Below are 144,179 nucleotides of genomic sequence, written 5' to 3' on the forward strand. Positions count from 1 at the left end.
CTGCTGAGATCACAACTAATAATAAAAATAAGTAAAGCAGTAAAGGGTTCCATTGCTGGCTAGAGGATCATGAACAAGATTTAATATGATGCTTCCAAGGAGGAAGGGTAGAGAAGCTCACAGGGTGGCCATTTGGATGCTAATAGAGCTGATATTACAGATGAACATGTCTTTTAATAGGCTTGTGAAATATGGGAGCACACCCTAGAAAGTATAAACTGGTGACCCTTGGCCAAATTCAGGCCTGAAGACATATTGACTAGATGTAACTTTTAAGTTTGTTATAATTGTTTATTTTTTGATGGTCATGGGTTTGAATTCAGAGCCTGGGCACTGTCCCTGAGCTGTTGTGCTGAAGGCTAGTGCTCTACCACTTGAGTTCCTTTCAGCTTTTTTGGTAGTTAATTGGAGAAAAGTCTCAGGGGTTTACCTGCCCTGGCTGGCTTCAAATCTTGATCCTCAGCCTCTTGAGTGGCTAGGATTACAGGTGTGAGCCATGGGTGCCTGCTGTTTTTGAAAGCTTTTAGGTTGGAGCTCTTACCTTCATTCCATTACTCTGTGTTCTGTACCTGCCTAGCCCTGAATGTATGGCATTTGTGAACAATAATCTAGTTCTAATCATCCACTTCCCTTAAGCTACAGAGAGGATGAAAACAAAGATGAATAGTGATTGGTTTAAAGTCACTCAAGTCCAACAACCTTCCTACTATAGCACATCGCTGCTCACTTTAACTCAAGTCCATGGTTTGGACAAACCACACCCCAAAGTGATCACGTGCTGACATACAGTGATTCTGATCATACTCTAAATGTTGTCTAACTGCATGAGCAGTTCCTCCATCGAGGTGGGGGGAACGGCTGTGCTAAATCTAAGACATTCATTCCCTCCTCTGGGAATAGGGAAGGTCCACATCACGACCACAGTAACATGTCTAGTTTATTTTTTCTGTCATAAACCAGCATAGGCCCGACTAGAGGTTAAGTTCTGAAGCAGAACAATAACAGAAAGCAGTAGCTCCATAAAAATAAAAAAAGCGATATGGACACAGAGAACAGGCAGAAAACTGTTATGGTAAGTTGGGCTGCACTTCTAGTTTTAGTCTAAAATTATGTGTTATTATTCTGGGCATTTTCATCATCTTCCTAACCATATACTAGCTCTTTATCCTAACATGCTGCATCAACAAAGGCGACAGGAAAGATTACCTTTGTATATGAGAATTCTCTTTACTCATCTGTTCTGTCTCATAAGCTAATTAACAATGTTTAATTTATTTCAGGCCAGGAACTGGTTTTTCCTATTTTGCACACTATTTTAATCAACAGAATGTAACTAACAAGCTTAAAGAGACATTCAATACTGAATCAGCAGCTCATACCATATGCCGAGGGTAAAAACATACTTCCCCCAAAAAGCTAAATGCAGAAAGACCAAGGATAGAAGATGTATTTAATACTCAAGAAGTCTAACAGGATGTGCTTAGTTTGTGGAACACTGAGATTTTAAGGAGAACAAGTTATTCTTTAAATACATCTAGCCTAGTCACCTGAGCTAGCTGAGCTGGTACCGCCTGAGACTCTTGAATGCATTGAGCCTAAAACAGCTTTCCTTTTACCTGTTTTGTTACTTTTAAAACCTTGAATTAAAAGAAAATGGCTGGGCTGGGGATATAGCCTAGTGGCAAGAGTGCCTGCCACGGATACACGAGGTCCTGGGTTTGATTCCCCAGCACCACATATACAGAAAACGGCCAGAAGCGGCGCTGTGGCTCAAGTGGCAGAGTGCTAGCCTTGAGCGGGAAGAAGCCAGGGACAGTGCTCAGGCCCTGAGTCCAAGGCCCACGACTGGCCAAAAAACAAAAAAATGGGATTAAAAGAAATGGGAAAAGATTGGGAATGTGGCTTAGTGGTAGAGTGCTTGCCTAGCATACATGAGGTCCTGGGTTTGATTCCTTGGTATCAAATAAATGAAAAATTTAAAAAGCTAATTACAAAATGATTGCAACCATTTTGGATTGTTTTAAAATACAAAAGCCAATTCTTTTCTTTAAAATGTGGCCAACAGATTTTAACAGTTCAATCAAATTCCTAATCTTGGTGATTTGTGTGTTCAGCTTTATTCTACTACCCAAGTTTAAGTTGAGAAGGAACAAAACTACATTATAATTTAAAATTTTTAAGTATAATTGTCTTTGAAAAGTCAGAAATTAGTTTATATTTTGTTCCAAATGCACCACTGCAAAAGGAAGGAGCCATTAATTGAAGGCCTGGTTGTCTCATTAGCATATTGATGTAATAAGCACAACCCAAGTCTGAGGCATCTTAAGCAGATCTGTTTCATCCCTTTCAAAACTGTCTCAAAATGAAGCCTCTTTTAGAGAAATGAAAGTACCATGATTCTCAGAGCTTGACAGACTACATGTTTTCTTGAAATCGATACTGGCTTGTACCATTTCCTGTAGTCCTAACAACTAAAACCACTAGCTGATGTCAATGCTAAACATGCTTTTGTGTAGCAATCCAAAAATCTCTTACAGCCAACCAAGGGATAGTCCACTGGAATTTTTGAGTTATGTGAAAATTCCTCTCAATCAATCCCTCAGGTGCTTATGTAAATTCTGTGGTGCAACACTCAGGAGGCTGAAGCAGGAGGATCTCAAGATCAAGACCAGCCTGGGCTACACATTGAGGTCCTGTCTCAAAAACAGCTTAAACAGCCTTACTAATGCATATATACACCACGATTGTCCACTCGATGTGCACAATTCAATGGTTTTTGGCATATTCACAAATGTAAAGCCATCAACAATCTTAAGAGATTTGATATCACAAAGAAACACTGATCCCCTGAGCTACCACTTATTCAGTCCTAAACCACTATTTATCTGTCCTACCTTCTCTTTATGAATATACGAAGTCAACCGTATGTGTAGACTTGTGACTGGCATCTTTCACGTAGCACATTTCCCAGGTTCATCAAGTTTTGCCATATGCCATTACTTCATTTCTCCTTGACAGAATATTCCATTGTATAGACATACATATTGTTGATGCACTCACCACTGAAGGCTTTTCAGCTATTGAGAATAGGTGGGCTATACATATTTGTGTACAAGTCTGTGTACTAACATTTGCTGAAGTGGCTGTACCTCTTTACATTCCCACCAGAATATGAGGGTTCCAGTTTTTCCGTATTCTTGCCAATACTTGGCATTTGATTTTTTTTACCTACTGTCTTAACTGATGGTTAAGTGGTAGTTAGGGCTTGCATTTCTCAATCTCGTCTTGTCATGTGTTTACTATTTGCATAGTTTCCTTGAAAAATAATCTATTCAGATTTGTCCATGTTTTTGTTGTTAGTGAGCTATAATGAGGACTCTGAAGTGCCACTATGCAATAATTCCACATAAGTTGTTTATTCAGGATATGAATTCTACATAAATGATGCTCTCACACTGACCTTTTCACTTTCCAGTGCACCTTGTAATGGAAGAAGCTTAATTTCAACATAGTTAATGTGACATACCTCATAGATGATTTTTCTGTGTACAATGCCAGGAATTTTTCCCCAAGCCAAAGCTATAAGTGCTTTTTCTACTATGTGCTATACTTTTATAAAACTAAATGCTAAGAGCATGGTGATTGGGGTTTCTTGTTGTTGTTTTGCCAGTCCTGGGGCTTCAACTCAGGGCCTGAGCACTGTCTCTGGCTTCTTTTTGCTCAAGGCTAGCACTCTACCTCTTGAGCCACAGCGCCACTTCTGGCCTTTTCTATTTATGTGGTGCTGAGGAATCAAACCCAGGGCTTCACGCATGGTAGGCAAGCACTCTACCGCTAAAACACATTCCCAGCCCTGAGGATGGCGGTTCTTGACTATTTGATCTAAATTCTGCTGAGTTTTTTGGTTTTTATTTTGTGCTAGTGCTGGGGCTCAAACACTGTCTGTGAGCTTCTTTTTGCTCAAGGCTAGCACTCTACCACTTGAACCACAGCACCACCTCTAGCCTTTTCTGCTTATGTGGTACTGAGGAATTGAGCCCAGAGCTTCACACATAGTAGGCAAGCACTCTACCACTAAGCCACATTCCCAGCCGTCCCTAAGCTTTTATGCTCAAAATGAGTATTCTCCAGCTGTCCCTAAGCTTTTATGCTCAAAATTAGTATTCTATCACTTGAGCCATTGCTCCACTTCCTACTTTTGGGGTAGTTAACTGGAAATAAAGTCTCATAGACTTTCCTACCTAAGCTGGCTTAGAACCACAATCCTCAGATCTCAGCCTCCTGAGTAGCTAAGATTACAAGCATGATACCAGCATCCAGTTTAGTTTTTACATGACATGGAGTAGGGGATCACTTTAATTTCTATATGGATGGCCTGGGAATATGGCCTAGTGGCAAGAGCACTTGCCTTGTATACATGAAGCCCAGGGTTCGATTCTCCAGCACCACATATATAGAAAATGGACAAAAGTGGTGCTGTAGCTCAAGTGGCAGAGTGCTAGCCTTGAGCAAAAAGAAGCCAGGGACAGTGCTCAGGCCCTGAGTCCAAGGCCCAGGACTGGCAAAACAAAAAACAAAAAACCAACAAAAATAAAATTTCTATATGGATACCCCACCAACCCAACCGTTATTTATTCAAGACTGTCCCCTTTACCTTACATCTAGACCAGCCAGCTATCACATTTAATGTTTCTCTTTCCTATAAGGGTCATTGAAATCAGGATTCCCAATGAGAAAGGTTTTGTTAAAAATCCAAATTTGTCTCCACAGATAAGAGGAACAAAAATGCCAGATGGGGTTGAAGATCACACTTTTTACTAGTTTCTTGGTCAATGTGCAACATACAGCTAACTGGCTCCTACCAGCCTATAGGCATTCTGGGATTTCTGGGAAGGATTTCCAATGATGCGTCTTGCTTTAAGATTCCTTTGTGTGTGTGCCTGTCTGAACCCTGCCTTGAATCAGGGCCACAAACTCTTGGTTTTGCCTTTTCTTCTCTACCACTTGAGCCAGACCTCCACTTCTGGCATTTTGCTGGTTGGCTGAGTCTCTTGCATTTGCTTGGCCAGACAGGCCTCAAACTGGGATCCTCAGATCTCAGCTGCCTGAGTAGCAAGGATGCTTATAGGCCTAAGTCACCAACACCTAGCAATATTCTTTAGGGTTTTTTGGTTTTTGTGCTGAACCTAGGCACTCAGTGCCTGGGCAGTCATTGTGCTTTTGGGTTCAAGGCCAGTATTCTACCACTTGAGCTCAGGTCCACTTCCAGCTTTTTGGTGAACAACTGGAGATAAGCGTCTCACAGGCTTTCTTACCCAGGCTGGCTTCAAATCGTTACTCTCAGATCTCAGCCTCCTAAGTAGCTAGGATTACATGCATGAGCCACTGGCATATTCCTTACTTTTAAGAGGTCCTTGGGGACTTAGTATTTATTAGAACAAGTTAGGACAAAGTCAGATGGCAAAGAAATACAATACATCTCAAATTTCCATTAGCACATGGTTTTATTTATAAAATTCAGCATATTGTTTACTATTGCCCATATCCACTTAAATACTTTTCAGTTCTCAAAATAAAGATCTTTGAAATTGGACTCAGACAAAATATTACTAAATAGTCTATTAAGATATCATCCCAGGGCATTGATAGTGAACATTATGGAAAAGGTGTTAGTATAAAATACAAAAGCATTGCAGACAGTAGCTTATTCGTATCACCCTCACTCCTCCGTTTTCTCATGTAGTAAGCTTTATTCGCGAAATGAGTTCATTTACAAAGCTGTTATTCTTTGCTATCAACTCAGCTTTCATCTGTTTTAGCTTTATTTTGATGTTTTCTTCTGACATTTCAGTAAAAGGCACTTGTTTCACCTTGGATAGAAACTCCTGGATAATTTTTTCACCTTGCTGAAAAACATGTAAATATTCCAATAGTCATAAAAAAATAGTCATAAAAAAAGAATTTTTTCTTTATATTTCAATTTAAATATGCTGCCTAACAATTAAACTTTTTGTTGGGGGAAAGGGAAGTACTAGGTTTTGAACTCAGAACCTTGAGCTTCTTTCTCAGATTGCTTGCCTGACCAGCTGCTTCACCCACACCTCCCTCCAGCCTGGCTTTTTGGAGTCTAGTGGGCTTTTCTGCCTGGGCTAGCTTTGAGCCCAAATCCTCTAGATCTCAGTCTCTTGAGCAGCTAGGATTACAGGTGTGAGCCCCCAGAATCCAGTTTGCCTAACTTTTTTGTTATTATAAGTACACATGTCTAGAATACATGGGAAAGGCAACAGCTGCTATGGATTTTTTCAGAGCACATCATTAAAATGACATTTATAAATTTATTTACAGGTTTTGCTAATGACAAAGGAGTTGAAATATTAGTAGTTCTCAAATTCTTTTTCTATAATTGGTATATAAATTTAATCCTCTGGAGACAAACGAAAGGTTTACAAAGAATATTGTAAGGCATAAACAGTCCCTGAAAATCACACACACACACACACACACACATACACACTGCTCAGTAATGTCCTTGTTCTAAAGGACATGGTTATTACTTGCTATGTGACCAGTGGGCAAATTCCACACATTATTTATCTACACAATGGTGATAATATTATCAACTTGACATATTTGTCAGAGACTTAAGAGTTGATAAGTGTACATGGTTTAGAACAGTTTTTGACAAAGAATAAGTACTATCTAAATGTTTATTAATGCATATGAAGCAAAAATAGTCTGCTTTGCATTCAAGTGAATCAACAGATAGTAAATATCTTATACATAAAGGGTAGATACCCAATGGATACAATAAAGAGATACTTGTCTATTAAAAAGCAAGTATACCTTTTGTTTAGATATAAAGATAAATCTAGACTAATATCAATAGTTATGTATTTGTTTCCTTTAGCTTTAAAACTTACCAAGATGGACTATGACTTTTGTTGTAACTGGAAATCAGAGATTACATAAAAATCTAACCCCAAAGAGCTATGGGTCTGCTATACTGAATTGCTGATTTTTAAAAAAACATTTCATGACAACTTTCCATATTTAAAGGTATTAGCAAGTCAGGATGTACTTCTCTTGTTTGTACAGCAACCATCTATCCTTTTAGGGCTGGAAATGTGGCTTAGTGGTAGAGTGTTTGCCTAGCATGCAGGAAGCCCTGGGTTCAATTCCTTAGTGTCAAATAAACAGAAAAGGCCAGAAATGACATTTTTGGCTCATGTGGTAGAGTGCTAGCCTTGAGCAAAAGCAGCTCAGGGACAGTGTCCAGGCCCTGAGTTCAAGCCCCACGACAGAGAAAGGAGAGGGAAGGAAGGAGAGAGGATAGAGGAGGGAGGAGGAGGGGAAGGGGAGAGAGGGAGACGAAGAGAGGAGAGGAGAGAGGAGGGGGGGAGAGGGGGGAGAGGGAGGAGAGATGGGGGAGGAGAGAAAAGGAGGAGGGGGAGAGAGGAGTGAGGAGGAGGGGGGAAGGGGGGAGAGGGAGAGAGGGGGAGAGAGGAAGAGGGGGGAGAGAGGAGAGAAGGGGGAGGGGGAGAGGGGAGAGAGAGGAGAGAGAAGGATGGGGAGAGAGGGAAAGAAGAGAAGAGAGAGAGAGAGAGAGAGAGAGAGAGAGAGAGAGAGAGAGAGAGAGAGAGAGAGAGAGAGAGAGAGAGAAACGGTCACTGGGTAAGAGCCAAGGAAATTATAACGCATAAAAACCCTCACAAGGTATGCTAACAGTTCATGTTGCCAGGATCAGTACATTAAGATTCTTTTCTCTTTATTATTAATAAGAAAGCCTTTAAAAATTTAAGCATGTGTTGTACCTTCTATGCTGTGTGAACATCTAAATTTGACCAATAACAAGCACCCTGTCCACAAATAGCGTTCTTTAATAAACATGTCATATACCACTTTATACCCTAAATACATACATTATTCCTTTTGTGTGTGTGGTAGATTGTAGGGCTTGCACTCTGGGCCTGGGTACTGTCCCTTAGCTCTTCAGCTCAAGGCTAATGCTCTATCACTTGAGCCATGGCACCACTTATGGTTTTCTAGTGGTTAATTGGAGGTACGGGTCTCATGGACTTTCCTGCCCAGGCTGGCTTTGAACTTCGATCCTCAGATCTCAGCCTCCTAAAAGATAGCTACGATTACAGGCATGAGCCACCAGCGCCAGGCAAATGTATTATGCTTATCTGTCCAAATATATTCTAGACCCCTGTAAGGTAGGAAATTATTTCTTCTTCATTTCTGTGTTAGTACTTTATACCTAAGTAAAAAGGCAATTTAGCTGGGTCCTAGTAGCTCACCCCTATAATCCTAGCTACTTGGAGGACTGTGATCTGAGGATGGTGGTTTGAAACCAGCCTAGGCATTGAAGTCTGTGAAAGTCTTTTATCTCCACTAAACTACATAAAAAGCTAAAAGTGGAACTGTAGCTCAAGTAGTAGAACACTAGCCTGGAGCACAAAAGCTCAGGGACAATGCCCAGGCCCAGAGTTCAAGCCTCAGGACTGCCCCGCCCCCCTCCCCAAAAAAATTAACTGGAAAACCATAGCCCATGTGAGTATTTTCCCTTTGGGGAACTGGAAATTGAAATCTGTGCCTCACACAGGCTATGCAAGTACTCTGCCCTCAAATTAGGTCCCAAGCCCTCCTCTGAATAAGTTTAAAGCTTCATTAATATTCCTTTATCCCAATATGGTACCTGAAATTTGTATTTTTTAGGACAGAACTGAACCCAGAGTCTTGTGCACGATAAGCTGTGCCCCACCAATACAGAAATCAAAATAAACAAGATGAATCATTGGCCATGCAAAGAGATATAAATGAAAGCCAATAAGCATGAGTAAAAAAATAAACACTAGAATCATAGGCAAAATAAGTAACAACTCATCTCTTGGTTACTTGGTTTACATAACAACACAGAGGTTATGAAATAATTATAAAGCAAACTGACACACCTCTCTTTCCAGATAGCACTTCTTTGCTGCGGGTTCCATTCCACCACGTCCTTGTGGTGAAGTTCCTATATTCTGGAACTCCTCAAGTTCCAGGGCTTTTTGTTTGGCACACTCTATTACATGCTTGGGGAAATTAGCAAGTTCTGCAACATGAATCCCAAAACTTTGGTCACAGACACCTACAGAAAATGATATGAGGAAGAGAATGGAGAAAGAGACAGCTTTATGTAAATGCAGTTTTCTGATTTTATGAAGCAGAAATTAAAATACCAAGACAAAAAAAGTATTATTTGTATGTGTCACTAATTACGAGTAGCATTTAATTAACTAAGTGAATGGTCTACCCACTAGATCTACTAATATAATTTACTAATACAATTCTCTAGAGATGGCTGCTCAAAATCAGCACAAAAAGAATTTACAACAGTTTAAGGAATTTAACATATTTTCCCAGGATAAATTGTTTATTGTTCTTATATATAATCTCATTCTGTGTCTGAACTACTGCTAATAAATGACAACCAAATTTTGGAATCAAATTAATGAGTAAGTTTATAAATGAAATGGCTTGTCTTTATTTCTGTTTTTACAGTTGATGTATAAACACTGTAAAACACATTCATTATTCTTACCTGCCCAACTATATTCTAAAGAACTAGAAAGTAGGAATTAATTCATTTTTATTTCTTTATTGCCTTATTTAAGTGTAAGGTCCAACCCCAGGAAGGCTCCATGCAAATGCCCCTCACCTGTTTAAGTCTGTACCTAGTACCTGCATTACCTAGGTAATTGGCACACCCGGAGGCAGTTACTTCCCCCTTCTCTGAGGTCACATCCAATCCACCTGGCCATACCTCCGGCTTTTCCCTATACAATCCAGCTCAACACAAGTCCCTGATCTCTTGCCTTTTCTCTCTTACTCTCTCTCTCTTCCCTTGGTCTCCCCATGCCTCCATCTTGTGTGGGCTGGCAGTTTGCTCTCCCCCAATAAACTCTTCCCTGCCTGAACCATGTGGTGGGTTTCCTTTCCAGTGAACTTTACACTAAATAAATATACAAGTTAATTGGAAAACTATAGCCCTATCAGTAATTTTTTTCCCTTGGGGAAATGGGGATTGAAACTCAGAGCTTGGCACATGCTGGGCAAATATTCTGCCCCTGGAGTTAGAGCCTAAGCCTAAATAACTGTAAAATTAGACAGATAGACAGACAGACAGACAAAAATTGGAGTTTGGTTCCAGTGACTCATGCGTAGTCCTTGCTACCCAAAGACTAAGATCTGGACAATCAAGGCTTAAAACCAGCCCTGGCAGAAAAGTATGCTAGACTCCATTCCCAAAACAACTAGCAAAAAGCCAGGCTGGAAGCGTAGCTTCCAAGTGAGCAAGTGTGGAGCTTTATGTTAAGACCCTGGTCTTGGCCAACACAAAAACTCTTGGCCTAGTTATTATATCATTTATTCTGGACACTTTGCATAAGTAAGAGAGGCAAACAAAAATAAAGTAGAAGCAAATACCTAATACACATCCAGAATGAAGGTTGAATTTATTTCTATCTTCTCCTTACTTCATTTGGACATTATATGAAGCTAGCTGGTGCTGGTGGCTCACGCCTGTAATCCTACTCAGAAGGCTGTGGATCCCAGTTTGAAGCCAGCCCAGGCAGGAATATCATGAGACTCTTATCTCCAATGAGCCACCAAAATGCTATGATTCAAGTGTACAGCACTAGCTTCAAGCAAAGTATCTCAGGGACAACACCCAGGTCCTGAGTTCAAGCCCCAGGACTGGAACCAAAGTGTGTGTGTGTGTGTGTGTGTGTGTGTGTGTCTGTGTGTGTGTGTGTGTGTGTGTGTGTCCAGTTAGACACCAGTGGCTCATGCCTGTAATCTAGCATCTCAGGAGGCTGAGCACTGAGAACTGAGGTTCCAAGATAGCCAAGACAGAAAAGCAAGCCTATGAGACACCCTTATCTAAAACTAACCAGCAAACGGATGTGCTGTAGGTATAGCTAGAGGTAGAATATCAAATGTGAGCAAAATAAAAGAGAACATGATGTTAACTGCCAGGTCCACTATAAATATCTATTGTATAACAATAATGCAAGTACAGTAACTCCACTGAAGCATAAATGAAAAGAATCAAGACTGTTTGCCAAATGACACAGAAAAATAAATGTATTCATAGGATATCAGAAATCTAGAAAGTTATTTTGAGGACTGGTAAAATCAATCCATATAGTATTAAAAAAAAGAAAATTTATAAAATCTCACAGTGTGTTAAATCTCACAACTCCATAAATGCTCAACCCACAAACAACAAGCTTTTCCAAAAGAATGATATACTAACAGGTCATTACTAATACAGGTAATTACTAATGATATATAGAGCTAAGAGATTTGAATGAACATGTTTCTTTAACACAACAGTTAAAACACAATTAGATAATTACAATGATTTTTGAGACAGGGTTTCATTACGTAGCCTCATGCTCTTGTGTACCACCATGCCCAACTACAAAATACATTTTATTAAAATATCTTATTTATGGGCTGGGGATATGGCCTAGTGGCAAGAGTGCTTGCCTCGTATACATGAGGCCCTGGGTTCAATTCCCCAGCACCACATATACAGAAAATGGCCAGAAGGGATGCTGTGGCTCAAGTGGCAGAGTGCTAACCTTGAGCAAAAAGAAGCCAGGGACAGTGCTCAGGCCCTGAGTCCAAGGCCCAGGACTGGCCAAAAAAATAAATAAATAAAATAAAAAATAAATATAAATATATATCTCTTATTTATAACTGGAATTTCAAAGCACACTATTTCCTAAAAACTAATATCACATGAAACAAGATAAGTATATCCTTCAGTGGGGATATTTAAACATCCTTTCTAAGAGTAGTTCTAATATGAGACCAAATATAATATCCAATACTCTTGTCCCTACTCAGGTTAATCGGAATACATGTGGCCTATTAAAAACTGGGTGGGGACTGGGAATATGGCCTAGTGGTAAGAGTGCTTGCCTCGTATACATGAAGCCCTGGATTCGATTCCTCAGCACCACATATATAGAAAATGGACAGAAGTGGCACTGTGGCTCTAGTGGCAGAGTGCTAGTCTTGAGCAAAAAAAAGTCAGGGACGGTGCTCAGTCCCTGAGTTCAAGGCCCAGGACTGGCAAAAAATAATTAATAAATAAATAAATAACAACAGTGACTGATACTAACTCAGAAAAAATAAGGCAATTAATTATACTTCAAACGTAGTTAGTTTCCCATGATTACTTTCTGAATTTATATACCAGTGATATACACTTACCTTTCTTCACCTGATAAAGCATTGTTAAGTTCTCTTCAGTGGTTAATGCTGTAACATGCAGATTATTCACAGTTGGTATCTGATTGGCCAATGCAGTAAGTTCATGGAAATGGGTTGCAAACATACAAAAAGCACCAATCTTTGTTGCAATGTACTCTGATATAGCCCAGGCCAAGCCAAAGCCATCATAAGTAGAGGTTCCTCTTCCCAATTCATCTATGATTATTAAAGAATCTTTGGTTGCAGACCTAAAGCATACAATGACATTTTTTTTCTTATTAAAGTAGTAACAATCAAAGAATTTCCAGCTGGGTACTGATGGGTCATGTCTGTAGTGCTACTCAAGAGGCTGAGATCTGAGGAATGCTGTAGTCAGTCCTCAGTCTGGGCAGGAAAGTCATGAGACTCTTATCTCCAATTAACCAGAAGTGGGGCTTTGGCTCAAAGTGGTAGAACACTAGGCCTTGAGCAAAAGAATTCAGGGACAAGGGCTGGGAATATGGCCTAGTGGCAAGAGCGCTTGCCTCATATACATGAAGCCCTGGGTTCGAGTCCCCAGCACCACATATATAGAAAATGACCAGAGGTGGCGCTGTGGCTCAAGTGGCAGAGTGCTAGCCTTGAGCAAAAAGAAGCCAGGGACAGTGCTCAGGCCCTGAGTTCAAGCCCCAGGACTGACCAAAAAATAAATAAATAAAATAAAAATAAAAAAATTCAGAGACAACACCCAGGCCAACACAACCTAGAAAAAGATTTCCAATTACGGTAGCTATCACTCATTTTATACTAGTCAGTCAAGATTTAAAAAAAAAAAAAAAAAAAAGCTGAGTGCCAGTGGCTCATACTTGTAATCCTAATAACTCAGGAGGCTGAGCTGTGAGGAGATTTCTAAGTGGAGCTGTGGCACAAAGAGTAGAGTGTTAGCTTGGAGCAAACAAGCTCAGGGACAGCTCCCAGGCCCTAAATTCAAGCCTCAGTACCAGAACAAAAGAAAGAAAATTCAAAACAAGAAGAGCAAAAAAAAAAAAAAAACCAAAAAACCCACAAAGATTACAAGGTCAGGGTATGATAGCATAGACACGCACGCACATACATGGCTGGTGATAGTCAACTGAGTGCCTCCCACAGCTCCATCAATAAGGAGATATTACCACTTTTTTTTTTTTTTTTTTTTTTTTTGGCCAGTCCTGGGGCTTGAACTCAGGGCTTGGGCACTATCCTTGAACTTCTTTTGCTGAAGGATAGCACTCTTACCACTTGAGCCACAGCACTACTTCCAGCCTTTTCTGTTTATGTGGTACTGAGGAATCAAACCTAGGGTCATGCATGCTAGGCAAGCACTCTATCACAAAGCCACACTCCCAGACAGATACTCTATATTGAATATAAGAAAAGGAGTTGGTTTTGTTGCTGTTGTTGTTGGTTGTGGGGCTTGAACTCAGGGTCTGGGTGCTGTTCCTGAGCTCTTTTGCTCAAGGTTAGCACTCTACCACCCTAAGCCACAGCTCCACTTCTGGTTTTCTGGTAGTTAATTGGAAATGAGTCTCATGGACTTTTCTGCTCAGGCTGACTTTGAACCACAATCCTCGGCCTCCTGAGTAGCTAGGATTACAGGTGTGAGCCAACAGTGCCAGGCTTTTTTTTTTTTTAAGTCAGTTGTGGGGCTTGAACTCAGGGCCTAAGCTCTGAGCCTGAGCCTGAGCCTCCCTGTGCTCAAGGCTAGCACTCTACCACTTAAGCCACAGTATCACTTTGGGTTTTTGAGTGGTTAAAATGGAGATTAAGTCTCACAGGGACTTTTCTTGCCTGGGCTGGCCTTGAACCTTGATCCTCACATATCAGCCTCCTGAGTAGCTAGGATTACAAGTGTGAGCCACTGATGACAGCAGGGACTGACTTTCTATACAGCCTTGACTATAGCTGGATGACCACAAACTGTCCTACTGGGCGTGGGGCTTGAAATAAGGACCTCACACTCCAGCTTGGCTTTTTTGCTAGCCTGGGACTAACCACTTGAGCCACATATCCACTTCTGGCATTCTGGTGGTTACGTGGAGACAAGAACCTCACAAACTTTTCAGGCTGGCTTCATGTCCATGATCCTCAGATATCTATCAAGAGTATGCCTGTAATGAATGTCCCTAAGTGTTTGATGGAGGACCCTGCTAACATACTGCTCATGAGATGGGGACATGTCTTTTCAATTTTCAGGGAACTGACAAAAACTTACCTGAGGATAGAAGCAGTTTCTAGCATTTCAGCCATAAATGTGGAGACTCCTTTCAACTGACTGTCGCCAGCCCCAACTCGAGCCAAAATACAGTCTACAATGGATATTTTTGCTGACTCACAGGGCACAAAACACCCAATTTGAGCCATGAGTACTATTACCCCAGTCTGGCGGATATATGTTGATTTACCTCCCATATTGGGGCCTATAAAACAAATTTTATCAACAAACAAGATTATTAATTTCTTTCTGCTACTAGTACGTAGTCCTAAATTGTGTACCAGTAATTATCACCTAAATCACAATGACAACACAATGAGAAGCAGAACTAGAAGACACACAAAGAGATAGACAAGCAAAATACTGTCCATGCTACCCCCGATCAATTCTTATTTTTTCAGAAAAATAACTCCATTTGTAATTTGTCTTAGAAAGATCATACATTTATCCCCATGGATCAGAGATACCTTCAAGTTAATAACCCACACTAATAAGACATGTCCCTTCCTTTAGCAAATAGACAATTTATTCCTCAGGAACAGGTTAAATAAGAAACCAATTTGAGGAAATAGAATATAATCTTAACTACTTCCCAAATGTATTTGTCCTAAGATGAATCCCACTGTTTTTGAAAATCCTTACGATCTCTCAAACTCCCAAGATATGCTACAAGGCTACTTTTTTTTTTCTCACATGAAGAATTGTCTTAAAAGAATTACTACCTTAAGCTGAGATTCCTCTGACAGGTTCTGCTTGGCTTTCAATGACCTCACTACTTAAAGGACTACCTTTAGTAAGCTTTGAGCATAAGCATGTTTATTTCTAAATGCTCTGAACCCCTGAAATAAAAGGTTCAGGTAGAACTCTAATAGATCTCTTTAAGCAGCAATGTCCTTTCTAAGCCAAACACGCATATACTACCAAACAGAATAAATAACATACTCTTTTTCTAATGCCAAGGCCTGGGACGTTTTCATCAGTTTAAAACATATTCCTATTTCAATTTTTTTAAGGGAAGGAAAAAAAGGCTCTCTATGTATGTTTTCTGGATTTTATTTGTATTACCAGTAATGATGTGGAACGTCTGTTTTTCCTTATCAAAGCGTACATCGTTAGGAATAAATGCAACTTCATCTTGAACTTCAACACAAGCATGTCTGGATCCTTTCAATACAATTCTTCCTTGTCCTTTCTCCAAAATATCTGGTCGGACATACGGAATAGGTGCTGCATTTGACACATGAGCAAAGCTGACAACAGCATCTAACTGAGCTAGTACATCATTAAGTGTTTGCATTGGTTCTATATAACCTGTATAAGGATAAAAACAGAAAATGTACACAAAAAGTGAAGAACAAGTAGATAGAAGCTGTAAGGAAAAATTCAACCATCCACCCATCTGAAAAATGAAAACCAATTTCTTAATTTATGCATATTTATTTATTTGTTCGTTCATTCATTCATTTTGTGCAGGTACTGGGGCTTGAACTTGGGGCCTGGGCACTGTCACTTAGCTTTCTTTGCTCATGGCTGGCATTCTACCAGTTGAGTCACACCTCAGATTCCAGCTGGGGTTTTTGTTTGTTTGTTTGTCAGTTGTGGGGCTTGAACTCAGGGCCTAAGCACTGTCTTGAGGGGGGGGAAACAAAGCATAGAGACAGCATCCAAGGCCCCAAGACCAGCACTAAACTTCCACCCCTCTCACCAAAAAAACAAAACAAAAAACAGGTCCCTGATAAAAACTAAACAAAGTATGTGAAGACAGTAACAGTGTCAGAATTCCTGAAGAGATTCTACATGTTTTTGCTTTTGCCAGTCCTGGGCCTTGAACTCTGGGCTTGGGCACCATCCTTAAGCTCTCTTTGCTCAAGGCTAGCACTCTTACCACTTGAGCTACAGCACCACTTCCCGTTTTTTCTGTGATTAATTGGAGAGAAGAATCACAAGGACTTTCTGCTCAGGCTGGCTCTTAACCACAATCCTCCAATCTCGGACTCCTGAGTATCTGCTGAGTACCTCCTGAGCTACTGGTGCCGGACTCTACATGTTAACAAGTTTAAAGTGGTTTGCAGAATAGACTCACATGTCCTACAGACTATCAGATGATTGTTAAATGCTTCATAGACATTCAGAGGAAAGTGTTTTAATTTTAGAAAAATACAAAATTATGTTTCTAATCAAATGACTGGAAATTGGATGCAGCTTTTGATTTCTCTTGTTCCCAATAAAACTGACGCTTGCACAATAAACATTAACATATATACATAGCTAAGCCCACTGTTTGACCACAATTTAAAAATGTATTCCTTTTTTTATCTAACATTTAAGAAAAAAGAAAGGAAGGGTTCACATCACTCTGTAATGAAGCAATAGGAATGTCTAAGAATTAATTAAACATTAGTGGAATAGTTACTATATTTATTCCAAAGTGCATTAACTGCACTAGGCAATTAAACCTAGGGTCTTTCACATGCTAAATAAATCCCATAGCACTGATATTACTTTAACCCTTGTAACTACTTTAAAACTCAATTCCTAATGTATCACGAACAGGCTTATTTGTTTGTTTTGCCAGTCCTGGGCTTGGACTCAAGGCCTGGGCACTGTCCCTGAGCTTCTTTTTGCCCAAGGCTAGCACTCTACCACTTGAGCCACAGCTCCACTTCCAGCTTTTTCTGCTTATGTGGTACTGAAGAATAGCACCCAGGTCTTCATGCATGCTAAGCAAGCACTCTACCACTAGGCCACATTCTCAGCCCTATAAAAAAAAGTTAAGTGCACCTTAATTGAGAGACTACACGATCCTTAGCATCTCACATTACGTGACATACTATCAGTACCATCTTTTTTGGGTTAAACTAAAATTGTAATGTTGAGGTGTGGTGGCATACAACCACGTGTGCAAGAGGGACTGTGAGTTCAAGTCCAGCCTGAGCAACATAGAAATTTCTAGAGGGAGTCCTCCAGCATAAAGGAAACTATGTAGTTTAAGCTGATCTTCAAGTTATTTACAGTTCTGGCTATCCTTAATTCACCGTTCTCCTGTCGCTGCCTCTAAACTGCTAGGATTACAGGTGTGTGCCACCATACCTGCCTATTTCAAGTTTTTTTTTTTTTTGAGGAAAACTCAGGGGTAAATAGTATTTACAGGGAAATACAATCAAGGTTCAAGATCATAATTCAGCTAAAGTATTATGCTAGTTATCTGATAGTGCCCACTTTAGTTAGAAAAGTAATCTTGCTAGGCACCTGTGGCTCATGCCTATAATCCTAGCTACTCAGGAGATTGAGGTCTAAGGATCACCGTTTGAAGCCAACCCAGGCATAAAATTCCTGTGAGGCTCTTTATCTCCAATTAACCACTCAAAAACCAGAAGTGGAGCTGTGGCTCAAAGTGGTGGAGTGCTTGCCTTGAACAAAAGAGCACAGGGATAGCACCCAAGCCCTACAACTAAAAAAAAAAAAAAAGATAGTCTTCACAAATCCTATTCATCACAATTCCAGTATATAAAATATATTAAATTATGTTTTAATTTTCTAAGGACATGCACAACAGCAAAACAATTTACAGAACTGCAAGTGCACACAGCTTCTTAAGAAGTAACTGCTCACTTCAAAATAATTCCATATACAGATGCTGAGATAAAGGACAGCCTCTTACTTAAATAGATGCCATTAATACATCCAGGACCTGGATGAATTATGTATTACCAATACTACATCTCACAGTAAAACTTCCTACTTTGTCCCAACAGTGTCTTCTATAAAAATTTCCCAACTCTTCTCCCTATCTTGGAATGATCAACTGCTGAATTTTGTTTTCCTGACTTTAAGTCTCCTTAAATCTAGAATACATTGTTTTATGGGGTGTTTTTTGTGGGTTTTTTTGTGCTTCGTGACAGGAACTTTTTGTGTCTTTTTTTTTGGGGGGGGGGGTGTTTGCTCAGTGTGCTCCTCCACTTGTGAGCCACAGCTCCAATCCAGATTTTTGCACGTTATTTGGATGGATGCATGCCTACATGCCAATATGCAGCATGTGCACCTATACTGGGGCTTGAATTCAGGGCCTCAATCTCTCATATGGCTGTTTTTTGGCCAGTCCTAGGCCGTGAACTCAGGGCCTGAGCACTGTCCCTGGCTTCTTTTTTGCTCAAGGCTAGCACTCTGCCACTTGAGCCACAGCGCCCCTTCTGGCCATTTTCTGTATATGTGGTGCTGAGGAATTGAACCCAGGGCCTCAAGTATATGAGGCAAGCACTCTTGCCACAAGGCCATATTCCCAGCCCCATCATATGGCTTTTTCATTCAATGCTAGCACCCTGCCATTTGAGCCACAGCTCCACCTCTGGCTTTTTGGTAGAAAATTGGAGACAGGAGTCTCACAAGACTTTTCTATAGGGGCTGGCTTCAAACTGTAATCCTTAGATCTCAGCCTTCTGAGTAACTAGGAACATAGCTACTCACTATATGAACATATTGAAAGAATGCACAATTTGCCTAGTGGATAACACCTGTAATCCTAGCTACACAGGAGGTTGTGATCTTGAGGACTGTAGTTCAAAGCCAGCCTAGGCAAGAAGTCACAAGACCCTTATTCAATTAACCACCAAAAAGCCAGAAGTGGAGCTATAGCTCAAGCAGTAAAGTACAAGCCTTGAGCAAAAAGCTTAGGGACAGTGCTCAGGCCCTGAGTTCAAGCCCCAGGACCAGCACCCAAAAAATTCTTTAAGAATGCAAAGCTTACAAGGAATGTCCCACCAATCTAATTTTCTTCAAGTTTACAGTCAGATGAAATATGCTTTTGGCAGGAAGAGCACAATGGCATAACTCTCTAATCCTAGCACTTGAGTGAAACAGAAGAACCCAAATTCCAGGCCAGCCTGGGCTACATAGCAAGACTATGTCTTAAAGAAAAACAAAAACTACATAGGCCATATTGCACAGAATGTCATCTGTCCCATGATAGATGATGCTAACTTTGATTACTTGGATGTTCTGAAAGACAAATAAAGTGTGCAGTCAATATATGCATGGTGGTAGTCTAAACTGTTCAGCCTAACACACTCATCATCACTTACTTGAGACATACATTCATCTCAAACTAAAGGCAATAACATAGTGCCAATTTCTACCGTCCTTTTAATTATAAGAAAAACTATCACCATCTGTGGATCTAGATCAAACTGCTATAAAATGGTACACAGAATTTGAAATAGTTTGCCTCTGATATTTGCTGCTTCTCAGTGATATTATTTCCATAAATGTTATGAACCCACATTGAACGGCTTTAAAAAAAAAAAAAAAACACAAAAAACACCACCACAATGGCATGTAGTGGTGTGTGCACATGTAATTGTGGCAATCAGGAGACTGGGCAAGACAATTACTTGCATTCAGGAGTTCAAGACTAGCCTGTATAACATAGTGAGACCTTATCTCAAAACAGAAACAAGAATAAACACTATTTACTTTTTTTTTTAGCGAAAACAATATCATATTCAGAACATTTAATATATTGGTTCTATTAAATTTACCTGAAGAGATATTGACAATTTCTTTTACAATGGCATTCTGGGCCTCTTCATATTCAGTTTTATTTTTAGTATACTCTTCATTTAAAGAAGACAGTTCACTGCAAATAAAAATGTTATCACTAAAAATATCAACACATTGCCTATGTCAATAAAAATGCATTATACAAAACACATTTTTGTTCTATCCAACACTAACAACAATAATTAATATGTAAATATAAGCAGAAAATAAGCAACTTGTGAGGTACACATGTAGCTGTAATTTTCTGCTGTCTGGAAGAGCAATTCTGTCACAATTCTTGCTGAAATGACTATTCAACTTCAACTTGGTTAAATTCTGATCTTGTAGCTCAAGCAGAAGAGGAACTGGCCTAGTAAATACAAAGCCCTAAGGTTAAACCCTAGTACATCCAAAAAGAAAAATTACAAAGGAAATGCATCTTCCAGTATGAAAAAGTCACTTACAGTCAAAATTCTGATCTGTGGCCTTTTATAGTATAATACAATAGAATCCTCATTTAGAAAGGAGAACCTTCCCTCCACTCTAACACTTGTTTTTTTCCTATTATTGCATTATTTTTTATACATGAAACAAAATACAACTATCTTTTATACAGTTTTAAAAGTAGAGAAAATACTTTCAAAACTAAACCTTATTGAATAATTTCAAGAGAAAATAAAATTTACATTTAAGACAGTGCTCACACCTGTAATCCTAGCTACTTAGGAGGATGAGATCTGAACATCATGGTTCAAAGCTAGCCAAGAGGGAAAATTTGTAAGACTTTCCTTAATTAACCAGCAAAAAGCTAAAAGTGAAGCTGTAGCTAAAGTGGTGAAAACCAGCCTTAAGCAAAAAGGCTAAGTACCTAGGCTCTGAGTTCAAGATTTGGGAGGGGAAGCAGCAGCATTCTCCCCCACCCCCACACCCCACCCCACCCCCAAAATTCCCTAGCCAGGTACCAGCAACTCACACTTGTAATCATAGTTACTTAGAAGGTGAGATCAGTCAGGTAAGAAAGAAAAGTTCACTAGATTCCATCTCTAATAAACCAGCAAAAAGCAGGGCTACAGGCATAGCTCAAGTGGTAGAATGCTATCCAAGGAAATGCAAAGTCCTGGAGTTCAAACTCCTATACTGACCCCTATAAAACAAGATCAAAAAAATAACTAAGGAAGGCCAGAATAGAACAACAACAAAAATCACTGGTAGCAAAGGAAGGGAATTAAAATAGAGGAACACACAGAATGGACATAGGGAAGAAAAGAGAATTAAGCATTTAAAGAGATACTTAAGAAAGGGAAATTAAGGGCTGGAGATATGGCCTAGTGGCAAGAGTGCTTGCCTCCTATACATGAGGCCCTGGGTTCAATTCCCCAGCACCACATACACAGAAAACGGCCAGAAGTGGCGCTGTGGCTCAAGTGGCAGAGTGCTAGCCTTGAGCAAAAAGAAACCAGGGACAGTCCCCAGGCCCTGAGTCCAAGGCCCAGGACTGGCAAAAAAAAAAAAGAAAGAAAGAAAGGGAAATTAAGTATCTAAAGTGTATGATCCAGTTAGACAATAATTAGGAACTCAGGCCACCACCTACCTATAAAAATAGAGTGGGCTGGGTGCCACTGGCTCATACCTGATATCCTAGCTACTTAGGAAGCTGAGATCTGAGGGTTGCAATTCGAAGCCAGCCCAGGCAGACAAGTCAGTGAAACTCTTATCTCCAATTAACCACTCAAAAACCAGAAGTGGCGCTGTGGATCAAGTAATAGAGAGCTAGCCTTGAGAACAAAGTGACTCAGGGACAGCACCTAGGCCCTGAATTCAAGCTCTACAACCAACAAAAACAAAAAAGACTGAGTGGAAGCTGGACACTAGTGGCTCATACCTGTAATCCTAGCTACTCGGGAGATCTAAGGACTTTGGTTCAAAGCCTGCTGGAATAGAAAAGTCCTTGTGAGACTCCTATCTCCAATAAACTGGAAGTGGTGCTGTGACTCAAAGGGGCAGAGCACTAGCCTTGAGCTGAAGAGCTCAGGGACAGTGGCAAGGCCCAGAGTTCAAGCCCCACGGATTTTTTTTGGGGGGGCGGGGACACAGACGGACACAACACTCTATACCCAATAAACTATTCAAAAAAGCTGGAGGCACTGTGGCTCAAGTGGTAAAGCACTAGCCTTGACCACAAAAAAGGCTCAGGGACGGTGCTCAAGCAGAGTTCAAGCCCCAGGACTGGCCAAAAAAAAAAAAAAAAACAGAGTAGAAAGCGCTAAAAAAAAGAAAAGAAACAAGTTTTAGGTAGTCTTGAATTGTGTTGGAACATCTGACTAACCTCTCTTGGATGAAAATAAAGCTTGGGCTGACAACAACCAGAAAATGACCACACTCCAAGAAAAGGTGAAGCTTCAGGGAAGATTAATCCAGGAACTAATGGACAAAGACAAGAGATATAATCTGCGCATAATTGGAATAGAAGAAGGAGCCGAATATCAGAGCAGAGGGCTTAACCATGTCCTCAATAAAGTTATTGCAGAAAACTTCCCCAATCTCACAGGGGACCCCATCCAGGTAACCGAAGCCTATAGGACACCTGGCAGGCCAGACCCCAGGAAAACCACCCCAAGGCACATAATATTCAAGACTACAGACCTCAAGATTAAAGAGCAAATTCTGAATTCAGCCAAAGCGAAGAAGGAAACTTTTTTCAATGGGAAGAGGATTCGAATAACATCCGACTTATCCACACAAACTTATAACAATTTACAACCTCGGATCAAATATCCAGCGAAACTGGAGTTCACATTCGAAGGGAGAACCAGATCTTTCCACACCAAAGAGGAGCTAAAGGAGTATGTGAATAAAAAACCAGCCCTACAGCGAATATTAAGAGGGGAAGCCCACCCAACAGAGATCGTAAAAGACACACAGACAGAATCAGAAAGAAACTTCAATAGCCAAAGTCCAGCAGAAAGACCAGCTCACTAAAGACAAGAAGAAAAAAAAAAAAAAAAAAAAACAGCCCAACAAGAAAATGGAAGGAGAAAAAACACCCTTATCCTTGATCTCTTTAAATATAAATGGCTTAAACTCCCCGATTAAGAGGAGCAGACTGGCAGAATGGATCCGCAAACAAAAAGTTGACATCTGCTGTCTACAAGAGACCCACCTTACAGCAAGGGACAAAAACAGGCTTCGAATGAAAGGATGGACCAAGATCTACCAAGCAAATGCACCCACCAAAACGGCAGGTGTAGCCATTCTGATCTCAGACAAGCGGGACTTCTCTTTAAAGTCCACTCAAAAAGACAAAGAAGGACACTACATATTAATACAAGGAAAAATCCAGAATCAAGACATCACGGTGATAAATGTATACTCACCGAACAAAAGAGGCCCGACATATGTCAAACAAATTCTCACAGAATTACAGAGCAAGATAGATGCAAACACAATCATAGTGGGTGACTTTAATACTCCTCTCTCTCCAAGAGACAGATCCAACACCCAGAGGATTAGTAAGGGAGCTGAGGACCTAAATAACACCATTTCCCAAATGGATCTAACAGACCTATATAGAACCTTCCACCCTACAGAGACCCAATACACCTTCTTTTCAGCAGCCCATGGATCATATTCCAAAATAGACCACGTCATAGCCCACACAAAGAACCTCAGCAAATACAAAAGTATTGACATCATCCCATGTATTATATCTGATCACAGTGGATTAAAGGTAACCCTCAACAACAAAGGATACCACAGAGCCTATACACACTCTTGGAGGCTAAACCCCACGCTGCTATCCAACACTTGGGCCACAGATCAAATTAAAGATGAAATCAAGGAATTCATAAGCCACAATGACAAAGAAAACACATCACAAAGAAACCTATGGGACACAGCTAAGGCAGTACTGAGGGGCAAGATCATTGCACTCAGTACCCACATTAAAAGAATGGAAGCAGAGCAGGTGAATACCCTCACGATGAAACTAAAACAACTGGAGAAACAAGAAATGACAGAATCTAAAACGACTAGGAGGGGAGAGATTACAAAGATTAAAGAAGAGATAAATCTGATTGAAAATAGAAAGACCATTCAACAAATAAATAAGACTAAAAGCTGGTTCTTTGAGAAAATAAACAAAATTGGCAGGCCCCTTGCAAGACTCACAAAAAAAAGAAGAGAATAGACTCATATTCGTAAAATCAGGGACTCCACAGGAAAAATTACGACAAGCACACACGATATTCAAACAATCATAAGGAGCTATTTCCAAAACCTCTACTCAGCAAAAAACAATAATTTTACAGAAATGGATCAATTCTTAGAGAAGTACAAACTGCCCAAACTGAACCAAGAAGAAATAAATCAACTAAATAAACCAGTAACTTACAGTGAGATACAAGAGGTAATCAAGAACCTCCCTACTAAGAAAAGCCCAGGCCCAGATGGATTCACCAATGAATTCTACAAAACCTTTAGTGAGGAGCTAATTCCAATACTCCTCAAACTCTTCCGCGAAATAGAAACGGAGGGAGAAATACCAAACTCATTCTATGAAGCTAATATCATACTCATCCCCAAACCAGGCAAAGATCCAACAAAAAAAGAGAACTACAGACCAATATCACTAATGAACACAGATGCAAAGCTTCTCAATAAAATATTAGCTAACAGGATCCAGAAACTGATTAAGAATATCATACATCATGACCAAGTAGGCTTCATCCCTCAGTCACAAGGATGGTTCAACATCCGTAAATCAATCAATGTAATTCACCACATAAACAGAACTAAAATCAAGAATCACATTGTTATCTCAGTTGATGCCCAAAAAGCCTTCGACAAAATACAACATCCATACCTATTAAAAGCTTTGGAGAGAACAGGAATAGATGGAACATTCCTCAAAACAATAAAAGCCATATACAACAGACCAACTGCTAATATCATATTAAATGGAGAGAAACTTAAATCATTCCCCCTAAACACAGGAACAAGACAAGGATGCCCACTCTCCCCACTTCTGTTCAACATAGTGCTGGAATCCCTAGCCATAGCAATAAGGCAAGAGGAGGACATCAAAGGGATCCACGTCGGCAAGGAAGAAATCAAGTTATCCCTATTCGCAGACGACATGATCTTATATCTCAAGGACCCAAAAAACTCAGTACCCAAACTCCTACATCTAATAAACCAATTTGGCAAAGTAGCAGGATACAAAATCAATCCACAAAAGTCAGCAGCTTTTCTGTACACCAGCAATAGACAAACAGAAAAGGAAATTGTGGAAACAATTCCATTTACAGTAGCCAAAAAAAGAATAAAGTACCTAGGGATCAACTTAACCAAGGACGTGACGGACCTATTCAATGAAAACTACAAAAATCTAATAAGGGCAATCAAAGAAGACACAAGGAGATGGAAAGACCTCCCATGCTCATGGGTAGGCAGAATCAATATAGTGAAAATGGCCATATTGCCCAAATTGTTATACAAATTCAATGCAATACCAATCAAAATCCCAGCCACATTCTTCACTGAAATAGAGAAACCAGTCCATAAATTCATATGGAACAGCAAAAAATCTAGAATAGCCAAAGCAATTCTAGGCAAAAAACATAGTGCAGGAGGTATCACCATACCAGACTTCAAGCTCTACTACAAGGCCATCATAACAAAAACAGCATGGTATTGGTATAAAAACAGATCGGAAGACCAGTGGATTAGAATTGAAGACCCAGAAATAAAACCGCACTCTTACAGCCAACTGATATTCGACAAAGGAGCTAAAGACATACAATGGAATAAACATAGCCTCTTCAACTACTGGTGCTGGGAGAACTGGGCAGCCATATGCAGAAAACTCAAAGTAGACCCAAGCCTATCACCATGCACCAAGATCAACTCAAAATGGATCAAGGACCTCAACATCAGACCTGAATCCTTGAAACTACTGAAGGACAGAGTAGGAAAGACACTAGAACTTATAGGCACAGGAAGGAACTTCCTGAATAGAGTCCCAGGGGCACAACAAATAGGGGAAAGACTCAACAAATGGGACTACTACAAATTAAAAAGTTTCTGCACAGCTAAGGTCATAGCCACCAAAATAGAAAGACAGCCAACGATATGGGAAAGGATATTTACCAGCACAGCAACAGACAAAGGCCTGATATCTGTCATCTACAGAGAACTCAAAAAACTAAGCCCCTCCAAGCCCAATAAACCTATTAGGAAATGGGCAAAAGAGCTAAAGAGAGACTTCACAAGAGAAGATATAAAAATGGCAAAGAAACACATGAGGAAATGCTCAACATCCCTGGTAGTAAAGGAAATGCAAATAAAAACAACCCTGAGATACCACCTCACCCCAGTTAGAATGGCCTATACTCTGAACTCAGGAAACAACAAATGCTGGAGGGGCTGTGGGGAAAGAGGAACCCTTCTCCATTGTTGGTGGGAGTGCAAATTAGTACAACCACTTTGGAGAACAGTATGGAGGTTTCTCAAAAAGCTCAATATAGACCTACCCTATGACCCAGCCATACCACTCCTAGGCATCTATCCTAAACAGCAAAACCCAAGATATCAAAAGGACATTTGTACTTCCATGTTTATTGCGGCACAATTCACAATAGCTAAAATTTGGAAACAACCCAGATGCCCCTCCACAGATGAATGGATCCAAAAAATATGGTACTTATACACAATGGAATACTACATAGCGATTAGGAATGGTGAAATATTGTTATTCGCAGGGAAATGGTCAGAACTCGAACAAATAATGTTGAGCGAGACAAGCCTAGAACACAGAAAACAAAGGGGCATGATCTCCCTGATATATGACTGTTAACAAAGGGAGAAGGAGAGACAGTAGAGACCAAGTCTGTGAACACTGTATATGTGCTTGATACATTGTAAATAGCATATGGGTCTACCTGACCTAGACAAGGGATGAAAAAACAGGTTGTAAGATATCACAAGAAATGTACACACTGCCCTACTATGTAACTGTACCCTCGTTGCACAACACCTTGTAAAAAAATTTTTTTTGCTTAATTAATAATAAAAAATTTAAAAAAAAAAAAGAAGAAAATAAAGCTTGGCCCTTACTTAATGCCTCATATCAATGAACAATAAGGTAAAGCCTTTTCATTATAGAACATTCACATCGTATTAAAGAATCTATGAAACTATCGAAAGGCTTAAAAATATCATGAAGATTTGCAAACCTGTTGGTAAATTTAACACCATTCTTCTGGATATCTACTGTAGTAAAGGTCTTATTATTACGAAGGACTTTTTCTTCCTTGCAGGTTACACGAAAATAATATCCAAGCTGTCCACTGGAATCCAATTTAATCTGTTTGCCAGGGTCCAATCCTTCAGGGTCAGAAGAATAAGTGTGCCGTAAATATCTAGCCATTTTCAATGTAAATATTTAAAACCATTAAATCTAATAGTCCTATACTTTTATTATATAACAGCATACTGGAAATTATTAATACTACCTAAACTAGAAAATATTCAAATCCCACTTCACTGGAAAACTACACAAAATAAGGTTATCTATAAAATCTACAGCATAAAACTTGTTTTCTGGGTAATCCCATTCAAAGCTGCAAAGTGTCACTGCTGGGCAGCATGTACTGTGCCAGATGTTATACACAAGTGAAAATGGGTAAGATGTACTCTTGAGCTCTGCATGGTTCTTTTCTTAACTAAAGACATTTCTTGGAGCTAAATAGAGTATAGAATTAAATGACCAAATGCAATTTCTACACAAAAGCTTGAGGCTGACAATGAAATTCCAGGAAAACTAGGATACATTTTCTGCTAACTGCAGAAAACTTCATAAAGCAAAAATGGATGATCAGCTATATTTTATGTCCCTAAGATTTTTTGAGACTCTATAATTATTGCCTATCATAATTCACTCATCAACATGATCTTTAGACTACAACCTAGAAAGAGAAAAAATACTACCTACAAATTTATTTGCTGAAGCACAGCAACTGAAAGGGAAGTTTCAGACAATTAAAGTCAGATCTCACTTGACCATGGTGGAAAAGGACCATAAAAGATTCATGCAGGGCTGGGGATATGGCCTAGTGGAAAGAGTGCTTGCCTCTTATACATGAGGCCCTGGGTTCAATTCTCTAGCACCACATATACAGAAAATGGCCAGAAGTGGCGCTGTGGCTCAAGTGGCAGAGTGCTAGCCTTGAGCAAAAAGAAGCCAGGGACAGTGCTCAGGCCCTGAGTCCAGGCCCCAGGACTGGCCAAAAAAAAAACAACAAAAAAAAAGCAACAACAAAAAAAAGATTCATGCAAGGGATGGGAATGTGGTTTAGAGGCAGAGTACTTGCCTGGCATGCACAAAGCCCTGGGTACAATTCCTCAGCACCACATAAACAGAAAAGGCTAGAAGTAGTGCTGTGGCTCAAGAGGTAGAGTGCTAGCCTTATGCAAAAAGAAGCCACGGACAGTGCTCAGACCCTGAGTCCAAGCCCCAGGACTGGCAAAACAAACAAATGATACATGCAGCAATTAAGAATTAAAAAAAAAAAAAATACAGACTAGCCAGGCACTGGTGGTTTACCCCTGTAATCCTAGCTACTCAGGAGGCTGAGATCTGAGGACTGTAGTTCAAAGCCAGCCTCAGAAGGAAAGAAAGTCCATGAAACTTGTTTCCAATTAACTACCAGAAAACCACAAGTGGAGCTGTGGCTCAAAGTTGTAGAGCAATAGCTTTGAGTAAGAGAGAGCACCTAAGCCTCAGTTCAAGCCCCACAATCAACAAAAACAAACAAAATCAGACTAATCTGAATAAAAGAATGCCTCAAAAAAATGTTCAGAGGCTGAGAATATGGCCTAGTGGTAGAGTGCTCGCCTCGTATACACGAAGCCCTGGGTTCGATTCCTCAGCACCACGTATACAGAAAAAAAAAGGCCAGAAGTGGCACTGTGGCTCAAGTGGCAGAGTGCTAGCCTTCAGCAAAAAGAAGCCAGGGACAGTGCTCAGGCCCTGAGTTCAAGCCCCAGGACTGGCAAAAAAAAAAAAAAAAAAAATGTTCAAAGCAACAGAGTAACTCCAGTCAAAAACTAAAACATATCAACCATTTGTTACTTTGAGGATCACTCAATTTCTATTTGTTAAGTATATGCAATCATCTTTAGGATCGTATGTAAGGGAATTCTTGTACAATTATGGCTACTATATAGACAAAAGAATTGTTCAAACATCCAGTGACCCACTCTTACCCAGATCTCGGGCTGCCTTTGTTAGTGTGGACTGCATCTTCTTTTCTAGGTCATTCATTGCTCCTCTTAATTCAGTCAGATTAGGATCAAATGAAGGTTTTACAAGAAATTCGTGGTTCTCCACCTATAAGTAGAGCAAAGAGTAACTTAATTTTATAAACAATGACTGAAGATCAGAAGCAAGGGCCGGGAATGTGGCTTAATGGTATAGTGCTTGCCTAGCATGCATGAAGACCTGGGTTGATTCCTCAGCGCCACCTAAACAGAAAAGGGTGGAAGTGGCTAAAGTCGTAGAATGCTAGCCTTGAACAAAAGAAGCTCAGGGACAGTACCCAGGCCCTGAGTTCAAGCCCCAGGACTGGCAAAAAAAAATCATTTACAATAGGAAAACATACACAAAATACATACAAGTCCTGATTATATACAACTGTTATAAAGACAACCTACTAGGGGCTAGCAATACGAACTAGTGGCAAGAGTACTTGCCTTGTATACATCAAGCCCTAGGTTCGATTCCCCAGTACCACATACATAGAAAATGGCCAGAAGTGGCGCTGTGGTTCAAGTGACAGAGTGCTAGCCTTGAGCAAAAAGAAGCCAGGGACAGTGCTCATGAGGGCCCAGAGTCCAAGGCCCAGGACTGGCTAAATAAATAAATAAATAAATAAATACAAACAACCTACTAAAAGAATCAAAGAACCTTCATAAGTGAACAGGAAAACTATAAAAACAGAAAACTAAATCAAATGTTAACAGCTTTCCATGTCTAATGACTATTGAGAAGGAATGCTTTTTTGAAACAAAAATGATTAAAAGTTAACAAATAAAAGTATAAAAGAACATTTAAAAAGAATAAAGTCTATCTGTACAAGGCATTAAAATTATTAAATAGGTAATTATACATAAAAGCCTGTTACGAATGAGTCAGTTTTCTAAAACAAGATGACAAAAACATTCAGTAGAAGAGGTTGAGATAAATTGCTCTTAATTATTATCCACTTAAAGCACATCTTTACACACCAAGAGTGAGCCATATTAGGAATAAGGAATTAAAATCAAATTGTAGAAAGCTAGTAAAAAAAAAGGAATAAAAATATTTAAACCAGAATATACATTACTATATAAAATGTTAACATTTAAAATTCTGAATAGGTCTATTTTTTAAAGAGGAAAATGTACAGTTAATATTTTATTTTCTGAAATAACTTATTTCATACAAAAAGAATACCAGTTATTAAGTGAGGAAGCTGGGTATTTATTTTTTTAATCAGTGCCACAGAGAGTGATTCATACTTTTTTTTTTTTTAAGAGAAAAAGAAGTCAGGTGCCTACAGCTCATGCCTATAATCCTATATACTCAGGAGGCTATGATCTGAGAATTTAGCCAGCCTGGCGACACAAATCCTCAGAGAAACCTTTATCTCTAACTAACCAGAAAAAAGAGCTAGAACTAGAGGAGTGGGTCAGTGGTAGAAGGCCTTCAATAGAAAAGACAGAGAATAGAAAGCCATGAGTTCAAGCCTGAACTGGTTTAGTGGGTGGGAGAAGCTACAGATTGGGAGATGGGAGAAACTATATATTGCAGGGGGAAGCTGGCTCACAAGTGGTTGAGGGCTTGCTTAAATAATTAAGTCCCTGAATTCAAACCCCAGTACACACGAAGCAAAAAAAGAAAAACTACCACAACTACTAGACTAGTGAGGCTACCAAGAAATTAATATACCCATTTATTTATTTATTTTTGGTTGTGGGGCTTGAACTCTGGGCCTGGGCACTGTCCTTGAGCTCTTCAGCTCAAAACTGGCTCTACCACTTGAGCTACAGTGCTACTTCCAGTTTTCTGGTGGTTAACTGGAGATAAGAGTCTCAATGACTTTCATGCCTGGTTAAGACTTTGAACCTTGATCCTCAGACCTCAGCCTCCTCTTAGGATTACAGATGTGAGCCACCAGAGCCCAGTGTATACTCATTTATGTCTGATGAAAAACTAAGTTGGTGTAATATCTTAAAATGGAAAAAGCTGTCAGATACAATGGTGTATGCACCTATAACCCCCCACATAGCAGGTTAAGGTAAAAAGATCGCAAGTTTGAGTCCAGGATTAGGGGAAGGGAAGCAATATGCAATGAGACTTAAAAGTTGCTTGTTAACAGAATTTCAAAATAATAACACACTATTTTTTTTTAATTTTTTATTTTTTGCCAGTCCTGGGGCTTGGACTCAGGGCCTGAGCACTGTCCCTGGCTTCTTTTTGCTCAAGGTTAGCACTCTGCCACTTGAGCCACAGCGCCACTTCTGGCCATTTTCTGTATATGTGGTGCTGGGGAATCGAACCCAGGGCCTCATGTATATGAGGCAGGCACTCTTGCCACTAGGCCATATCCCCAGCCCATAACACACTATTCTTTCACAATGACTCACCAATAAAAATAATATAGTCATTTAAACACATAGGTTATCTAAAAACAAGGACAGACGAATAAGACAGTTACAGAGAAAAAAAATGCCACAATGGGGGGAGAGGGGGGAGAGGGGGGAGAAGGGGGAGAGGGGGGAGAGGGGGAGAGAGGGGGGAGAGGGGGCCTTGGAGTTCAAGCCTAGTACTGCCAAAAACCAACCAAATAAAAAAGGATAGATTCCCACAAGAAACCATATTAACATGTACTTGCCATGCCTAAGGCCCTAAACTTAATCCTCAGCACCAGAAACCAACAAATAAAAGAAATTTTAGATATGGAATATCAAATAAGTATAAAGATTTCAAGAAACAAATATTTACTATATTTTTTAAACTAGGCAGTTAAAAGTGTAGCTTGTATAATGTAATTGCTGGGGTAAAAAACGATGCAGTAGTGAGATGCATATTAGAACTGCAAATACCCAGTGAGTTAGAACATCTGAGATAATCACAAAGAGAGCATCACCAAGACACATGGCAGGAAAACTCTGACATATGTCCAACCCATGGTTTTAGAAATGATGAAGGAACACAACATTCAAACAGATATGACTGGGAATGCCCCAGAATTGATCCAAGAACATAAATTCAGTTACTAAGAAAACAATAAAACCAAATACAAACATAAAAAAGAAACCAATCTTTTGACACTAAAAAGCAAAAATAATCACTACTCAGTAAAAACTTTTTTTTTTTTTTTTGGCCAGTTCTAGGGCTTTTAAACTCAGGGCCTGAGCACAGTCCCTGAGCTTCTTTTTGCTCAAGGCTAACACTCTACCACTTGAGCCACAGCAGCTTTTTCTGTTTATGTGGTACTGAGTAATCGAACCCAGGGCTTCATGCATGCTAGGGCTTACCACCACTAAGCCACATTCCCAGCCCCTCAATATAATTTTATGAGGACTAAGAAATAATTTTCAAGCTAGGATTGTACAGGCAGATAAAAAGCATTCAGCAACAAGGGAGAAATAGCCTGACACATTTTCAAACAAACACAAACCAACTGATCTCCTACCAAGGAGGAGGTATCTGACATAGACAGATTCCGTCAAAGGGGGAATTACGAGGATAGAACTAAAAATTCTAGTAAAGGCCAGGAAATGGTATCTCACACCTGTAATCCTAGTTACTTAAGAGGCTGAAACCTGAAGACTGTGGTTCCTAGCCAGCCTGGGCAGTAAAGTCTGTGAGACTCTTATCTCCAATTACTAAAAGAAGGCAAAGTGGAGCTATAGCTCAAGTGACGGAGCACTAGCCTTCATCAAAAAAGCTCAAAGTCAGCACCCACACCTTAAGTTCAAGCCCCAGGACAAGCATCAAAAACTTTTTTTTTTTTTTTTGCACCAGCCCTGAGCACTGTCCCTGGTTTCTTTTTGCTCAAAGCTAGCACTCTACCACTGTAGTCACAGCACCACTTCTGGCTTTTTTTTATGTGATGCTGAGGAATTGAACCCAGGGCTTCATGCATGCAAGGCAAGCACTCTACCGCTAAGCCATATTCCCAGACCCTCAAAAACTTTTTTAAAAAGAAAATAACAATATATGTGAAAACTAATACTCAAATATAAGATGGCCTAAATGCAGTATAGACTTTTTTTCCCCCGTCGGTCATGGGGCTTGAACTTGGAGCCTGGGCATTGTCCCTGAGCTTCTTTTGCTCAAGGCTAACACTCGACCACTTTTTCTATATATGTAGTGCTGAGGAGTGGAACGCAGGGCTTCATATATACAAGACAAGCATTCTACCACTGGGCCATATTCCCGGCCTTAAAGTGGTTTTGATCATTAAAAAAAAATTATGCCATACATTGGTGGCTTTTGCCTGTAATCCTAGCTACTCAGGAGGCTGAGATCTGAGGACTGTGAGGGTCTGTGAGATTCTTACTTTTAGTTACCAAAAAAAGCTGGAAGTAGCGATAAGGCACAAGAGTATTAGCCTTGAGCACAAAAGCTCAGGGACAGTGTTTAAACCCTGAGTTACAGTCCTAAGACCAACACCCAAGAAAATAAAATAAAAATTTTGTAAGATGTATGGAAAGCAACCAGAAAAACACCTTAAGCATTATAAACAAAGCTAAGTCTAAGGGGGTAGGGAAACTAGCCAAACCATAAGTAAATGACTGAACTCTCATCCCATGAACTCCTAAATTCAGAGCTGGAAAACAATGAGACTTTCAGAAATAACTTACGTTTGAAACAATTGATACTCCGTGGAGATTTCTCCAAAGTGGTTCTGAGGCAAATAAAAATGTTCAATGTCTAAATTCATTACAATTACTTTGACAATGATGGGTTGAATTCACCTTATAACCTGATTTAAGTTTAAAGGCTTTCGACTGAGAATGAAGAACATATTGATTCTCTAGAGAATCCAGAAGTTGGTGTGTTTTTGGTTGTTTCTTTGTTTGAGGGGGAGCAGCAGCACATGGGTTTTAACTCAGGACATACTTGGCAGAGGCTCTACCACTTTAGCCTCACCTCCATCCCTTTTTTGCTTTAGTTAATTTTTTCAGGTCTCGAGTTTTTGCCTAGGACAAGCACAAAAACTCCACCAATGCTGGCACAAAACAAACAAACAAACAAAAACCTATCATAACTTTCCTTTTTCAATGATTAATTTTCCTTCTTAGTACTGAATAAAATATAATTGCATATCATTTATTGATAAAATTTAAAGCTGGGTAAGGTGGTACAAACTTATAGTCCCAGCACTTCTGAGGCTGAAGCAGTAGGTAGGATCAAGAGTTTAAGGCCAAAGCCGGCAGTTGACTCAGCCTGTAATCCTGGCAATTCAGGATCTGAGTATCCAGTTCAAAGGGTTCAAAGCCAGCCTGAGCAGAAAAAAGCGTGAGACTCTTATCTCCAATTAACCACAAGAAAATCGGAAGTGATGCTGTGGCTCAAGTGGCAGAGTGCTAGCCTAGAGCTGAAGAGCTCAGGGACAGTACCCAAGCCCAGAGGTTCAAGACCCATGGGGAAAAAAAAGGACCAGGGGTCTCCAAAACCAAACAGAAGTTTCCTTTAACAAAGTCATTTATATTCAATCATTTCTTCTGTTCATCCTTTATTTTCACTCACTGAAACATTTTTTTTTAAAACGCTCGGGCTGAGGGTATATTTATAAGCCCCACATTAGAAGACTTAGTAGTAGATTTGCCTACTGTGTTCAAAGGCTGTAGGTTTGATCCTCAACACCATTCACCCAATCCATTTCTTCATTTTCTGTCACTTAATTTTACATCCATTGTCTATAAAGATACTACACAAAAGTACCAAAATCAGATACCAAAAAAGAGAAATCTGAATTTTTTTCTTTTTTTTGCCAGTCCCACGGCTGGAACTCTGGGCCTGAGCACTTGGCTTCTTTTTACTCAAGGCTAGCACTCTACCACGTGAGCCACAGCACCACTTCTGGCCTTTTCTATATATGTGGTGATGAGGAATAGAACCCAGAGCTTCATGTATATGAGATGAGGCAAGTACTCTTGCCACTAGGCCCTATTCCCAGCCCCTGAATTTTTTCTAATGTTATTTTATATTTTGTTTCATTTTTATTGTCCTTTAGTTTTTAACAATATTCTGCTGTTTAAACTTAATGCATTATCATACCTGATCCATATCTAAAGTTGTTTCTATCATTTCCTGAAATTTGGAGAAATCAGAACGAAGTTCAATAAACGGAGTCACAAAAACTGCCAACAATAATACCTGGTGTCTTCCTAAAACAAAGTAATAAAGAGAAATAAATAAGTCTCATTCTCGAAAGTACAAAATGACATATCATAAAAATCTGAGATAATGAACAACATTTAATCCAGAAGGCAAACACTGTGTAGCAAGTCTCCAAGTTACAATTTAATTTCTAAATCAGTACTAAATTTAATTTATAGACAGGGAGTGTTGTGAGATAGCACTCAAAGCTTCCCACTAATACAGCACTGCCTCCCCTGCATGACTGTCATCTCCTTCATAAGGAGTACTGAAGATGCAGAAACACAACATTAATTACAAATAAATGAATGCAATTTCTTGTAGATCTAATAACCCCAAGTAAAAGCCACTAAAACAAGACTTATAACATTTCTAGTTCCCATCAATAACACAGTGTTCCAATGAACAGCTTAAATCAAGCCAAGTATTTAAACACTGGAACTTTGCTTAATTCTATTTAAGAGTACATGCTGGGGAGTTATGTGAGGAAGCACAGGGAAATCAACAAAGCAGCATGAACAGCACAAGTAAAGACCTGCCAGTCCCAGTCTGACTTTGTCATCTGGAACATGTTGCCCTGAACTCCTTTTTCTTTGTACTAATAACTGTAGGTAACAGAAGACGAGTACAGGGCTAGGGATATGGCCTAGTGGCAAGAGTGCTTGCCTCATATACATGAAGCCCTGGGTTCGATTCCCCAGCACCATATACAGAAAACGGCCAGAAGTGGCAATGCAGCTCAAGTAGCAGAGTGCTAGCCTTGAGCAAAAAGAAGCCAGGGACAGTGCTCAGGCCCTGAGTCCAAGCCCCAGGACTGGCAAAAAAAAAAGAAAAGAAAAGAAAAAAGATGAGTACATGAGAAAACAATATACAACCCAGTACAGTGCTTCTACACTTAACAGAAGCTCAACATTAGTTGTCTTGCTATGCATTACTGCCAGAATAACACTTTTTCTTATGTCTTACAATTATTAGTATTCTGTAAGTGATCTCTAGCATACTATATTCTACCCCCAAGTAATAGTTCCCCAACTTCCAGACATTTTAGTAGCTCTTGATTGGAAAGCATGATATAAGGCTACCATAAAGTGAGCAAAAAAAGTTGTTCCTCTTTATTGCTGTTGTTGGTCGTGGGGATTGTACTAAGGGCCTGGGCACTGTCGCTGAGCTCTTCAGCTCAAGGCTAGTGTTCTACCACTTTGAGCCACAGTACCACTTTCAGTTTTCTAGTGGTTAATTGAAGATAGAGTAGTATACAGACTTTCTTGCTCAGGCTAGCTTGGAAACACAATCCTCAGATCTTAGCCTCCTGAGTAACTAGGATTATAGGCATGAGCCAATGGCATCCAGCCAAGAAAAAATTTTATTTCATGTTTTATTATTAATCACAGCAACACTTACACATTATGAGGAAATAATACATATGTGTGAACATTTCGATAAACTATAAACTTTTCCTACGTTTGTTACTCTACAATAACTGGTTCTTTATTCCCAATTAGCTTATGCACTATTGGTAAATAAGTTGAATGGCAGCAAATCATAGCTGCATTGTTATTTCATATAAGCTTCCCCCCACCCCATCCCCACCCTGCCAACTAATGTTTTCTTATGATGAAGGGTAAGCTCTTATACAAAGAATGAGCCTTAACAGACCTCAGATTGGCTTAATGACCACAGTATTTTTCACTATGTCAAGATACATAATGAGCCAGGTGCCAGTGGCTCATGACTGTAATCCTAGCTACTTGGGAGGCTGAGATCTGAGGATCACGGTTCAAAGCCAGTTACGCAGGAAAGTCTGAGACTTTTATCTCCAACCACCCACCAGAAAACTGGAAGTGACACTGTGGCTCAAAGTGGTCACAATAAAATGCATTTCTCAGTGTGGGTCAGGGTTAGAAAAATCTAACAAACACTGGCAATGAATACTAGGAAAGACAGAAGAAAGCTGAGGCAATCAGTTCCGATTTTAAGCTAAAAGGTTTTGAACGGATTAGTGACACATTTACATTTATAATTGAGAAACAGCTGCTCTTCTGTGGGTTTTTTGTGGGGGTTTTTTGCCAGTCCTGGGGCTTGAACTCATGGCTTGAACTCACTGTCCCTGACTTCTTTTCACTCAAGGCTAGCAATCTACCACTTGAGCCACAGTTCTACTTCTGGCTTTTTTTGTTTATGTGGTGCTGAGGAATTGAACCCAGGTCTTCATGCATGCAAGGTGAGCATTTTACCATTAAGCCAATCCCAGACCATGAGAAACAGCTGCTTTTGCTATTGAAGCCTAAATGGTGGGCCCATTTACTGAGCCGCAGGACATTAAACGAAAAGTTTTGCAAGACTAGTTCAGGTTGGACATTAAAATATAGCATTGCATAGGTAGTAGTAGGCCTTAATGATCAGATGGACTGACTAGCAGCAATTCATGATGACCACATCATTTTGTTTCTATTGTTTGTAGCCCGCTAACCCCTTTAGACACCCATACATGCAATCCCTTCTGTTGTTCACCACTGGAAGTTATCAACTATGTTAGAGGCACATCTCAAGAAGCCATTCCCAAGAGGGCACAGATTGTTCATGCCTGTAATACTAGCCATGCAGGAGGCTGAATGTGAAGACTGAGGTTCACAGCCAGTCCCAGTCCAGGCAGAAAATCTTCTAGATTCTATCCCCAAAATAACAAAAAAAAAAACAAGGTTGGAGGCATACCTCATGTGGTAGAGTACTAGGAGCTGTGAATGAAAAAGCTGAGAACATGAGGCCCTGAGTTCAAGTCCTGGCACTCACACAATAAAAAAGAAGCCTTTTCTGCAACTTTCTAATAAAGAGCTAAAAAATTAACTAGCTGTAATTGCACTGAAATTATCGGTAAATGTTTTCTCTCTTAAACATTGACATTTAGTTACTTCTTTTCCTGGGGAGAGGGGAGAGGCAGTCATGGGGTTTGAACTCAGAGCTTGCTTGGGTGCTGTCCCTGCGCTTTTCTATTTATTGCTTGTGCTCTATCACTTTGAACTCCACTTCTGGTTTGGGAGTGGTTAATTGTAGAGAAGAGTTTCATGAACTCTGTTTGGGCTGGCTTTGAGCTGTGATCCTCAGATTCCCACCTCCTGAGTAGCTAGGATTACAAGCATGACCCACCAGCACCCAACTTCTTTCTTTTCTTTCTTTTTTGGTCTGAAACTGGGACTCAAACTCAGTACTTGATGCTTTTGCTAACTAGCTAACACTCTACTGAGCTACACCTTGAACCAACACTGTATTAGAATAATTGGTAATTATCCTAGCTAATCAAGCGGTTGAAATCTAAGGATCACTGTTTGAAGTCAGCTCAAGCATTAAAGTTCACAAAACTCTGATCTCCAATTAACCACCAAAAACACAGAAGTGGAGACATATCTCAGATGGCAGAGCACCAGCCTTGAATAAAAAAGCTAAGGGACAGTGCACCTAGGCCAAGTTCAAGACCTCGTATTGAGGTGCCAGACTTTGAAGTCAGGCCCCACCACGTGAACCCCATTTTAGAATCGAACCCTGAGCCAATCAGATTTGTACCTGTGTTCTAATCTTGCTTGCACAGCTGATTGTTGTAACCTTGTTCTTTGCCTTTATAAGCCCTGTGTAATCACAGCTCGAGGCTCCCTCCTAACCTCCGCTATGTCGGTGGGTAGGACGAGGCCCGAGTTGGCAGCTCGTTAAATAAAGCCTTGCCTTGCTTTTGCATTTCGGAGTGTCTGAATCTCGGTGGTCTTCTTGGGGGTGGTCTTGTGGCTTGGCACAACAGTATTGGCACAAAAATAAACTGGAAATGACTAGCAAAGTAACTAAGGAAAGAACTCTAAAATTTTCTACTCAAATTCAGCAAAAAAATACAAGATATCAACTGCAGAATATTTTGGAATATATGTGTCTCCTGACATCCTCAAATCCAAGGCTTTACTATCAGTCACAGCTGAATCAGCAGATTTCCACAAAGTCTGTGGAGACTGAGAAAAATCTATCTAAAGTCTTAATTATAAAATCAGTATTAACAATTTTATTCTATTAAAAATGTAGGTAAATGGTAATAGAATATGGGTTTCATTAAAGATTTAGGCAATGTACTCTATTACCACATTCTCTTGAGTAATTTTACATAAAATCTTTGTATTATTAATTCCAACCTAGTAGTGCTATTAAGTATAATTAAACTTTGTTTGACCCTTTTAATTTATTTATAAAATGGCTTTAAAAGTCTATGTAAGTCACCAGGCACCAATAGTTCTGTAATTCTACCTAATCAAGAAAGCTGAGATCTGAGAATCACAGTTTGAAGCCAACCCAGGCAGGAAAGTCTGTGAGACTCATATCTCCAATTAACTGCTAAAAAAAGATAGATGTGGAGCTGTGGCTTAAGTGGTAGGACACCAGCTTTGAACAAAAGCTCAAAAGAACATCTAGGAACCTGAGTTCAAGCTCTTAAGACCAGAACCAAAACATAAAGCCTTTAAAAGTCGTATATAAGTCAGGCACTGATGCCTCACACCTGTAATCCTAGCTACTCAGGAGGCTGAAATCTGCAGTTCAAAGCCAGCAGGGCAGAAAAGTGTGTGAGACTCTCTTCTCCAATCAACCACCAGAAAACTGTAAATGGCATTGTCGCTCAAAATGGTAAAGCGCTAGTCTTGAGCAAAAGAGCTCAGGGACAATGCCCAGGACCCAAGTTCAAACCCTGACCAAACAAAAAGTCTATTTGTAGAAAAAAGGCTGGTAAGGTGCCAATAATAAAAATCTTTGGTCTACGAGCACTTAAATTATTGGCCAAGTATTTGTCAATCTAGCAAATATATTTGGCTAGCAAAGTATTTGGCTGGGGGGGCTGGGGATATGGCCTAGTGGCAAGAGTGCTTGCCTTGTATACCTGAGGCCCTGGGTTCGATTCCCCAGCACCACATATACAGAAAACAGCCAGAAGTGGCGCTGTGGCTCAAGTGGCAGAGTGCTAGCCTTGAGCAAGAAGAAGCCAGGGACAGTGCTCAGGCCCTGAGTCCAAGGCCCTGGACTGGCCAAAAAAAAAAAAAAAAAAAAAAAAAGTATTTGGCTGGATCTAGCAAATAAGCAAATTAGCAGAGGTCAACAGAAAAAGCACAGGTGAATTACCACAAAAGTATTAAAATAATTCAATCCCTCTAATCTACCTCCAATACAGGGCTCTCACTCTTATTGCAGTGCTGTCACTAGTATACTGGTCTCTGGATACTTTTTTATTTCCCTACATTCTCCCTCTCCCTACACAGTCTTGTAATGTCATTCTTATTAGGTACAAGCATGTGTCAGCCCTCCTCCCCCAGACTCCTACGGGTAATGCTTGTAATGCCAGTTCACCATTAATGCTTTCTCTGATGCCACCTAGCTTTTATTCATTATTATTATTCTGATAAAATAGCATTTTTCTTCCTATTTCAGTTGATTTCACTGCTTACTTGAGTGTGTGTGTGTGTGTGTGTGTGTGTGTGTGTATTGGGGGAGGGGATGTTAGTTGTGGGGCTTGAACTGAGGGCCTGGACACTATCCCTGATTTTCTTTTTTTTACTCAAGGCTAATACTCAACCTCTTTGAGCCACAGAGCCACGTTCAGTTTTTCTGGGGGTTAATTAAAGATAAAGAGTCTCATGGGGGGCTGGGGATATAGCCTAGTGGCAAGAGTGCCTGCCTCGGATACACGAGGCCCTAGGTTCGATTCCCCAGCACCACATATACAGAAAACGGCCAGAAGCGGCACTGTGGCTCAAGTGGCAGAGTGCTAGCCTTGAGCGGGAAGAAGCCAGGGACAGTGCTCAGGCCCTGAGTCCAAGGCCCAGGACTGGCCAAAAAAAAAAAAAAAAAAAAGAGTCTCATGGACTTTCCTGTCGGGGCTGGCTTTGAACCTTGATCCTTGGATCTCAGCCTTCTGAGGACTTTGGATTACAGGCGCAAGCCACCAGCGCCTAGGGAGAATTTTTTTTTTAAATTTATTCTTATTTTGCACTGTTTTTCCTTGCTTTCTCACTCACCATTACAGTATAATTTTCTCCTTTCACATTTTAGTAGAACATTATTTTAAAATAGCATCTACAGGAACCTCCTATTACTGAAAGCATCACTTACATTATTTTCAATCTTCATTGTAAATGACAAGAGCTTTCACATTACAATAATATTCTTGGCTCAATCGTTCTTACATTAGGTGGGCCGAATTCAAGATCTCACTAAACATTCCCAACTGATATACTTGGTCATCATTAATTTTAAAAAAGCACACAGTATTGTAATAACCTGCCAGGCAGGGAAATCCCGCCCCCTGCTGTGTCATGGCCTAGGACATAGGAGGAGGTGTGGCACTAAGCTGCATCAGGAGTAAAGGAGGGGCTTGAGAGCCCCAAGTGTATAAATAGGCTGCCTGCCTGGGCATAAGGGGAGAAGAGCAGGAGGAGGAAAGAGGAGGTGAGTGAAGCTGGGCGGAGCTGAATCAGGCGGGCCAGAAGAGCAGAGTGGAGAGCCAAATCCAACCACCTGGAAAAGAGTGGAGCTGAACTGGCCAGCCAGAGGAGCGGGTCGAGACCCGATGGGAACCTTAGGCCTGAGGGAGAGTCAGGAGCCTGAGGCCTGAGGGAGAGTCAGGAGCCTGAGGCCTGAGGACGAGTCTAAAGCCTGTGGGGAGGCTTGAGGAAAGGCGAGGCCTACAGGAAGGAAGCTTGCTCCTCTGGAGGTCTGGAGGTTTGGAGGCTGAGGTGGTTGGAGATTAAGGTGGAGGTTCGGAGTTCAGGTCAGGACAGGTCTCAGGTCTGGGCTCTGGGTAACTGACCCAGGACAAGGTAGTCACAGGCTAGCATTAGGAGGTGGAGGGTAGCTCTGGTTCTGGGTTTTAGGTTGTAAATAAAACCCCTTCCCACCTTAAATTGTGCCTCAATGGATTATTCTCGCTCTCGGAATATAACTACCAGTGAAGATACAGAGAAATTTCTTGGTTAAGCCTGTAAACATACAGAAGTTTGTACATATACAGTTGATTCTAAGATGTAGACAGGGGAAAGTCTATAAGGATAAAAGTAATAACTAAAACCCTACACATTGACATTTTTACACTATTACTTTTTTTTTTTTGCTAGTACTAGGGCTTGCCTTACATTCTCTCTCAGCTTTTTTTTTTTTTAATCATAGTTTGCACCCTACAATTTAGCCACATTTCTACTTCAGGCTTTTTGCTGGTTTATTAGAGATAAGAGATTCTCAAATTCGGCTTCAAAGCAAAATCCTCAGATGTGAGCCTCCTAAATAGCTAAAATTACAGGCGTTGAGTCACCAGCACCCAGATAACACTACTATTTTTATAATTAACAGAAAAATGGCATTGTCTGGCCTAAGAGCTCTCATTTTAGTAATTTACTAAGGAAGCACAAAACCTGAGAGTGATAGGCAAGGTTGACTTGGCTGACCTGGCTGCTATCAGCTTCCTTCCTCACTGCTCCTTGTGCATTGAAACCAATGTACTTGGATGAAGAGGACGATCTTCCTCCAGCAAAGGAAGACCATTATTCAGTCAAAGGTATAGAGTAGCTGTTTTTCCCTGACAGAACCGCCAACCAAACTCTCAAATAGCTATTTCTTTAGAAGAAAGACTAATAGTTGCAGGGGTTTTTTTATCATTAAGTACAAATCTACTTTCCATACTACTGCTGCCCCCTGCTGTCTGTGACTCCACCTTACTTGCATTGCTTTTCTGGGTAACAAAGCCTAGAGTTAATCAAAACCCAAAACACCATGGGATGGCAGAAGACTCAATTTCTAGCAATATATTTAATGTATACTGTTTTTGAAAACAGGAGATGGGGCTGGGAATATAGTCTAATGGCAAGAGTGCTTGCCTCCTATACATGAAGCCCTGGGTTCGATTCCCCAGCACCGCATATATAGAAAATGGCCAGAAGTGGTGCTGTGGCTCAAGTGGCAGAGTGCTAGCCTTGAGCAAAAAGAAGCCAGGGACAGTGCTCAGGCCTTGAGTCCAAGGCCCAGGACTGGCAAAAAAAAAAAAAAAAAAACTTGGGGGATGTAGCAGTGCTTATCTGTAATCCTGCACTTGAAGGCTTGTTTTGAAGGCTGTTATAAGAGAATGTTAGTTCCAGGCAAGCCAGGGTTACAACCTCAGCACAACTTTATCTTAAAAATATAAAATTGTAAGCTAGCACCCAGTAGTTCAGGCCTATAATCCTGGCTACTCAGGACACTGAGATGTGAGTTGATGTTTGAAGCCAGCCCAAGGAAAGACAAATCATGCAGACTCATCTCTAGTTACAGGGGGGGAAAAAAAAGCCAGAAGGAGGTGTGGCAGAGCTAGGGGGTAGTCAAGCCCTGAGGCATACTGATAAACAGTTTTGACATAATTATGGGTTAAGAGGTACTCAGTGAAGGATGGAAACCAGACTGGAGAGGGTTAAGGACCATGTGTGAGCTTATGAAGAATCAAGCCTGTGCCATGAGTTTTTATTGCTTTAGTTTGTTTTATGCTACCTTTTTCCCTTGAATATATTAAAGCAATAAAAATATGTCAGTAGTTTTTAAAAAAAAAAAGAGGTACTCAGATTTGTTCAGCTTTTCAGTACTGTTTATTGAGATTCAGAATTTTTTTTTTTTTCTTTTGCTGGCCCTGGGGCTTGAATTCTGGGGCTGGGCACTGTCCCTGAGCTAACTTTTTGCTCAAGACTAGCACTCTACCAATAGAGCCACAGTGCCATTTCCAGCTTTCCCTGTGGTTAACTGAACAGTCTCACAGATTTTTCTGTCTGGGCAGGCTTCCAACTGTGATCCTCAGATCTCAGCCTCTTAAGTATCTAAGATTACAAGTGTGAGCCACCACCAATGCTCAGCAAGATTCATGATTTGTACCTAGTTTCAGTAAGGTCCTCTGCAGAGCCAGTGCCAAATAGGAAATTCCTATTTGCCCACTGGTCCAGAAAACAAAAGGGGGGGGGGTGGGAGTGGGAATACTTTAGGCAAGACCCTGTTGTGTGTTCATTGGCTCCAAGATATCAGGCATATCTGACAGAGATAGCGCAGCCTTCACAGATTTTACAAAAGGAGAAACAACAGGCTAGGATAAGTGTGGAGTGAAAAGCACATGCTTATTAATGCTGCTGATGGATCGTGTCCTTTTTCTACAGTAAACTATAAAGTACACTGAGTCCTATTGGATTTCTTTAGTAACCAAATCTTGTCTGTGACTGGTAATGCAATTAACCTATTAACAAATTCAGTAACTCTTAATATTTACTTCTTCTAAAAAGCAAAAAATGCCAGGTGCTGGTGGTTCACAGTCGTAATCCTAACTACTCAGGAGAATGAGGTCTGAGAATCATGGTTCAAAGCCAGCCCAAGCAGGAAAGTCAGTAAGACTCTTACCTATAATTAACCACCAGAAAACCAGAACTGACACTGTGGTTCAAAGTGGTAGAACTCTAGCCTTGAGCAAAAAAGCTCAGGGACAGTACCTAGGCCAGTTCAAGCTCCACACCAACAATCACTCAATCAATTGCAAAAACTCTGAATTCAATCTTCAGTACTTCAAAAAATAAAAATAAACAAATGAATAACAAAAACATTAACTTGTCTTTTGATTCTTAGATTCTGCGATGAAGCTTAGCTCAATACTAACCCATAAAACAACAACAAAAAATATGTCAGGGCTGGGGATATAGCCTAGTGGCAAGAGTGCCTGCCTCGGATACACGAGGCCCTAGGTTCGATTCCCCAGCACCACATATACAGAAAACGGCCAGAAGTGGCGCTGTGGCTCAAGTGGCGGAGTGCTAGCCTTGAGCGGGAAGAAGCCAGGGACAGTGCTCAGGCCCTGAGTCCAAGGCCCAGGACTGGCCAAAAAAAAAAAAATATGTCAAAGGAGTCATTATCATCAATTTTTACAAAGAAAGCATACTGGGGCTGGGAATATGACCTAGTGGTAAAGTGCTCGCCTCGTATACATGAAGCCCTGGTTTCTATTCCTCAGCACCACATATATAGAAAAAGCCAGAAGTAGCGCTGTGGCTCAAGAGGTAGAGTGCTAGCCTTGAGCAAAAAGAAGCCAGGGACAGTGCTCAGGCCCCAAGTCCACGCCCCAAGACTGTCAACAAAAACAAAATAAAAAATTTTAAAAAAAAGAAAGCATACTTGCCAACCATACTGTAAGAACAAGGAAAAACGAAAACAAAATCATTGTTACCTTCATGTTTTTCCAGAGCCCGTATAACATTAGGGAGTTGATTTACACCCTGATAAAGTCGGTAACAATCTTGTAAGTTTGCTGCTTGTCTTTGAAATTTCTTGGCAAGTCTGTTAAGATCTGGGAATCGACGAAGCAAATCTTCTTGTAAACTCTGCCTTAACTCTGCATCTTCTACAAAAGCCTCCACTAAATCTAATCTGAAAAAAATTAAAATTCAATGTTAAATGCTTTAATATAAAATTAAGCCTATCTACTGGGCAGGGGAACACAGCTCAGTGCTACAGTTCCTGCCTCATATGTGCAACTAGTTTATGCTGGGCACTGGTGGCTCACACCTGTAATCCTATCTTCTCAGGAGGCTATGATCTGAAGGTCGAAGCCTGCCTGGGCAGAAGAGTATGTGAGACTCTTTATCTCTAAGTAACTAGCTAGAAGCACTTATACAGCACACGTGTTAAGAGTGCTAGCACCATGGGGGCTGGGAATATGGCATAGTGGTAAAGTGCTTGCCTCGTATACATTAAGCCCTGGATTCGATTCCTCAGCACCACAAATATAGAAAAAGCTGGATGTGGGCTGGGGATATGGCCTAGTGGCAAGAGTGCTTGCCTCATATACATGAGGCTCTGGGTTCAATTCCCCAGCACCACATATACAGAAAATGGCCAGAAGCGGCACTGTGGCTCAAGTGGCAGAGTGCTAGCCTTGAGCAAAGAGAAGCCAGGGACAGTGCTCAGGCCCTGAGTCCAAGCCCCAGGACTGGCCAAAAAAAAAAGAAGAAAAAGCTGGATGTGGCGCTGTTGCCTTGAGCAAAAAGAAGCCAGGGACAGTACTCAGGCCAAGTCCAAGGCCCAGGACTAGCCACCCCCCCCCCCCAAAAAAAGCACCCTGGTTGATTGCTTGTACCATGAGGAGTAGCTCTTTAAGCATTAACCAAATAAAAAATTCACAAAAACATATTTTGAAATATTAGCTTTGGTAAGAGGGTGGAAAGCTCTGTAAAACTATGAGATACACATTTTATAAGACACTGAAACATACTTAAAGGCTTCACCAAAATGACATTTTTTTCATTTCGGTTTTTGGGGTTTTGTTGGTTGGTTGTAGGGCTCGAACCCAGGGCCCGGGTGCTTGTCCCAGAGTTCTTTTGCTCAAGGCTAATGCTTGACCACTTTGAGCCAGAGCTCAGCACCACTTCTCTGCTTTTGAATGGTTAATTGGAGGTAAGAATTTTACAGACTTTTCTGTCTGGCCTGGCTTTGAATGGCAATCCTCAGATCTTGGCCTCCTGAGTAGCTAGGATTACAGGCATAAGCCACCAGCACAAGGCTGGGTTTTCTTTTATTCATTTTTAGGGGTACTGGCACTCTTGCACTTGAGCCAGTCCTTTTTCCATTCATTCATTCACTCATTCATTCATTTACTGTGCCTGTCCTGGGGCTTGACCTTAGGGCCTGAGCACTGTTTCTGAGCTTCTTTCGCTCAAGGTTAGCACTCTACCACTTGAGGCACAGTGTCACTTCCAGCTTTTACTGAGTAGTTTACTGGAGATCAGAGTCTCACAAACATTCCTAAATAGGCTGGCTTCATATCTTGATCCTCAGATCTCAGACTCCTGAGTAGCTACAAATACATGCATGAGCCAGAAGTACGTGTGTGTGCGTGTGCGTGTGTGTGTGTGTGTGTGTGTGTGTGTGTGTGTCCCCGTCCCCTGGTTTCATACTTTGATCCTCAGATCTCAGTCTCTGTACTATATGATTACAGGCATGACCCAGTGTGCATGCACGTGCAGGAGGGGGAGGGGGGTGTTCTGAATTTAGGGCCTGGCACTGTCCTTGAGCTTTTTAGCTCAAAGCTAGCACTCTACCACCACTTGATTCACAACTCCACTTCTGGCTTTTTGGTGGGTAACTCTCTCCTAGACTTTCCCATCTGGGCTAGTTTGAACCTGAATGCAGAGACCTAAGCCTCCTGAAAAGCTAGGATTACAGGCACAACCAGCAACTTTTTTTTTTTAATATTACTTTTTAAATAGGACTGTGCGCTTTCTGCCCAGGCCCAGCCCTGGACAACTATAATCCCACCTTTGAATCCTGATGAGCTGGGAACACATACAATGAAAAGCCTAATAAACTGCTAGTTTCAGACCACTTCAGAGATAATTAGTGTCAGTTTGTTTCTGGCTAAAACAAGGAAGAAAAGACAAATAAGCTGCTCTGCTATTTTTCTGATACTGCCATTTTTTTTTTTTTTTTGCCAGTCCTGGGGTTTGAGCTCAGGGCCTGGGAACTGTCCCTGACCTTTTTGCTCAAGGCTAGCACTCTACCTCTTGAGCCACAGCACTACTTCTGGCTGATAATGCCACTTTTAAATCACAATTTTAAGCTGGGTGCAAGTGGCTCATGCCTATAATTCTAGCTACTCATGAGGTTGAGATTCCAAGGATAGAGATTCTGAGAGACTCCATCTCCACTAACCAGAAAAAGCTGGAGACACGGATCAAGTGGTGAAAAAGGTAAATAAAAGTGCATCTAAAGCCGGGCGCCAGTGGCTCACACCTGTACTACTCATACCTGTAGCTACTCAGAAGGCTGAGATCTGAGGATCGAGGTTCAAAGGTAGCCTGGGCAGTAAAGTCCATGAAACATTTATCTCCAATTAACCACCAGAAAACCAGAAGTGGCGCTGTGGTTGAAGTGGTAGAGTGCTAGCCTTAAGATGAAGAGCTCAGGGACAGAGCCCAGGCCCAGAGTTCAAGCCCCATGACCAACAAAAAAAAAAAAAAAAAAAAAAGTGCATCTAGTGATGAAATGAACATGAATGTATTTTAAATGGTTACATATGGCCAGGAATGGTGGGTACAACACTTCAAGTCCCAATACTCAAGTATGAAGCAGAAGGATTTTGAGTTCAAGGTCAGCTTGGGCTACCTAGCAAGGCCTATCTCAAAAGAATCAATTAACTAAATAAAATTCTATATATGAAGACAAAATAAGCTAAAATAAAAAATGCTTATAATAGTAAGTGTGGGAAAGATAGGGTGCACTACTATATTAGCATCATAACTGTTTAAAGAACAAACTGTCTTAAAAGTACACTGTATAAAACAATTCCATTTACATAAAACAGGCAGAAACAAGCCCCCTACCCACCTCCCAGAGTTCAGAAAATGGTTACTCTTGGTGTACGGAAGGTTAGTAACTAGTAGGATTATTGAGGAAAATACAGGAGTAACTGCAAGTTAATTAAAGCTAACAAAAGCACACACTACATGTCATACCTCTCCTCTATTCTGTTCTTATCCATGAGAGGCTGCTTAATCCACTGGTTAACTAGTCTTTGTCCTTGAGGGGTTTTGCATTTATTCAGCAATGCAGCCAAAGACTGAGAGCCTGTTGTATCCTCCACAGAACCCTAATAAACAAAAAACAAAAGATGGCACTCATCAGTAAAAATCTTACTATGCCATGAAAAGTAAATAATTTGAGGAACACGGTCACATAATAGTCTTTAAATAGAGGAAATTTCCACAAAAATTCCTCTAACATCAACTTTGACCCTGTTAATCTATATTCTCAACTATTCACTTTTTTCTATGACAAAACAACTTTATAATTACAATAGGTTTAGATATATAACTTGTCAGAATGTAACTTTAAAGAACTGATGTTAATATAACTAACTAGCAAGAAAGCTAAAACAAATACTATGTATATAGGCTGGAACTAGAAGAATAAAATACAGCAATTCAACTTTACTTTAGATATTTAAGTCCTCAATAAATGCTTACAGTATTTGTCAAAGGAAATATTTTATTTATCCATTTTCATTTCATTCATCACTCATTTTAACTCTACTTTTTAATCAGTGTATGTTTTACCTGGAAAAGGTTAAGGGCTCTAACTGCTGCAATATCCAACTTCATGTATTGGCTGAAGTCAAAAGTAGTCAGTTCAAACTGTCCAAAATTTGAATCATCAGATAAAAGCTCTAAAAACTTGATTACTGCAGACAATGATGAAATTGCAATCTAAAATTAAGAATATAAAATAAGGTTTCTGCATCACCAAAACTAGTTTTTAGAAATTAAAAATGCAGGGGAAGGGAAAGTGGAAAAATAAGGGAGAGAGTAACACTGTTCGACAAAAAATGTATCTGTACATCACCTTCACGATAAAATTATTATTTTTTTTTGATAAAATTATTTTTTTAAAGGAAACTAAAAACGCAAACATAGCCAGCTCATGCCTGTAATTCTAGCTACTCAGGGGCTGACATCTGAGGATTACAGTTCAAAGATAGCCCAGGTAAGAAAAATTTGTGAGATTCTTATCTTCAATTAACTGCCAAAAGGCGCAAAGTAGAGCTGTCTCAAGTGGTAGAAACAGTCTTGAGCAGAAAAAGCTAAGGGACAGTGCCCAGACCCTGAGTTCAAGACCCAGTAACAGTGTAATATAGACAGATACCTGCATTTGCAATTAATATACCTGATTCTCCATTTCTGGCAAGACAGAACTATTCATCTGTTCTCCCTTTTTGCTTTTCAATAACCGGTTCAGGTCTTGGCAAATGTCTTTTGTGGAAAAATCAGCTCTTTTTCTTTCTGTGATCAGAATTCGTCCTCTCTGAATAACCTATTTTACAGGAAATTATTTTAAATACTGGGAGAAAAGCAATTAGAAAAGTTGTAACATTGAGAAATAATATGACAATAACTTTAACAATTAATCCACATCAAATTATTATGCAATGTGAAAGATACTGGCAACATTACTTAACATATTCTAAATTCTATAACAGAGTATTTAACAGAGTTAACAGAGTATTTCTGTGGAAATTTGCTGAAGCAGAGGTATGATTCAAATGGTAAAGCACCAGCCCTAAATTTTAAAAACAATGGAGAGAATGAAGCCTTGAGTTCAAGCCCCAGTACCAAAACAACAACAACAAAAACATGCTGTAGGCCATATCTATGCCAAAAATACCCCACAAAAAGAAAAGAATCCTTGAGGGGCTGGGGATATGGCCTAGTGGCAAGAGTGCTTGCCTCGTATACATGAGGCCCTGGGTTCGATTTCCCAGCAGCACATATACAGAAAATGGCCAGAAGTGGTGCTGTGGCTCAAGTGGCAGAGTGCTAGCCTTGAGCAAAAAGCAGCCAGGGACAGTGCTCAGGCCCTGAGTCCAAAGCCCAGGACTGGCCAAAAAAATAAATAAATAAATAAAAATTTTAAAAGGAATTTGAATAACAAATGCTGGCAGAGCATAAGGGAATGGAACCCTTTTGCACTGTTGGGAATATAAACTAGTACAATCACTCAAGAAGGCAGTTTGGCAGTTCCTCAAAAAACGAAACATAGAAATGTTCCTATCCACTCTTGGGAATCTACTCAGATCATTACAAACCAGAATACATAAAGACATTTATGCTGGGCGCACTAGGGGCTCACGTCTATAATCCTAGCTATTCCAGAGACTGAGATCTGAGGATCTTGATTCTGAAGCCAGCCGGGCAGAAAAGTATGTGAAACTTTTATCTCCAGTTAACCACTCAAAAACTGGAAGTGGCATTGTAGCTCCACTTCAAAGTGGTAGAGCCTTGAGCAAAAGAGCTCAGAGACATAGCCCAGGCCCTGAGTTCAAGCCCCATGACTGATTAAAAAAAAGGGGGGGGGTAAAAAAAGGGGGGGCTGGGGATATGGCCTAGTGGCAAGAGTGCCTGCCTCATATACATGAGGCCCTGGGTTCGATTCCCCAGCACCACATATACAGAAAATGGCCAGAAGTGGCACTGTGGCTCAAGAGGCAGAGTGCTAGCCTTGAGCAAAAAGAAGCCAGGGACAGTGCTCAGGCCCTGAGTCCAAGCCCCAGGACTGCCCCCCCCCCAAAAGAACATTTGCACATCCCTGTTCATTGCTGCACTACTCACAATAGCCAAGTCATGCAAATACCCCAGATGCCCTATTAACAGATGAGTGGATCAATAAAATGTGGTATATAAACACACAACATAACTTTTACTCATTCATTATAAAGATTATGTCATTTGAAGGGAAATGGATAGACCTACCACAAATCATGCTGAGGTAAGCCAAACTCAGAGGGACAAACAACACATGTTGTCTCGTATGTGGAAGCTAAATCTAAAATATAACTGGATAGGATAACCTATACAGGACTCTAGGCATTCACACACACACACACACACACACACACACACGCACACACACAGAGCAAAGGAGGACACTCTTAGAGGAGGAACCTAAAGGTGTAAGTTCTCTGAACATTTAAAATACTATTTATGGAAACAAATTCCAGGAAATGGAAACATGGGTTTGTTTGTGTTGGTAGTGGTAGTGTTTCTTCTTGCTTTGGGTTTTTTTTTCAGACGACAAAGGGAGCCAGCCACAGAAAGGGAGAGAGGAAGAGTAAGCTAGAAAACTAATGATGAATAGCAATCATGCCATGCAGTATACACTATGCAGAAAATGAACTACATAACTTATGGGCAGGGATGGGAGGAGGAACTGGAGGACAGCCAAGGGCTGACACTGTTCAAAAAAGAAATGTACTTATTATCTGACATGAAATGATAACCCCTTTGCACCATAAAAACAATAAAAGTATATATTTGTTAAAGAGTATCTGCTTAATGTGCTCTAGGGCTTAGGTTAGATTTTTAGCACCACCAATGCCACCCCTTCGCTCTCTCCCAGGAAAAAAATTCTGAAGAACTACATGTTACCCTGTCTGATAAATCAAGCTAATCATGTTTGCTGTGATAATAGTCCTTTTGGAATGGAGGATGGCAAGAAGGAGAAAGGGAAAGAAGAAAAAAATAAAGGTAGAAAAAGTCTTACAGCTTGTTCTGACATCCTCTTACACACACCAATTTTCTTTCAAAGATAAACATCAAGGTCTACCTCAAAACAAAATATTAATTTAATTAGATTTTAAATTAACCTTTTAATTATTTTTCCCATAAACAAAATTCACCATTATTAAACTTGATTCCCTTACCTGTCTCAGTTTCCCCATGTCTCCAGCAGTCTCTCCTCCTGGTAAAACACATTCTTTTGGTCCAATCTGAATCAGAAGAGCCTCAAGATTGGAGAGCTGATCATTATCAGGAAACTCACATATTCCTAGCTTCCTTTGTAGAGAATCAACATACCCAACTCCAACCTGTCTTTGACCATCAACTGTGGATATTTTAACACCCATAACACCTATGGAAGTTGACATGTCACTGGTACCAAAGAGAATATCTTCAAACTGGGACAGATTGCCCGGAGAAGCCTAAGCAAAAATTAAAAAAAAAAAAAAATTAGCCACTGAACAGATTTGTAAAATGTATTAAACACCAATCATCCAATCTTTAAAGTATCTTATGAAAACCCTGCCAGATACCAGATGTCCCAATTGTTATCATGTTTGCTGTACTCTCTTCCTCCTTTCCCAATTATTTTCCCAACAACTGGGCATTTCTAAAGACAAAAGTTATTTGAATGTCAGGGTAATGGTATATACCTGCAATTCCCATACTTGGGAGGATGAAGCAGGAATATCTCAAGTTTGAGGCCAGCCTGGGTTACTAACTCAACCCTGTTTCAAAAAAGGAGCAATGCCTCCAATCATATAACATTTAATAAAATGAAGATCAAGATATGGAAACCAGAGGTTTTTTTCTTTGTTATTGTTTTTCTTTTGTTTTTGTCTTGTTTATCTATCTTTGGGAGGGTAAGAGGGGTAAGAAATGGAGGGACAAAAGGTGAATAAATGTATCAGTGGTACTCACTAGATACTATGTTGAAAATGAACTATACAGCTTGTGGGTAGGGACAGGAAAAAACTGGGAGAGAGTGAAGGAAGGGATAACATTGTCCAAAAAGAAATACACTAATTACCTGACTTATGAAACAGTAACCCCTCTGTACATCACCTTTACAATAACAATAAAAATTAATTAATTAACACAAAATAAATAAGTTATTTTTCAAATGCTGGGCATGATAGCACATGCCTATAATCCTAGAAAAAAATCCTTGAGAAAAGCCTAGACTATGCAGCATGTCTGAGAAAAAGTTAGAAAGAAAAGCAGAAAAGAGAACAGAGAAAAGGAGAAAAGAGAAAGATGCAAAGGAAAATAGAGAAAAGAGAAGAACAAGAGTAAGAAAGTTAAAAAGGGAAAGGGGAAAGAGAAAAGTGACTTTGTTTTTAAATTTGGCAACTGGGTTTAGACATACAAAATCAGTACCAAAACTGGTCATCTTTTAATGCTCTGCTTACATTTCTACATCCTGCCATACTACCTATTAATTACACATATCACTAATTTTTTTAATTATAGCAGCTACCTATTATAGCAGAGGAGTCTAAATATTGACCTTGGAAAGTCTCCTCTCGAAATCAATATATTTATAAATGCAGAGTTTGTTCTAGATCAATAACTTCCAAATAAAGGGCCCATGATCATGCTGGGTGCTGGTGGCTTATACCTGTAGTCCTAGTTACAGGCAAAATCTGAGAATCATGGTCCAAAGCCAGCCCAGGCAGGAAAATCTGTGACACTCTTTATCTTCAACTATCCAGCAAAAAGCTGGCAGTGGAACTGTGGCTCAAGTAGTAGAATGCCTGCCTTGAGTAAAAAAAAGCTAAAGGAAAGCACCTAGGCACTGAGTTTAAGCCCAAGTACTGGCACACACACAAAAAAAGATCCATGATCTATTTTCAATATTTCAGAAAGGCTAGAAATCTCCCTTTATGACTGTACCAATTAACTAAACAGTGCCAAGTTACACTGACAGTGAGAGACACTACACTGCAATCCAATTCACAGCTAATAATTTGCTACCAATATAGGCATTTCTTAGGGAAGAGAACTCTAAATTTCCAAGCCATGGAGATCATGTTTCAAGGGGAAAAAAATAAAATAAACAATAACAAAAATCAAACCCTTTCTTTAGTAATAGTATTTCACTTTGTATGCAATTATGTTTTAGGGACAGTGACAAACTGATTTTTTAAACTGCTACTAAGCTGTAACTTAAAAAAATAATCAAGCATGTGCTGGGGATATGGCCTAGTGGCAAGAGTGCTTGCCTCATATACATGAGGCCCTGGGTTCAATTCCCCAGCACCACATATACAGAAAACGGCCAGAAGTGGCGCTGTGGCTCAAGTGTCAGAGTGCTAGCCTTGAGCAAAAGGAAGCCAGGGACAGTGCTCAGGCCCTGAGTCCAAGGCCCAGGACTGGCCAAAAAAAAAAAAAAAAAAATCGAGCAAACAAAACAAATAATCAAATCAGAATTTCTCAAAGCATCTTAGTATTATAACATGTTAAGAAAATAATAAAATAATAGGTGAATATTTTTCTACTCTTAAAAAAATAGTAATAATTAGTTGGGCACCTGTAATCCTACTTAGGAGGCTGAGATCTGTGGATCACAGTTCAAAGCCAGCACAGGCAGTAAAGTCCATGAAACTCATATCCAATAAACTACTCAGAAAAAGCCAGAAGTGGTGCTGTGACTCAAGTGGTAGAGTACTAGCTGTGAGCAGAGAGAGGCTCAGGGACAGAGCCCAAACCTTTAGTTCAAGACTGGTTAAAAAAAAAAAATTGAATTAAAAAGGAAAGATATGGGGGCTGGGAATGTGGCTTAGTGGTAGAATGCTTACCTAGCATGCATGAAGCCCTAGATTTCATTCCTCAATACCACATAAACAAACAAAGCCGGAAGTGGCGCTGTGGCTCAATAGTAGTGTACTAGCCTTGAGCAAAAAGAAGCTCAAGACAGTGCCCAGGCCTTGAGTTCAAGCTCTAGGACTAGCCAAAGAAAAGCAAAGGTATGACTCAATGGTGTAGCTATTCCACCCAGAATCATCACCATCCCACAAAGGAAAAAAGAGCAAGATAATTACCTTAAATGCCAAATACCAATCGTTCTCCTTGGATGCTTTATTCCCAGCTCTGTTCTTAAAAACTTCAACTCTATACTGACGAACCAGAAGAAGATCTTTTACAAAAGACTCAAAGTTCATTTTACTAAGCACAACACTCTGCAGAGTCTTTGCTCCTAAAAATAAATGTTATAGATGAGATTTTGAAGTAATAAATATTTAAGTACCTAACACAATCTTCCCAACCTAATGTTCTCTCTCAAGACTTCAATCATTATAAAAAAAACATGTTATCAAGTATTTACTTGATGTTCCAGAGACTATGGCAGATGAACAATACAAAATGGTGAACAGACAAAGCACCTGACCCTGGGAAACCTACCTGTCAACATAAAAAAATGCTGGAAAAGATAATAAATAGAGAACTGGGAATATGATCTAGTGGCAAGAGTGCTTGCCTTGTATACATGAAGCTCTGGGTTCGATTCCCCAGTACCACATATACAGAAAACGGCCAGAAGTAGCACTGTGGCTCAAGTGGCAGAGTGCTAGCCTTGGGCAAAAAGAAGCCAGGGACAGTGCTCAGGCCCTGGGTCCAAGGCCCAGGACTGGCAAAAAAAAGATAATAAATAGAATGAGTAGACACACAAAGAGCTAATCTTAACTTGTCCTTAGAATTTGCCTTTCACGGGCTGGGAATATGGCCTAGTGGCAAGAGTGCTTGACTCATATACATGAAGCCCTGGTTCGATTCCCCAGCACCACATATATAGAAAAAGCCAGAAGTGGCGCTGCGTCTCAAGTGGCAGAGTGCTAGCCTTGAGCAAAAAGAAGCCAGGGACTGTGCTCAGGCCCTGAGTTCAAGATCCAAGACTGGCCAAAAAAAAAAAGAATTTGCTTTTCACAAGTAAAATATAAAAACTACAAAGCTGGGGTATCAGTTAGTGGTAGTTGCCTAACACAACCCTGGACTTGATACTTAAATTTTAATAATAAAAACTAAAGCTGTGCAGAGTGGCATGAACCTCTATGTCCACCTATTTGAGAAGCTGAGATAGAAGGATAGCTTTGAGACCAGGAATTCAAGACCAGCCCAGGCAACACAGGAAGACCTCATTTCAAAACAGAACTGGGTATGGTGGTGGTACTCTGAGGCTACACCAGGAGGGCCATATAGTAAAGACCAGGCCAGCTTATGCTACACGGTGAGACCCTAAACTCCAGGCAGGCCTGATGGCTCACGTCTGTGGTTCCACCTATTTGGAAGGCTAAGTTGGGAGGATCATAGTTTCAGGCCAGCCTGCCATGGCAAATTCAGCAAAGGATTCTATCTGAAAAAATGAAACAAAACAAAAGGCTTGGGCACATGGTTCATCCAAATGGTAAGGCTTCTGCTAGTGAGGCCCTGGCATTCAAACTCAGTATGGCAAAAACAAACAAGCTAAATTGCCTGCATAATATATTTGCATAAAATACCCCTTCTCAAAAAGGTCCTTAAATTATTCAGGGCTAGTTTATGTAGCTCAATATTAGAGCACTTGTGCAGCATGTGGTCTTGGGTTCAAGCTTCAGCAACACACACAAAATTAGACCCTATCCATTCTATAGTTCAAAATTCAAAGTTCAGGTGGGCGCCAGTGACTTACATCAAGCCTAAGGAGGCTAAGATTTATAGATCATATTCAAAGCTAGCACAAGCAGACAAATCCAAGAGCCTCTACCTACAATTAACCAGCAAAAGGCTAGAACTGGGAGGCAGGGCTCAATTGGTATTGTGCCACATGTAAAGGAAAACGTAGAGCAAGAGCAATGAAATCCTGAGTTCAAGCCCTAGTACTGAAACACACACACACACACACAAATCTTCACTGATAGTTTGGCACAGTTGTACGTGCCTGATAGTGGAGCCGCGTGCTTGTGTGTGTATGTGTGTGTTTGTAGGTTATTCTGAGAATTTCTGAATCTTTTATATAAAAGATTTAATCTAAATTTAACAATAGTCATGCCACATACAAATATGAAATACAATCATTAAGATTAAATGACCTAAGATTTGTACACAACATTTGGGAAATGGCTATTTCCAGTAACAAATAATTAGAAGTACTAACAAATCTCCCCTGTCAACCAACAAACTGAAACTTGTGAAAACCATCAATCTCCAGATTAGTCTAAGAGTAGGGAACACTTTTCCTGTCAAGGCCATTTGGGCACTCATATCAATACAGCTACACAATATTATCAATACAAGCAAACAGCCTGGTCAGCAGAGGAGAAACATAGCTGTCCATCATGTACCAAATGATTTGTATGTAGGCCTTTCTTCCTGCTTTATAACATTGCTTATAATTTTATGCAGAACTGGCAAACTATGATAGACAGGCCTAGCAGGTAAAAATGAACAGCACAGGCCAAAGGTAAGGACAACAGATCTGACCAGATGGCAAATGCTTCAAGAGAGACTGTATGGAATGTAGTCTTTGTGACACAAAGAGAATTACTCAGAAGACTGAGATCTTAGAATCAGGGCTGGAAGCCAGCCCGGACAAGTAAATCCTTGCGACTCTTATCACCAATTAACCTCCAAACAAACAGAAGTGGAGCTGTAGCTTTAGCGATAGAGCACCAGCGTTGAGGGGGGGGGAAGGCTAAGGCCCTAGCCCTGGGTTCAAGCTCCAGTACCAGCACAAAAAAATCAACATTTAACAACAAAACACATAAACATTGTACTCCAAAGATACTTTCTCTATAAAGTTTGTGACTCTCTAGACTGTCAGCGCATTTTAAGTCACACTCGCTGCTTCTGCACTTACTCTATATCCCTGCAAAGCGAACCTATCGGCTTGAAGTTAAAACTAGACAAAAGTCAGATTGCGCTGGTGTGAAACAGGGGACCTGAAGAGAAAGCTACCTGCCTCCACCTGAAAGGTCTATCAACTTGGCACAAATTTATTCTCTTTGAGAATTATTTAGAATTCCCCGCCGCCATTCAATTGTGCCAGGTACTGGGGGTTTTAGAAAAGTCGGGCGTAGTGGCGCACACTTGCAATCCTAATCCCCGGGAGCAGGAGGCTGAGACCCATGTCTCAAAAACAAAACAAAATAATAATTTTAAACCCCAACATCAAAACAGATGTGAGAGGGTTAGTAATGTCGATCCACAGGGCCAAGGCGAGCCCTCTGACATGGTCAGAAGTTGAGAGAGACCCAACGACGTAATATAAACGAGGCTCCAGGAAAGGTTCTGCGCGCTGGGGCGAGTTCGGATGCGGGGGACTCACGGGTTAATTACCCCCGGCACCAACGTCCGCTCACCCCCGGGCCTGGGCGCGCACGGCCGTCCTCCGCGCCGGAACCCCCGCAAGGCCCGGGCCTCCCATCCTCCCGAGCCACGCCGTCCCCCGCCCTCACCTGCCGGACCCAGGTACTTGATGACCCCTTGGGTCTTGAACACCTCGCGGGCCGCCAGCAGCGCGTCTTCGCCGTGCGCCGTGTAGAAGTCGCCCCGGTCGAAGAGACGCACCGTGGTGGTCGGCTTCTCGGGCATGCCTTCGAAGAAGCGCACGAAGCCGACCTCGGCCGCACCCTCCAGCTGGAGCGTCTCCTTCGGCTGCACCGCCATTTCGGAACCTCTCCGCAGCTGGGTAGAGAGAAGCGCGCGGCCCGGTTGCCACTACGCCGTTTCCCGCCTCCCCTCCGTCGTCCTTTGGCTGCGTCGAGCCTCTGCGAACATACCCAATCCGCATCCAGTGCTGCGGATCGGTGGGCGGGAGTCCTCAGCAGCAGCCAATCATAAGCGGACGCGGCCTAGCGTCCCGCGCACGCTGCAGATCTTTTCTTCTCTACTGCGCTTGCGTGCGGCTCGGCCGCGCGCCGGACCCGAGACGCTCCTCCCTAAAAAAAGATGAGGGTTTAATGCGGGTGGAATCTCGGAGGAGGAACATCGGCTGGGTAGGCGGAGGCGGGTGGGGCGTTCCCTGCTAGTATGGAGATTAAGTGCGTGGAATTCAAGAGAATGAAATCTCAATCTTGAAAACGAACAGCTCCGCACGCTTGTCTTTTTTTTTTTTAACCCTGTGCTTGTTTCCAACTGCCTTTCTTTTCCTTTTTTTTTTTTTTTTTGTCTTTTCTTTTTTGGTACTGGGGAATCAAACCCAGGACGTTGCACTTGCTAGGCAAGTGCTTTTTCACTGAGCTACATCCCAGCCCCTTCTTTTCCTTTTTAAGCAAACTTCCATCACCCAAGATTTCAGGTTTATTCCCCACCAGCCTCCCTGCTAGCCAAATCTCTTCTTTCTTTCACCCTTGATTGTGGGGTTGGCTTACTCTGGGATACCCTGGATTCAGGTCCCACCAGACACAAAAATAATGGCGGGAGGGAGGAAAGAAGGCATTGTAATTTCTGGAGGAGGGGTCCTCCAACCTTTATAAAGAACTTCCCAAGGATTTCCGACAGCAGGTTGGACTTAGAAACCACAGTCCTGTACTAAAATTCAAATGCTTTGGAGAAGTAGAGAAGGACCACCCTCCCCATGAGTTCTCTGCCTGTGGCAGCACTCCCTCTGCTCCCCAAGGATCTAGGGCCAGAAACTTCCCTCCCCTTGCTGCTTTTGACCTTGGGCCCTGAAATGGGTCCTCCCCTGACCTAAGAGAGCAAATTCTAAGTCTTCAGTTCCCCAGTTGGAAGAATGTCTTTTCAGGAAAGTCTTCTGGCAGGATTCATAGTTGAGTTTTCTTTTGAGGTCCTATCGTTTTTTTGTGATCTTTATTACAATACTTGCCTTTTGTTTTAGGAATCTATCTTTCTTAATAAATACCTGGAAAAACTAAAGTGGATAGTTAGGCCTAAGTGGCTCATGCTTGTAATCTTAGCTACTCAGGGGGTTGAAATTTGAGGATTGCCATTGGAAGCCAGCCTGGACAGGAAAGCCCATGGGACTCTGATCTCCATTTAACTACCACAAAGCTACAAGTGGTGCTGTGTGGCTCAAGTGGTACAGCATTAGCTATTAAGGCAAAAACTTGGGCTGGGAATATGGCCTAGTGGCAAGAGTGCTTGCCTCCTATACATGAAGCCCTGGGTTCAATTCCCCATACCACATGTATAGAAAAAAGCCAGAAGTGGCTCTAGTGGTAGAGTGCTAGCCTTGAGCAAAAAGAAGCCAGGGACAGTGCTCAGGCCCTGAGTCCAAGGCCCAGGACTGGCCAAAAAAAAAAGGCAAAAACTCAGACCCTGAGTTCAAACCTCAGTATGCTTTTGTATCTATGTTGTATCTATGGTTTATTAATTCATATATTTATTTGTAGTATATTAAAATTGGTTAATAGTCATCAACACTTACTGGTTACCAAGTAACTACTTGAGGATATTACCATTTCTGGTAAACTTTATTAGGCATAAAGTCCAGAAATTTTGTCTAGTTGGCTATTACTTTTGCTAGAGAACAATGATCTTTAACCAGACTCAGATGACAGCTTATGATTCCAGACACTATTTTGTCCAGACTGATAAGAATGTCCCTAACTTTTTTTTTCCCTATGAAGTGTCTGAAAAGAGGAGTATTTGGACCCTATAGAGACCAGTTTAGAACTTGTGATTTTATTCATTTCATCTGAGAGGTTGTTTTTAAACAGTATCTTTTTTTCCTAACATATGCCACACATTAACTATTACTGAGAAATGCTTATAAAAAGTTCTTTCAGTTTCTGACACCAAACTAGATCCTTCTCAGAATTGTGGAACCAACAACACAGAACACTTAAATGAAGAAGACTTCAACTCTCTGCCAAGACTAGAAGTAGGAACAAACCTCCAAGTCAGCTTCTTAACCCATTTTGGATTAGGACATTATAGACCTTAAGAGAAATAAGGGAGAACAAGTTAATGGGGAAGGGGAGGTATTTGTGTCTTTTCTGGGCATTTAGGTACTGCCTCTCTTTTCATTATTTTTATATCTTCCCAGTTTTGACAACTGCCAACAGCATTGCACAATGCACATAGGATTTTAATCAAGTTAGAGATTTTGTTTTTGTTTTGCCATCTAACAGCCACCCTAGAGCCAACCATTTTCAGGTAATGCCCCTGAGAAGACTAGCTTATAGGTATCCTGTCCTCCCACATCACATAAGGGTGCTGATAGATCGTGCCTGTCATCAACCTACTCAGGAGGCTGAGCTTTGGAGGATCAAAGTTTGAAGCCAGCCCAGGAAGAAAAGTCCAGGAGATTCCATTTTCAACTAACCAGCAAAAAGTTAGGCTGGAGGTTAGGCTCAAGTGGTAGCACTCCAGCCATGTGCAAGTAAGCCAGCAAGCTGGAGACCTTAATTTCAAGTTCTAGTACCAGGGACAAAAAGAAAAAAAGGAAAGACTGAAGGAATACTTATTTATGAAGGAGAATCACAGAGACTGGTAGAGGGGAGGGATAAAGGATTTAGAACTTAGTTCACAGTAATGCCATTAACTGATTAAGAATACAAGGATGAAATAGGGCAGATGTGGCTCCATGGTAGAGCACTGGTACCTAACATACAGAAGCCCTGGGTTCAGTCACCAGCACTGAAGACACACACAGAGGAAGAAATAGTAAATGTTGTGGAGAAAGACAATGAGGTCTTTGAAGGCTAGTTATGAGAAACACCATTCAAAACACAGAATGAGAGAAATGGAGATAATACTTATTTAAGCCTACATGGTAACTAAGGTAGAGCAAGGAAATGGATAAAATGTTCTAGGAAGAAAAATAGAGGGAGGAACAAAGCCTGGAAACATCAGTATTTCAGAGTTGGCAAGAAACAAAAATAAACCAAGAAAGACAAAGAAAGATAACATGTACACAATACTAGGGCAGTTATAACAGTGGTAGGCTGCAAAGAATTCATTATCAATTTAGTAATTCACTGTTGGCTCAAGTAGCTTTTAGCAAGAATAGCTTCAGAGCCAGATGCTGGTGGCTCATACCTACAAACTTAGCTACTCAGGAGGCTGAGGTCTGTGGATCACAGTTCAAAGCCAGCCCAGGCAGGAAAATCAGTGAGACTCATCTCCAATTAGCCACCAGAAAACCAGAAATGGAGCTTCAGAAAAGAGATGAGATCCAGGCACTAGTGACTGATCCCTGTAATCCTAGATACTCAAGAGGCTGAGATATGAGAATTGTGGTACAGAGCCACCCCAGTCAGGAAAGTCCATGAGACTTATCACCAAAATGCTGAAGGTGGAACTTGGGCTTAAGTAGAGGAGTGCTAGCCTTGAGCCTGACAGTGCCAAGCATCTAATTTCAAGCCCCAATACTACCAAAAAAGAAGAAAAAGATAGGACAGAGACAAGAAGGCAATGGTAAAATAATGTGCCAGTTAATTGTCTCTTTTCCACCTGCTAGGAAAAAGTGGATCTCATGCTGTCAGCAGAGGGCACTGGAGAGGCACTGCAAGAGGAAAGGGTTGTTTTCAGTTCTGGTGTCTAGAGCTGCCCATCTTCTGGGTCTTGCAGTATGGGTGACTTTTACAGCATCTGCCGCAGACAACAGCACCTTCCCTAGGGAACCTGTCTCTCCCTTGCCCCACATACCTGCTGGGGTACTTCCACTAAGTGCCTTTGGTGCTGCTGAGATAACTCCCTGTGAATATCTTGCCCAGTGCTCTAGACCAGGGATAGGCAAACTTCCCGTAAAGGACCAGACATTAAAAGCTGAGTACAGCCAGGTGCCCGTGGCTCACACCTATAATCCTAGCCACTCAGGACGCTGAGATCTGAGCATCACAGTTCAAAGCCTGACCAGGCAAGAAAGTCCATAAGACTTACCTCCAATAAACTACTCAGAAAAACCCGAAAGTAACCTTGTGGCTCAAGTAGTAGATCACTAGTATTGAGCACAGAGGCTTAGGGACAGCACCCAGACCCTAAGTTCAAGCCCTGGGACCAGCAGGAAAAAAACACTGAGTATAAAACTATTCAAGTCTGGGGGCTGGGGATATGGCCTAGTGGCAAGAGTGCTTGCCCCGTATACATGAGGCCCTGGGTTCAATTCCCCAGCACCACATATATAGAAAATGGCCAGAAGTGGTGCTGTGACTCAGGTGGCAGAGTGCTAGCCTTGAGCAAAAAGAAGCCAGGGACAGTGCTCAGGCCCCGAGTCCAAGCCCCAGGACTGGCCAAAAAAAAAACTATTCAAGTCTGGCGTGGTATGGCCAAACAACTAGATATGTAAATGAAGGAGTGTAACTATGCTCCAAAACTTATGGCCAATGAAATTTATATTTTGTATAATTTTCACCTGTGAAGAAACAACCTTTTGCAAAGTGCTGGTGGCTCACACCTGTAATCCTAACCACTCAGGAGGCTGAGCTCTGAGAATCTTGGTTCAAATCCAGCTGGGGCAGGAAAGTCCATGAGACTCTGACAAAATTAACTACTAAAAAAGACCTAAGTAGAGCTATGGCTCAAGTGGTAGAACACTAGCTTTGAGAAAAAAAGCTCAGGGACAGTGCCCAACCTGAGTTTCACCCTCAGGACTGGCACCAAAAAAAAAAATCTTTATAGATTCTTTTCCCACCATTTAAAAAATGCAAAAACCCATCCTTGACTACTCTTGGGGATACCTTGGAATTCTGCCTAACAGTGGTTTTTTTTCAAGGTGTTACTTTCAAAAGCAGACTGGGGACGTACTCAAGTTTTATCATTAGTTTAGCATGTGTAAAGCCTGGTGTTTGGTCCCTAGTACCAAAAGAAAAAGACCAAAATACTTCCAGATACTTTTTTTTTTTTGTTTTTTTTTTTTTTGGCCAGTCCTGGGGCTTGGACTCAGGGCCTGAGCACTGTCCCTGGCTTCTTTTTGCTCAAGGCTAGCACTCTGCCACTTGAGTCACAGCGCCCCTTCTGGCCATTTTCTGTATATGTGGTGCTGGGGAATCGAACCCAGGGCCTCATGTATATGAGGCAGGCACTCTTGCCACTAGGCCATATCCCCAGCCCCACTTCCAGATACTTTTAACTTCATAGAACTTAGCTATATAACTGAGAGGAAAAAGGCATTTGTGGTTCATTATATAAGATACCGATGTTGTGTTCAAACAATAGTTCACAACATACTCCATCAATTCTGCCTTAGATATATGTGCCAAAACATCTGTTTTTGTCTAAAACAGAATCTTAGGCTAATTCATAATATTCAACTTTCATGTAGAGAAGTTTTGTATGCTTTATATACATATAAGTACTCATGTAAAACTGATTGTGGTTAGCATTCAAAAAATTTTAATTTCTTGGTGCTAGGGATTGAACCCAGGGCCTCCTCCATGCTAAGAATCTAGTCTTACACTGAGATGCCCTATTCCCCTCAAAGCCTTTGTTTTGGCAGCCTTACTGGGGTTTGAACTCAGGTCCTTATCCTTGCTAGGCAGATGCCCTACCACTTGAGTCACTCCACTCAAAAAATTTTTTTGTGCTGGTACTGGAACTTGAACTTGGGGTCTAACTCTCTAGCTTGGCTTTGTCACTCAAAGCTGGCCCTCTACCATTTTAGCCACACCTTTACTTCTTGCTTTTTTGGTTAACTGGAGATGAATCTCATGGACTTTCCACCCAGGTTGGCTTCAAACCATGATCCTCAAATCACACCCTCCTGAGTAGCTAGGATTACAAGTGTGAAGCCACCATTGCCCAGCTCAAAGCACTTTTTAACCTATTAAGCTTTGTGTGTACTAGGAAACTTCATTCAAACAAGGTTTTAAGATGTTTTATTTCATTAAAAAAAACTTTATGTACAAGACTCAAAATAAACAGAAAGGCAGCTTTCAATCAGATGAATGAGACAGTGGTCATTCAAACAAACTACTGTGGAAGCCTACTTAATGCATTCTTCAAAACTACTTATAAATGATCTATGCAGTCCAAAGTATGAAATTTGAAGACTGGAAATGTCAATTTCAAGCTGCTTATAGTTTGAGTATGGGTTTTACTATTACAAAAAATGGTGTTAACTAACAAAGTAATAACCCTCAAACACCTTTTTGTCCCATGTTCACACATTTGTAAGGGAGTATATTCGTTAATTCTCCTTCTTCTAGTTAGTTAGTATGCAGATTGGAGTAGTTAGGCATTCAGTTCTCTGTGCATCTCACCCATCTCCTTTATCTGAAAGGGGGGAGAGAAGAACACAAATTTTAAATAATTTTAAATACATTTTAAATAATTTTCCATCTTTTCTCATTCTGAATTAAGATTTTATAAAACAAGGAACCAAAGCAAGGTGACTCTCTTTTGCAAAATTTATTTAACTAAAAGGAATCTTACTGTCTATCAAGTGAGTAATATCAGGAAATGGAAATATGTTTGGGGGAGGTAAGCAAAAGGGAAGCACAGAAATGGAGGAAGAATGAGGAAATGCAGTCATTATATTGATGTAATTATGTAAAAAATGAACAATGCAACTTGTAAGTGACATTGACCAAGAAACATTGTACATATAACCTGACTTATGGAATTATAACCCCTTTGTACAACTACTGAAGAATATAAGTAAATAATAACATCTTTTACAATGAGAAACACACTGATTATACCACCTAAGCCATCTATTTGGAACAAGATGACCAAGGTGACTGGGAAAGGCATTAGAGTAAGCTGCATCTTCAGTAAACAGGGATGCATGCTATTATTACAGCTAGGAAGAGTTTGTTTAGAGTCATACCTCCATCCTTTTTTAACTATATTTTCCAAATAGGATCTCGATTTTTTGGCTAGAATCCAGCCTTCTGACTTTGGTCTTTCTACCTAAGGTCTCCCTTATAGTTGTGACAAACATGCACCACCACACAGGACTTGTTTTGTTCAGATAAAAGAGTCTCATTAATTTTTTCCCCAGATGACCTTGAACTATAATCCTTCTGATCTGTTCATCCTATGTAACAGGGACTACAGGCACAAGCCACAGTGCCCAACAAGTAGTTCATTTCCTATTATCAATCTTTCATTCATAGGTAAGGAAATGAAGTTCAGAATTAAGTGACATTCTCCAAGTCATAAAATTAGTTACAGGCAAAACTGACAGAACAATCACAAATGACTACGACTGCTAACTTCTCAATATGTGATAAGCACACATTATGTAGGTTACTTTTAAGTAATCTATGTTACTATTTCCATTTTGTTCCACTAGAATGTGTCTCTAAACGATCCCTCTAGATATTCACGCTTAAATGGGCTTTCCATTCCACTCTTCTATAAAGCATAAAGCAGAGGGCCTAACTCAAGTTAGGTAAGGGCTCATTCCAAGCCTGTCCCTAAGACTGTCAAAGATAAAGTGACTTTAGTGGTGTGGAAATCAATCAGTAGTAAAAGTATAGTAAATTAAACTAGGTATAAAAGATTCAATGCAAGTAATCCATTTACCTCAGCCTTCTCATACTTGGTTGTTCTCTTCTTCCTAGAAATAACCTGAAAGAAAAATAATTCCTATTTTAGAACGGCTATTCAAACAAAAAAGTTGGTCAAAACTGACATATAACCCTTTAATGTACATAATTCCAATCTGCATAGTTTTAAAAAATCTATCCATAAACATTTATTTTTTTGGAGCAGAGGAAGGTACTGGAGATTAACCTCAGGACCTCAAGCTTACTAGACAGGTAGTCTACCACTTGAGACACTGTTGGCATGTGAGTGTGTGTGCGCGCACGCATGTGCTTATGTGCATGCATGCACGTGTACACCAGTACTGGGACTTGAACTCAGGGCCTCATACTCTTGCTTAGCTTTCTCTGCTCAAGGTTGGCATTCTACCACTTGAGCAACTTCTGGCTTTTTGCTGATTCACTGCAGATAAAAGTCTCATGGATTTATCTGCCTGGCGATGAGTAATACAACCTTACAATTAGAAACCATGAAAGACGTGTGTGTGTACATATATATTATATGTATATATACACACATATATATGCATATGCATACACGTTTACATTTTACACAATAATTTGTTGGAATTGACACTGGAACATGGATGCACTGCCTGCTACCTTTCACACTGTTGTGCCCAGGATGTGCCCACCAAACACAGTGGGCAATACAGTCAATCCTAGTGGAATGAAATACAAATTCAACTTTGTATCTTCAGAGGGAAAGCTAAGCAGGCTGATTCCACTGAACTGAAAATCTAACTTAAGTTCATACATACTCTCGACCATTTTTTTTTTGAGACTAGACTATGAAGTAGAGGTGCTAAAGTGGTAGAGTGTCAGCCTCAAGTGACAAAGCCAAGCTAGAGTTAGCCCCAAGTTCAAGCCCCAGTACCAGCACCAAAAAAAAATGTTTTGAGCTAACAATGACTCAAGTAGAAGAGCACCTAGTGTTCAAACCCCAATAAAGCAAGAAAACAAACAAAATACACTTAAAGAGGGATAATATATCTCAGTGGAAGACTACATGCTTACCATGGTAAGCATTCAAGAGGTGATACCTGTTAAACACTGATAAATTGGCTGTACTAAGCTTTAGAGTTATTGCTTCATAGTTATTACACGTAACTCTCGTGTTAACCTCAATTTGGTGCTTTGGTGCTGGGATGTTGCTCAGTGGTAAATTGCTTGCATGTGGTACGAGGCACCACAAAAGGAAAAAAAAACACACCAAAGTGTCCTGTTGTTCCATCTCATTGAATACGTTATACGTTATAAGTTCAGGTGTTTTGCTCTAATCCCAACAGAAGGACTGAAGGATGTTTGTTGCCTGCAGGCAATGTAACTAACCTGCAAGGGCTCAGAGCAAGCTTTCTGTGCTCTAAGTATCCTTTTGAGTGCATAGTGACTACTTCGTAAAAAGGGATCCGAAATGAAGCGCAACACTCACCATAGAGTCAAAAAAAAAAAAATGAAGACTTGCTTCATTAATAGGTTTTGGAAAAATGAATACAGCTTTTGTAGTATTAAATTTTAAGAATATATGCTGCAGGGGCTGGGAATATGGCCTAGTCGTAGAGTGCTTGCTTTGAATACATGAAGCCCTCGGTTCCATTCTTCAGTACCACATGCATAGAAAAAAGCCAAGTGGCCCTGTGGCTCAAGAGGTAGAGTGCTAGCCTTGAGCAAAAAAGAAGCCAGGAGCAGACAGTGCTCAGGCCCTGAGTCCAAGCCCCAGAACCGGCAAAAAAAATATATAGATAGATATGCTGTAGATGAAATGTTTTTATTCTGTACTCACCAACACAACAATTCCAGCAACAATTGCTACAACCACAACCACAATGACAGCAATGATGCCAGCTGTTAGGCCCTGCATTGAAAACTCAGGTGGTTTTTCATCCACATAGTAAATGAGAGTTTGCCCAGGATCCAGTTCTAGTCTCTCCCCATTCACTGTCAGGTCCATTTTAGAAGAACGGAACAAGGATTCACCTTTAACCTATAAAGGAAAACATTAAAAGCATTTAATAAAACTAAGTTAGGGGGACTGGAGAAATGGCTCACCTGGTACAGTGTCAGACAATGAGTGAAAGCATCAGATATCAAAGTGTGAGTGCTGGGCTGGGGATATGACCTAGTGGCAAGAGTGCTTGTCTCGTATACATGAGGCCCTGGGTTCGATTCCCCAGCACCACATATACAGAAAATGGCCAGAAGTGGCGCTGTGGCTCAAGTGGCAGAGTGCTATCCTTGAGCAAAAAGAAGCCAGGGACAGTGCTCAGGCCCTGAGTCCAAGCCCAGGACTGGCAAAAAAAAAACAAAAACCAAAGCGTGAGTGCTGGTCTTGGGCAAAACAAGAACAAAAACAAAAAACAAGTAGTTCACCTATCATTACAGGCCAATTGTATGCTGGGAAAATTACTGCTATGAATCTTTAGTTTTATGATTTCAATGACAAAAATCTGATCCATTGAGACTTCTTAACCAAGGCAGATAAATCTGTGAGTGTTATCTCTAACTAGCAAAAAGCAGGAAATGTGCACACAGCCACAGGTTCAATCCCCATGTTACAAAAATTAAAGCATAAAAAATGATATTCTGGGCAGAAGAGCTGATTAAAGGCATAAATATACAAATTATAAAGTTGTATGGAGGCTGGGAGTGTGCCTTAGTGGTAGAGTGCTTGCCTAGTATGCATAAGGCCCTGGGTTCAACTCCTCAGCACCATATAAACAGAAAAAGGCAAAAGTGGCACTGTGGCTCAAGTGGTAGAGTGCTAGCCTTGAGCAAAAAGAAGCCAGGGACAGTGCTTAGGCCCTGAGTTCAAGCCCCAGAACTGGCAAAAAAATAAAAAATTGTATAGGAATAACAGAACAAACTTAATTGCAGCATAAGAAGCACTTAAAGAGATGGTTGCTATATCTGTAAAAAGGGAAAAAAAAGACCGAGCACCCACTGAGGCATGATAGTCAACATTACATGACTAAACACACAAATAAGTTTAACTTACATCTTTTTCAAAATAATAAGCCACATCAGCAATGTCCACATCATTCTGAGTTTTCTGAGAAGAATTTTGCACGAGGTCAATAGTAATAACATTATTCTCATACTGAAGGAAAGATTGAAACATAGAAATTAGTATTAGTCTAATCAAAATTACATTTAAAAAAAACACTCAGCAGATTATTCAATGTTTGAATTTCTGTAATATATATTCACTAGTGTTCCTTTCCATTTGTGAATAATTAAATTTTTCATTAGTAATTGAAAAATCTTTGAGAGATCTTTGAATCTACCTAAGAAATAAGACAGCAATGCAAACAATTACAACTTACAAAAAAAAAAAAAAGCAGCAGCAGTAACCAAATGCAGGTAGCTCATGCTTGTAATGCTCGCTAGTCAGGAGGCTAAAATCTGAGGATTGTGGTTTGAAGCCAGCCTGGGTAGAAACTAAGACGTCTCCAAAATAACCAGCAAAAAGCTATGCTGGGGGCTGGGGATATGGCGTAGTGGCAAGAGTGCTTGTCTGGCATACTTGAAGCCCTGGGTTCAATTCCCCAGCACCACATATACAGAAAACGGCCAGAAGTGGCGCTGTGGCTCAAGTGGCAGAGTGCTAGACTTGAGGAAAGAAAAAAAAAAAGCCAGGGACAGTGCTCAGGCCCTGAGTCCAAACCCCAGGACTGGCCAAAAATAATAATAATAAAGAAAAAGCCGTGCTGGAGGAATGGCTCAAGTGATAGAGCAAAGCCTAACAAGCAAACTGAGAGAGTAAATGGAAGGCCCTGAGTTCAAACTCTGCTACTGCCAAATAAATGAATAAGTAGACCAGAGTTGAAAGAGTTGGAAGGCTATGTGAGTAAGGACTAGTTCTTTGAATCACAAAAGTTAAGAGCAGGGCTGGGAATATGGCCTAGTGGCAAGAGCGCTTGCCTCATATACATGAAGCCCTGCAGTACCACATATATAGAAAATGGCCAGAAGTGGCGCTGTGGCTCAAGTGGCAGAGTGCTAGCCTTGAGCAAAAAGAAGCCAGGGACAGTGCTCAGGCCCTGAGTCCAAGGCCCAGGACTGGCCAAAAAAAAAAGTTAAGAGCAAAAGCCACAACTTAAATAATGTTTGAGGTATATTAAGAGATGCATTTTCTTTAAAGGCAAAACTAGGGTTTCTGAAAAGAAAGCAATAAGGATTTCACATCAAGCATCCAAGACTTAAGCTGTTAAAAGTATTTAATGCTACTAAAATCACTGTCTTCTACATATAATCAAACCACAGTGTCCTACCAGCTTTCTGCTAAAAGATTTACGCCCGCCCCCCCAAAAAAAACAAAAAAAAATCCATACCAGAATATTTGCAATAAATTTTGGATCCAGTTGGTAACGAGTTGAAATTGCCTCCTGAAGCGCACTGCAAATTAAAAGTCTACATCTAAGAAGAAAATCTGCACCACACACAGTAGGAAACTATTTTTTAAGCAGACAGTTCAAATTAGCATTAACTAAAGTCATTAAATTTTTTATGCCATTTTGCAATTCCAATAAATAATGGCTCAGCATTATCCATTGTGCCAGTTTGATTAGAAAGACATCTACACAGTTCCCAATTATCTGCCCACAAATTATCCATTACAAAAGGGAAAATGTTAATTTTACAATGGGAAAAGCTGGCAGACACCACCTTTGCCAGTTAGCATTACTAGGAAAGGGACAAAATGACATCATAGACCACCTCAGGTAAGTACTAGGAAGGATACAAAACAACTTATCCCACATTAAGTGACTGAAAAAAAAGTCGTAAAACTAAATGATACAGGAACTTGGTTTGGGTCTGGATCAGTGGGGAAAAAAAATCTGATATGAAGGACAAGAATGAAGTCGGGGGGGCATACCAGGGCTCACACAATCCTTGATACTCAGGAGGCTGAGTCCTAGAGTACTGAGATTGGAAGCCAGCCTTGGACAGAAAAGTTTGTAAGCCTCCATCTCCAAAATGCAGGGTTAGAAGCGGGTTCAAGTGGTGCCAGCCATATTTAAGAAAACTAAAGAGCTCAAGGCCTTGAATTCAAGCCCCAATATCAGCAAAAAGAGGAAGAGGACAATAAAAAATGACACAATATAGGTTTGTATTAAATTTTCTCAATTTTATCATTTTTTATATTGTTTCTTGAATTCAACCATGTCTTTTATTCTTTCGAAAGGTACACTAATACTGCACAGTGGCATATGTTATACTGGCATTTGGTATACTGAGGCAGAAAGATATCAAGTCTGAGACCAGCTTACGCCTCAAAAAATAAAAAAGAAAAGAAAAGAAAAATGACATAGTGAAGTACTTAAAAGTACTTGGGGGGAAATGAACATAACATCTACAAGTTGCTTTCAAGTGGTTCTGGGAAAAATATTACTCACAAATAAGCATTAAGACACACACACACATGAATATACATAAAACACACAAGAATGTGGGAAAATGATAACTGATTGCTCTAAGCAAAGGGGTTTGCTATTATTGCAATTGTATTCCAAAAGTATTTGGCAAAATAAGGAAAGGCAAGGAGCCTTTGTTTTTCTAATAATACAAGACATAAAAGTTTGAGCAGCAATTCTGCAAATAGTCTGTATATAGTTATACTTACTTCTGCAAACTTTGACTATTGTAAGGTTTTTCTCTTTCTCTGTGTTTTAGTTCGATGATGATCCAGCTGTAAAGTAAAAAGTGACAACTGTCTACAACTCAGTCTTTCACACTGTTTTCCAAGTAGGCTAATAAATAAAGATAGTTGTTGTAAATAGTCCCTTGGCCTCATGAATCCTTCACAGAAAACCCAAACAAAGGGAATGCCTTTTCTAATATTGACCTTTAGTCTCTGGCTACAATATATAAAGTCACATGAAGTCAGGGATAAGCTGGCCATTTGGGGCTATGTTCAAAGAAAAAGAAAAAAAAAAAGACCCAAGTGAAACAGAAAACTAATGTGGTCCCAAAAGTTCTTCCTTTGGAAGTGACACTTAGCCAGCATCTAGTTCCTTCCAATAAAGCCTTTTTTGCTTAAGCAAAGCTTGAGTGCATTCCTATTCCTTTCATTAAATAATCCTTAGATAATCATGTATGTGATTTTTTGATGGAACTAGGGACCAAAAAAAAACCAACAACCCTCAAAGGAACTACAGGCCTTTCTACTACTGAATGATATTCCCAGTTGGCATACCTCACTTTTTAGGCTAATAAATGAGCTTAAATATATACATTTTACATTAATCCAACTTTAAAATACTGAACAATGTTAAGTGAGAATAAGAGGAAAATTATTCCTAGTATGCTACCACTTATGTAAAGAAAAAAAAGGTTTGTAAACTATCCCCACAAGAAGATAAAATAAAACTGATGACATCAGGTCTACAATGGTACACTGGGAAGCCGGGATAGGATAGACACGCTTCATTTTGCATACTTTCCTAGCTTTTCAATTCTAAATTCTAATCAAATTCTAAATAAATTTATTTTTGGATATTGCAATTCAAAAATACCCCAAAATTGCAATATCCAAAAATCTTAATTAAATGAATCTGGAAAGCATAAAAACAGTAACAATGGCAGCCTCACTCACTAGGTCCTCACGCGTTCAGAACAGGTTATTTCTGTATCCTTGTCGGTTCTCCGGACCCCAGCAGTATTCACACACCAGCATGTGGAGGTGCCATTACACTGCTTGGCTTTAAAGAGCCCCTTCTCGTCACAGTCAGGGTCATAGAGCCCGTCATTGTTCTGAATTGCATCTTCAGGTTTCAGTCTTCTCCCACTCTTGGAATGACTCATTTCTGCCTTCATCACCAAACATTTGGAAGCCACTGAAAAGAAAGCTCACTGTCAAACTGAAAAATAACCAGTCCCACATACTAAAAAGAAAAGGTATGTTTTTGTTTATTTGCATGTGTTTGGTTTGGATCTTTTAAACTTGTATCCATTAGTTATACAAGGGAATTTCCTACTGATACATCCATATATGGCTACAATGAACCTTGACCAGATTCACTGGCTGTCACACTACCTGTTCCACCAAACCAATCTCAAGAAACTTCACTGTCCCATTTTCACACAGGTACATAAAGCATTTTGACCATCTTTACTCTCCTTCACCTCTCCATGCATCCTTCCCCCACCTACTAGTACCCCTCAATCTCAGTCATGACCTGTTTTATATTTTTGTCTTCATTTTTTTTAGTTTAAAGGGGTTTCAGTGTGGTATTTCACACACACACACACACACACACACACACAGAGTATTTAAATCAGATTTGACCCCCTTGTTGGAAAGTCTTTAGTTTAACCCCAAACCCAAAGATTTCATACTTCTTTTCATAGTAAATTACTTGCTGAATCTAAGAGGCTGAAAATGGGATATATTGGTGCGGGAGAGGGTGCTCCCTGAACTTTCTTCAAGGCTAGCACTCTACTATTGAATCATGATTCTCACATCACTGGTTTCTGAGGAACTAGGATTGCAGGCATGAGCCACCAACACCAGGCCTGGGAGATAATATTCACAACATAACATGGTACATCCCAATTCAAGGCACATCCATTTTAAAAGTATTACCAAAAGAAAGATGAAAAAAAGACAATATATATTTTACTCACATTTAGAGCAAACCACAGCATTCTGTGTACCAAAAGAAGTACACTGGCATTCATCATTTTCATTCATAAAGCAGTTTGCAGTCAGCTTGTAGTTTTCACAGACACACTCTAGAAAAGCAATTTTTATAATCATTTTAAAGTGTAGTTACAATGATCAACTCTGACTTTCCCCGTTATGTCTTGACAATCATTCCTCTTAAGTCATCCTGAATAGTTTTTTTTAGCTATAATTTAAGTGCTTCATATTAAATTGTTTATCTGTTATATAGATACATAGTCTAATTTGCACACCTTCCTATTTCTTTTGCTTTGGGTTTTATCTATTTACTTAGTTATGTCATTCTGGGGATCAAACTGAGCCTCACCCAAGCTGGCATACACTTTACCAATGTGGTACACTAGCTAGGTTTTGGCTGTTTTGTGAGGTAGGATCTCATTGTGTAGTGCAGGCTGGCTTTGAATTCAGTATCCTTCAGCCTCCATTTCCCTAGTCTGAGATTTCAGGAACTGGCCACCACCAAGGCACCCAGCCATTTAAAAAAAAACAAACAAGGGGCTGGGGATATGGCCTAGTGGCAAGAGAGCTTGCCTCGTATACATGAGGCCCTGGGTTCGATTCCCCAGCACCACATATACAGAAAATGGCCAGAAGTGGCGCTGTGGCTCAAGTGGGAGAGTGCTAGCCTTGAGCAAAAGGAAGCCAGGGACAGTGCTCAGGCCCTGAGTCCAAGGCCCAGGACTGGCCAAAAAAAAAAAAACATTTTTCCTCCCATGTTGAGAATGAAGCCTAGGGATCCTTGACTGCCATGCAAGTACTGTATCACTGAACTACATCCTCAGCTCTAACTTGCAATTTAAGTATATAGCATCAGACAGAAGGTAGAAAAACATGACTAGATTAAACTGCATTACTTTGAAAGTGTAACGAATGTGGTTGGCCCACCAAGTTAATGATGTAGAAAATCCTTTCCAGAGAACTTCCATCAATTCTCCCCACTTATCTTATAAATCTTATAAACACATCATACAATCACAGCCAGGCTGGCACCTGTGGCTCTCATCTATAATCTAAGATACTCAGAAAGCTGAGATCTGAAGATCTTGGTTCAAAGCCAGCATGAGCAGGAAAGTCGGTGACTCTTATCTCCAATTAACTACCCCCCAAAAAAACGGAAGTGGAGCTGTGTCTCAATGATAGAACCATAGCCTTGAGCAAAAACAAAAAAGCTCAGCAACAGCATCAAGGCCTTGAATTCAAGTCCCAGAACCAGGGCACGCATACACATACACTACACACACACACACACACACACACACACACATACACTACACACACACACACACACACACACACACACACACACACACACACACACACACACACACACACACACACACACACACACACACACACACACACACACACACACACACACACACACACACACACACACACACACACCACAGCCAAGCTCTTTCTTATTCCAGACTAGTAAGAACGAGAATGAAATTACATGGTCAACACTTGGATAAATGGCGTGCCCTTCTACGTCACACTTTATTCTTATTTTCAAACACTGAAAGAAAAGTCTGCATAGTGTGGAGGAAGAAAAAAATTAAAAGATACTCTGCTTCTTAAGGTTTAGGCAGTGTTTAGAACAATGTGTAAAACAAAAAGTTACGCAAGTATTAATTATGAGATTCCAGAGGAGATTGTGGGGGTACTTTTTTCACTCCTTGCAGTTACCTTTGTTTCAATGCTCCCCACAATAAACTCAGCATTACTCATGTTTCTTGGAAAAGTCAAACACACCCCTGGTAGTAAAGTCCTAGAGGCCGCCTCTCGCGCACAGGTGCACAGCGGCCTCCACCGCCACCAGTCCCCGCCCGAGGCCCACATCCGGGCCAGCCGCAGGTGCTCCGGGCGGGGCCGGCCCCGAGGGCCAGGCCGCCAGCTCGCCCCCCCCGGCGCGCCCGGCTGGAGGTGCGGGCGCTGGAGCCGCCGCGCACCCCGACGTGGCTACTGGGCTACCCACTTGCCCCTCCGCCCCGCAAAGAGGTGCGACCCGAGGTAGCGCCCCTCAGCCCGCGCGGACGGGCGCCTTCCCGCCGCCGCCTCTCTGAGAAAGGTCCGGGCGCGTAGCCGCCCGCGCCGTCCGGTTCCGAGCGGGAGAGCGAGGCTTCTCAGTCCTCGCCCCATTTGATCTGGATCCCGGGCACCGGAGCCCGGAGCGGCCCGGCCCCAAGTCCCCACGGTGCCCCTAGCGCGCGCCTCACCTTTCCCGGCCGCGGCCACTGCTGTCGTCGTCGCGGCCAGCAGAAGCCCGATCGCCAGAGCCCGGGGGGCCGCCATGCTGCACGCGCACCGAGAAAAAGGGGCGCGGGGTCGGCCAAGGGTTCCGGGACGCGGTGGGAAGGAAAGGGGGCGTGGGGAGCCGCTGGCCGGCTGCGGGGAGCGGGGCTCGCGCGCGCGGGCCGGCGTCGGAGGGGAGCGGGAAGAAGTGGAGGTACCCCGCGGAAGGAAGGAGGTGCGGATCCGCCGAAGGACTGCGCGCTCTGGGAGCGCGGTGAGGCGGGGCGCAAACCTGCCTGACCTGGCGGCTCCGCCCCTCGGCCCCTACCCAGAGGCGGCTCACCTCCGCGCGCCCCGGCCCGGCAGTGAGTCACCGCACGGGGACGTGAGCCCGTCCCCCTCCCGCAGAGGGGCGCGGCCGGCCGGGCCCCCTCCCCCCATCCCCTCCTCTGGTGAGGTCCGCCGGGAGCCTCCCTGGCCCCAGTGGCTCCTCCAGATCCCGCTTCCAGTAGGGAAGGCTTGAACACACTGAAGCTGCTCTGAAGCTTCAAGGATGCACCCCAGGCCAGGCCAGGGTGAGCGGAGCGGGGAGCCCCCCGCGCCTGCTGCGGGAAAGGCTGACCCACCCGCGCGGAGTGCAATAAAAAGATCTTTGAGCTTTACCTGGAAGTTTAATTGTATGTGTTTGAAACCAGAAGAGAGAGGTCGAGAGAGAAGAGGGACATACATACACACAATCACTATGGAGTTCAAAATGCAAATTCGTATATTCTTTATAACAGTAATTCTCAGTAATTCTTTTCTTTTAAATAAGCACTTCGGGCACTTGAAGATGCAAGGAAAAAGTGTTCACTTGGAAGCAAATGCTGGGAACAGAAAGTATTTCCGTTTTGGTTAGTGTATTTATAACATGTTGAGTCAGGACCCGCCCCCCCTTTCTAATTCAAAAATGTGGGGAAGTTTTTTACAAAGGACAATAATTTATTCCAGCGTAAGTAAATTCAAAGAATAACACTTGTTACATCTTACAATAACTTTTACAGTTTTTAAATTTTTATTATTATTATAAAGGTGATGTTCAGAGGGTCTATAATTACATAACTCAGATACAGAACACATTAGTTTTTGGGTTTTGTTTGCTCTGTCCCTGAGCTCTTTTGCTCAAAGCTAGGTGCTCTACCACTTTGAGCCTCAGGGACACTTCTGGTTTTCTGGTGGTTAATTGAGGATAAGAGTCTCAGGGACTTTCCTGCCCTGCCTGGCTGCAAAGGTGATCCTCAGCTCTCAGCCTCCTGAGTAACTAGGGTTATAGGTGTGAGCCACCAAAGCGTGGCTAAGAGTACATTTCTTTTTGGACAGTGTCCCCCATTTCCTTGGTCTGTCTCCATTTTTTCCTCATTATTATTATTATTTGTTTGTTTGTTTGCCAGTCCTGGGCGTTGGACTCAGGGCCTTAGCACTGTCCCTGGCTTCTTTTTGCTCAAGACTAGCACTCTGCCACTTGAGCCACAGCGCCAATTCTGGCCGTTTTCTATATATGTGGTGCTAGGGAATCGAACCCAGGGCTTCACGAATACTAGGCAAGCACTCTTGCCACTAGGCCGTGTTCCCAGCCCTTTTCCCTCATTATTATATCTTTTAATTACTTAAAAGATTTAATGGTCTTAATGTCATTTGTTAGCTGTGTTATCATTGCAACCCATTTAAAAGAGGCTGTGAGGAGTAAGAAATATTAAAAAAAAAAGATTTTAAGATTCAACTAAATTTAATCACGGATTTTTTTTATTGATCAAAAATGGTATGTTGGCTGGGTACCAGTGGCTCATGCCTGTAATCCTAGTGACGCAGGAGGCTGAGATCTGAGGATCACCATTTAAAGCCAGCATGGGCAGAAAAAATCTGCATAATACTCTTATCTCCAACTAACCACTCAAAAACCAGAAATGGCACTGTGACTCAAGTGGTAGAGTGTGAGCCTTGAGCACAAAGAGGCTCAGGGGCAGCTCCCAGGCCCTGAGTTCAAGCTCCACAACCGACAAAAAAAAAACTGTATGTTGTCCTTTCTTGTTGGACTGTAGGCAATTGACTGTCAATAACCATATTGTTCTAAGTACCACTATAATTTGCATTTAACTTAGTACATTAAACTGTCTAATTATTAGGTGATTCCCATCTTCAGGAAATTCTGTCAGTGTTTGAATCTGATTCTGAGTTGCAAGACTTAGTGTGGGAACTTGATGATTTGTCAAGCAATTTTAATGAAAAGAATATTATTGACAAATCAAATTATCAAGCAGATTTTCTTTTCTTCTCTGATAATTTGAGGGTGTTTTAGAAAGCTGAACCCTTCCAGTTCCCAAACTACACAGTTTTCCTAAGAATAACCTAGTATTTGTGGCTTTATTTGCAAAATGTACCATTGCCAAGTCTAACTCTGTTAGCCAATCAAGGAAAACCTCAGCATCTTATAACTGGACAGATGTTTACTAAATTATTCATTGCAATAAAGTGAATTGTGTACAAGTAATTATTAAATGACAAAATGTCCTGCTGATCTCTGATTCATAACAGCTGAAGGCTTGTTTATAGCTCTTTTTCTTTTTTTAAGATAGAGTCTAATTATGTAGGTGTCCTGCCTTAGCCTCCCTAGAATCGGAATTACGTAACTGAATGATCTTGCTGGGCTAATACATTTTGCCCCAATAGATTTGAGAGAAACAGAATATACATGTGTGTAAGATGTAAAATTTAATGAAACTCCAAATTGGGACTAATTTCATTATTGCAGCTGATTAAAAGTGGGTTTAGCCAGGTGCCAGTGGTTCATGCTGGTTATTTTAACTACTCAGAAGGCTGATATCTGAAGACTGTGGTTCCAAGCCAGCAGGGGCAGAAAAGTGTATGAGAAGACAGGCACTGGTGTCTTATGCCCAAAATCCTAGCTTCTCAGGAAGAAGAGATCTGAGGATGGCACTTCAAAGCCAGCCTGGGCAAGAGAGTCTGTGAGACACTTACCTCCAATTAACTACCAGAAAACCAAAAGTGGAGCTATGGCTCAAAATGGTAGAGCACTAGCCTTGAGTGGAAAAGCTCAAGAACACCCAGGGCCTGAGCCCCACAACTGACAGAAAGGAAAAGTCTATGAGACTCTTATCTCCACTTAATCACCAAAAAGCCAGGAGTAAAGCTGTGGCTCAAGTGGTAGAACATCAGCTTTGAGCAAAAAAAAAAGCTCAAGAACAGTTCCCAGGTCCTCAGTTCAAGCCCCAGTACCAGCACCAAAAAAAAAAAAGTGTAATGTAGGGCTGGGGATATGGCCTAGTGGCAAGAGTGCCTGCCTTGTATACATGAGGCCCTGGGTTCGATTCCCCAGCACCACATACACAGAAAACAGCCAGAAGTGGCGCTGTGGCTTAAGTGGCAGAGTGCTAGCTTTGAGCAAAAAGAAGCCAGGGACAGTGCTCAGGCCCTGAGTCCAAGCCCAGGACTGGCAAAAAAAAAAAAAAGTGTAATGTATACACAATTATTACAAGAAGTATCAGTTCTTAAATGTTTTATGCCATCATTAATACATAGTAGAAAGAAAAGTACTTTATATGGAAGAAGGAACAGTGAAAGTTCTTTCTGACCACTATCCAGCAAACTCTTCTCTGCCCTTGATCCCCTTGATAATAGTTTGGTATTTATGCTATTCACATACCCTAAAGGACCTGGTGTCAGTGAATGTACTTTCTGCCCAGTGGGGAATAGAATCAAGCCCACCATAATATTTATATTATGTTTACTTAATTTTTAATTCTATGTATGTGTATGTTTGCATATGTTTATCATGTAATTTATCTGTCCTCAAAAATTAACTCAGGGCCTCACACTGGTTTGCTCGGCTGGCACTCTACCACTGTACCATGCCTCTGGCTATTTTTTCAATAAGATCTGTGGCGGGGTTGGGGAGGAAGTCCTGCTTGATCTTTAGGCCTCACATTCACTCAACTTTTCCCACTCGCCCGTAGCTGGCACTCCATCACTTCAGCCACACTTTTTCAAACTTAATACATGAAAGTTTAGAAGAATAATGTTTAGATCTTTCTTGTCCTGTAACATGTTTTTAAACCTACTATAATATCATAGCATTAGCTGCATCCTACAAATTTTAATGCTTTTTAATTATCATTCAGCTTAAAAAAATGAGTTTCCATCATGGTTATTCATTGTTCTATAGATTATTTAGTGGCAATTTCTAAATATTCGTTATTATTAGTTATAAATTTAGTAATTTCTAAATTTATCATTATATATTATTTATTTTTATTATTTCATTATATTTAGTTATATTTTATTTAGTTAAATATTTAATAATTTCTAAGTTTAGTTATTATTATTAGTTAAAAATTTAGGGACTGGGGATATGGCCTAGTGGCAAGAGTGCTTGCCTCGTGTACATGAGGCCCTGGGTTCAATTCCCCAGCACCACATATACAGAAAACGGCCAGAAGTGGTGCTGTGACTCAAGTGGCAGAGTGCTAGCCTTGAGCAAAAGAGAAGCCAGGGACAGTGCTCAGGCCCTGAGTCCAAGCCCCAGGACTGGCCAAAAAAAATAATAATAATAATAAAATAAAAATTTAGTAAGTTCTAAATAGTTATCTGATTTTCCTTTAAGTGGCATGCTCTCTACCCTTTTAAACTTATGAAAATGTGTTTTATAACCTTGTATAAGGTACCTGGTGGTGAATTTCTTTGTGCATTTGAAGAGTAAATTAAGTCTAGTACTTACATATATGATGTGAAAAACACCATCAACTAAGTCAACTTTACTGACATTTACAGAATTTCACCTACCAACCAGGACTTTGTCTACCCAATTCTTCCATCAATTATTAAAATTGGCTGGCTAATATTAAAATATTCAACTATAATTGTGAGCATTATGATTATGGAGCAATCTACTGTAATTATATCTGCTTTCCCATTCCCTAATTTCTGTCAGTTTTCTTATTGTCTAAAAAAATTATTATTAGCCAGACATTGGTGACTCACATATGTAATCCTAGCTACTCATGAAGCTGAGATCTGAGGACTGCGGTTCAAAGCCAGCCAGGGCAGGAAATTTCCTTTTTTTTTTCCTTCCTAATCAATCCCTACCCCTTCAAGTATAACTCTAATTCTGATGCTTCCCTCACCATAAATTATTTTGCCTGTTCTGGTACTTAAGGCCAAGTTCATGGTCATATAGCTTGTGCAATAACATAAGACTTCTGCATTGAAGCTTCCTATTCTTGGCCTACATGCTCTGTTGTTTAAGTGTCTTGAAATTCTTTTAATGATGTTGTGACAGGAGACCCTACATTTTCATTTTACACTTGGCTCCAGGTGGTGCTGCTAAAACTTCCATATGAAAACAATCCAGAGTCAGGCGCTGATAACTCACATCTGTAATCCAACCTACTCAGGAGGTTGAGAACTGAAAATGGTCTTTTCACTATCCCAGGATGCCACACCGCAATACTTAGCGATTAGATCACCTTGCTCTCCTCCTGTCTATATCTAGTTCTGTCTTTTCCTACCTTTTCATAAGCTTTTGAAGAATACTGGTGAGGGGCTGGGGATATGGCCTAGTGGCAAGAGTGCTTGCCTCGTATACATGAGGCCCTGGGTTCAATTCCCCAGCACCACATATACAGAAAATGGCCAGAAGTGGCGCTGTGGCTCAAGTGGCAGAGTGCTAACCTTGAGCAAAAAGAAGCCAGGGACAGTGCTCAGGCCCTGAGTCCAAGCCCCAGGACTGGCCAAAAAAAAAAAAAAAAAGAATACTGGTCAAATGTAGCTGTAGAATGATTTTTACCTGCAGTTTTTCTCAGGTATTCTTACTAATAGACTGAGATCATGGGTTTGGAGAAAGCATGGCATACAGGTATCAAATCATATTGGCAAATGGATGATATCAAAATAATTTTTAGTGCCGATGTAAACCTTGATCCTTTGGATAAGGTAGCTATCTGCCAGATTGTTCCACCATTCCTTCCATTTCTGCTTTCTCTCTTGCACCACTAAAATAAATAAATATGTCTACTTTTCCATGCTCTATTCATTACAAATAGAGAGCTGAGAGTATAGTTCAATAGTAGGACACATGCTCAGTTTAGTATGTGCAATGCCTGGGTTTGACTCAGCACCACATTAAAAGAAAAAGGAAGAAATGAGTCACTGTGTATCTAGCCTAAGGAAGGTATGTTAGTGCTACCTGTCAGGAGGGACATTGATGAATGTGTGGATGTGTTCAAACCATCAAACTTAAAATCAGTATTGTGGAGGAGATAGTTTAGGAAAAAGATGTTCTGTTTTTCCTAAAGGCTTTGTGGTATACAAACTTTTTGAAAAAAGAAGAGGAGGAGGAAGAGAAGGAGAAGGAGAAAGAGAAGAGGAGGAGGAGGAGGAGGAGGAGGAGGAGGAGGAGGAGGAGGAGGAGGAGGAGGAGGAGGAGGAGGAGGAGGAGGAGGGAAAGAAGAAGAAGCTGAGCACAAGTGGTTCACACCTGTAATCCTAGATACTAGGAGGCTGAGATCTGAGGGTCCCAAGTCAAAGCCAGCCGGGACAGGAAAGTCTGTAAGACTCTCATCTCCAATTAACCACCAAAATGCCAGACATAAAGCAGTGGCTCAAGTGCTGGCCTTGAGCAAAAAAGCTCAGGGAGAATGTTTAGGCCCTGAGTTCAAGCCCCAGGACCAGAAAAAATATACATATATATAAAATAAATAAATAAATTGAAAGAAAATGATTGGCCATGGAATCTGCTTTGGAAGTGAAGATGTGAACTGAGAGCAAGTTAGAGAATTGTTAGAGTTCTCTAACTTCTGGGACAGTTAGAGAACTGTGACAATGACTGTGCTTGAGTAGCTGAGCTAGAAGGATAGAGCTGGGCTTTTGAAGGGGGAAAGTAAGAAGTAGTTTGAGAATGATAAGCTACAAGCTTGCTATAGCCTCTGGCCTTAGGATGTCAAGAGAAAAGTAGAAACCACTTCAAGGAAATATTTGAAGATGTGGACAAGGCAACAAGGATTTTGATGGTGACAGATCTGGATAAACCAAGAGCTGAGAGAGTTTGGGAAGGCATGGGAGAGGGGTTTAATCAGATTAGAAAATGGACTGGGGGATACTGACATAGCTACCCGGGGTATGCTGATGACCTAGAATGCTTGTTTTTCCAGGAGTGAAAGAGGCCAATGGGAATACAAGGCACCATGGGGTTCCCCTGAGAAGCTGTTGGAGGGCGTCAGGAAATCAGCAGGAACTATTTGAATTTGGGGAGAGGAAGCCAGTCCAGTGGCTTGAATTTAGGGCCTGGGCAACCTGAACTATTTTTGCTCAAGGCTAACACTTCATTACTTGAGGCCATAGTTCCACTTTGGCTTTTTGGTGGTTAATTGGAGGTAAAAGTCTCATGGATTTTCCTGTCTGAACTGGCTTGGAACCATGATCCTTAGATCTCAGCCTCCTGAGTAGTTAGCATGACAGACAGGAGTCACTGGCACCTGGAAAACAGTGCAAATTTTGAAGAGTTGGTAAGACTGGGAATTTTCTAGATGCTTACTTGTCCTGCTAAGTGTCAGATGGTGGTAGCCTATGGAGGAAGAGTCAGAAATGCTCTCATTGAAAGTAAGTATATTGTAGCATGGGGACTACCAGAGTGACTCGCCTAACCTTAATAACATTATTAATAGATATTCAATAACCATCTATTTAGTGTAAAATTGAGCCACTTAACACTGTAAAAAGCAAGCAATGTCCTTTGAGAGTTGAGAGAGGAGATGTTGGTTCCAGAGACTGCTGCTTTCCATAGAAGGAAATAGAATATGACAAACAAAGCTGGACCTTCACCTTTGTTTTATCAGGCTCAGAGAGGGGTTGGTCTTTATGATGGGTCATTTATAGTGTGCGCAACAGCCCTGAGGAAGCTAGAGAGTTGGGTTTTTTTTCCCCATACACAGCAGTGCTCATGTTGAATGACACCTGTGAAGAAACCAAGAGTAGATCTGTAACTATGAGTACGTTCCCTCTCCTATGGCCAGACAGGCAAGACAACAAAAACAGGAGCTGTTTGAGAGCAAATGAAAGACATTACACACACACACACACACACACACACACACACACACACACACACACACAGAGTAAAAAGAATAAAGAGTGGAAATAAGGTATGCTAGTGACAACAACAAAAGATTTTGTACTGTCATCGTCTGGGAATAAAGATAACTGATTTTTGAAAGGGTCCTGGAGGGATGGCTCAAGTGGAAAAGCACCAGCCATGAGCAAAAAGAGCCAAGTGAACACGAAGTCCTAATTCCAAGTCCTGGTACCTCCTCCTGTCTGTTATCCTAGCTATTATGCTGTTGGAGGCCAGCCTAGACAGAAAGGTCCAAAGACTATCTCCAATGAACCAGTGAAGAGAAAGAAAAGGCTGGACTGGAGACATGGCTCAGGCGGTAGAGAGCCAGCTGTGAGTAGAAAAAGCTCAGTGAGAGCACAAGGCTCTGAGTTCAAGCCCCAGTACGACACAAAACAAGAAAGGGAGGGAGGAATAGAGGGAAGGAGAGGAAAGGGGGAGGGGGGAGGGAAAGAGGGAGGGAAGGAGAAAGGAAGGGAGGGAAAAGAAAGAAGCTAGATTACTTTCTTTTCTGAAAGGAACTGTATATCCTAACTCCTGAGGTGCCCTGGAAAACCAGAGTGTGTCACAAGAATGAACTAAATGTCACAAACCTAATTTCATTTGTACTACCCAGGATGAATGAGTTACCAAATATAACAAGCCTGAGTAACCCATATCCAGTCTACATCAGCACAGTACGCGACTTAGAATGCTCCAGCTCGATCGTTTCCTGGAGTCCTGGCTGTCCCTATCCTATAGCACTAAGGATCATCAGTTGGTGAGGACTGAGTGAGTAAGAGGAAGAATGACTGCAGTGAATTGTAGAAGGAAGTGAAAGAAGAAGGACTGGAGACTGGAGTGGGGCGTGGGTTGCCCTGTCTTTATTGTTTCTCTGTTTACAAAAGGAAAGGGAACTTCCAGGAGTTTAGAGAGAAGTCTTATGAATAGATAAACTGATATCCACATTTCATTTCCATGCAGGATTTGTTAGGAAGACAGTCACTGGTTAAAATAGTTACTGGTGACCTAAGGATATAATGTTCTATAGAAAACATATATGTAAGAAGTGTCCTCCTTCCTGCTTCCCCCAACAGTAAGTCACAGAACTTTCTAGAAATCAGCTAGCAGGTAATGGATGAGTCACTGCCCAGTTAGAGCAAGGTGAAAAACCAAGTTTCCATATCCTCTTTCTTTGGTGAATAAAAAAAAAAAAAAAAAAAACAGGAAAATTAGCTTGTGGGTTTAAATGCTACAAATAGCTCTAAGACTACCTCAGAGTAATGAAGGGCTAGCAAGCCTTAGGTACACAAGAAAAGCACTTGCTTTCTATCCTAATGTACAAAGTCTTTGCAGGAGAAAATGGGCCCACTACGTGGACATCACCAGCCAGTAGAAGCATGCAAGTGTAAATAAGGACATAGCCATATTTTGGTTTATGTGTCACCCAGGCCAGATAACACTTACAGTAATTTTCTGTTCAAAAACACAGATTCAGTGTATATTGTTGCCATGAAATTGAACAAGAATGTAAGACTTGAGGGTATTCAGAATGACCTAAGGAAAATAGTCTCTCTCTCTCTCTCTCTCTCTCTCTCTCTCTCTCTCTCTCTCTCTCTCCCTCCTTCCCTCCCTCCCTCCTTCCTTCTTTTTCTTTCTTTTCTTTTCTTCCTTCCTTCTTTCTCTCTCTTCTCTCTCTCTTTCTGATAGGGTCTCTCACTATGTAGTTCAGGCTACCATTGAACTCCTTTTTTTTTTTTTGCCAGTCCTGGGGCTTGAACTCAGGGCCTGAACACTATGCCTGGCTTCTTTCTTGTTCAAGGCTAGCACTCTGCCAACTTGAGCCACAGAGCCACTTCTGGCCTTTTCTATATATGTGGTATTGAAGAATCGAACCTAGGGCTTCAAGTATATGAGGCAAACACTCTTGCCACTAGGACATATTCCCAGCCCCAAAGTTTTGGGGTTTTTTTGTTTTTTGCCAGTCCTGGGGCTTGAACTCAGGGCCTGAGCACTGTCCTTGGCTTCTTTTTGCTCAAGGCTAGCACTCTACCACTTGAGCTACAGTGCCACTTCTGGCTTTTTTCTGTATATGTGGTGCTGAGGAATCGAACCCAGGGCTTCATATATACGAGGCGAGCACTTTACCACTAGGCCATATTCCCAGCCCACACCATTGAACTCTTGATGCTCCTGCCTCAGCCTTGTCAGCACTAGGATTCTAGGTATATGCCACCATATTCATCATCTTTAAAAGAAGTCTTCATTCTTTCAGATGGGGTGTTAGTCTTCCTATCCAAATGACTATTATAAAAGAGTCTGTACTTTGCCTTCATCTTATAAAAATATCCATCATAATAAAAGCAATAAAGCAGCCAAGCCCTTGTAACCATAGGAACCTTCAATATCTGCTTCCTGTTGAGGACTGCTAGAAGACCAGAGATTCTGGTTGCCATCCCTACCCATGAGGGATCCTGCTGACTCAGACTCCTACCAATCACCCTAGCAAAGCAGTTCCCAGGAAAGAAGCACCCTGGCATGGGCATTATGTACAGGCAGCCCTTAAATGTAACAGATAGTTATGGGTATGTTTATGTATAGATCACTCAAGAATCAGAAGCTCTACCATGGGTCAAGGGACACATGATTATTAAGGACAAGTCTAGATAAGGATTTGAGTTCAGAAGCCCTATGGCTACCCCAGAAATTGCTTCCGTCTGCTCCAGGTTCAGGTTCTCATTGTAACTGCAACAAGATTGGTTGAGACAACAGCACCTTCTGAAAGCAGAGCAGCAGGCCAAGAGCATGGCCCTGCCTCTTAGTCATCACTTAGGGCACTCTGAGTGCCACCTTAGGTCACTCGTTTGTCCACCAAATTCACATAGGAACTGACTCTAATGATTAGTTCATAACCAACAGTGCTGAGCTGGTTTGTGAAGGAGCAGTGCTACTGATAAACTGGTTGTTTCAAGATGCCCTCTGCCCACACCCCACAAGTGTTTGGCCCAGTGAAGTTATCTACTCAAGGACCTCTTTGGAGTATCACCTCATCAGCATTCTCCAAGTAGAGATTCAGATTCTCAAACTCTTTCCACTAGACACAATCCTAGGCTTAATTTCATTGCTAAGAATCTAGAGCTAGACACTGGTGCCTTACACTTGTAACCCTAGCTACTCAGGAGGCTGAGATCTAAGGATCATGTCTCGAAGCCAGCCGAGGTAAGAAAAGATTGTGAGATATTTATCTCCAATAAATGACCAAAACAAACAAAAACCAGAGCTGGGAATGTGGCCTAGTGGTAAAGTGCTTGCCTAGCAGCATGCATGAAGCCCTGGGTTAGATTCCTCCGCACCATATATACAGAAAAAGCCCAAAGTGGTGCTGTGGCTCTAGTGGTAGAATGCTAACCTTGAGCAAAAATAAGCCAGGGACAGTGCTCAGGTTCTGAGTTCAAGCCCCAGGACTGGCAAAAAAAAAATGGTGGAAGTCAAGTTGTGGCTCAAGTGGTGGAACACTAGTGTTGAGCTTAGAGACGGCACCTAAACCAAAGCCCCAGGACCAGCACAAAACAAAATTATTGGAGCTGAGTTGGTGGCTCATTCAGGAGGCTGAGATTTGAGGATCAAGGATTGATGCCAGCCCAGTCAGGAAAGACCTTGAGCCTCTGATCTCCAATTAACTACCAAAAAGCCAGAAAAGGAGCTGTGGCTCAGGAATAGTGTGCTAGCCTTGAGCAAAATGTTCAGGGAAAGCAGAGGACTGGTGGCTCACACCTGTAATCCTAGCTACTCAGGAGGCGGAGATCTGAGGGTTGTGGTTCGGAGACAGCCAGTCTGTGCAGGAAAGTCCATGAAACTGTTATCTCCCATTAATCACAGAACACACAGACACACAGACACAGACACAGACACAGACACAGACACACACACACACACACACACACACACACACACACACACACTTCGTGCTATAGCTCAATTGGTAGAGGGCTAGTTTTGAACAAAAGGAGCTTAGGCCTAGAGTTCAAGACCCAGGCCCAGAGTTCATGGCCCAGGATTGACACCAAGTATTAGAGATCATAAATATGCTAATTAAGTTGTACATCCCAGTTTATATAACCATGTCTGAACATAATTCTCCTGGAAGCAAATATCCAGAAGAAGCTTTAGGTCTAGGAAGTTGGTGGCTTGTGTAATGGATTGTTTACAGATGGGTTGTTTACAATGGGCTTAGGTGAATCTTCCTGGTGAATTGCCCTGCCTGCACTTTAAAGCAGGTCATCTCATACTTGGGGGTTTGCCTGGTGTCTGTATGAGCCTGGGGCAATGGGGGGGGAGGGTCCAACCCTTCACTTAATTTACATATAAGAAAGTCTGTAGTACGTGCTAACAGTACCCAGGAAGTAAATTATGTAGGTAACCCTTATTCTTGAGAGCTTCCACTGTTGAGAGAGATCAGATACCTATGAGAGGTTAATGGGGGAAACTAGGCAATTGTACCCAAGCACAATACTAAGTTTTCAGGAGGAAAAAAAAAAAAAAAAAAAAAAGCCAGGCGTTGGTGGCTCACAAGTCTAACCCTAGCTACTCAGGAGGCTGAGATCTGAGAATAATGTTTCTAAGCCAGCCTGGGCAAGAAAGTCTATGAGACTCTAATTAGCTACTAAAAGCCAGAAGTGGAGCTATGGCTCCAGTGGTAGAACACTTGAGCAAAAAAAGCTTAGGGACAGCCCTCAAGCCCTGAGTTCAAGCCCTAGGACTGGCACCAAAAATAAATTAAATAAATAAAGATGCCTAAACCCATCACGTGGCTGGGAAACTTATCTCCCGAAGTACATTTCAAAGAACCCTAATCATTTTTCTCTCAGGGATCCAAAGTTCAGCCTGGATACAGATCTGCTCCTAAACACCAAAGCAAATGATTATTATTTGAAAGCATTCATGATAGACCAATGCATAAGCATTTTAGTTGAGAGAATACTTGGCTAATAATTAAACATCCTTAGTATTATATTTTATTTATTTTGGTCAGTCATGAGGCTTGAACTCAGGGCCTGGGCTTTTTCACTCAAAGCTAGCACGCTAACACTTTGAGCCACAGTGCCACTTCCAGTTTTCTGGTGGTTAATTGGGGATAAAAGTCTCATGAACCTGTCTGCCTGTAATATGGAGGTCAGCACCATCATTGACTGTTCAGGGGGTGTCAGATTGACTCCATCTCAGATTAGTTAAAAAGAGCAGAAGCCAACTCCATCTTCACTAAGATCTCCCCCGCCCTACCCAGGGAAGTTCCCCTTCACTGTGATAAGATTTTGTAAACTGCTTGACCACCTGAGTTGTGAAAACTGTTCAAGGTTAAACCTGTACCCTCCCATGAGTAGGCGTATCTGTCTGCATCATGTGAGTCCCGCCAAATCCATGACCAATTCTAACTAGAATGATAGATTGGTTCAAACAGTTGCTATGAGGCAGACTGTAACTCCATTGGCCACCTGCGTGTGACCTGGCATGCTCTGTAAGTGTTGTAACCTCATTGGCCACCTGTGTGTGACAGGCTTGACCATGTGGTGTTTGCTTTTATAACCCGACCCGAGCTTGGCCCACTGGTCCCAGCTCCCGAGTCTGGGCTGTGGCCCTGGCTGGCCTGGGTTGCCGTCCTGGCCAACCAGCCTGCCTTTTAAGGTTGTGATTCCAGCTCCTGAGCCTGGGCCGTGACCCTGGCCAGTCAGTACACTTCTTACTTTCCCAATAAATCCATCTTTTTACTTGAGACTGTCTCTGAGTGGTGAACTCTTGGAGGGATGAGGGATTTCCCCCCACCTCGTACCCCATTACATTGTTGTCCCCTCCCTTGGGGGGACCCCATTACACTGCCCTGGATGGCTTTGAACCATGATCCTCCCATTTCAGCCTCCTAAGTAGCTAGGATTACAGGTGTGAACCACCAGAGCCTGGCTTTGTGAGACTCTTATCTACAATTAACACCAAAAAGCCAGAAATGAAGCTGTGGTTCAAATAATTGAGTGCTAGCCTTGAGAAGAAAAAAAAAGCTCAGAAACAGCATCTAGGCCCTGAGTTCAAGCCCCAGAACCAGCATGCACACAGGCTCAGGGACCGTGCCCAGGTTAGGAGTCTAAGGCCCATGACTGACCAAAAAATAAATAAATAGATAAATAAATAAAAAGTCAAAGCCTCTTGTCCAAGATGGCTTTAAACTGTGGTCCTCAGATCTTAGTCTCCTGAGTAGGTAGTATCAGGTTGTTGGAGGGCTTACAGGTGCCGAGAATAAATCACCTTCCTATCGGGGAAACACCATCTGCATCAGCAGTTCCTAGAAGCACGAGCCTGAGAATAACTGGAACCACCCGGACTTGCAGAGTAAGCCACCTGCTATGACTTCTGACCAAACCGCCTTTTGCCCCTGCCATATAAACCACAGGGGCGCCCAGGAGCATACCCCAATAAACTCTCTCTCAATCACCTCTATTTCTCTCTGCGTGCTCTCTCCTCACCTAGAAACTTTCAGGTAGGATTACTAGAATGAGCCACTGGCACTCAGCATCTTTTAGATCTATTAAAATCAATTTTCCTGTTTTATCATCTATCCTCTCTAGGGATCTGGAATATGTCTGAAACTCCACAATAGCCCTCTAGTATCAAGAAGAAAACTCAAGGCAACAGAAGCAGGTAGGAACCCAAGGCAAACCAGTAAAAAAGACAAGGCAGATAAGCTCAACACTGAATAATATAAATGAGAGCGTACTGCTTTGTTTTCTACAAAATTTAAATTCAGTATGCCCAACAGCTTTGATTTTTGGATTGCATCTAGCTCTTATTTTATGTGTGTGTGTGTGTGTGTGTGTGTATGTGTGTGTAACAGAGTCCCAAACATTCCAAAGAGTAGAACCCCATCATAAATAAGCTGGAAGAGGGGCTGGGGATCTGGTTTTTTGTTTTGTTTTGTTTTGTTTTTGCCAGTCCTGGGCCTTGAACTCAGGGCCTGAGCACCGTCTCTGGCTTCTTTTTGCTCAAGGCTAGCACTCTGCTACTTGAGTCACAGCGCCACTTCTGGCCGTTTTCTATATATGTGGTGCTGGAGGAATCGAACCTAGGGCTTCATGTATATGAGGCAAACACTCTAGCCAGTAGGCCATATTCCCAGCCCCTAGAGGGGCTGGGGATCGGGATCTGGCTCAGCAAAACAGTGCTTGCCTGGCCAGCGAGGGCAAGGCCCGAGTTCGGTCCTCAGCTCTGGAAAAACAAAAACAACTATAAGCTAGAAGAAACAGTTTGACTCTACTCAGAGGAAATAGACCCTATCAGCTTTCATGAGCCTCCCAAAATGGTCTTACTATCCTGAGATTTGCATATTTTTAGACAGTGTCAAATAACAAGAGCACTCTCTTTGTCTGTACTCTGTTAGTGTTACAGGCATTAGTCCCCAGCACCTTTTTCTCTCCAGAGATCCTTTTATCCCTGCCTAGGGGCAGCAATTTAAGGCATAAAGGCAAACAGAAGGTTGTAATGGAGGTTTTCCCCTGGCTGGGGTTGAGGGAGGTGGCAGAGGAGACCTGAAAAGACTGAGATGAGGAAAGAGGGCTGGATCTCTTGGCATAGCCCACAGACAGGATAAGCAGATACTTTAGGTGCCCTGGCTTACATTAGTCCTTTTAACGGCCTGAGTTAATTTTTAATATCCTTCAACAGAAACAGCGACCTGGGTAACAGTGGTATCCGTACCTCGGGCTAGTTTCTACAGCTCTAGCTCTTTGTCCATAAGTCTCCTCCCTCTTCTTTGTCTCCTGGCCCCTGGGGAAGGCTGGAGATGATCACGTGTTGACGGCCTAGCCCAGGCCTGGGAGGGACCAGGTTTCCTAGTATTTCAGGCAGCTGCCCCATTTTTCTTTTACCTTTTGTGTTTGTTGTTGTTTGTGTCTGTGAGAGGCCACACACTGGGATTCCCTGACGATCCAATTCCAGAATCCAATTTCTTAGAATGTTTTTAAGGTCAGTGGAAACTTTTTTTTTAAAGTAACATTCAGCTACTATATTCTTACTGCAGAAAGGAAGCCTTTTCAAGTTCTCTCTAAAATCCTGCTCACTTGTAGTTCTCAGATGTTGAAAGACATGGGTACTATTTATTTGTAAGAAATGCAGCAGGTGGAAGTGCTTGTGGGGGGAAAAAAACAAAAAAAGTCACTAAAGATCTTTCCTTTCTCTACTGATAACCTTCTTTTTTTGGAGCTTGTACTGGGGCTTGAACTTAAGGCATAGGCGCTGTCCCTTAGCTTTTTTGCTCAAAGCTGACACTCTACCACTTAGGCCACAGCTCCTCTTATGCTGTTTGGTGGTTATTGAGGATAAGAGTCTCAAAGACTTTTCTGCCTGGGCTGGCTTTGAACCCTAGTCTTCAGATCTCAGCCTCCTGGGGAGCTAGGATTACAGCTGTGAACCACCCTTGCCTGGCTGATAATCCTTCTTAAATTGTCCTTCATATATCATCCCAGATAAACAAGAGTTATTTCCTAGGATGTTGTTCTGATTCTGGTGAAATTGCAGGGCACATATTTCATTAACACTCTTCTTGTTCTCACTAAAAGGTTTATTAAAGTAGGTAGCCGATAAAGGAGAATGCCACAAGGTATTCAGGCAGCAGAGAAAAGTTCATTCCCAGAACTGCTGACCTGTGCCCAAGATGAAGCTTGGCCCAAGAGAAGGGTCAACCCCCTCCTGGCCCTGCCTTATCTAGGACAGGGACAGGGAGGTGTGGCCAGGTGAGGGGAGGTGGCTGCCTCTAGGTATGCCAGTAACCTAGGTAACACAGGTACTGGGTGGGGACTTTAGGAGGGGAGGGTATGGAGACTTCCAGGGTAGACCTTACACTCACCAAGATGTTAAATCTGAGTTAGTTTGCCTAATATTAGAGAAATGGTTCTTCATTCCTAGGTTTCTGTGCCTGGGATCTATCAGGTATTAAAGGATAAAGACTGGCTGAAAGAATGAAGAAGTAGGTAGCTGGAGGTTTAAGAAAATACCCTCCTACTGCTCAGCAAGAGTGGGTTGCACAAATATGCTCTTAGGAGTTGGAAATGCCTGCCGAGCCAGCCGGCAGCGAAAAGGGAATCCTGAATGAGGGGGGCGAGGATTAAAGAAAAGGAAAAATACAAGACAAGAGAAAAAAAGACTAGAGGCAAAGATGGGGTACAGGAGGTCTGCATCTCGAGATTGAAACTCAAGACTGCAGCCAAGTTTATTCTTAACTGCTTATATGCAGTTTTAGAACCAGGGAATAGCATAGGGTTGTTAAAATTCGAGAACACAAAGAGGCTTTGATGTTTACAACATTTGATTACAGTAAACACAGGACAAGGTTAATTAACATAGGAATCGACTCCAGCGGACTTAGCAAGGTGCGGACATAGCAAAGCAATGCCGGATAGTGGCTGTGAACAAATGTCCTTGCATCTAGCATATCCTGGCGGTAACAGCACAGCCAGAGGTGAGAATGAATTTAGCTGCAAGTTTGGCTCCCGACATTCTGGCGACATCGGCACAGCCAGAGGTCAGGATGAGCTTAGCTGCTAGCTCTGCTCCCGACAGAAATGTAGTTGGGGATGTGAGCACTTGCCCAACATGTGCAAGGCCTGGGTTCAACCCTGTCCAAATAAAAACTAAAAAAATTAATAATAGGCCAGGCACCTCTGACCCACACCTGTAATCTTAGCTACTTGAGAGGTTGAGATCTGAGGATTGCAATTCAAAGTCAGCCTGAGCAGGAAAGTCCATGAGACTCTTATCTCCATTAACCAGCAAAAAGCCACAACAGGAGCTATGGCTCAAGTGGTAAAATACCTTATTTACACAAAAAAACTTCAGGGAAAGTGCCAAGGCCCTGAGTTCAAACCCCAGTACTGGCACAAACACACAAAATAATAATAGTGGCACTCTTTTCTAATTTGTTCAGCTAGTTATTGGGGGAAATATTTCAGATTAATTTTTTAAAAAAACAACAACATTATTAGGAATGGGTTTTTAGAAGCCAGAACTGATAGGATCTCAGCCTTCAGATTCTGAAGAGAAGGTCTCTTTGGCCCTACCTGCTCACAGGCTTTGACTGGACAAAGCAACTGGTTATTTGGAGATAAGAGTCTCATGGGGACTTTTCTGCCTGGGCTGGCTTGGAACCATGATCCTCAGATCTCAGCCTCCTGCGTAGCTAGGATTACAGGCGTGAGCCACCAGCACCCGGCTCAGCCTCTTCTTACATGATCTTTTCTAGTCATGTCTCTGGACTCTTGACTATGCTATTAGGGAGGCTAAGTAAGGACAGGAAGTGTCCATTTTGGAGCTGTAGATAAAACTTAGTTATGCTGGCTATGCTTTTGCCTTGGTAGGAAAGAGTTGGCTTCCTTCTCAAGCCCCCAATTATCTCTCAAACTGTAGATTTCATTAGAAAAGCTCATTAGCAGTTCCACAGCCTCTGTGTACCTTCTCCACATTCCTCTACTGTGTAGAAAGTCATGCTGAGCCCAGTCCCTGGGTGGATAGCCAAAAGGGAAGAGAGGAGATCCTGGGAGCCCAGACAATGGCCCTCTATGCTAGCAAGGCCTGGATAGCTCTGTATCACCCCACCCAGTACTGCCCCAGGAAAATCATCCGCATTCTCAGTAGGTGTCCTCTCTGCTTGACTCCAAAGGACCCAAGATTGCCTTCTCTGCACTGTGGACACTGGTCTGACATTGCCTCCTCCACAGAGAAGCAGGCCTCCTCCAGATAGCAATGAATCATTCTTTTGATTTTGAACCCCAACAGCCTGTTACTCACACCTTGACTAAGTACTGGCCTTTCCAACTACACCTCACAGGGATGACTCCTAGGAGAAATTGCTCCCCAAAGGCAGAGGACAGCTGAGTCATCTGACTACCTCAGTGGGCTCAGTGTATGCTGCTGTGCGTGCCTTTTCCTCCTAGAGTCAGTTACTTTAAAAATCCAACCTGGTTGGGATTCAAATTGCTAGATTGAAGCGAAAACCAGTTCAACCAGTTCTACCCTTTATACTTTCTCCTCTGCACAGAGATCCTGAAGTAAGTTTGTTTTGTCCACATAATGGCTGCTGTCAACACTCATTTCCTTCTGGCCCACAAGATTTCTTTACTGTAAGACTGGGATCATCTGGAAAAGAAAGTTTTAAGGATTTATTAACTCTCCAGGGCTGATATAACTAAGTACCACACATTTGACAACTTAAAATGAAAGAAATTTATTCTCTTCCCCTTCCCTTTCCTTCCCTTCCCCTTCCTTCTTTCCTTCCTTCCTTCCTTCCTTCCTTCCTTCCTTCCTTCCTTCCTTCCTTCTCCCTTCTCCTCCCCTCCCCTCCTCCCCTCCTTCCCTCCTCTCCTTCCCTTCCTCCCCTCCCTCCCTCCCTTCCTCTCTCTCTCTTTCTCTTTCTTTCTTTCGTTCGTTCATTCATTCTTTCTTTCGTTCTTTCCTTCTTTCTTTCTCTTACACTTGTGCCAAGCATGGAACTCCAGGCCGAGGCTCTGTCCCTAGGCTGGGTCTCTACCACTTGAACTGCAGTTCTACTTCCTGCTATTTGCTCGTTAAGCAGAGATTAGAGTCTCTTGTGGACTTTTATCCCTAGGCTCCTTTTAAACTGTGATCCTCCGATCTCAGCCTCCCGCAAAGCTTACAGGTGTAAGCCATTGGCACCTAAGCCCAAAATCAAGGTATTGGCAAATTTTCTATTTCTCCAAAGTCTCCAGGGAAGTCTACCCTCCAGGACTTCATCCTACCTTCTGAGGGTGTTTGTCTTTCTTTTTTTCTTTACTTTTTTACGTAACTACACATTTTAACCTTCTCAATGATGAACATCATCATTCTAATCTACAAAGCTTATGAACTCTACAAACAGTAACAATAAAACTATTTCTTCCAGGGGCTGGAAATATGGCTTAGAGGTCCCGGTGCTTGCCTTGCATGCATGAAGCCCTGGGTTTGATTCCTCAGCACCACATAAACAGAAAAGGCTGGAAGTGGGGCTGTGGCTCAAGTGAGAGTGTGAGCCTTGAGTGAAAAGAAGCCAGGGACAGTGCTCAGGCCCTGAGTTCAAGCCCCAGGACTGGCAAAAACAAAACAAAACACTATTTCTTCCAGATCGGGTGACATGCACATGTCTTTCCTTTTGCTTAGTATCATCTGTTCCCTTTGTCTCTCATTTCATCCCTCTCATCACCACTTGAGTTGCTTAGTTTACTTTCATCAATGTCCATTGCAGCTGTTGGGCCCCTCTGCTGTATTTTTTCACCCACTCTCCACTCATTCTGTGCTCTCTTCCCAGCTTCCCTCAGATGTGCACTTGTATACACCACATATGAGGTAAAGAATGTAGAGTCATCTAAAAACAATAAGACAGGGCTGGGAACATTGCCTAGTGGCAAGAGTGCTAGACTCCAATACATGAAGCCCTGGGTTCAATTCCCCAGTACCATATATATAGAAAACAGCCAGAAGTGGCGCTGTGGCTCAAGTGGCAGAGTGCTAGCCTTGAGCAAAAGGAAGCCAGGGACAGTGCTCAGGCCCTGAGTCCAAGGCCCAGGACTGGCAAAAATAAATAAATAAATAAAATAATTAAAACACACACACACAAAAAAAAAGATAAGACAAATTAAGAAGAGATCCTTTGCTTCCTTATCATTGGAGTTCTTTTCAGTCTGTGTATTATTTATGTACATATGAAGAGGTGCTTGGGTCTTACTATTTGGTGCTTCTGTCCTAAGACTGTCCTGTTTTGGTTTCACTATGTATTGGTATCTTGTGTCCTGTTTACTTTGTCATATCTTGTTGCATTTTAAATCTAACATCCACAGATCAGGGGGACCATGTGTTATTTGTCTCTCTGATCTTGGCTTATCTCACTCAACATGGTTTGTTCTACTTCCATCCATTTCCCCGTGAATGTCATTATTTTATCCTTTCTAATGACTGTAAAATTCTGCTGTATATGGGTACCAATTTTTTTTGGATCTGTTCCTCTGTAGTGGGGAATCTGGGTAGTTTCCATATCTTGGCGATTGTGAACAGTGCAGCAATGAACATGGAAGTGCAGATGTCCTTGTCGTAGCCTGGTTCCTGTTGCTGAAGGTATTTCTTATTATTATTATTTTTTTTGGCCAGTCCTGGGCCTTGGACTCAGGGCCTGAGCACTGTCCCTGGCTTCCTTTTGCTCAAGGCTAGAACTCTGCCACTTGAGCCACAGCGCCACTTCTGGCTGTTTTCTGTATATGTGGTGCTGGGGAATCGAACCCAGGGCCTCATGTATACGAGGCAAGCTCTCTTGCCACTAGGCCATATCCCCAGCCCCTGAAGGTGTTTCTTGACTGGAAGATACATTGTACATTATGACAATGCTGGTCCCCAAAGCCAAGAATTTGCACATGCTTGGTAAGGCTCCATCACTGAACCACATCCTCATCCCTCCTTTGTTTCTGAGATTGTCCCAGAATGTCACTCAAGTTGGCCGAAAACTCCCAGGCTCAGGTGATTTTCTGGTCTCAGCCTCTCAAGTAGCCAGGACCACAGGCATGAACCACTGGACCTTCCTTCTTCCTTCTGTTTACTAGGACACCAGTCATAGGCTTAGGGCATACCTTAGCTCATTATAACTTGATTACACCTAGACAGATCTTACTTCCAAATAAACTCACATCCATGTGAGGGTTAGGATTTGAGCACATCTATTTAGGATATATAGTTCTACCCACTAGGGGAGATGAAAGCTTAGTTCCCACAGCCTTAAGTAAACTGTTGGTGCATATGTGGCTCTAAGGCTGTATGAATTTGACTTCATATCTCATCTTTACAGGAAGTGTTGCAATTTTCAAGGTTTGATTTGTGTCCAGGATCCCCTATAAATGCACAACCCTGGACGGTTTGCTTATCTCAGGATACCTTCCAATGTTGTCATACCCCGTCATAATTTAAGACTCTTACAACAGTATGCTGTGTTTCTATTTCTTCTCCCCATCTTTTGGCATACTGTGACCACTTATTTATTTATTTATTTATTTTTCATTTGTAGGGTTTGAATTAGGGCCTAGGCTTGGTCCCTGAGCTGTTTTTGCTCTAGGCTAAAGCTCTACCACTTTGAGTCACAGCACCACTTCCCATTTTCTGGTTGTCACTTGGAGATGAGTCTCCTGAATCCTCAGATCTCAGCCTCCTGAGTAGCTAGGATTACAGGTGTGAGCCACTAGTACCTACCTACATATTTTATTTCTACATGTATTGTTTGCCCCATAATAGGCACTGATAAGCTGTAATCCTACCTGCTCAGGAGGTTGAGATATGAGGAAGGAAATTCAAAGCCAGCCCAGGTAGAAAAGTCCTAAAGATTCTTATTTCTAATTAGTTGGCAAAACACAACACAACAAAAATGAAAACAAAACTCTAGTGGCAGAGTGCTAGTCATGAGCAAAAAACATGTCATGAGCAAGAGCAAGAAGCCAAGTTCAAGCCCTAGTACCAATACACACACCAAAAAAAAAAGAACCCACATAATATATATATATATATATATATATATATTTACTTACAGTGGTACCAGATTTTGACAATTATTTTCTATTACAACATCAAGCATTTTTTTCTACCTTTCATTTTGTAGAGCTGTTGCATGAGACTACTTGATATTGTCCCATACATCACTGAGGTAATATTCATTTTTTCTTTTTTTTTTTCTGGTTCCCTTTGGTTGAGTAATTGGTATTGACAATCATAGTTATCCTACTGTGCTGATCATTGAAATATTAGGAGTTATTCCTTCTATCGAGCTATACCCCTATAACTCTTTAACTATCTCTTTTAATACCTCTCCTCCGACACCAATATTCTTGACCTTGAGTTATAAGATCTTGACACAGTACCTGGAACAGAGAGGGAACATACATTAATTAATTAATTAATTAATTAATTTAGGGATAGAGTCTTTTTTTTTGGCCAGTCCTGGGGCTTGGACTCGGAGCCTGAGCACTGTCCCTGGCTTCTTTTTGCTCAAGGATAGCACTCTGCCACTTGAGCCACAGTGCCACTTCTGTATATGTGGTGCTGGGGAATTGAACCCAGGGCCTCATGTATACGAGGCAAGCACTCTTGCCACTAGGCCATATCCCCAGCCCAGAAATAGAGTCTTATTTGTAGTCTAAACTAGGCTCAAAGTCAGTGTTCTTGTCTCAGCCTTCTTAGTGCTGTAATTGCAGGCACAGACCACCTTACCACACCATAGTAGAAATTCTACATACCATTTTTTTATTCTGAGACCAGGACTTAAACTTGATATCTGACATTTTGGCTCACTGGCTCTCACTCTTACCACCCAAGCCATGCCGTGAACCCGCAGAGAATTCTTGATAAATGTTAGACTTTGCCTTTGCACTGTTACTATCCTGGATATTTGGCATCTCAAGGGAGACCAAATTTTAATAGGTATCAAATTTTATATTAAAAAATATCCAGTTTCTAGTGTTGTTGCTTTAAATGTAGTTTCTAGTTTCTTTGATCTCACTCTGGATTTTTCTCTCTTAAACAGCTCTCAGACATATTCCACGGTCACTGCTGCAGTCCAAGGGAGTGTCCCTTCCCTGATACTGCAGGATTCTGGACCTCAAAGTCACTCTTTTCTAGGATTATCATATCTAGATTGATGAGCATGACTTATGTTGAGCAGGACTTTCTTGCACAGAAAGCCCAAAAGATCTTTAGACTTTGCTTGTTTCCAGATAGAGCAATGAGCCCATGTCTCCTTTTGTACCTCCAGGGTTCCTGTGGGAGTTAAAGAAACTGGGTCCGTAAATGGCTTTGATGTCCTGGTCTGAGCCAGTGTGTGTATAAATATCACTTGCAGAAGTTTTTATTGGAAGTGGGTAATAGAGTCTGATGAGATGCTTCTCAGCAGACAGCATTACTTAATGGAATAGGACTTTTGACACAGTTCATTTGCATCCATGAGAAAACATGGAGAAGGAAAGCAGCTCAGGAAGGGGTGGGGGTGGCCCCAGCAGTCAAAGGGGTCAGAACTCTGGGGAGTTATTTGTACCAAAAAGGAGAGGTGGCATGGACATTGGGTTCCATCAAGCTGTGGCAATAGAGCAAACCTAAAATGTGAGCTCGAGCTCAGTGAAGCCCCATGTGGAGTATGTGGCACTGGAGAGATTGTTTATCACCAGCGAAGTCCTCAGGGGAGACTCTGCTTGGATAGACACCCAAGAATGCAGCTCTGTGATGAGATCACCAGAAGCTACCTATGAAGGAGACAGTGTTTGGCAGAGGGTGTCTTCCCAAACCCCGCTGGGTGTGTTCTGTTCCTGTGCTATCTGGTTAGTGTCAGCCACCTAGGTCGCTCATTCTCCCTAAATCTAACATGTCCTCCCCAAGCTAGGAGTCTTGCTGTAGAATTCAGTCCATTGGGGTTATTTTCCTGTGGTTAAAATCTTGTCATGACACAAGGAGATGGAAAGACCTCCCATGCTCATGGGTAGGCAGAATCAATATAGTGAAAATGGCCATATTGCCCAAATTGTTATACAAATTCAATGCAATACCTATCAAAATCCCAGCCACATTCTTCACTGAAATAGAGAAACCAATCCATAAATTCATATGGAACAGCAAAAAACCTAGAATAGCCAAAGCAATTCTAGGCAAAAAAAAGCAGTGCAGGAGGTATCACAATACCAGACTTCAAGCTCTACTATAAGGCCATCATAACAAAAACAGCATGGTATTGGTATAAAAACAGATCGGAAGACCAATGGATTAGAATTGAAGACCCAGAAGTAAAACCGCACTCTTACAGCCAACTGATATTCGACAAAGGAGCTAAAGGCATACAATGGAATAAACATAGCCTCTTCAACTACTGGTGCTGGGAGAACTGGGCAGCCATATGCAGAAAACTCAAAGTAGATCCAAGCCTATCACCATGCACCAAGATCAACTCAAAATGGATCAAGGACCTCAATATCAGACCTGAATCCTTGAAACTACTGAAGGACAGAGTAGGAAAGACGCTAGAACTTATAGGCACAGGAAGGAACTTCCTGAATATAGTCCCAGGGGCACAACAAATAGGGGAAAGACTCGACAAATGGGACTACTACAAATTAAAAAGTTTCTGCACAGCTAAGGACATAGCCACCAAAATAGAAAGACAGCCAATGATATGGGAAAGGATATTTACCAGCACAGCAACAGACAAAGGCCTGATATCTGTCATCTACAGAGAACTCAAAAAACTAAGCCCCTCCAAGCCCAATAAACCTATTAGGAAATGGGCAAAGGAGCTAAAGAGAGACGTCACAAGAGAAGATATAAAAATGGCAAAGAAACACATGAGGAAATGCTCAACATCCCTGGTAGTAAAGGAAATGCAAATAAAAACAACCCTGAGATACCACCTCACCCCAGTTAGAATGGCCTATACTCTGAACTCAGGCAACAACAAATGCTGGAGGGGGTGCAGGGAAAGAGGAACCCTTCTCCACTGTTGGTGGGAGTACAAATTAGTACAACCACTTTGGAGAACAGTATGGAGGTTTCTCAAAAAGCTCAATATAGACCTACCCTATGACCCAGCCATACCACTCCTAGGCATCTATCCTAAACAGCAAACCCCAAGATATCAAAAAGACATTTGTACTTCCATGTTTATCGCAGCACAATTCACAATAGCCAAAATATGGAAACAACCCAGATGCCCCTCCACAGACGAATGGATCCAAAAAATATGGTACTTATACACAATGGAATACTACATAGCGATTAGGAATGGTGAAATATTGTTATTCACAGGGAAATGGTCAGAACTTGAACAAATAATGTTGAGCGAGACAAGCCTAGAACACAGAAAACAAAGGGGCATGATCTCCCTGATATATGACTGTTAACAAAGGGAGACGGAGAGACAGTAGAGACCAAGTCTGTGAAACCAAAAACTGCTTGTCAAATAGTATTCCCCACAGGATTGGGGCAGCGACCCAACAGTATGTAACTAAAACCAAACAATTACTCAACATATAAAGGTCAAAAATTGACCTCTCAGGGGAATACAATAGCTCAAAAGCTAGGTATATACGTTCATATAAGACTACTGTCGACATATGGTATAATATCGACATTACATTTAAAGCCCTAGGCGAACTTTCTTGGGTGTGGCCACGTGGCTACTGTATATGTTCTTGATACATTGTATATTGTATATATGTCTACCTGACCTAGAGAAGAGATAGAAAAACAGGATGTAAGATATCACAAGAAATGTACACACTGCCCTACTATGTAACTGTACCCTTTTTGCACAACACCTTATCAAAAAATTTGTGTTCAATTAATAAACAAATAAATTTTAAAAAATTTCAAAAATGAAAAAAAAATCTTGTCATGAATGGTGGATGGATTTGTTTCTCCACATATCCCAAGGAGAGCTTCTAGTTGAAAACCACACTTTCCCTGAGGAGGTGCAGAAGTAAGGTATGAGGGAAGCAACTGAGGGGCCAGGGGATCACAAGCCTGTAATCCTTACTATTCATGAGGCTGAGAGTTGAGGATCAAAGTTTGAAGCTAGCCCAGGCAGAAAAGTGTGTGAGACTCATCTCCAATTAACCACTGAAAAGCCAGAAGTGAGCTGGATGCCAGTGGCTCATGCTTGTAATGCTAGCTACTCAGGAGGCTGAGATCTGAGGATAGCAGTTCAAAACCAGCCAGGACAGGATAGTCCTCATGAGATTCTTATCTCCAACTAACTACTCAAAAACCAGAAGTGGAGCTGTGATTCAAAGTGGGAGATTGCTAGCCTTAAGCAAAAGAGCTCAAGGACAGCACCCAGTCCCTGAGCTCAAGCCTCACAAACAGAAGGGAAAAAAAGAGCCAGAAGTAAAACTGTGGCTCAAGTGGTAGAACTCCAGCCTTGAGTGAAAAAGCTAGGGGACAGCACCCAAGTCCTAAATTCAAACTCCAGTACCAACACCAAAAAAAAAAAAAAAAAAAAGTGAGAAAAAGCAGGCTGAGTAGAATTGATCTTGCAGACCGAAGTCCAGTGAAGTTTCCAGAAGAGTCCAGAATGCAGAGCTCAAGGTAGGCAGAGGTTCATAGCTGCCAAGTATCTGCTAGGAAGCATGTGCTGACATGAACTGTGGATTGAAGGAAAGAAAACATCCCACACTGGAAATTCTGTGGCACTCCCAAGCAGATAGAGTCCCAGTGGACTCAGTTACAGTCCTGGTATGTTCAAAGGAGAGCTGGGAGACAGAGCCTCCATTGGAGCTGCTGCTGCTTCATGAAGCCAGGACTCAGGATGGACTGACTTGGCCTGCCTTCAAGGTAGCATTGATGGCCAGGTATGCATGCCTGAGGGCTCTTCAGCTCCTGAAAGGATTTCCCTACCTGCTCACTGAAGCTTGACATTCTTCTTTTTTTTTTTTTAAGCAGAGAACAAAAGACTTCATTACAGAGGGGAAAAGCAAGCTTAAAACTTAAGGTAGGAAGGCAGAAATAAACAGAAAGAAATATGTGTGTTTATGTGTGTGTGTAATTTTGTCCAAGGCCATCTCAATGAGGAAATCAGATCGTCCCCTCGCGATGGAAGCACACCATTTTAGAACATCTTAAGGTTTCCCAGATTTAGGAAACTGAGGGAAGGAAGGCCATTCTTCCACACAAGACAATGAAGACACTGGAAACACCCCAGGGGACTCAAAATTCTTGATTTGATTTGTTTTCCTAGTTGTTGAACTCCCTCTCTGTAGTGCAGCACTGCTCCCTGCTGGCAATGGTGTGCTATAGTTCGCTGAAAAACAAAAACAAAAACCAAGGTGGAATTCCAAGTTCCCTCTTCTTCAAAACACTGAGGAATGGACTCTGGACAAGTTGTAGGAGACAAATAAAGTGGGGAATGAGTCTCTGGCCTCAGAAAACACACTTGAGTGTCTCTGAGTTTGAATGAAGGCTGGCCCATCTAGCTTCCACAGCCTATGCTTAGCAAATTAAGCCACACTGGTATGAATGTTCAAAACACAGTAGCTCTGAGCTCTACCTGCTCACCCACTGGATTCAGACCCTTGTCTGGTTCCCAAAGGCATCTTCACAGAAATACTTTCCTTAGAGATTCTTTCTAAACATAGAGAGCCCATAGCATGGGACTGCAGACATCATGCAGTCTGGCTCATTAGATGTTTGCTGCCACCTGGCCCTGCAAGGATCAGTCTTTGAAAGGAAGCTGATCTAAATTTTTTTTAATGTTAGGGATTAAACCTAGGACCTTGTTCATGCTAGGTAAGTGCTCTACCACTGAGCTGCATGCCTAACTTTTAGTTAGGGGGGATAGGATCTCACTATGTTTAGTGTAAAAAAACTCTGTAGAGTGCAAAAGCACAAGACCAGATCTGAAAATAAATTAAAAGCAAAAGGACTGAGATGTGACTCAAGAGGTAGAGAACAAGGCCCTAAATTCAATCCCCAGTACCACCAAAAAAAAAAAAAAACACCCACAAAAAACAAAGGAGTCCTATACTGAGAATTTCAAACTCTGTGTCTACTGTCTTGGAATTCTTCATGTCCAACGAGACAGTGAAGCATGTGGTGGGTTTGGTCATGCACAGCCTGCTTCGGCTTGCCTCCCTGCCTCCCTGGGACAGCGTCTCAGCTGCCTGAACCATGATCCTGGATCCTTGGATCATGCTTGGCTTCCCCTTCCCTGGTATTATTCTGGAATGGAGATTCAAGAGAGTTAGAGTCCTCTCCCATCTGCCCAAGGGAATGGAGGTTCATGGGAAGAGGGACTGGTGACCTCACTCGGGCAGGACTGTGGCATATTAGTCTGGAGAAGGAATCCTGGAGTTGATAGGCTGTCGGTCATACGTACTTCCAGGCAGCCCATCCCCATGCCCATCCTCAGTCCCTGAGGTCTTCATTCACTCAACAAGTCCCCAGAGCCCAAGGGAAAGGTAAATCTATAAATAGTGAAAAAAGAACCATGTGAGAGGAAGAGAGGAAAAGGCTTTCCATCTTCATGCCTAGAATGGCACTTTGGCCCCTGCTTTTTGAATAAGGGGCCCCACTTTTCCTTGTAAATGAGGTCACTAGCCTTGGCAGGAGCAGTGGGTAAAAATTCTGGTATTGGGGGCTGGGGATATGGCCTAGTGGCAAGAGTGCTTGCCCCGTATACATGAGGCCCTGGGTTCAATTCCCCAGCACCACATATATATAGAAAATGGCCAGAAGTGGTGCTGTGACTCAAGTGGCAGAGTGCTAGCCTTGAGCAAAAAGAAGCCAGGGACAGTGCTCAGGCCCTGAGTCCAAGCCCCAGGACTGGCCAAAATAAATAAATAAATAAATAAAAATTCTGGTATTGTTTACGTGGCATCTCAAGTTACTGGGCTCTTGTTAAAGGTATTTTATCAATGTTTCCTGAGTACAGATGAGTAATTTCTCTAGAGATTATGTGATGGGTCATACAAAGAGCCACTGGCAATTAGAGAATCAAGAGAGAATGGGCTTGCAAAAGCAGATCAGGACATATTTGCTGATGTGTTGATGAATGAAAGAATGGCTGCAGCAGACTAAAGGAAAGGGCTCTGGGTTCAGTTCCTAGCACAATGAAGGAGGAGGAGTTAGAGAAGGAGGAAGAGGAGGAAAAGAAGCAGGAAGAGGAAAAAGGAAGGGATAGTTGAGACAGAAAGGAGGGACAAAGGAAGAGAAAAGAAAAAACAAAGGAGGAAGAGGAGAAAAAAGACTTTCTTGCCCAAGCTGCCTTCAAACTCATCCTTAGATCTTTGCTCCCTGAGAAGCTAAGATTATAAGCATGAGCCACAGGCACCGAATGGGACTCTTACTTTGATACCTATGAAGCTCTTCAGGAGTCCACAAAGTCTCCACATTTGCATGTGTAGCTTAATGTAAATCTGCATGTGTTTATTTTGGGGAGGAGTGGCCATAGCTTCAGGTAATTTTCAAAGCTCAAGAGTCGCCATGGGGTGAACAATGTCTTTCTGTTCCCATGTGCATCCCTTCTTCACACAGCCCACGTTGTCTCTTTATAGGATGAGTTGCTCCTGGGGTAGCCCTGCTTGGCCTGCTGGTCCACACATTGAGTTCCTCTGAGTACAGAGGCCTCCTGCAGCGTTTGCTGTCCCATTAGGGACATTCTTAGGACTTTGGCTCATACTGGAGCAGTAGACCTGTGACTGCTTCTGGCAAAGCCTGTTTGTTATTTGAAGGCTTGCCTGATTCTTGTCTATCAGCAAGAGGAGTAGATAGCTTAGCGTCACATCAGCTACCTCTAAAAGCATTCAACATTAAAATGTATGCTACGTGCACCAGGCCCAGGCCTAGCCCCTAGCCCAGCAGGTGTCATTTAAGGTATACCAAGGAGCAACCTTACCTTGTTGCAATGATATAGCCAGGTGATATTTTTCCTTTTTTAAATTTCTTTGGTACTAAGGTTTAAACTTAGGCACTTGCTTGTTGAACAAAGGCTCTCCCACTTGAAGCAATGTTCTAGCCTCAGGTGACTTTTTTTAAAAAAAATTATTCTTATTATTAGTATTAGTATTTATTTATTTGCCTGGGGCTTGAACTCAGGGTTTGGGCTCTGTCCCTGAGCTTCTTTGTGCTTGAGACTAGTGCTCTAACTCTTGAGCCACAGCACCACTTCCAGTTTTTTCTGAGGAGTTTATTGGAGATAAGAGTCTCACCAAGTTTTCTGTCCCAGCTAGCTTCAAACTGTGATCCTTAGATCTCAGCCTCCTGATTGGCTAGGATTACAGGTGTGAGCCACTGGCATGGGGTTGTTTTTTACATTTTTAAGACAGGGTCTCTGGGGCTGGGGAGATAGCCTAGTGGCAAGAGTGCCTGCCTCGGATACACGAGGCCCTAGGTTCGATTCCCCAGCACCACATATACAGAAAAACGGCCAGAAGCAGCGCTGTGGCTCAAGTGGCGGAGTGCTAGCCTTGAGCGGGAAGAAGCCAGGGACAGTGCTCAGGCCCTGAGTCCAAGGCCCAGGACTGGCCAAAAAAAAAAAAAAAAAAAAAAAAAAAAGACAGGGTCTCTATGTTGTCAAGGCTGACCTTGAACTCTCAACATGTGCCATCATTGGCCATTTCATTAATGTACTTCTCCTGACTACATAGTATTGTCTTTGCTAATCCTTATATCTGTAAATCTAGCATGGAACCAGAGTTCTGGACGATGTCCATGAATGTTTCTTAGTAGTGTTTCTCAGTAGTGACTTTGTTCCTTTGTTCCTTGTTTTGCTCAGTGATGCCTTTCATGTGTGAGGCATACTGTTACTTACTTGTGTGTGCATGTGTTTGCCAGTACTGCTGGGACTTGAGCTCAAGCCCTTGAGCTTTCTTTTTCTACTCAAGGTTAGTGTGTAACTACTTGAGTCAGAGCTCTACTTCTACCTTTTTTTTTTTTTTTTGGCCAGTTCCGTGGCTTGAACTCAGGGCCTGAGCACTGTCTCTGGCTCCTTTTTGCTCAAGGCTAGCACTCTACCACTTGAGCCACAGTGCCACTTCTGGCTTTTTCTATATATGTGATACTGAGGGATTGAACCCAGGGCTTCATGTATGCAAGGCAAGCACTTTACCACTAAGCCATATTCCCAGCTCCACTTCTATCTTTTTGCTGCTTAATTGAAGATAAGAGTCTCATGGACATTTCTTTTGGGGATGGCTTTGAACCATGGTCCTCAGATCTACGCCTCCTGAAGAGCTAGGGTTATAGGCATGAACCTCCAGCACCCAGAAAGGCGCTGGCTTTGATCCCCAGCACTGCTCCCCCCATCCCTGCAAATAATAATACATACTACTGGCATTTTCTTTCTAGTCCAAGTTTCAAGATCTACTGAGCTTGAGCCCTCCAGGAATGAGGACAAAGAAGCACGTCTCATGCTCTCCAGGGCTGGGCTTGAATTTCATTAGAAGCCAAACTAGGTGGGTGTGGCTTCTGTCCTGTGGGATGGGGGTGGGGCAGGAGCACCCTGCACACCTGCTATTTTATATTCAGCCACTGAGGGGCAGTGTTGCCCCATAAGAGCCAGTGTTACAAGCCTCTGCGTTGGTGCAACCAGATCCAAATGATAGCATCTGTTAGCATTTATTGAGGGTCAATAGTGCACTAATTACCCTTTGAAAACTCTATTTCTAAACAACCATGCAAAAGAAGGGTGATGAGCCCTATTTTAAAGATGAAATAAAGAGATGGAGACTAAAGGAAGACTTCAGTATCTCATAACTAGTAAATGACAAAACCACAATTCAAAGGCCCTCTTGAATTCCAAACCCTGACTGGAATTCCCCTTGCACGTCCTATCTCTGTGTCTCTGTCTCTGTCTATCTCCCTCCAACCCCACCCCCTTTGAGCTTTTAGAGTTTGTCATCACCTAACACCCCAACCATCTCTCACTGATCTGGCTCAGTTTAACCAAGTTTTTATTATCCAAACTAAAACAAGGGCTACTGATTTGGGGCCTAAAATATTACAGTGGGTTGTTAAACAACCATCCCCGAATCCAGAGACTTGTATTCTGTATGTACAGGGAGAAGGGAAGGACAACAAATTTGTCCTTCCAGACTGTTCTCTCTGGTGTCATTCTGTAGTCCTTCCCCAGGTCCCACCCAGCCCTACAAATGGCTCTTGTGGTTGTTTCATGAGCTAGAACCTGCCTTGCTACCCCTCTGCTTCCTTGCTGGTTCACAAGTATCTGAGCCACAGTGCTTCCTTCTAGGACTAGTAGCCTCCCACCTTGGGGTGGTGAGGATAAAGGAGCACTTGGAGCCAGATGCTGGTGGCTCACACCTGTCATCCTAGCTATTCAGGAGGCTGAGATCTGGAAATCATGGTTCAAAGCTAGCCTGGTCAGACAAATCGGAGAGATTTTTCTCTCCAGTTAACCAGCCAAACAAAGCTGGAAATGGAGGGGTAGCCTTGAGCAAAAAAAGCGAAGCAAGAGCATGAGGCCCTGAGTTCAAGCCCTAGTACTGGCACCAGAAAAGGAAAAGATATATATTTGGTACAGTGTGGCCTGAAGCTCCTTCCTTTCCTTCCCCTCCTTCTTCCTCTCCCCTTGGGAATATGCAAGTACAAGACATCTTATAAAGGCAAGTCCACAAGGTATCACACTCCACACCAAGCTATCTCTGGGGAAACATTCCCAGACACAACAAATATCATCAGGGGCACTGTTTTCCTCAAGTGACACCTAGGAAGATCTATCCCAGCTTTAAAAAAGCATTATTAGGGTCTTGGAATGTGGCCTAGTGGTATAGTGCTTGTCTAGCATGCATGAAGCCCTGGGCTCAATTCCCCAGTACCACATATATAGAAAAAGCCAGAAGTGGTGCTGTGGCTCAAGTGGCAGAGCGCTAGCCTTGAGCAAAAAGAAGCCAGAGACAGTGCTCAGGCCCTGAGTTTAAGCCCCGGGACTGGCAAAAGTATTATTATTATTATTGTTTGCAGTTCTGGGTATTTGTTTTCTTTTGTTTTTTGCCAGTCCTGGGGCTTGGACTCAGGGTCTGAGCACTGTCACTGGCTTCTTCTTCTTCCTTTTTTTTTTTTTTTTGTATAAAGGTGTTTTTTGTTTTGTTTTGTTTTGTTTTTTGCCAGTCCTGGGGCTTGGACTCAGGGCCTGAGCACTGTCCCTGGCTTCTTTTTGCTCAAGGCTAGCACTCTGCTACTTGAGCCACAGTGCCACCTCTGGCCATTTTCTATATAGGTGGTGCTGGGGCATCGAACCCAGGGCTTCATGTATACGAGGCAAGCACTCTTGCCACTAGGCCATATCCCCAGCCCAGTACTGGGTATTTAATCTAGATTTTTTCCAGTCCTTGATCTGTGTACCTGGACACTGTTCCTAAGCTTTTATACTCAAGGCTAGAGCTCTACCACTTGTGACACAGCTCCACTTCTGGCTTTTTGTGGTTAATTGGTAAGAGTCTCACACTTTCCTGTTGGGGCTGGCTTCAGTGGTCCTCAAATGTCAGCTTTCTGAGTAGCTAGGGTTACAGATGTGAGCCACCAGCACTTGGCAGGGCTTCTATTTTTAGTTTTATTTATTTATTTATTTGTCGGTTTAGGGCTTGAACTCAGGGCCTGGGTGTTGTTCCTAAGTTCTTTTGCTCAAGGCTAGTGTTCTAGCCCTTTGAGCCACAGCACCACTTCTGGTTTTCTGGTGAGTAATTGAAGATAAAACTCACCTTTTCTTGCCCAGGCTGGCTTCAAACTGGAATCCTCAGATCTCAGTTTCCTGAGTAGCTAGGATTACTGGTGTGAGCCACCAGCCTCCGGCTCTATCTTTACTCTTAAGATCAAAGTCTCAATTAATTTGCCTCACCTGGCCTTGCACTCACTCATCATCCTCCTGCCTCTGCCTCTAGAGAAGCTGGGATTACAGGCATATGCTACCATACCCGGCTTAAACTAGTTTCTTTCCTGTGCCCAGGGTGAACCCCAATGTGACTAAACATCACTTAAACTTGTATATGCTAAACTCCTTGAAGACAGGGACAAAGTTATGATCTTTCATTGTCCCCAAAGGTGCATCCCAGCACTCGGCCTTCAGTGGCATCTCTAGGAGCATTAACTGGTCATCAATGATTGATAGAGTAGGGAAGAAGCTGTTGGGGTGGACAGGTTACTTCAGGGTGTGGGCATCTTCTGAAACAGATAGAACATTATCTTAGGAGTCCATTGAAGCCCAGAAGAAACTGTACAAAGTCCTTCTTCCTGTTATTGCAGCTGCTGTTTCAGGCCACAGAGCATTCCACCAAGAAAATCAGATGTTAAACCTGTGAGTGGCTTGATTCTGAGGGCTTTGGACTTGTTGGGCGACCTTGGTCAGACATGGCAATCTATAGGATGTACCCCCTGGGGTTTGAACCCCTAAAAGCCAACTTGGCCCCTACACAGATCTGTCTTCCTAGCTTCTAGGTTCATCTCTTTTTCTGAGGTCTAAAAAAGTGGAGCTTGCCCTTATGCAAACCTTAGAGGCATTTCCTGGTTGGAATGCTCCAAAGCAGACAGCCTAAGATGTTGGGACTCACCCTATTCGAGGTAGGGTCAGATAAGAGGTGAGGATTCTGCCCTCAGCCTGGGCTTCCAGTCCCCTATCAGTCACCTCTCCCGCCTCTCCACGCTTCCAGCTTTCTCCCATCAGTCACCACATCATAAGCAACCTGCTCCGGTTTGCATGTCAGATAAAATTTCAGATCAATGGCATTTGCCTATCCCTTGTCCATGATGGGTTGGTCCACCTGTGGGCATTCTCAAACTCTGAAATCATCAGATTCCCTTTCTGTGTTGTGAGCACATTACCTACTGGTTGTTCTCGCCATTCATTAGGCCAGGAATGTTGTATTCTACATGACATGACGTTTAAACTTCTGTCCAGGTGGTCTTGTGAACGTTTGTGCAGAACATAGGAAGACGGATCTCTATAATTCCCATAAGAGATGGGGGTCTCAAGGGACTTGCCCAATGTCAACAGCAAGGTAGACTCGGGCTCTTATGTTGGCAGCCTGGAGAGCTAGGGCTTGGTTCATGCCCTGTGGTGGCTACATGCAAATATTTTGCAACAACCCATAACAGTGATGTAACTACAGGCATGGGAAAGGCAGTGTAACTGGGTTGGCCAGCCAGGCAGCAGCTCCTGAAAGTGAGGTTGCTTCAAGATTGACCTACCTGCTCCCCCAAACCCTTCTCTGCGCTTGAAAGTGTCTTAACAGGGAATCAGGCTTTGTAGTCCAACTTGAAAGATTTAGGTGCCAATCCTACTCTGACTCTTCTTGGCTTTGTGAGCCTGGGAAGGACTCTTAACCTCTCTGTAACATGAAGATTATATACACCTATTTTATAGGGTGCTAAGGTGTAGTTTCAAAAAAATGTACATAATGGGCAAAGTACCCTGCCTGGCTCATACCATTCAGCAGTCGTCACAACAAATGTGCAGGTGGTGGCAAGGTTATGGTGGGGTTTTAATTTAATTTAATTTTTTGCTGGTCCTGAGGCTTGAACTCAGGGCCTGGATGCTGTCTCTTTTATAGGTGTTCCCTCCCCCCGGCCCCCCAGAGCTGATGAGGGAACTCAGGGCCTTGAACTTGCCAGGCAAGTGCTCTTCCACTGAGCTAAATCCCCAAGCCCTTAGATGTTGTCTATAAGCTTCTTTTGCTGAAGGCTAGCACTCTACCACTTGAGCTCCAGAACTACTTCTGGCTTTTTTCTGAGTAGTTTATTGGTGATAAGAGGTTTCATGGACTTTTCTGCCCAGGCTGACTTTGAACTGTGATCCTCAGGTCTCTGCCTCCTGAGTAGCTAGGGTTATAGGTATGAGCCACCAGCATCTGGCTCTGGTTTTTATCTTCTCTTTTTCTTGTTTATTTTTATTTATTTTTTGTTATGTTTCCCAGGCTGGCCTTGATCTCAAGTTCCTCTGCCTCAGCCACCTAAGGGCTGTGATTATAGGTGTGTTCACCACACCCAGGTGTTTCTTCTTTTTGTTTCTCTGTGTTTTCAGTAAATGAATGTTGCATTTAATAAGTAACAGCATATTATAATATATAAGCTAGTATGTAGCTGGGAATATGGCTTAGTGGTAGAGTGGCTCGCCTTGCATGCATGAAGCCCTGGGTTCGATTCCTCAGCACCACAGAAACAGAAAAAACCAGAAGTGGCGCTGTGGCTCAAGTGTAGAGTGCTAGCTTTGAGCAAAAAAGGAAGCCAGGGACACTGCTCAGACCCTGAGTCCAAGCCCCAGGGCTGGCAATCAAATAAGATAAAAGTAGTATATAGTATTTACATATACATACATATATTATCTATGTCTTCCAAAAAGAAAGGAAAAAATTACTTATAAAGAGTACAAGAGCCAGGCATTGGTGGCTCATGTTTGTAACCTAGCTACTCAGGAGGCTGAGATCTGAGGATCACAGTTTGAAGTCATCTTGGGTAGGAAAGTCCATGAGACTCTCATCTCCAATTAACCACCAAAAAGACCAGAAATCAAGCTGTGCCTCCAGTGGTAGAGCAACAAAACAAAACAAAACTAAACTAACGATAGGGACATCACCTAAGCCCTGAACTTAGGGATATCACCTAAGCCCTGAATTCAAGCCCCAGCACACACACACACACACACACACACACACACACACACACACACACACACACAGACTCACATTCCAGAAGTGACTCTCCAAATACAATAGCATAAAAATAACATTGAAAAACAACCAACAAACAAAAATTTGCAAAAGTTAACAGTGGCACCACAAGCTATGCCCAAATTCTAACTCCTAACCTCACCCCCCCCCCGCCCCCAGGACCAGCGAATGTGACCTTATTTGGAAAAAAGGACCTTTGTATATGTGATTAATTTAAGCATCTGAAGATGAAATTACCTTGTATTAACTTAGTGAGCCTTAACTATAATGACAACTGTCTTAAGCAAGATACAAAAGGCTAAGTATGGTGGTACTTACCTATAGTCCCAGCTCTGAAAGCCTGGACTACTCAGGGAGACCCTATCTCAAAAAACGTATTTTTCCAGGAAAGAAAAAATAATGAGAGAAGTAGGTAGACAGAAGAGATGGTCACATGAAGATGAAGGTTGAGATTGGAATGCTGCATTGCCAGCCAAGTAATTTCTGAAGCCATCAGAATCCAATAGAGTCCAGGAAGGGCGGCCCAGAGCCTTTGGGGGAGCATGACTCACCCAAGCCCCTGATTTTTGAATGTGTGGCCTTCAGAACTGGAGGTGATATATTTCTATGGTTTCAAGCCACGGATTTTGTGGGGGATTTGTCATTGCAACTAGGAACCTCACATAGCTGCTTGGTTTCTATTAGTCTACTCAATATGAAAAACCAGAAAGTTGCTCACATAACTACCATTTCCACAAAGGGATGACATCTCTAGTTCTGCACAGCAAAAAATCAGGAATCAAGGGTAGAATTATTTCTCTTCGAGCTTCTGAGTTCAAAGGCAAAGGCTAAGTGTTATTTTATTTTTCTGGGAACGATTTCAGTGAGAGCTGAGCTTGCTGGCTAGGTAGCTAGCTAGGGTGTGTGTACACAGACACAGTCCTGGAGCTTGAACTCAGAGCCCAAGTGCTGTCCCTGAGCTTTTTTTTTTTTGGCCAGTCCTGGTTCTTGGACTCAGGACCTGAGCACTGTCCCTGGCTTCTGTTTTGCTCAAGGCTAGCACTCTGCCACTTGAGCCACAGCGCCACTTCTGGCCGTTTTCTGTATATGTGGTGCTGGGGAATCGAACCCAGGGCCTCATGTATACAAGGCAAGCACTCTTGCCACTAGGCCATATCCCCAGCCCCAGTCCCTGAGCTTTTTATTGCTCAAGGCTCTACCACTTGAGCCCCATTTCTTTTTGGTGGTTAATTGGAAGTAAGAGTCTCATGGACTTTCTTTCCTGGGCTGGCTTTAAACCTTGATCCTCAGATCTCAGCCTCCTGAGAAGCTTGGGTTACAGGTGTGAGTCACTGGTGCCTGGAAAGCTTGTTGTTTTTGCTTATCTCAGATACAGTTTTAAAAACTTTTTCTTGGGGGCTGTGGATATAGCCTAGTGGCAAGAGTGCTTGCCTCGTATATATGAGGCCCTGGGTTCAATTCCCCAGCACCACATATGCAGAAAACGGCCAGAAGTGGTGCTGTGGCTCAAGTGGCAGAGGGCTACCCTTGAGCAAAAAGAAGCCAGGGACAGTGCTCAGGCCCTGAGTCCAGTCCCCAGGACTGGTCAAAAAAAAAAAAAAAACAAAAAAAAACAAGAAAACTTTTTCTTGGCCTAAGCATGGTGTGTAAATTATGTACAAACTTTGTAAGCTGGGCAAGGTTTTTGCTTCTGCACGTTGTGATGAGATCAAATAAATTGATCATCGTAAATCACTTAGAACAATACCTGGCACTACTGAGCATTGTCCGTGTTAAACACAGCTGTTCTTGTCGTTCACCTGTTTGTGTTTTCTGCAGAGAGCATGTATAGACATTTTTGTCCCTGGCTTAAATGCTGACTAATAATAAAATATTGGCTCTGCAATCCCTGCTCAGAAAGCAAAAAGAGAAGGACCTTGAGTTTGAGGCCAACCTGGGCTGCATAGTAAGACTCTGTCTCAAAAAACAAACAAAACAAAAAAGCCAGTAATGGTGGATGAGGTAAAGCCTTGCACTAGCTTCTCTGGGTACCAATGCAAAAGCTCCAGGCTAAAGGTCTCTGCTTAATCTCATCTCACCTTTGGTTCTGTTGTATTTCTTATTTTGTACCTTTAGGTGACAGATGGTTTCCAGTAGCAGCTATTTCTCTTCTTGGTTAATTCAATTTTATTTTGAGAGAACAGGCTGTGTATGTGCTAGGCAAGTACTTCACCACTCATCTCCTATCTAGCCATCCCTTTCTTTTCTGTGTATGTACTGGGGTTTGAACTCAGGGCCTAATGCTCTAGCTTGGATTTTTCTCTTAAGGTTGGCAGTCTACCACTTGGGCCACCTCCACTTTTGGTTTTTTGCTGGTTGAGTCTCATGGATTTTCCTGCCTGGATTGGCTTCAGACTTTCATCTAAAGATCTCAGCCTCATGTGTAGCTAGGATGACGGGTGTGAACCACCAGCACTTGGCTTTCCTTTTTGTTTGTTTGCCGGTCCTGGGGCTTGAACTCAGGGCCTGGGCTCTGTCCTTGAGCCTCTTTGTGTTCAAGGGCAGACCTCTACCACTTGAGCTACAGTACCACTTCTACCTTTTTCTGAGTCATTTATTGGAGATAAGAGTCTTCTGGACTTTCCTGCCTGGGCTGGCTTTGAACTGTGATCCTCAGATCTCAGTCTCCTGAGTAGCTAGGATTACTGGTGTGAGCCACCAGTGCCCAGCTTTTTTTTTTTTAAATGAGAAAAATTTGATTTTAAGAAAATGATTCAGGAGTAGGGCCAGGAGCTAGACATCCAAATGCTCTTCAGATCCTAGTAGGACAGGAAAAATAGAAGGGAGGAGGAACTGGGATCAGAAGAATCGATTGGCATTGGGCCTTAAGGGGTGAGCATGTGTGAGAGAAGCAGGTGCTGGAAGGCTGGAGCTTGGCCTAAGGTGATAGGAGCTGTTTCTTCAGGCCCTTTCCTGGAAGTTCATCCATTCATTCCTCTGCCCAGCTAGCATCTCATTCATTAAGTCAACAAATATTTATTGAGCACTTACTATGTTTGAGCCTGTATGCTTATGGCCTAATGTGGGGCAGATGATCAACAAGATAGCAAGATAAAATATTTGGAGGGCCACATGGTAATGAGCCATGAAGGGCAACACTGTAGTCAACACCCAAGGGAGGGTGATCAGGCATAAGTCATGTGGATGTCTGGGGAAACAAGCTTGGTGCAGGCAAAAATCCAGGTGAAAACCACTCAAGTAAGGAGTAGCTGGCTCAGTGTTTCATTTTGCAAAGTATATGTGGGTTTACAAATGAAAACTGAGGATCATAATAAATTATATCCAGAGACTATAGAGCACATCATTGAAAAATTATTACCAAACGTTATCTTCTTTTTAGAAAATTATTTATATAAATTACAGATCATAGCATAATCCAGGACCTTAGCAACTATCTGGTGTTACTGGTTTCCAGATGTATCTAGTGATACCAGTCCCTTGGTCTGCTTGATTTAAAGACACAGACTTCACACAGGGTGTGGTGGTACATGTCTATGATCCCTGAGCTGAGTAGGCAGAGATAGGAGGAGGAGTTATACAGCAAGTGTGATGTCAGCCTGGGCTAGAGAGACTTGGTCTCAAAAAAAGCCAAGACCCCTAAATCCCGCCCCCCCCCTAATTCTAGCCTCTGCTCCTCCCCAACTCTGGGACAGATTCAGGAGTCTGTGTGTTTAATCAGCAGCTACAGAGGTTTCACAAACAAGGAAATGGAAATGGAGATCTAGTGAGTGGGATGACTTGTTCAAGGTGGAACTGGAACTGGTCAGTCAGGCAGGACCAGGAATGATGCTAAGATTTCCCACTTGCAGGCCCATTACCGTGTGTGTGTGTGTGTGTGTGTGTGTGTGTGTGTGTGTGTGTGTGTGTGTGTGTGTGACTACTAGGGTTTGAACTCAGGTCTTTATACCTTCCTTCCTTCCTCCCTCCCTCCCTCCCTCCCTCCCTTCCTCCCTCTCTTTCTTTCATTCTTTCTTTCTCTCTTCCTTTCTTCCCTTCCTTCCTTCCTTCCTTCCTTCCTTCCTTCCTTCCTTCCTTCCTTCCTTCCTTCCTTCCTTCCTTTCTTTCTTTCTTTCTTTCTTTCTTTCTTTCTTTCTTTCTTTCTTTCTTTCTTTCTTTCTTTCTTTCTTTCTTTCTTTCTTTCTTTCTTTCTTTCTTTCTTTCTGTTGTGAGGCTTGAACTTAGGGCCTAGGCACTGTCCCTGAGACTCTTTGTGCTCAAGGCTTGTACCCTACCACTTGAGCCACAGCACCACTTATGGTTTATGAGTGGTTAAATGGATCTAGGGGCTGGGGATATGGCCTAGTGGCAAGAGTCCTTACCTCGTATACATGAAGCCCTGGGTTCAATTCCCCAGCACCACATATACAGAAAATGGCCAGAAGTGGCACTGTGGCTCAAGTGGCAGAGTGCTAGCCTTGAGCAAAAAGAAGCCAGGGACAGTGCTCAGGCCCTGAGTCCAAGGCCCAGGACTGGTCAAAAAAAAAAAATTGGATCTAAGTCTCACCAGGACTTTTCTGTCCCAGCTGGCTTTGAACTGCAATCCTCAGATTTCAGTCTCCTGAGTAGCTAGGATTACAAACCTGAGCTACTGGAGCCTGGCTCAGGTCTTTGTACTTTTTAGTTAGGTGCTTTACCACTTGAGCTAAACCTCTAGCCCCATGAAAGTTTTGTTTTGCAGAGAACAAAGGTGTTTATGATAGTTAAGCCTGGATATGATGAGACACAAAGCCTAAAGCCAGACACCAGGTCAGACATCATGTTAGGATGTACCTGAGGTACATTAATTACTATAAGTGGATCATCAAACTGCAGCCAAGGTGGCAGGGGAAATGAGTTGGACTATTACATTCTCAGGGATCTAATAAATAAAAACAACACTTCTTTTTCCTAAGAAAAGCCTTTCTCTCTAAACACATTTTGAAGCCTTTCAAACACTATGTCTCCTGTCATGGCAATTACAAAAGAACAGAGAGATAGGAGGGAGAAAATGGCAGGAAGAGATCTACCTTTTTGGGCTGGGAATATGGCCTAGTGGCAAGAGTGCTTACCTTGTATACATGAGGCCTTGGGTTCGATTCCTCAGGACCACATATACAGAAAATGGCCAGAAGTGGCACTGTGGCTCAAGTGGCAGAGTGCTAGCCTTGAGCAAAAAAGAAGCCAGGGACAATGCTCAGGCCCTGAGTTCACGGCCTAGGACTGGCCAAAAAAAAAAAGAGATCTACCTTTTTCCAGTCATAATGATTACATGTTTCTTTTTCTTTCTTTTCTTTTTTTCCTTCCTTCCTTTCTTCTTCCTTCTTTCCTTCCCTTCCTCCCTCCCTCCATTCCTTCCTTTTTTCTTACTTCCTTCCCTCCCTTCCTTCCTTCCTTTTTTTTTTTTTGAGACAGTTTTGGTACATAGCCAGCCCAGGGTGACCTGGAACTCACTATATCATACAAACTGCCCTTGAATTTGAGATTCTCCTGCTTTCATATCTGAGTGCTGCAATTATAGACATGCATGACCAGGCCTAGCTCACTATGATCTATCCTGTGGGAAGAGTTCATGAGTGATGTTTTGAAAGGACCCTCAGATAGACTTCTTAAAAAACAGGGGTGCCAGTGGCTCATACTTATAATCCTAGCTAATCAAGAGGCTGAGATCTGAAGACCTAAGTTTGAAGCCATCCCAGACAAATCTGAGAGACTCCAGTTAACCAGCAAAAAGTCAGAACAGAAGTGGAGTTATGGCTCAAATGGCATAGTGCAAGCTTTGAGCGAAGAAGCTAAGCAAGAATATAAGACCCTGTGTTTGAACCCCAGTACCAGTACAAACACAAACAGATATTTTCTTCCACGATACCTTTTTTTTTTCCCAGTGCTTGAACTCAAGCCCAGTATTTGCCCATTCTAGGCAAATGCTTTTACCAACTGAGTCATAATGTCAGCCAAAACTTATTGTCCTTTTTTTTAATTGCTCAATTTTTTTAAGGGAAAAAGGATTTATTTTAATTCATTGTTTTAAAGGATTCTATTCTCTGTTCCTGAGACCCATGCACAGGACACAACATGACCGCAGTGGGAAAATGGAGCAGAGAATTACCACACCTCCTAGCAGCCAGGAAGGAGGCTGAGGGAGACACTGAAAATGACAGAGAGAAGGGAGAGAGGAGAGCAGAGGGAGAGGAAGGAGGAGGGAAGGGAGGAGGAAGGAGAGCAGAAGAGATTCCTGGTAGAGCCTTCAAGGACATACCCAAAATGACCTGTTTCCTCCACCCAGAAGTCTACAAGTGTTCCACAACAGCCCAGTCCACTGGGGACAAAGTTTTAAAAGCAAAAGTCTACTAGGAATATTCCATTATCAAAACACAAAAACATGAATATATTCTATTAAGCAAATTAAAAACACACTAGATACACAAGCACATGTGAAACCTTTTTGAAAATGCTTGGTATCTTGATATTTGGTCATTTATTTCTAATTTTAAAAATATATGTGCATCTTACAGCAAACTATAATGCTATTTAATATACTTTCTAAGCACCTTCTGTTACTTGTAAAGATATGCTCATCAGTAACCTGAATATAGGTAATTTCAGAAGGTATATTGAAAAGAACATTTTTTCCACATTATTGAAAAAATGACACCAGTGACTACTTACATAACATTGGTAAACTAAGGAGCTTCTCATTTTGTTTCTTTTCTTCTGTTGATTCCTTGGGCTTGAGCTCAGGGTTTGTGTGTTAGGCCTGAGCTTCTTTGCTCAAGGCTAGCATACTACCCCTTGAGCCATCGTTTCCACAGCTGACTTTGGGGCAGTCAGTAAGAGTCTCATAGACTTCCTGCCTGGGCTGGCTTCAAAAAATAATCTTCTGTTCTCAGCCTTCTGACAAGCTGGGATTACATATCTGAGACACTCAGGCCAGGCACTTTTGATGTGAATGATATATGTTTCCATATATTTTATGTAAGTTATCTCAGGGCTATTATGATGATTTGACTTAGAGGAGCTCCCACCATTACTCTGCCCAAAGGAGATGTTTAAGGACAAACATCAGGAGTATTTTGAGGGCCTGACCAACAGACATGGTAACACCCATGTACTCAGGACGACCGAGGAGCCCCAAATGCCTTAGACTGCATACCTAGGCACTCACCTTTGACATAGTCATGGCATTCCTAGACACTTGGGAAGGAGAGAAAACCCTGCTCTGTGTTTCTCTGGACATTTGGGGATTTCTGCTAATGTGAAGAAGTTGGAAATTATCTCAGTGGAAAGGATATTGAAGGAAGAGATGGCCCAAAGTATGGGCTGAATATCTTCCCACCTATCAAGGAGTTCAGATTCAATGTTCTGGTTTAAACTTCATGATAAAAAGTAGAACAAAATAAATGTCAGAGCTTCTCAAACTAGTCTCTCAGTTATTTCAAATCTGTATTCCTAATTCTATCTGCAAATTAGGTTCTGTCTGGTTGACCATTAGTTTGGATTGCATGTCATCCAAATCTAAATGTGATGATTCCTCTTAGTAATTTTATGCAAGCTCACTATTGTACATATATATTCATACATATCTATATATTGTATAAAGATACTTTGACATCCAAAAAATCAGAAATGACTCCACTTTCTTTTCAAGATCAAGCTTCCTCAGTGAATCTTACTGTTGAGAAATACATCATTATTCACTCAGAGATTTTCATCACTCACGACACTAAACATCATTTACAATATGGAACATTACAAATACCACAAACTTGGCGGTTAAATAAAAATTCCATCAATTATAAAAGTTCATCATTCATTTAGATGGAATACTTAGAGTTTTTAGAACTTGTCACTAGAGGGTTTTTTCCATGCCATACCTGATGCTTAGATGAATATTTGTTCACAAAATTAAAGACAAATGAGGTATGTCAAGTGACCTGCTCACCTATTACTTACAAATACATTGTATCCCAGTGCTGGTGGCTCATGCCTGTAATCCTAGAAACTCAGGAGGCTGATTATCTAAGGATCAAAATTGAAAGCCAGCCAGGCCAGGTAAGTTCTCCAGTTAACCTAGAAAGCTTGAATTGGGGCTGTGGCTCAAAGTGGTAGAGTGCTAGCCTAGAGAAAAAAGAGCTAAAGGATAGTTGACAGCCCTCACACCAAGTTCAAGCCAGAAGACCAACAAAGAACCAAAACACACACACAAAAACATCATAGATGGAAAGATTTCTCCATTAAGGAAGGATTAGGAGTTTCCTTCCCCCTAAGGCCCTTAGGGTATTTGACACTAACATTGTAACTACAGACTCCTACATTTGCTAGAATCCAAGCAGATTACACACATACATCTTTAAATGTGTTTGTGCATAGGGACTGACTAGCCAAACTGAGTTTGGGTCTCTAGGTGGCTTTTCTGGTTCTAGTTCATTGTATTTAAATTTACACTAAAGGTTGATCATAGTCATAGTTCTTATGTGCATACTATACAAGCAAGATATAATACCCCACACAGCTATATTCTTTCCGTTTTGTATTCCCACATGACATTGAAGGGCTGACTATAGACAGAAGGATATCTCACATGAAAAATGTTCTTGTGGATTCTCATCAGTGCGCATCGTTGGATTCTGTATACAAGGAGTAGATCAGTTCACAGCTTTCCCACGAGTGACACTCACGGTTTCTCTGCGCTGTTTGTTCTTTGAGGGAGCCAACCCTCCATGATGACTGAAGGCTTTCCCAGAGCTGCGATGTTCATAGTCTTTCTCGCCCGCGGATAGTCAGGCCTAAAGCCTCTCACAAAGATGGTTTCTGTCGGTGGTTTCTGTCTAGTGTTGTCTTAAATGAGTTGATTGACTGAAGACTTTCCCACACAGATGAGACTCCTGAGTTCTCCCTCTGGGAGGATTGCTCTTACTTTCCAAGGTTACAGGGTGTACCAAAACCTTCCACACACAGGTTGCATTTGTGTGATTGCTCTTATTTCTCATCCTGGCAAGGTCTAAATGAGATACTGAATGAGTTCATTCCCTGATGACACACATCATTTTTTTTTCTCTAGTATGTACTTTCATATGGTGAAAAAGGCTGGAGGCCAAACAGAAAACTTTCCCACAGAAGTGACATTCAAAGGGCTTCTCTCTAGTGTGTGTTCCCTCATGTGCGGCACGTTACAATGGCGTAATGAAGGCTTTCCCACAGGTGCGACATTCATAGGGCTTCTCTCCAGTGTGTATTCTCTCACGTGCAGCACGTTGACATGGCAGAAAGAAGGATTTCCCACAGAAGTGACACTCATAGGGTTTCTCTCCAGTGTGGGTTCTCTCGTGTGTGGAACGTTGAGATAAATCGGTGAAGGCTTTCCCACAGGTGCGACATTCTAGGGTTTCTCTCCAGTGTGTATTCTCTCATGTTTGGCACGAATAGATGGTCTAGTGAAGGCTTTCCCACAGGTGTGACATTCATAGGGTTTCTCTCTAGTGTGTGTTCTCTCATGTGCAGCACGTTGAGATGGCAGACAGAAGGCTTTCCCACAGTCGTGACACTCATAGGGCTTCTCTCCAGTGTGTATCCTCTCATGTTTGGCACAAGAAGATTGCAAAGTGAAGGCTTTCCCTCAGGTGCGACATTCATAGGGTTTCTCTCCAGCGTGTGTTCTCTCATGTTTGGCAAGGTGAGATGGCTGAGTGAAGGCTTTCCCACAAGTGCGACATTCATAGGGTTTCTCTCCAGTGTGTATTCTCTCATGTTTGGCAAGGTGAGATGGCTGAGTGAAGGCTTTCCCACAAGTGCGACATTCATAGGGTTTCTCTCCAGTGTGTATTCTCTCATGTGCGGCATGAGAAGATTGCACAGTGAAGGCTTTCTCACAGGTGCGACATTCATAGGGTTTCTCTCCAGTGTGCACTATGCTATGTGTCTTAAGGTCACATGGCCATTTGAAGGCTTTCCCACAGATGTGACATTCATGCCGTTTCTCTTCAGTGTGTGTTCTTTTATGTGTCTCAAGGTCACTTGGCCTTTGGGAAGCTTCCCCACCGGGAGGACACGCCTGTGCTTTCTCTCCGGCATGTGCTCCTTCCTTATTTCCAGAATAAGATGGCTGAGTGACTGCTTCCCACACAGAGAGGGGACTTTCATCTGCCCCTCCTCCAGTGGGTATGTCCTCCTGCTGCGGGAAGTGACTTGGCTGAATGCAGGGGGCAGTACACAGGTGGCTGTCATCAACTTCCTGGCTAGTGTCTCCTCCATCCTGCCAACTGAGCTACCTGGGTTGACCGAGTACATGCCCCAGGTCACTATCCTCACGCACTTTATCTCCATCATGTACAGTTATGGTGACTGAACTTTGAAGGAACAAAGGCTGTCCTACACAAACTATAACCATGTGATTTCCCTCCAGTGTGAGTTACATTGTGTTTACAGCATTCATCGCTCTCAACAAAGACTTTAGCACATAGACCACAGTCACACTGTTTTCCTTGAGAAACTTACTGCATTGTCTAATGTCTAATGAATTCTTCATAATGCCATTGCCATTTAGGTGATCAATTTCTTTGTGTTCCAGGTGCTCAGGAGTACTTGAATATTCATGGTGGTTCTTTCCCTGGTGTAGGCTAACACAGGAAATGTCTTCTGCATCCTTTAGCAAACTCTGTGTCAATGAAGAGCTGTGAGTCTTCGTTTCTCTCCAGTCATTCCTGTCAAGTGAGTCTTGCAGATAAAGAGATTTCTGTGATGGACTCCAGCAGACAGGCAACCTCTGATATCACATCTCTCCACAGCTTCCTCTGTGCTGCGTTCATCAGGTCCCACTCTTTGGGGGTGAAGTTCACCGTTATATCTTCAATGTTCAGAGGTTCCGGGGATGCCATCATCCCAAGACAGAGCTCCTCTAGGCTTTCACTCCCAGGCAGTCCCAGCGCTATGCTGAAAGAAGCATGGAGGGAGGAAGAAGCCAGCAGCCGCCTCCTGCTCAATTTTTAATTTTTTAAATTTTTTCTTATTTATTGTCATAGTGATGTACAGAGAGGTTACAATTTCATACGTTAGGCCTTAGGTACATTTCTTTTTTACTTAATTTTATTTTATTTTTTTGCCAGTCCTGGGCCTTGGACTCAGGGCCTGAGCACTGACCCTGGCTTCTTTTTGCTCAAGGCTAGCACTCTGCCACCTGAGCCACAGCGCCACTTCTGGCCTTTTCTATATATGTGGTGCTGGGGAATCAAACCCAGGCCTTCATGTATACGAGGCAAACACTGTTGCCACTAGGCCATATTCCCAGTCCCTTAGGTACATTTCTTGTACTGTTTGTTACCTCCTCCCTCATTTTCCCCTCCCCCCAACTTATTGTTCTTTTTGGTGCTAGTCCTGAGGCTTGAACTCAGAGCCTGGGTGCTGTCCCTGAATTTTTTGCTCAGGGCTGGCACTCTACCAGTTGAGCCACAGCTCCTCTTTCAGATCTTTGGTGGTTAATTGGAGATAAGAGTCTATGGGGGCTGGGGTTATGGCCTAGTGGCAAGAGTGCCTGCCTCATATACGTGAGGCCCTGGGTTCGATTCCCCAGCACCACATATACAGAAAACGGCCGGGAAGTGGCACTGTGGCTCAAGTGGCAGAGTGCTATAGCGCCTTGAGCAGAAGGAGGCCAGGGACGGTGCTCAGGCCCTGAGTCCAAGCCCCAGGACTGGCTAAAAAAAAAAAAAAGAGTCTATGGGGGGCTGGGAATATGGTCTAGTGGCAAGAGTGCTTGCCTCATATACATGAAGGCCTGGGTTCGATTCCCTAGCACCACATATATAGAAAAGGCCAGAAGTGGCACTGTGGCTCAAGTGGCCGAGTGCTAGCCTTGAGCAAAAAGAAGCCAGGGACAGTGCGCAGGCCCTGAGTCCAAGCCCTAGGACTGGCAAAAAAAAAAAAAGGCTATGGACTTTCCTCCCCTGGGCTGGCTTTGAGCTTTGATCCTTTGATTTCAGTCTCCTGAGCAGCTAGGATTATAGGCTTGAGCCACCAGTGCCTGGCTCTGCCTAACCTTTATGAAGTGACCTATGGCAATTCACAAGGCATGATGGGACAAAGGAATAGCAGAGCTCTGATCTGGAGTGCTGGGCTGCCCAAGGCCTCCTGCAGCAGCAGCTCTGGTGACCTCTTCCTTGCTAGTCTGGACAGGAAAACTTTGTTGGGGTTTGTACTTGCAAGTGAGTGTGTGTGCTGTGTGTGTGTGATGACACCCTGCCACACTCATGTGCCCTACACATGTGACCAAGATGCCCCGCTTCTCCCAAGCTGTGTTTGACCACAACAGTGAAGGCAGCCCTCTGCCAAAGCCAGACTCCTGGGGAATGTTTTTCCTTGTAAACCTGCTGTGCAGGCCTGCCTCTGAGGAGATACAACAGGCCTTTGTTGCTCTTTCTTTCTGTGTGGGGACAAAAGCCCTTTCAGCAGTGGAATGTACCAGAAGCTTCCTACTAAAAAGCTAGAGAGCATGGGACTGGCATCCTGCAAATCAGATGGGGTGGGGAGCTAGCTGTTTGAGCATGAAGCTCCCGGGATCTGGCTGGGGGTGGGGAGCTGGCTGTTTGAGCTGGCCTAGTATCTAGGTGGCTGTGAGGACTGTCCCAAGCAAGGGCCCTGTTCCTTCACCACGATGTCTACAACAACCCAGCTCCCATCACCACTTGGGAGCCTGCACAGGTGGCCTTGTGCCAGGTGTGGGTTCCCTACCTCATCACCCTCACGACTCAGGCTGCAGTGGTGGTACTGCCTCGTGGCCACTGAGAGGGATGATGAGAAGAAGCAGGAGGACCTGAGACAGTAGCTCTGGGTCTAGGAAGGCCAGGGTCTTAGCATGTCATCCAACAGGTAAACAAAGCAAAAGCACAAACTGTAGACGAACCACTTTCTCCCCCCCCCCCCCCAAATTAAAAACCTCAAGGTGACACAAATGGCCTTTTTTTGTTTTTGTGTTTTTTGTTTTTTTGGTCATGGGGCTTGAACTTGGGGCCTGGGCGCTGTCCCTGAGCTCTTCAGCTCAAGGCTAGCACTCTACCACTTTGAGCCACAGCTCTACTTCCAACAAATGGCCTTTTTTTTTCTCTTTCTTTCTTTCTTTTTTTTTGCCAGTCCTGGGCCTTGGACTCAGGGCCCGAGCACTGTCCCTGGCTTCTTTTTGCTCAAGGCTAGCACTCTGCCACTTGAGCCACAGCGCCACTTCTGGCCGTTTTCTATATATGTGGTGCTAGGGAATCAAACCCAGTACTCCATGAATATGAGACAAGCACTCTTGCCACTACGCCATACTCCCAGCCCCTCTTTTCTTTTTTGAGGGGCTTGAAGTCAGGTCCTGGGCACTGTCCCTGAACTTCTTTTTTTTTTTTTTTTTTTTTGGCCAGTCCTGGGGCTTGGACTCAGGGCCTGAGCACTGTCCCTGGCTTCTTTTTGCTCAAGGCTAGCACTCTGCCACTTGAGCCACAGCACCACTTCTGGCCATTTTCTGTATATGTGGTGCTGGGGAATCGAACCCAGGGCCTCATGTATATGAGGCAGGCACTCTTGCCACTAGGCCATATCCCCAGCCCCCCTGAACTTCTTTTGCTCAAGGTTAGCATTCTACCACTTGAGCCACAGTGCCACTTCCAGCTTTTTCTGTTTATGTGGTACTGGGGAGTGGAATCCAGGGCTTTATGCCTGCTAGGCAAGCACTCTCCCACTAGGCCACATTCCCAGCCCTATCTTTGTTGTTTCCATCCCTACTGTTTTCACTGTCTCTAAGCCAAGGGCTCTCCACCAAGGAGCCTGTTACTAATGGTGGAGGGGCTGCGTTCTTTTCAGTGGGCATGTCTCCCAGGTTTCTACCATCAGCTTTTTTCTACCCAGAGTCCGGTGACACTTAGGATGCTGAGGTAAACTTTACCTAGCGGTAAACTTTGCTCTAGTTTCAAAATGTAAATGAGCTAGTGCCAATGGGAAGTCCCTAGAACAGAGGGAGCGCTAGGCTTTCCTCTCTCTGTGTGTGTGTGTGTGTGTGTGTGTGTGTGTGTGTGTGTGTGTGTGTGAGGTGAGAGACTCCAGGAAGGGGAAAGGGATGAGGCAGACAGAAGCAAAGTCATTAGCATCAGTTCTGTGGGAGCCAGAGGGAGTCCCTGGGGTGATGGCTCAATCTCTCCATCTCCAAAGCAAAAGAATAAGAAAAAGAGAGGGGGAGGAGGGAGAAGCTCTGAGGAGAACGACTCCGGGATCACACTGACTTTTATATGTGATCTTGTTTAAACAAGCCTCTTATCAAAGAGTAATACTGAACTTTGCTCTTTCTTAGAACCTCAGCTCCCTGGGGAATGGGCAGGTAGGTGACTTTTGGATTCCATAAAGGAGGATTAAATTGCCTGGCTAGAGATAAGAGCCCCAAGTAAGGAAACAAGGAAGGCATTCTGTGCTTGGGGTCCATCCTGGCCATGATGTGTAGACCCACGCCTCCTGGGCATAGATGGTACTCTGAGATGGGAGAGAGTGGTGATCTTGTCACTGTGCAGAGTCACTGGCCCTAGGTGTTGAAGATGGGGTACAGATCTGAAGTACAACCCCTGCTGTGACTTAGCAGAAAGGTTTGGTCCCAGTCAGCGGTGTCAGTGCTGGATATTAATATTGAAATGCCTATTGAATCATTATGTGCCTACTGCTCTGTTGAGTCTTCTGGGAAAGCCACCATGTAGTTATCCAGCAATGAAATGTGTATTTACTGTGGACCAAGCTTACAGTATAGTGTTAGAGAATGAACAAACACAGCAAGGCTGTAAGTAGAGGGCAAGGCAAGGCAGGCCTGGGGGCCAGGGGTCCCTCCCCACCTTCTCCACCACCTACAAATGGAAGCCGTCTCTACCCAGCCAGGTGACTGGGCAGCTGACCTCTCTTTGCCTGTGTTTTCTCACCTATAACATGGGGCTAATTAGCAGAGTGATTGTGAAGACTAAACTTAAAGCGCTTAGGCCAAGATGATTAGGAACAAAGTGCTTTATTTATATGCATCAAAATATCATAATAAGCCCTATATCAGTGACTCACACGTATAATCCTAGCTCTTTAGGAGGCTGAGAACTGAGGATTGTGGCTCAAAGCTAGTTGAGGCAGACAAATCTATAAGACTCTTATCTCTAGTTAACCAGAAAAATACTAGAAGTGGAAGTACATGTAGCTCTACACAAGCCTTTAGTGGAAAAGCTGAGCCAAGAGCATGACACCCTAAGTTCAAGTCCCAGAATGAATACAGAAAAAAAAAATCAGTGAAACTCATTGTACAGTTAATCTATGCCACTAAAATGGAAAAAGAAGTGCTTGGTTCTGTGCGAAGACATTGATTGTTAATATTATTATTAGATAAGATTCTGATCCTTATCTTCCAGGTGTTTATAATTGGCATATTCTGAAATATGACACTTTCTGACCTGGTTATTGCTGGTAAATGTGCTATAGATGGCAGAGATCCTTTAAGTGGAATTTGGGGAAGTGACCTTAGAAATCAGGAAAGAGAGATTCTAACAAAAAATTTCAGACAAGCCAATTTCTGTCTTTCTGTTCCCACCTGACAAGAAAAATCATTTTAAAATAATCAGTCTGGTTGGTCAAGGTGGCTCACACCTGTAATTCTAGTTACTCAGGAGGTTGAGATTGGAAGGGATCACAGTTCAAGGCCAGACTGATAGAAAGGCTATTGAGCACTCATTTCAACAACCTGGGTGTAGTGATACACATCTGTAATTCCACCTATTTAGGAGGCATAGATAAGAGAATCATAGTGAAGCTGGCCCTGGGAAAAACCATGAGAACCTACTAGTAAAATAACTAAAAATCAGGCTGTAGCTCAGAGCAATAGAGTGCCTGCTTAGCAAGCATAAGGCCCTGACTTTAAACCTGTGTATTACCAAAATTAAATTAATTTATTAAATAAATGACCATTCTGCTTTTTGTTCTATTTTCCTGCCTCTGCTGAGTCAATTGGAACACTCAATTTGTATTATGGAATGAAGTATTGCTTACTTTCAAAACTGCAAATAAAGCCAATTAAGGTATTTCAACTCTTTTTTTTTTTTTTTTTTTTTTTTTTGGCCAGTCCTGGGCCTTGGACTCAGGGCCTGAGCACTGTCCCTGGCTTCTTCCCGCTCAAGGCTAGCACTCCGCCACTTGAGCCACAGCGCCGCTTCTGGCCGTTTTCTGTATATGTGGTGCTGGGGAATCGAACCTAGGGCCTCGTGTATCCGAGGCAGGCACTCTTGCCACTAGGCTATATCCCCAGCCCAAGGTATTTCAACTCTTGAATTCAATCTTTTAAAATAACTTGCTGTAATGTTTATTTATTCATGTTTTCTTTTTTAGTGATGTTGGGGATTGAACCCCAGGCTTCATGCATGCTAAGCATGTGGCTGAGCTATGATTGCTTCATCACTGAATTAGATCAGTCTCAACCGAAGTGTGTTGAAACATCTTTTGAAACCAGTCTATTGAAAGTTGTTCCTACATGACAAGAAGAGTAGTCAAAAGGTAAGGTTTGCTTGGCAAGGAATTATAGATACTTTTTTTTGTCAGTTGTGGGGCTTGAACTCAGGGCCTGGGCACTGTCCCTGAGCTCTTTTGCTCAAGGCTAGTGCTCTACCACTTTGAACCAAAGAACCACTTCTGGTTTTCGAGTGGCTAATTGGAGATCAGAGTCTTATGGGGATTTCTCTGTCTGGACTGGCTTTGAACGGAGATCTTCAGATCTCAGCCTCCTGAGTAGCTAAGATTACATATGTGAAATACTGGTATCCAGGTAGAAGGGGTTTATATAAATTTCGAACTACCACCAATTCTTCCTGTAACAAATCCCTGATGACACATATAAGTGAGTAAATAATTGAACACTGTTTTCAAACAGTCTGCCCACAGAAAACCAGGCTGATGTGCCTCTCAATTCCTGATTTTCCCCTTGGCCAAATAACAGCTCTGCCAGACTATAGGAGACAGAAGGTCTAGTCCCAGGCAAACATTTATGACCTGTGATATTTGAACTCCCTTTCATCTTGTATTGCACCATTTAAGCTGACAAACTTTTCTCCTGTGGGATGGAGTGAAGTTGCACAATAGGGAAGGGGAAAAAAACTTTTTAAAAGGAGAATCCTGCTTTCTAGTATTACTACTAATACTATTATTATTATTTTTGTCAGTCCTGGGGCTTGAACTCGGGTCCTGGGCACTGTCCCTGAGCTGCCTTTTCTCAAGGCTAGCACTCTACTTCTTGACCCACAGTGCCACTTCTGTTTTTTTCTGTTTATGTGGTACTGAGGAATTGATCCCAGGGCTTCATGCTTGCTAGGCAAGCACTCTACCACTAAGCCACATTCCCAGCCTGCTCTCTACTTTTACAAAGTACTAGCTATGAGGTTTCATGTATTTTTTCCTCCTTGTAGAACATCATTTTGGTTTCCCATCTGTAGAATGGGGAAGTTGGCTCATGCCTGTACCCCTAGCTACTCAGAACGCTGAGATCAGAGCATGGACATTCAAAGCTAACTAGGGCAGGAAAGTCCATGAGACTCTTATCTCTAATTAAGAAAACCACAAGTGGAACTGTCTTTTGCTGGTTAATTAGAGATAAGAGTCTCACAGACCTTGTCTGGGCTGGCTTGGAAAGATGATCCTCAGATCTATGCCTCCTGAGTAGCTAGGATTAGAGGTGTGAGCCGGCCAACATCTGGCAAAACTTTATATTAAAAAAAAATCAAGGGCTGGGAACATGGCTTAGCAGTAGAGTGCTTGCCTAGCATACATGAAGCCCTGCATTCAATTCCTTAGTACCACATAAACAGAAAAAGCTGGAACTGGTGCTGTGGCTCAAGTGGTAAAGTGCTAACCGTGAACAAAAGAAGCTCAGGGACAGTGCCCCGGCCCTGAGTTCAAGCCCCAAGACTGGCAAAAAAAAAAAATCCATCAAATTTCTTTTTTTAATTTTTAAAATGTTGTAAAGGTGATGTACAGAGGGGTTACAGTTACATAAGCCAGGTAATGAGTACATTTCATTTTGAACCGTGTCACCCCCCCCTCATTCTCTCCTGAGTTTCTTTAAAGTAGCTGTTTTTTAATTTGTCAGATGAAGAGATAACTTTAAGGTCAGGGAGGCAAAGAAAATTATATGAATAATATAGCCATACTTCCACAGAAGTCATCTCTTTCTAGGCTGATTTCCTGCCAGCCAGCCTTCTTTCCTTATAACTTTCTTCCTCTCTGTCTCTCTTCATCTCCTTCTGCCTATTCCTCCTCCTTCCTCCCTCCTCCTCCCCTCCCCTCTCTCTCTAATTTAGTTGGATGGCAGGAACATTATGTCCTATACATTTCTCTCTTAGACAATCACATCCACACACTGGCCTATAATTACTATCTATACATAGATGACTCCTACAAGAATCTTTAGAGCGCTCCTCTTGAGTCGCAGGCTGGCAGATCCAACTGCCTGTTCTCTAGAGTTCTCAAACGTACCCTAAAGAAGTCCAACAAAATTCAAGTAGGATCCTGCAGCTCTCCTGCTTAAAGCCCTTCAGTTCTTCCCATTGTTTTTAGAACACAGATGGAAATCACAGCTAATGCTATGTGTTGGGGAGGATCTACCCCTGTGGCTTCTCTGCCATCACCTGGAGCCAGCCCCGTTGGAGATGGTTTTGGAATCCTTTTCTGACTAAAAGTAGACAGATCTGGAAAGACACAAAGAGGCTGTCATAAAGTCTGTTTTCAGGTCAGCTTTTACTGCTAGGAAGGAGATCAAGAGCAAGCCTATATAAATCTCCACTTTAGGGAAAGTTTTATGGGCATTGAAAACAATTGAAAGATGGCAGAAATCTGTATGAATAAACATAATTACAGACTTTCTTAAGCCTCTTGTGGCTGGTGCTCTGCACTTCAGTCACATTTCCACTTACTACTAGTGTGTGTGTGCATGTGTGTGTGTGCGCGTGCGTGCGCGTGTGCTGATCCTGGGGCTTGAACTCAGGGCCTGCACACTGTTCCTGAACTTCTTTTGCTCAAGGCTAGCATTTTAACATTTGAGTCACAGATCTACTTCTGTTTTTGTGGGGGAGTAGTTTGTAAGAGATGTGTCTCAAGGACTTTCCTGCCTAGGCTGGCTTTGAACCATAGTCCTCACATCTCAGCCTCCTGAGTAGCTAGGATTACAGGTGTGAACCACCAGTGCTTGGCTTACTTCCTACTTTTTCACTTGTTAATTGGAGCTAAGACTCTCAGATTTTGTTTCCTAGGCTGGCTTCAAATGAGCCCCAGATCTTAGCCTCCTGACTAGCAAGGGTTATAGATATGAACCTTCAGCACCAGGTTAAGCTAATCATAACTTACTTTGCTCTCATTTGTTCTTCTAGAAACCACTTGATTTTTCTCTCCTTATTGTGTTAGATATATAATCCTCTAACTTTAACCATTTGTTGAGTTGATTCTTGTGTACCTCTTACAGGAATTGGTAGACCTTTCCCCAGAGGGCACTATAAAGGACAGAGGAAAAGATGGATCTGATTCTTCCTTTATCTCTGAGTTTTCCTAGCCTCCTTTCAGTTTCATGATTCTTCTGCTATAGCCTCTTGCTCATTCTCTTTCCTCAGCCAAGAATGCTTTCTCCAACTCTTGACACCATGGGAATTTTGTCTTAGCCTTCTGAATTCAATTCAGGGACTGGAGACCAAGCTGAAGTGTCACAGCTCTTGTCTAGCCAAGTTTGAGGTCTGAATGCAATCTCCAGTTTAAAACAACAGCAAAGCCAACTCAATTTAAATTTTGTAAAGTAAACCCTCTCTGACCTTTGATTGTAAGCTCTCCGGGCCTCCTGTGCTTTTCCCCCATTTTTTTCTTCTTTGTGCAAGTTCTCTATCTTGAACTCTAAGAACTCTGTTCTCACTTGAGCTTTTCTGCATCCTACCACTTGACCCATACCTCGACTTCTGGCTTTTTCCTGGTTGAATGGAGATAAGAGTCTCATGGATTTTCCTGCCTGGGCTGACTTTGAACCAAGATCCTTAGATCTCAGCCTCCTGAGTAACTAGGGTTACAGGTGTGAGTCACCACTGCCCTGTCACATTTCTCTTTTACAGCATTTGTTACAGGTTATTTAGTTAATATTTTCTTCCCTGGGATGCTGCCTATTTCACTCATCATTCCTCCAAGTTCCTAGTGCAAAGTAAACACACACACACACACACACACACACACACACAAAATTACTGGAGAGCTGGAGATGTAACTCAGTGATAGAGTGCTTGCCTAGCACACAGGAGGCCCTGCATTCAAAACCCTCCTAACACTGTACAACCAAACCAAACCAAATCCAAAACTGAATGTATTCATGAACACATGAATTTAACATGTATATGGGATAAATGCATGAATAGAAGACAGGAGAGACTGCACATGTGCTTGGTTAAAACTACTTACTTCCTCCAAGATAATAGTCTCTCACCACAGGTCTCATATGGCAGGCCAAAGTAAATTCAAAATAACCAGCACTAGTGTGGGGAGGATGGTTATTCTATCAGGAGATGTATTCTGCTCAGGGATTAGGTGACAGTATATTTGAGAGGGGTTGACCCAGAAAACCACTCTACAACCTGCATGAGAGGACCTGATCAACTCTAAATATAGTTCCATCACTAGAATTGGCAAAACTGTAATAAGGATTCAGCCTTTCTTCTTCGCAATCTCTACCCCAAGAGAGCATTTGCCTTCTTTTTTTTTAAAAAATAATAATTACTTATTTACTGGCAAAGTGATGTACAGAAGGGTTACAGTTTCATTGTAAGGCCATGGTACATTTCTTGTACTATTTGTTACCTCCTCCCTCACTCCCCCCTCCCCCTCCCCTTTCCCTCTCTCCCTATGAGCTGTTCAGTTGGTTTATACCAAATGGTTTTGCAAGTATTGCTTTTGGAGTCGTTTGTCTTTTTATCCTTTGTCTTGAGCTTTTGCCTTCTTTATTTAACTATAGGATCCCAGAAGGGACATGTTGGCAAGTGGTCTAGTCTACCACTCCTGTCTTAGTGTGTGTGTGTGTGTGTGTGTGTGTGTGTGTGTGTGTGTGTGTGTGTGTATTATACTGGGATTAAACCTAGGGCCTTGCACATGTTAAACAAACACTGCACAATTGCCCTGTACCCCCAGCCTTTTTGTTTCAAAATGAGAAAGTTGGGTCTAGAGAGGCTAATTTATTTTGTACTCAGAAATGATACCCCAAAATATAGTACTTCAACAGCCCTGAGTTCTCTCTGTTCTTCCCTCCAATCCAACCTCTTTCTCATAATTTTTCTTAAAGTTCCCAGGTTTACTTAGAAACAGGATCTACCAAAGCAGAGCACAATTCTCTTCAATCTTTTTGCTGAAATTTCTTATCACAGAAGAAAGAGACTAGAAGTCAAATAGCATACCTACAGCCCAGAGGAATGTCAACCCTGGCTGTTGCATTGTTCATTCTACAGTCTTGTTGCAGGATGATGGACCAGGGGTTCCCTCAGCTTTCCAGTTTCCATGCAGAATCACTGGTCCTTGAGATCTGTACACAAAGAGAATTTCAGGGTGTCCCACAAAGAGGAGTCTCACAAGGTCAAAACAAGGGTTTATTTTAGGATAAAGGAAGGAGAAATAGACAGGCACCAGTGACTCACATCTGAAATCCTAGCTACTCAAGAGGCTGAGATCTGAGATCAAGATCAAGGTTCAAAGCCAACCCAAGCAGAAAAATCTAGTTTGAAGTCAGCCCTGGCAGGAAAGGCTATGAGATGCTTCTCTCCAATTAACCACCTGAAAATCAGAAGTGGAGTTTTGCTCCAAGTGGTGGGAGTGCAAGCCTTAAGTGTAAAAGTAAAGAGACAGTGTCCACACCTGAGTTCAAGCCCCAGTAGTAGTTAAAAAAAAAAATAGAGAGGAATAGAAAAAGAGAAACATTTCCTGATCCCCACAGAGGAAATGATAGCGATTCAAGTGACAAGTCCTGTCTGCCATCTTAATTCTTTCTGAGCAGGAGGACAACATGTGATCATGTTGTCTAGCCATCCCTAACTATTATATCATGGTTCCAGGTGGTCAAGATGATGCAGTTTATTATTCTAAAATGTGAAGATTTACCTGAATCTCCCTAAAATGCAAGGACAATAGATGATTTTAGGGTTTCCTTTCCCCAGATATTCCTCTCATTTTCTGTCTGTATTAGAACAGGATCTGTCCTGCATGCCTGGATATTAGTTGGGTATACTTTCAGTCCCCTTCATAACATTGTTTATCCATCAGCTCTGTTGTTCTGGAATTCAAGAGATACTCAGGGGGAAAAACAATAAAGAGAAGCAAAACAGTCAGAGAAGGACAACACGGAGTCAAACCAAAGAGTAAGCTTTCCTTCACTTGGGAATATGTAGCCTGAGCTACATCATCATTGTGAAGTCTGACTTAAGAAAACAGCAAACTCTCAACAAACAACTGAAGAGATGAAGAGAGGGAGGGAGAGAAGAAGAGAGGGAGGGAGAGAAGGAGAGGGAAAGAGAGAAAAGAAAGAAGGAAGGGAAGGAGGGAGGGAGTGAAGGAGGGAGGGAGGGAGGGAGGGAGGGAGGGAGGGAGGGAGGGAGGGAGGGACGGACGGACGGACGGAAAGGGAATGAAGGAAAGGACAAGTAAGTATATCTGTATATACATCAGCAATTGTGACATCTCTTCCCAGGAGACGTGATTGTCTATTTAGACTGCAAATTATTAAAAGAACACCCTATTTTTGTGGGGGTGTGGTGGGGGTGTGTGTGTGCACATGTGCACATGCAGATCTCAGGGCCTAGGTACTGTCTCTGAACCTTTTTGCTCAGCTTAGTGCTCTACCACTTGAGCCACGGTTCCACTTAAGGCTTTTTAGTGGTTAATTAGAGAAAGAATCTTATGGACTTTTCTTCCCAGGCTGGCTTTGAACCCCAGTTCTCAGATCTCAGCTTCCTGAGTAACTAGGATTACAGGCGTGAGTCACCAGTGCCCAGCAAGACAACATTTTTTGGCATGTTTGTTTACCCCTAATTTTGGTTATTTCTGTAAGAAATGGACATATACTTCTTTCCACTTTCTTAATCACAGGAGAGAAAAAGGCAGCACTGTGAACTTTAATGTTGAGTTTGTTGATCCATTTAATTATTTTTAAATAGATGCCAGCAGATTGTATTTCCACATCCCTTCAAAAGAATAGGACTGGGGATATGCAGGAAACTCAGGGGAAAAGATGGAATCGATGACAGATCAAAATATACTGTACACATAAAAGACGCATTAAAGTGCAACCCCCTTGTACAACCACTTGAAGATAAAAAATACATAAAAATGAAAAATAATAAGGACCGAGAATTAATATCAAACATGGTTCTAGGAACCTTTTGTTTTTCTAGTTCCTAACTGAGCACAAGTTCAGACTTCTAATATTCTCTTCTTCCTGCTCTCTACTACCTTTTTCTGAGCTGGCATCTGTGTGAGATTTCTTATCTTGGGACTCTTATTTGTAAGAGAAAGAAAAAAAAACTCAACTCAGATTTCCAGAAGCTTCAGTGAGAAAGGGGCTAAGGATACAGACAGTCCCATGTACCAAGCAGAGGCCACATGCACATCTTTGGGACCATGGGAGGCCTGGACATCCGGCCAGAACTGGAATACTTGGGCAAGGTTCCAGACTGTTCTCTACAAGCTTGCCTCGTATACATGAGGCCCTGGGTTCAATTCCCCAGCACCACATATACAGAAAACGGCCAGAGGTGGCGCTGTGGCTCAAGTGGCAGAGTGCTAGCCTTGAGCAAAAGGAAGCCAGGAACAGTGCTCAGGCCCTGAGTTCAAGGCCCAGGACTGGCCAAAAAAAGAAAAAAAAAAAAAAACAGACTGTTCTCTACATTCTGTTCCTTTTTGCCTCCATGCTTAATGCTGTTAGCTAGATTAGTTATCTAATGACACATAACAGATTGCTCTCAAATTCTTTCTTTTTCCTTCCTTCCTTCCTTCCTTCCTACCTTCCTTTCTACCTTCATTCTTCTCTCTCTTTTTCTCTGTATCTTTCTGTCTCTGTCTCCTTTCCTTTCCTTTCCTTCTCTTCCTCTCTCCCTTTCTCTTTCTTTCTTATTTCTTTTAGAACTGAATCTCTCCTGCCTTTGCTTCTTAAGTTCTAGGATTACAGATGCCCATCACCCTGCCTGGCGATTGCCCCGATTTCTGTAGGTCAGGAGTCTGAGCCTGCTGTAGCCAAGTGGCTCTGGCTCTGGGTCGTCACAAGATGTGGGGTGGAGATGTCAGTCAGGCTTCTGTCATGTAAAGTTGAATGAGACTGGAGGACTTGATTCTGTGTTGGCTCTCCACACAGAGAATAACTTCATGCAGGCTGCTGGTAGAGGTCACAGTTCATCACTGTGGGGACATTTGCGTATCCTCATGACATGGCAGCCAGTTCAGCAGAGCTAGTGATTTAAGTGATTGCAAGTCAAAGGCTGCAATCTTTTTTATGACCTGGCCTCAGAAGTCACAGGTCACCATTTCTACAGTATCAACAACATATACATGGGTGAAGATCAGGAAGTACATTCATTGTAGGGATATGCTGAAGGCCAGCTGCAACCCAAGTCCCAATTGCATTGAGTGCAAACTCCCTTCTTTATGCCCAACAGAAACTCCCAAATACTGGTTGTGACACTGCAAAGAAGGCATATTGTACCTGTGCAGATGATTCAAGGGAACAGACAGGAATGATGCGATTCCACTAAGGACAGTCTGAAGATTCAAACTTGACCATCAGAAGGAAAGAGAAAGACATGACTGGAAACTATCAGTCAGGAAGGGGGTGAAGGAGTGTCCATTTTTTCAATTACAGAATAGAAAGAGGGTCCCCGTCTCCCTCTTCTCTTCCTCTTCTCTCCCTCCCCCTCTCTCTCATGTCAGTACTAGGGCTTGAATTCAGGGTCTGGGTTATGTTCCTTAGCTGGCACTCTACCACTTGAGCCACAGTTTTACTTCAGACTTTGTTGTTGTTGTTAATTGGAGATAAGAGTCTCACAGATTTTCTTGCTCTGAGGACAGCTTTGATCTTCAGATCTCAAGCTCTTGAGTTGCTAGGATTACAGGCTATGGGCACCTGTCCAGGTATGTCTTTTTGAAGCCAGGAAGTTACAGGGACATTTGAAGCTGCTAGCCAGTGACTTTGCATCCCCTTGGGGTGATATGGATTGAAATACCCTGAGTTGGGGTCCTAAAGTTCAATGTGATACTTCAAATTGTTCCTCAATGGTCTCCCTGGATTTGGACTGAAGGTGCCACTCACAATTTATCCAGGGAAAGCATCTCTGGTGGCCTCATCAGGAAAAAGCAACCCAGGGATCCGGTCGATTCACCCTGAAGCTGTTAGCCTTCCTGGTTGTTTGGTCTGTTGGCTTTGGTCCTGAGCTCTCCTCCTGGTGGGGTTGCCTCACTAGACAACACTGAGCCCGAAGGTCTGGCTGCATGTGGGCTGAGGTGGGGGGATGCTCCCTCTTTCACCTCTTTCATGTAGTTGCAACTCTGAGATATTGGAGGTAGCACAGGAATAGGTGTGCTATGTGTGTGTGTGTGTGTGTGTGTGTGTGTGTGTGTGTGTGTATGTGGGCTCATGTATATGGACAGGGGCCTTTTGTGTGTCTGTGGTTTGTGTGTATCTGCAGGTTGTATAGGGGCCCCTAAGACTCCAGCTGTTGTTTTCAGCCTGTATATTGTATGGCGGTTTGACCAGCTGTGGTTGAACATTTGTGTTTATGGTTAGTACAAATAATGCTAATCCACATGACTTGTGACTAGGAATACAATAGGGGAAATGGAACACATTCCCCCTCTTCCAAAACTTTCTAGACTTTTCTGATCCTTTTCTGACTCCGTGATTTATGTCCACCTGTGCCTCTTTAGCCCTAGGACAAAGTTAGGCAATGGTGACAGGACCAAGATAGAGGCAATGGTGACTCAGGCAGCACTTGACCTCTCCAGGCACAGAGGGTGGAATCTCTTCACTACACTTCTGCATGAGTGTGTTTGGTCCTCCATCAACAAGATGAGGAGCCCTGAACTGCTCAAAGAAATCCTTGGGTTTGAAGGACTATGCATGTGGTTCAAGTGGTAGAGCACCTGCCTAGCAAGTGTAGCTCTTGAGTTCAAACACAAGTCCTATCAAGAAAAGAGAAAGGTCCTGAGTGCTGCCACTGTTTCCAACCACCCTTCCAAATCTACACAGGCCTCCTAGCTTTTCAGAGCCTCCACTTCATTGTCTCTCAATCGGAGGTGGTAAGACCTGACTGCCCGTGTCTCAGGGCTGTGGGAGAGACTGAGCAGAACTGGGAATACAGGTGAAAACAACACAGGTGTGGATGGCATTGTTGTTTTATCAGATCTAAGTGAATCATCACATGGTAAGCCACCGTGCGAGCCACTGGCCTGTTATCTCTTGTTGTGCCTGGGGCCTCTGACTTGAAAAGGATGGCATCTGTATCCTCATGAGCCATAATAAGTTCTCCAAACCACAGAACTCTGTCAAGGCCAAGCCAGGTTTTGTAAGGCTTGTAGTTTACATAACTTGAAGATCCCCGGTTCCTTCAGGAAAAGAATATGCACATATAGCTTGGGTTTCTCCAAGTGGGGAACCTGGAAGCTTCTTTAGCTTCATGATAATTCTGCTGCAGGCCCCCAGATTGGAGCATCTTCGGTGGCAGCCAACATTCAAACAACTCTCTTGCAACCAAATTTTCCACACTGGGCATTTTTTGGGAACAGGAGGAAGAGTTGAAAGTCTTCCAAGATGTTGATGGGAAATTACATCATAGTGTTCTCTGAGCCATTCCTGCCAAGAGTTCCTTAAGCCAGCCGCCCTTCCTTTGATGATGGGCTGGGCAAAGGCCTACAGCTCCTTAGCGATATCTGCAAGGACTCAAGTCAAAGCCTTTGTTTCAGAAACAGAGAAAATGTGGCCGGTAGAGGTAGTGTCTCACCTGAGGTCACATAGCCCGTAAATGGTAGAGGTTAGAGAAGAAATTAGAGTTGCATGTAGTCGTCTTTTTCTTCTTTCCTTCCTTTCTTCTTTCCTCCCTCCCTCTCTCCCTTCCTTCTTTCCTGCTTCCTTTCTCTGTCTCTTTCTTCTGCCACATGGGCTTTGTTTTGGTTTTGTTTGTGTTTAGTTAGTCCTGGGGCTTGAACTCCAGGTCTAGGCACAGTCCCTGAGCTCTTTTGCTCAAGGCTAGCACTCTACCACTTTGAGCCATGGCTCCACTTCTGGTTTTTTGGTGATTAATGGGAGATAAGAGTCTCAAGGCATTTCCTGCTGGGGCTGACTTTGAACTGCAATAAGAGTGAGCCATCAGCACCCATCCCACATGGGGTTTTGAACTCAGGCCTCAAGTTTTCTTGAAATGAATCCAGTCACCTAGTTGTCCATGTAGAATCTGCTGTCTGTGATGCTGTGTATGAGCACATATGCTTGCACCTAGTTGGTCACCTCTGGCAGAACAAATTGGCCTTTGACTTGATCCAGCATGGATTCATTAAGGCCATGGGAATTGCAGCTCCTTCCTGCATCTTCTAGGAGCCTGGAAACACTGAAAAAAGTTCAGTCCTATCCAGCTCCTTCACCCACCCTCATCCAGGAGGCTACTCCTACACCATTCAGTGCACACCCCAGAGCCCAATGCCTGTCTGTGGTGCTGGCCCTGCTCCACAGTCCTTGCTTGTGATTCTCTGTATTAGCCTAGGAACTGATACTTTAGGCTGACCTTGCATCAGATTTGGCCCTTGGCTTGTTCAGGCTCACATACCTCCTACAACTGCTGACTTCCAAGTGCCCCACACCTACCCTGTGCTCCAGCCAGAGCACTGATCCAGCCAAGATAGAAAGCCTACAGATTTTCATGACCTCTACATGGAGAGGTCATGATTTAATGTGCAGTGATTATGCACCTTTGTATGGGTGAGAAGCCCACTCTCCCTTGGGAAGATTCCACTCTGACCCAGTCCATTGCCTGAACTGTGGGGAAGGCACACTGCTCCTCTGAGCCCAGCGCTCAGACTCGGGTGAATGGCTTCAGTTGCACCAGTGGTTTAAACAGGCATCCTTGGTGATCACAAGAGATTGAATCCAGGATGCTCCCTCACATACTCGAGGCGGGTGTGCAAATACCTTATATAAGAAGAATATAGGCAATTAGCGCCTCCTTTCCCTCCCCAAGCTCCAGCCGAAGGAGAAGGGGCTGAGTCAGGCCTGTCTATGCCATGGCTCCTACCAAGCCGCACCTGCAAATCCACGGGTGGTGAAGCACCCAGGGAACAACTGGCAACCAATGCCGCTCGCTCACAAGAGTGCGCCCTCTGCTGGCGGGGCGGAGAAACCTCACCTTTCCAGGCCTGGCACTGTGGTGCTCTATAACGTGCTACCAGAAGTCCACTGAGCTTCTGATTCCAAGCTCCCTTTCCAGCGTCGGGTGCGGGAAATTGCTCAGGATTCCAAAACCGATCTGCGCTTCCAGAGCGCAGCTACTGGTGCTCTGCAGGAGGCAAGTGAGGCCGATCTGGTTGGCCTTCTTGAAGATAGCAATCCATGTGCTATCCATGCCAAGCGTGTAACAATTATGCCAAAAGATAGCCAGATAGCCAGCTAGCACGCGCATGCGTGGGGCTCACGCTTAAGAAGCCACTCAGATGGGAAGCATTTCATTCTCAAAGTCCCCCCACCCCTTTCTTGTTATCAGTAGTTCTGAATGTTAGATTTCCCTCCCATGGGGTCAAAAAGTGCCAAAGTATATGATTACCAGTGGAGAGATAGGGGACGGAAATAGGGTATTGGCAGTTTTTCCATTTTCAGTTGTGTGTGTGAGTTTTTAATATAACTGTGGGGATATAAAGCATTAATGCAAGTCAAAATGTTTCAGTGAACAGTTTTGGCAGTTCAGCTTTATAACAATTATAAATAAACCTGCTAAATTTTTCGACAATGCCAGCATTTGGATTTTTTTTTAAATAAGTAAATTTCTTATTGATGACAACTAAATGGTGTTTGTAGCATTTTTATCATATAGTAGATTCTATCCATTCACTGTACTTTTCTAATTGACTTGTCCTACATGCAAGTATATATTTTTAATGTTGTTTGTCTTCTGTGCTGTTCCTGTAAGTTTGCTATTAAAATACATTAAATTTATAAAAAGAATAATATAGGAGCCAGGTGCCAGTGGCTCATGCCTGTAATCCTAGCTACTCAAGAGGCTGAAATCTGAGGTTCGCAGTTTGAAGCCAGCCTGGGCAGGAAAATTGTGAGACTCTTCTCTCCAATTAATTACCAAAAAAAAAAAGGTCAGAAGTGGAGCAGTGGCTCAAGTGGTAGAACTCTAGCATTCAGCAAAGAAAGCTTAGGGACAGAGCCCAGACCCTGAGTTCAAACCTCAGGACTGGCACACAACCCACCGCCAACAAATAACAGCAATAAACAATACAGGAAGTTGGGCAATATGGTACACACTTGTAATCACAGCATACTGTAGGTACAGGCAGGAGGATCATGGAAGATCATAAGTTTGAGGCTACATAGTAGTCTGTACCTCACCAAAAGAAAAGAAAAGAAAAGAAAGAAAGAGCGAATGAGAGAGAGAGAGAAAAGAAAGAGAGATAGAAACAAGGGCTGACAGGAGGGGTCTGTGGCTCAAGTGAGAGATTGCTTGCCTAGAAAGCATGAGGTCCTGAGTTCAATCCCCAGTACTATACACAAAAAAGTGTAGTATTTTTAAGCCAGGTGCCGGTGGCTTACACCTGTAATCCTAGCTACTAAGGAGGCTGAGATCTGAGGATTATGGTTCAAAGCCAGCCC

General features: G+C 42.3%; 2 protein-coding genes across 2 annotated transcripts; both read right to left on the reverse strand.

Annotated features, from left to right (window-relative positions):
* Nucleotides 1-5,333: 5,333 nt before the first annotated feature.
* Nucleotides 5,334-59,301, reverse strand: Msh2 (mutS homolog 2). Its single transcript, XM_048352976.1, has 16 exons — nucleotides 59,017-59,301; nucleotides 55,627-55,781; nucleotides 52,726-53,004; nucleotides 50,193-50,339; nucleotides 49,586-49,735; nucleotides 48,986-49,119; nucleotides 45,703-45,902; nucleotides 35,367-35,476; nucleotides 29,300-29,423; nucleotides 27,268-27,418; nucleotides 20,035-20,132; nucleotides 15,566-15,811; nucleotides 14,501-14,705; nucleotides 12,271-12,518; nucleotides 8,955-9,133; nucleotides 5,334-5,906 (listed from the first exon to the last, which is right to left on the reverse strand). The coding sequence occupies exons 1-16, from the start codon at nucleotides 59,225-59,227 to the stop codon at nucleotides 5,736-5,738; spliced, it is 2,808 nt and encodes a 935-aa protein (XP_048208933.1). The 5' UTR covers nucleotides 59,228-59,301; the 3' UTR covers nucleotides 5,334-5,735.
* Nucleotides 59,302-65,327: 6,026 nt separating this feature from the next.
* Nucleotides 65,328-77,258, reverse strand: Epcam (epithelial cell adhesion molecule). The gene is made up of 9 exons (XM_048352977.1): nucleotides 76,918-77,258; nucleotides 74,641-74,748; nucleotides 73,610-73,850; nucleotides 72,638-72,703; nucleotides 71,346-71,409; nucleotides 70,010-70,111; nucleotides 68,798-68,998; nucleotides 66,995-67,039; nucleotides 65,328-65,737 (listed from the first exon to the last, which is right to left on the reverse strand). Exons 1-9 carry the CDS (start codon nucleotides 76,991-76,993, stop codon nucleotides 65,696-65,698), a joined length of 945 nt encoding a protein of 314 aa, XP_048208934.1. The 5' UTR covers nucleotides 76,994-77,258; the 3' UTR covers nucleotides 65,328-65,695.
* Nucleotides 77,259-144,179: the final 66,921 nt, after the last annotated feature.

The sequence above is a fragment of the Perognathus longimembris genome, chromosome 8 (assembly GCF_023159225.1).
Source record: "Perognathus longimembris pacificus isolate PPM17 chromosome 8, ASM2315922v1, whole genome shotgun sequence".
In the NCBI taxonomy this organism is placed as follows: Eukaryota; Metazoa; Chordata; class Mammalia; order Rodentia; family Heteromyidae; genus Perognathus; species Perognathus longimembris.

Bases quoted from the DNA above. Each gene is read 5' to 3' on its own strand.
- Epcam (XM_048352977.1), bottom strand. From the start codon at position 76,993: ATGGCGGCCCCCCGGGCTCTGGCGATCGGGCTTCTGCTGGCCGCGACG. The intron at 73,851-74,640 runs GTGAGTAAAATA...CTTTCTTTTCAG, and splicing joins TGCTGTGGTTTGCTCTAAAT to TGGCTTCCAAATGTTTGGTG. The intron at 70,112-71,345 runs GTATGGATTTTT...TCTTTCCTTCAG, and splicing joins AATTTATTGCAAATATTCTG to TATGAGAATAATGTTATTAC.
- Msh2 (XM_048352976.1), bottom strand. From the start codon at position 59,227: ATGGCGGTGCAGCCGAAGGAGACGCTCCAGCTGGAGGGTGCGGCCGAG. The intron at 49,120-49,585 runs GTAAAACATACA...TTTGTTTATTAG, and splicing joins GAGCCCTTAACCTTTTCCAG to GGTTCTGTGGAGGATACAAC. The intron at 15,812-20,034 runs GTAAATTTAATA...ATCCTTATACAG, and splicing joins AATTGTCAATATCTCTTCAG to GTTATATAGAACCAATGCAA.